The sequence below is a fragment of the Ipomoea triloba genome, chromosome 15 (genome assembly GCF_003576645.1).
Source record: "Ipomoea triloba cultivar NCNSP0323 chromosome 15, ASM357664v1".
Classification (NCBI taxonomy): domain Eukaryota; kingdom Viridiplantae; phylum Streptophyta; class Magnoliopsida; order Solanales; family Convolvulaceae; genus Ipomoea; species Ipomoea triloba.
Window position 1 is genome coordinate 4,039,024 of NC_044930.1, and position 132,617 is coordinate 4,171,640.

Below are 132,617 nucleotides of genomic sequence, written 5' to 3' on the forward strand. Positions count from 1 at the left end.
TTTTTTTTTTTTTTTTTTTTTTTTTTTTTTTCTCTTTTTATTAAATCTGGTATAAGCCAAGTAATTTCTGAATTATGTTAACTGACCATGTTCTTTACTTACCTGTTATATGCTGTATGCTCTATGTGAAATAATTGAAGAAATGATAAGTGTTGCATTACTTATCTGTATTTCTTTGCCCCGTCATGAGCAAATACTCACCTGCTAATAAACTTGTGCAGTAAAACCAGCTGCACAACCTTGCAATAGAAGATGGAAGCTTAAGTCAGATATCACCACAGATTTTGAACTCCTGGAGTTGTTAAGTAATGATTTAGCTGGGGAAGAAAGGATTGCTGCACATGAGTTCTTTTTGACATTGGCAGCATGCAATACTGTGATTCCCATCCTTACTCAGAGTCCATCGAGTGGCACTAAGAATGAGTTAAGTGGTAATACTGGTGCCGTTGAATATCAGGGTGAATCTCCTGATGAACAAGCACTAGTTGCTGCTGCTTCTGCTTATGGATATACACTTTTTGAGCGGACTTCTGGGCACATTTCAATAGATGTCAATGGTGAGAAACTAAGGTAGATTGCTATCTCACTTCAACTTCTATCATAATTTAATTTGCCTTCGCCAAAGAGCACCTGCAAATTATGTCATGGTCATGTCTCTACCACGTTATGATGCACCTTTTGTTTAATAACACTGTGACAGAACTATTAACCTAATATGCTGTGAAGTCTGGAGGTTACCATATAAATGAAGCATTTTTAGGTTTGACATTGAAAGTGTAGATGATTCTCTGCAACACTGTCCCCACTTCTTACCATTTTTAGATTGTGAATTAATATTTACACCATTCGTTTTGCTACTGCAGGTTGGATGTGTTGGGTCTTCATGAGTTTGACAGTGTCCGCAAAAGAATGTCCGTTGTTATCAGATTCCCAAACAATACTGTGAAAGTGTTGGTCAAAGGAGCTGATACTTCAATGCTTAGCATTTTAAAGAACGATAATGAAAGGGATGGTCGCATTGCACATGCCACACAGAATCATTTGAATGAATATTCCTCAGAAGGTCTGCGCACTCTTGTAGTTGCTGCCAAGGATCTTACAGGTCAAGAACTTGAGGAGTGGCAATGCTTGTATGAAGATGCCAGCACATCATTGACCGATAGGTCTGTAAAATTACGACAAACAGCAGCACTAATTGAATGCAACTTAACTCTACTAGGGGCAACTGCCATTGAGGACAAGCTACAAGAAGGTGTACCTGAAGCTATTGAATCTCTGCGGCAAGCAGGAATAAAAGTGTGGGTTCTTACTGGTGATAAGCAAGAAACTGCGATTTCTATTGGTCTTTCTTGCAAACTCTTGACATCTGACATGCATAGGATCATAATCAATGGCAGTTCTGAAGATGAATGCAGAAGACTATTGTCTGAAGCTAAGGCTAAACATGGTGTTAAGTCTGCATGTTGCAATAATTGGATCTCAAGATGGAAAAGAGACATTGAAATTGGTTACCATGAAGTTTCTCCTGATGCAAAGTTGTTTAACCTGCCTATGGAGCATACAGAAAATGAAGAAGGAACTCTTAGTCCACCATTAGCTCTCATTATTGATGGGAACAGTCTGGTGTATATTTTAGAGAAAGAGCTGGAGTCTGAGGTATGGAATTTTCTTTCTTGCGTGAAAATTTAAATCTCTCATGTATATTTAGGATTTACTGTTGTCCCCTTGATTTCTTGCTCAGGTATAAAATATAATTCGCCACAACAATATGACCATATTTTGTTATATGATCTCTTACGTTTTATAATTCTTGTTGTTCAACAGCTATACGACCTTGCAATATCATGTAGAGTAGTACTTTGCTGCCGTGTTGCACCTTTGCAAAAGGCTGGAATCGTGGACCTAATAAAGAGTCGCAGTGATGATATGACACTAGCCATTGGTGATGGTGCGTTGTTAATACTATTTGTACCCATTTTGTACTTTAACTTGAGTTTGAAACATTTTCTGCTTTCTGCACGAAAAGCTTAGGTTCCATACTGGATGTAATGATCAATGCAATTTCTCCTTGAAGATCTTAGGTTTCATTTCATGTTGCAGCTCCCCCATTATTCTTTGTCTGGGTTTGATTTGAAATTTTTTTGGCCAGGTGCTAATGATGTTTCAATGATCCAAATGGCGGATGTTGGGGTTGGAATATGTGGTCAAGAAGGGCGCCAAGCTGTAATGGCATCTGATTTTGCTATGGGACAGTTTCGCTTTCTTAAAAGACTGCTTCTGGTGCACGGGCATTGGAATTATCAGCGAATTGGTTACTTGGTTCTTTATAACTTTTATAGGAATGCTGTTTTTGTGTTTATGCTTTTCTGGTAAATTTTCTTCCTCTTTCATATTTGACATTTTGCATTTGCTTTTTATTTTATGCATCCACTTCCAATGCTGACAAATGGTGACTATCCATTTCTTTGGTGCCATTTTGTTCATCAGCTTGAAATTTTCTGTGTTCTTACATGGTCAAGACCCCTGAGCTTTTACAAACATGATGAATAGTGTTATTAGTTTACTAACTGCTGAATTTGATGATTAGTATCTTCCAATTTGATTTCTCATTCTCAGTGTCAGTCACTTCTTGATGGTGCTTAATATTTGTTTGTCATCTCTGTTGTGATGCAGCTGATCATGACTCCTTTTCTGAGTAATATCATTTTTGTTTGTTTCATATAGGTACATTTTGTTCACAGCCTTCTCAACAACCTCTGCACTGACTGATTGGAGCAGTGTTTTTTATTCCGTTCTTTATACTTCAGTACCTACTATTGTTGTTGGTATTTTGGACAAGGATTTAAGTCATAGGACTCTACTCGAGTATCCAAAACTCTATGCTTCCGGCCATAGACAGGAGAGTTACAATATGCACCTGTTCTGGATTACAATGATGGATACTCTATGGCAAAGTCTTGTTCTCTTCTATGTACCCCTGTACACCTATCAGGAGAGTACAATTGATATCTGGAGTATGGGTAGCTTGTGGACAATTGCAGTGGTGATACTTGTCAACATGCACTTGGCAATGGATGTTCAGCGCTGGTTAATATATACCCATATTGCAATATGGGGATCAATTGTTATTACATATGGCTGCCTGGTGGTAATTGACTCTATCGTGATCTTCCCAAATTATGGGTTAGCCCTTCCTATCTGTGTCCTAAAATTTCCATTACACATTATACGTTTAAAATATTGGTGTTTTGTGTCATGAAAGTAACTCTTATGCTGTGTGTTTTGCAGTACAATATACCAACTCGTATTGTTGCCAAGTTACTGGCTCACTATTTTGCTTATAATCGTTATGGCATTGCTTCCTCGCCTTATTGTGAAGGCTATACAGCAAAGTTTCTGGCCTTCTGATATACAGATAGCTAGAGAAGCAGAGATACTGAGAAAAAGAACTGGTCATTTTGGGTCTACGCCAGATCAAGACACGAGCTGATTTGTACTGCTGATGTTGATCAACCCTATGACGATACTGCTTGCACGAGTTTTACTGGTCTATGGCTTTCTCATGGCATTCCAATGTATAGGCTAATTGGTAAGTCACTTTTATTCTTATTATTTTCGTAATTATCCTAGTCCTTTCATGAAATATTCCTGATTGCACCTTGCCAAACTTTCATTTAATTGAAGACAACATAATTGATGCTCAATCCTTGTCATTTTATGTGTTCTGTTACACCAATATCCTTGTCTTTAACTTTGTCCTGGATTTCACATGTGATTACGTCGAAAAGTTTAATCCCTGAAATTTCAACTGGATGGTGTTTTTTGGGTTCTGTCTCCATATATGTTCTCCAAACACACGAAACAGAAACGTGAAGCTACATGCAAACCCCTGCATTCATAGGAAGCCGTTAAAGTTAACATAGGAAACTTTTCATGTTTGAACTCATTTTGCCATTTCCATCCTTAATAATTTAGGCTACTAATGCATTAGTGAATCCAATACAAAAGCATAGCATCCTCTAACTTGTTCATTCCCGAGCATCACTAATGAATTATTGTTTCTTAATTCTCAACGCTTCAGATGATTTATACCCAACCGATTGCCAGCAAGGGATACACAGCGACAGATTCTGGGCAGGTAAGCTGAACAATGCTCAAGAAACCGAGGGCTAACAGTCTAACACGAATCCAAGGTTAGTTGACTGTTCCAATGAGCTTCGAGGCAAGTTGAACGCGTCTGGTTGGAACATTGTCGATGCAGGCCGAGCAACAGTCTGTCCGCTTATTATATTGTAGAGTCTAACTACTGTCATAGTAAAATGGCCACGTATAGCGAACACGAAAGAAAATAGAAAAAATAGATCGGAGAAAAAATCCAAGTGTACATTAGGCTGATGGAGTCTTGTAAAAAGGGGCAGGTGTTGATGTTCATCTTGAGCATGCATATGTAAGAGTAAGAAATAAAAGAGTGTTCATCTTCTGGTATTATTCAATCTCAGTCTCTCAAGATGATTTGTGTATAGTGTTTAGCATATTTCTAGGTTGTTTGATGCAATTAGTTGATAAGGTAGTTATGGTAGATAACTTAGCCAATTATTACTCCCTAGAAGGTTAGAAGTTATAGTTATGGAAATGTTTTATAATAAATTTATTTATTTTTAAATGTAAACATAAAAGGACCTTTTTATTTCTTTAATCAATTAAAAATATTTACAAATACACACACACACACACATCGATACATTTTCTTCACGTTTCGTATTTTTTGTTTCTTTATTTCTTCTCTCGCTTCCGTGTTGCCTAAAGCCTAAAGGCATCCCCAAGAGTTTTTTTTTTTTTTTTTTTTTTTTTTTTGTGGATTTTTTTTTTCTTTTGCAAAAATAAATTTTTGTGAGGCTTATTAAATGGGAATAAATTGATAAGAGCAACTTGCAGTGTGCGTTGCGTGAATAAATGTTTTTATTTTATTTTCATTTTAAATTTTTGTTAGTTTTTTTTTTTTTTTTCTCCTCTTCCCTCTTTTCTTCCCCAATTGTCAGGGCAAAAATCACCAAAAATCTTACATTGTTGAGGTTACTCTAGATCACCAGGAATGTGGGGATATGGTTAAAGTTGTAAAAGATGAATATATATATATATATATATATACATGTCAATTTTGAATTATCAACGACTTGAAAAGATATAAAAAATATGGAGATATTTTAATAAATATTTCAAATTACAAAATGCATTTAATGATATATAAATGCGCAATGTTCATCGGATGCATAAAATTTATAATATTTATCAAAATGCCACCGCATGATTTCTCCTTTTTTTTCCTAATTGTTGATCATTCTAGATCAACTACTAGTATTAGTCTACATTTTTTACTAGGAGACTTGTCTCACTCAATTATATATTAGCTGAATCAAATATAAAATGGTCTTTCTTATAAAATGTGATGACTAATTTCAATTGTCCATCAGCCATCAGGGTTCATCGATGGTGATGGTTTTAGTAAATAAAATACGGGGATAATTTTATAATTATTATAAATTTTTAAGTTTGCAATATTTATAAAATCAACTTCGCATTTTTCGCCTTATTTTTTAGCAGCCTTTAATCGTTGATATACATAAACCGTTGATATACCTAGATGGATAGATCATATTAGTCTTCACTTTTTGGGGTATGTTCTCAATCGAATCATACACACGCACACACGTGTATGATTCGAGTGATAACTATGAATCATACACAAAGCATTGTTATAAGAGATAACTATGAATCACTCAAAGCAATTGATCTCGGAGGATCTAATGATTTTAAAAGCGAGGAGATAGAAAAATGTGATTATATTTTCATAAATATCTTAATTTTTTAAAAAATGCAATTAATAACACTATAAAGTACAACTAATTACATCATAGAGCGCACATGTCATATGTATAAAGTGAAGTGAAGAGATATAATTTTGCTTATTTGTACTTTATAGTGTTAATAATTGCACTTTATAGTTTTACACACTATAAAATTTGAGTAATTTACAAAAATACCATCACATTTTTTTCTCTAACTGCTTTAAATCCGTTAAAATCTTTCCAAATAAACGGCTCTAATTTGTTCATTGTTCACTCATGGAGAGTAATTCTCACGGGAATAAACTCCTATATATATACACACACACCCTTAAAAGAAATTAAAATGTAAGAATATTTTTATTATACCATGTAATTGAAAAAAAACAAAACAAAACAAAAGTTCCAGAAGTGTCCGCTTTCCTCATTTCCGTTTGGTCACGGCGGTATCAAAACATGAGATACCCAAGTATTTCTCTTTTTCATACATATGTGGTGTGTACAATGAGAAAGCTAAGGTAAATATTGGATGAGAATGGTAAAATTGTCAATTCAATGTCACCACCCTTTTAAACCATGTGAATTGAAAATATTAAAAAGGTAAATTTACGAAAAGAGCAAAAAAAAAATCTCCATTTAATTAATAATATATGATGGGAAAAGCAACTCTATCTAAAGTAAAGTGGAAATATTCCATGATTCCATGCTGACGATGAATAGGCAAGACAAGTTGTAAGTGGATATTGATTAACTAAAAGTATGTTAAATCATTTCTCTAAAAAAAATCAAAAATAAAAAAAAAGTATGTTAAATCATAGGAGTCGTCACTGCGTGACGCAACTTGGTGGCGTCACTTCGTTCGTCATCTAATGCCTGAAACATAGCTATACTCTCGGCCAAAGCGCGTGTGGTATCTGTAGCTCCCTTGTCATGCACGCCCAAAGTGGTCCTGATGCCGTGGAGTGTCATCCAGGTTCATGCACCACAGCACCTCATCCCTTTTCTTCTATCCATTTTTGGATAATTTAGTTTTAACCCCTCATCCTTGGATTACATAATATTAGAAAATTTAGTTTATATGTTATAGAGCCATAGATGTCTATATTTTAAGCATTTCTATGTTTTCAATGAAATGTCATTTCTATTATTCTGTTCGTAACTATGTGAAAATTTATCATTATTTTTTTCAAAATTTAGGTTGCTTAGAGTAACTAATACATAGTACGGAGTATAATTTTACGTTCCTTGTCTCCTTTTTCTTTCCGGATTGCATTCTAAATCTATGACTTAAGGGTGAAAATTACATAAGCTGACTTTTTATTTTTCATCGATGTGATGGAGAAAAGAGGTTTATATTTATATATTTTTAAGTATTTATTAGTCATTGTGTTAGAGTGCAATTTAGGAAACTTATGCAACAATAATGAGTAATCACGTTGTTCAATCAGGCATCTCTTGTATAAAAAAAATTAATTTATTTAAATTTGTAATCCATAAATGCCATAAAGGTCTTTGTGGGGAAGAACTTTGGGATAACCCAGGTTCGATTCCCACAAGTGACAATTCCTCTTGGAGCGAGTAGGAATTAGTCGGGTGGATCCAGACCGTTAAAAACGAACGGAGAAAGACCTGAAACACCTTGTGAGTTTACACCAAAAAAAAAAAAATCATAAATCATACTTAGATCGAATTCAAAATGGTGATGAGGTGATCTTGTCCCTGCAAGCTTAAGGTTAGAGATGAAAAAAGTGTTAATCAAGGATCTACAACAATAGTATAATTTGATAGGAGAATAAAAGGTGTTAGTGTTATTATGAAAAGCTTAGGGATCAAAATGAAATTATCATAACAAAGTAAGGAGACGACGCATGCAATTAGTGCGCGTGGGGGATTTCTTGTAATTTAATCTCACACGAATTTTCCAAGCAACATCCTCCAATTTTCCAAGCGTTTACCCATTTACTTATTTATTTATTTATTTATTTCATACACATATATAAATAAATGTAGCCTCTCACATTTCAAAGCTAAAATCACACACCACTGCCACATCACACATAATCTATGGCACACTCCTCGCCGGAAAACTCATCGGCCAACCGCAAGAGGGCCGTCGACGGCCTGATTCTTGGCCGGAACTTGACGTGCCAACTAAGAGAGGTGCTGAGAAACAGCTCCGGCGAACATGGACCGCCGTCTAAGGTGGTTGCGGAGGATTTGGTGGTGAAGATTCTGGAATCTTTTAATGAGGGTATTTCCGTAATTGGATCCATGGATTCCGACGAGGTTTCTCAGCCGCCTTGCGACGGCCGGAAATCGGAGGACTCTAGTGGTAGTTGCAAAACTACTTCTGCACTCAAAGATGGTAGAGGATGCTACAAGAGAAGGTAATAATAATTCTTAATTATTCTCTAAATTTTACGTGCCCTAATCTTTTATGCCCGAGATTTCGGTACATAATTAACTATACTTGATAGTACGGATGTTGATTGACAAATTATATTCGATTTTCGCTATATATGTGTGTAACGTGATACTTATGATGCATTAGATTTTTACTATATATATAAGTACTGCCGGTGATATTAAGCTTTGGCATTATAATTCTTTAGTGTAAACGGTAAAGTTTTACTTAATAAATTAAATTAAAAATTTTATTGTTTTTTTTAACACTATATATGTGTGGGTTGTCATGAAAATTTGATAAATTATTTGTTGCTTAATTTATTTATTTTGTTTGGAAAATTAGATGACAACTATTAATTGATAAATACATTTTGAGGGTATTTTTGTCTTTTTAAAGATCCATGATGGTGACAAGTTAAAGCAAGTGGGTGTGAATATGTGATGTTGTTTAGCATCTCCTCATTTTTCTAATCCGTTAATCAGATCATGATGTGCTTCTTTAATGCTTTACGACCATTTTGCCCCTAGTTAATCTACCTAATTTAAAACGTTTTGTATATAGAATCATGATGGTCTTTATAAAGTTGGTTATATATATAGTTTAATTTCATTATTTATATAACATGCATGTTGCATGAGGTTAAGATTTGAAAAATGAATAAAACTCTATATTTAATAATTCTCACTTTAATTTGATGATTAGAAACGTTACAAAAAAATGTGCAACCAAGATTCGAGGGGTTATATTATTGATTCGAGAGGTTATTTATGAGCAACTTAGATTGGTTCAGAGTATATAATAAATTTATATTTAATAATTTCAACTCTTGATTGCAAATTTTTTATTTTATCTTCAGGCTAAATTTGTTATACATGCAATTAGTTTGTTTATAACCTTGAAATCATTTTTGTTGCAGAAAAACATGTGAGACACTGATTAAAGATTCTCAAACTTTAGTAGATGATGGATATGCTTGGAGAAAATATGGACAAAAAGTTATCCTCAATACCCCATATCCAAGGTTTGCTTATTCCACCTCAAATTCATTATTGTGATATTATTATTTTTTTCACTATTTATTTTAAAAACTTTGTTATTTTAGTTTTATTGTGTGTGGGATTTAAGTGGTTCAATTTAATTTATATTTCTTTAAAAAGAAATTAATTATTTATAATTTTATCGTGTGTAGGAATTACTACAGGTGCACTCACAAATTCGATCAGAAATGCCAAGCAACCAAACAGGTGCAAATGATTCGCGAAAATCCTGCTCTGTACCGCACAACATATAATGGCAATCACACATGCTTGAACTTCCAAAAATACCCTCAAATTATCGTGGACTCCACAGCACCTGGGGACTCTTCTTTTCTACTTTGCTTTGGGCAAAATGGTCAAAGCAACAAGGAAGTTCAGAATCCAACTTTAATAAAGCAAGAACTCAATAAGCAAGAGTTTGCTGAGAATTTGTACCACAGCCACATTCAATCATCAAGCTCCGGTTGTTGTTTGGCGTCGTCCGATGACCGTCCGATGTCGTCGGCCCGGTGGGGGCCGGCGGTATCGTCGGGGTCGGAGTATGGGGACGTGAATTCTTCTGGATGCACTCATGATGACTTGGGTATGCAAATGATGGGTAATGTCGATGTTGATGATTTCACATTAGGGTTCTTGGCGGATTTCTGATTGAATTATGCTAGCTTAGCTAGCTTGTTCCTCCTGTTATCGATTTTGCCCTAATGTAAATTCCTTGTTAGTACTCTGTTCAACGAGCTCTCTCAAAACGAAATCACTATTTAATCGTATATTGAGAGCTCATTGTATGTTTTCACTATATATATAAAGTTCAAATATGCATGAGACTCTTTTTTTTAAAGAAGTCAATTGAACTTATTTTTCACTCAAATGATAGATGGCTAGCTAGCTAGTACAATGATGTAAATTATATTTAGAGAAATGATGCTTAACTAACTATAGTACAAGCAAAACATAGTTAATTAAGATTATATTCTATATATGGAATTAAAGCAAGTCTACTGTCTACTTAGTGGAGTTTGTACTACCTTAGCTTGCTAGATTTCATTTATTTGAAAAGTATCCCTTGGAAAATTATGTTGAAATAGTATTTAATATAGGAAGGCGACTTTCTATTATATTCCATTTAAAAATTGCAAATGAAAATTAAGATAAAGGTGCCAATAAAGCCATAAAGGTGAACGACAATGTTAAAATCCAAAATTCCATGGCCGATAGGTTGGTGGGAGTAGCTTCTTGTGAGGAGGTAAAGAAAGCTATCTTTGGAATGAAAAAATATGGTAGTCCTGGACCTGACGGTATCCCAGCGGCGTTCTATCAACACTACTGGGTGAGATTGGGCAGGCGATGACAAATATGGTCAATCAGGCTTTGAACAACGGGTCAGTCAACACGGACCTCCTTCAAGCCTTCATGACGCTAATCCCGAAGAAAGACACACCGGAAACGGCAGCAGACTTTAGGCCAATTACCCTCCTCAACGTGGGCTTCAAAGTCATCTCCAAAGTTTTAGTCAACAGATTAAGACCTCTCATGTGCAACCTCATCGGCCCGCACCAAAATAGTTTTCTACCGGGCCGATCAACAATGGACAACGTGATTCTCACACAAGAGGTGATACATACGATGAACACCAAGAAAGGCAAAAAAGGCTTAATGATACTTAAAGTTGATCTGCACAAAGCCTATGATAGTGTTTCCTGGACCTTCCTTGAAAACACACTAGCTGATTTTGGTTTCCCAAGACGCCTGATTAATCTCATCCTCTTTACACTTCGGGAGAGTGAGATATCTATCCTATGGAACGGTGGTCGGCTCCCACCCTTCAGATCGGGTCGGGGTTTGCGACAAGGGGATCCACTCGCACCCTATCTTTTCAACCTGGTCATGGAACGTCTAGCTTATGACATCCAAAATGAAGTCAACAACGGCCACTGGAAACCGATCCGCATCTCTAGAGGAGGCATAGGCATCTCTCATCTCTTCTTTGCTGATGACCTCATGCTGTTTGGAGAAGCAACCGAAAGACAAACAAAGATCATGATGGATTGTCTGAATAATTTCAGCAAAGCATCGGGTCTAAAGGTTAACCTTTCTAAATCTCTTGTTTATTGCTCACCCAATTTGGATGCAGGCACTAAAAGACTCATTGGCGAGAGCTTACAGATCCCCCTAGCGCCTAATCTGGGTACGTACTTGGGTATTCCCATGCTTCATAAACGGGTTTCGAAGCAAACGTTCTCCTCGGTGGTGGATAAAATGAGAAGAAAACTCACAGCCTGGAAAGCCAACTCACTCTCCATGGCCGGCCGGAGGGTTCTAGTTCAATCCTCTCTTGCCACGATCCCTACCTACACCATGCAATCTCTGGCGCTCCCAGTAAGTATTTGCAACGACATAGATAGAGTTTGCAGAAACTTCTTGTGGGGACACACTGAAGATTCAAGAAAGATCCATACGGTCAACTAGAATGTCATATGCAAACCCCGAACAGCGGGAGGTTTAGGCCTCAGAAAAGCTCGTGACTTTAATCTGGCGTTCCTCACCAAATTGGCTTGGCAAGTTTACTCCAATCAGAACAAGCTCTAGGTGAAAGCCCTAAGAGAAAAATATGTCAAACAGTCCGACTTTCTGAGGTTGCCTCCAAGCAGTAACGGGTCTTGGGGATGGAGAAGCATCTTGAAAGGCCGTAACATTCTTGCTCAAGGAGTTAGATGGAAGATTGGCAACGGCCACTCGGTTAATGTATGGCACGACCGGTGGATTGGCAACAACACACTCAGCTCCAGCCCGGAATGTACTATTCCACCCAACTACGAGGGGATCAAAGTAAAAGATCTGATCAATGAACAAAAGACTTGGGATGCCATGGCGCTGGACTTGTTTATTCCACAAAGTCTAGTCGATGTAGTCCGTGCGATCCCTATCCCCGACGAGGACTTGCAGGAAGATACGATCACATGGCTGCACACAAACTCATGTAATGTCTTTGTCTCTTCAGCTTTTTCCTTTCTAATTGAATCTGGTGATGCAGATGCTTCTCAAGAATGGATTTGGCGAGTTGCATGCGTGGAGAAAGTGAAGATCTTCATCTGGAAAATCCTAAACAATGGATTGCTCACCAACGAAGAACGCAAGCGGAGGGGTTTGGTAGAGTCCGCCAATTGTCCGCTCTGCAACTTAGGCAATGAAACCGTAGATCATCTCTTCAGACAATGCGATCGGGTGAAAGATATTTGGGAGCTGGCCGAACCTCCGGCTGATTTCAATTCGAGCAGTCACTTACCGATAAGTTCTTGGTTAAAAAAGGCATGTTCGAATGCAAAAACGACGGGAAAGGGCATCATCTGGTCGACAATGTTCCCTTATATGCTATGGCATATCTGGTTAGCAAGGAACAACGTCATCTTCAACAATGTTCACACTACAGCGGGAGAGGTGATCAGACGTGCTACAGATGATACTAAGGAGGCACAACACCTCCTTCTCAGACATAATGGTCCGGTGACAACCAAACAACAGTGGGTCGCATGGGTTCCTCCTCCTCACGGCATGGTGAAACTCAACACGGATGGAGCGATGAAGTCGAGCTCGAGACTGGCAAGTGCAGGAGGTCTCTTCAGGGACCATCACGGCGATTGGATGTTGGGTTTTACCTCCAATATTGGGTGTGTACCAACAGCTTCATGGCAGAACTATGGGGTGTTAGAGAGGGGCTCCGAATTGCAAAAAACCAAGGCTTTGAAAGGATCATGATAGAAGCTGACTCAGAGGCGATGATCCAAGCTCTGGAAAGCGATTCGGCACCAACTACTCATGAGAACACCTTAATCAAGGAGTGCAAGCATGTAATGAAGCAGTTCCACACAATCAAGCTAAGTCATGTGTACCGGGAGGGAAACCAGTGTGCAGACTTTCTTGCGAATCGAGGGCAACATGCGGTGTGGGGAACGACTATTCTGGATCAGCCGCCCGACGATATGAGAGATCTTCTTCTTCGCGACTCGCAGAGCATTGCAACTTGTAGAAGACGTTAGCCCAGGGGCCTTCCGGCCCTTCCATCCACCAAAAAAAAAAAAAAAGCCATAAAGGTGAAAGGACAGTGCATGAGGTTGAAATATTGAATTCAATGAAGAAGTTGATGTGCCGTGTTTATCAAGAAAATTTGAAGTAATAATGATCAAATATGTCATTAAATACACATCAAAATTTAATTAGATTTCAATTCATTTCTTAAATATATTGCAAATAAATTCTTGAATTTACTAAATTCTTACCATTGAAAGAAGTTATTATTAATAATTAATGTTACGTTTCTTTTATTTCTTTATTCATCAACACCAAGACTAAATTATTTTTTTCTTCACTTCAAAAGTATGTGTCATCAATACCAAGAATAAACCAATTTCTTCTTTAGACCATAACTTTAAGGATGATCACGGTTCAGTTCGAATTGGTCATCAAATTAGGTATTTTAACAATAGAACTGAAATTGAAACCGTAGGGATAATTCTGATTACGGTTCAAAATTGAAACTCAAAAGATTTTGGTTTCGATTTATTAAAATCATAAATTGGAACTGTCGGTTCTGGTTTGAAACCAGTCGGCTTCGATTCTGAATTGGAAAACAAATTCTAAAAAAGTTTAACTGTTGAATTCGAATTATTTAAAAAATAGAAAATAATTTTTTTTTATTAAAAAAAAATCGAATCGACGGTTTAAACTGAAACCACCGATTCTGATTTATTATTTCTCATAACTGTGAATCATTCAAAACTAAAATCAAACCGCAGTCATATTAAGTACACTTTCTTCAATTTATCAACATCAAGATTAAACCTATATAATCGAAGTTTGACAACCTAGAAATTATGGATTCTCTCCGGAGAACGTACAACTCATGAATGAGCTCTCTTCAACATATTGGGTTTTTGGGATAGAACTCAGAAGTTGATTCTCTAAACATTTGAAAAATTATTTAGAGCAACCTCATTAGTGAAGTTTTTTCCTCCAATTTTTTGTTGGCTCCAAGATCCACACACATCAGCAACAACTATCTCACTCAACCTCAAAAATGATATAGACACACTATTTTACTCTATTATATTTCAAAGGTGTCAATAAAGGTGAAAGGATAGTGCATGACAGCATGCGGTTGAAATGTTGAATTCAATTAAAAAAGTTGATGTGCCATGTTTATCAAGAAAAATTAAAGTAATAATTATCAAATATATATGTCATTTTTTTGGTAATAATATTATTATTAATCAATCTATAATGTTTGAAGTACAAGAAATAAGTATTTAATTTATAAAAATACAAATAGTCCAAATCATGATATGAATGGTAAATGATAATATTCTCAATAATACATAGGAGGAAGAAAGAATTGAAACCAATTTCTTCTTCATACCATAAATTTAGGAATGATGATTACGGGGTTCAATTCGAATTGGACACTGTACTGTAGCAATAAAACAGAAACTAAAATTGTAGGGATGATTCCGATTATGGTTCAAAACTAGAACTTAAAAGATTCGAGTTTTAATTTATTAAAATCATAAATCAGAACCGTCGGCTCTGGATCGGTTCCAAACCTGAATTGGAAAAAAAAATCTAAAATTTTTTAATTGTTAAATTTGGACTATTTTAAAAATAAAAATAGAATTTAAAAAAATAGTTCAAACTGACGGTATATATGAAGATTTAGTTGAGAGAATTTGGGAAAACTTTATGAAATGACTAATGTCTTTCAATAATTTGAGAATTTGAAGTGTAATGTTAATCTTTAGCTACACTCGAATGGCAAAAAAAATATGTTTGTCAAACTCAATAATTAATTAATTATTTAATACAAAATGATATAAATAAAAAATGACTAAGGTGTTCCTTAATAATTTAGAAATTTAAAATGCATTATTAATATTAACAAAATTTATTAATGGTGAACGAAAATTGCCACTTTAATTTACCGATAATTAAAGTGGAAAATTTGTGTATTGTAATATATAATTCGTAGACCAAGTCTACAATATATGTATAATTAATGGACTAAAACCGTTATTTAAAAAAAACTTATTTTCCATTATTATTATTATTATTATTATTATTATTATATAACAAATAATAATATGTTCATTTTTGGGGAAATGAACCAAACACATAAACACTAGAAAATTAAATTATTTTTTCAGAAAATGAGTCATTTTTCTTTTCAAAAATATTTTCTAGATTCCCAGACAACCTAAAATCAGGGCGGGTCCAAACATTTTAGAGGCCCTGGGCGAAATTAAAAAACTAGGCCCCTTATATGAAAAACTAAAATTTAAATGTAATAATACTAAAAAATAATAATATCAAATAACATGAAATACTATTAGATAATTTTCAACATTTTTTAAATACAAAAGTAATCATGACAAAAAAAATTCTACGCGCTATGCAAAATCATCGATAATTGCATCAAAATTAACATTCTCTAGCATATCCTTCTCAATACACAAAATCGTCATTAACATGGCCTTGGTCATTTAAATTTTATTTAGATTGTTTCAAATTTTCATTAAATGATTCTGATAATTTTATGAAAAATTTATTTATAGCTCCTCTTTGATGTGATTCTATTAGCTGCTCTACTTGTTTTTTTTTTCTTTTTTTCACCATCACATAAATGCTTTTTAGGTAACTTTACATAAAACAATTTTAAAACAACTCGAAAACTACGATTTTTTTGTTCATTTCTTCTTTCACTTTCTATCCATGTAAATATAATGGATGATATAGAACTTAATAACTCAGGTTAATTATAATTCAAAAATTATATATATATATATATATATATATATATATATATATATATATATATATATATATATATATATATATATATTCTAGAATTACAGAAATCACAAAATTCATTATCCAAATCCCTAATGCCTTATAGGTGTGCTGTGTTGCATGTGTGTAGTGTTGCATATTCCTGCAATCTCATCTATTCTTAATTTTTTGTTTTCTAATATAATTATAACACTAATTTTTATTTTCTAATATAATTATAACAGTAACTTTTTATTTTTAATATAATTATAACACTATAATAGATATATGTATACATATACATATATATGGATGGGCCCCTTCTATCATGCTCAAGACCGGCCCCGCCTAAAATGACAATGTATCAAGTTTAATTTACAAAATGAATGTACGATATAATTTGCACTAAATTATTTAGGAGAAATCCATATATTCACTCACCAATCTCACAACTCCTAGTAATTACCAAAATTCTATCATTATTATTACAATATATATTTTTTTAAATTAAAGATGATTATGATACACAATTAAGATCTTCATTGTTCAAGGCTGCAGACTGGTTTTTCCGGCGATCGCCGAAAAGTCGCCGACAAAATCAAGGCCGTGCAACGCCCAAACCAGCGCCACCGAGGAGACGAAGACGGCGACCGGACCAATCATCCACAACAACACCGGAAACGCCATGCAAAGCGCCCTGTTGCCCACCACGGCCAGCTTGAAGCCTCGTTCCAGCACCGTCTGCGTGTGCGACGGCGGCGGCGAGGCGGAGAAGTCGTCGGCCCCCACCGCGTTGACCAAGAAGTTGGCGTCGATCAAGTTGGCGATGGCCATGGAGCTGCACATGAAGCTGGCGAGCAGGAAGATGGCGGCGCAGCCGAGTTTGAGGACTATGAGGCGGCCGGAATGTAGGCCGAGGAGTGGGCCGTGGAAGAGGTGGGAGGCGGCGTTGAAGGCGTTGTTGGTGAGAGCCGCCAGGGAAACGATGATGATTACGGTGATTGTGGCTGTGAGGATGGACGCCATTAATGTGTTTCTCAGGCTTTGCACCGCTAACATGCCCTTCTTGTCATTTCCCTATATATATGGAATTCAATTCCCTACTGTTACAATAATATATACTTTCATCATTTATATACTCCATATTTTGTTTTTCATGACTTTCTCTTTTCGATAAGTATTACATTTTTATTTTGACTATACTCGTCTTGCAAATAAATATTATAAGACGGTTTCTTAGAAAATCGAGCCATTATTTTCATAAAAATAGTTTCATATATATTTTCAACTCTATTAGAATTGATATTTAATATTAGAATAATGGTCAAATAAGCCATCGAATTATAAATCAAACTGCAATTAGACCATCATACTCGAAAAAAAATTACAATTTGGTCCCTGAACAACACAAGTTCAAGCAATTAAACCTAAAGTGACATGTTAACCAGGTAATTAGATAACGTGATAGTTGCCAAATTTAGGTCCATATGATTGGATAATTAAAGTTGACTCGATTTACCATTATAATGATTCAATCTTTAATTTGGTAACTACCACATCATCTAATTATCCAGTCAACAGGTCACTTTAGCTTTAATTGCTTGAATTTATATTATTCAGAGACTAAATTATAATTTTTTTGAGTTGGATAACCTAATTACAGTTTAGTGTATAATTTGATGACATATTTTACCATTATTCTTTTAATATTCACAGGTTAAAATGACATGAAAAAAAAATATAATGAAAAATTAGAGTTCAACTAACCTTGATTCCCTTCTCCAAGGACTATTTTAACAACTATGACTACTTTTTTTTGACCATTAATGGGCAGAAAACCACGGAAATGCCCAACAACTACTTGACCAAATTTACAAACCACTTTCTAGCTAGGGTAGTTAGAATTTAGAAATACCGACCAAGAATTTTGCAAATTTTTCAAAGTGGTGTGATGGTTAGTTTCTAATTACGCCTTTAAATGGCTAAATTATCATATTATATCTATTTTTTTTATATATAAAATTAAATAAGACTTAACATAGGACAACCCAGCCAAGTGAGTCAAACTGTTGATTTGATAACATTAAGAATTATCTTTTTGAGTTGAGTCAGTTATAAACAACTTAGACGACGGATTTATTTTCATGTGACAAATATAAAAGAAGATTAAAGGGAGGTGGGGTTGGGGCTTGCTTGCCTGATTGTAATCCTGAAGCCAGGATCTCCGCTTGAGCATGTTGAGGCCGATGGTGGTGGCGGCGGGCTTGTGCTTGAGGCGGTGGCAGAGATAGGCATGGTACCCGATGGTAAGGGAGAGGCTCAAGGGAACCAATATGGTGTCCAAGAACACAATGAATGCCATTTTTCATGCCAACTAACTAACTAATAATTCATCAGGGAGCAGATCAGATCAGAGTGTATTATATCGTGTGTGTTGGTATGTGGTCAAAAGGTTAGAGAAAAGCAACCAAATATATTTTAATGTGTTGTTGGAGGATGATAAGATGTGTTGAATTGCTTTAATGTGGTGCGTGCATGCTTAGTGGATTTCAAACTCATCCCATCATCAAGTTAGTAGAAGTTGTGTCAAGACCACCACCATTATTGGAACATTATCCGCGTAATATTACATGTACTTTTGTCTGTTCATTTCATCAGATTATATCTTAGACCTCATGAACTCGTTCTCATGCCCATAAAAAAGTAATAAATCGAGTCAACATTAAGACTCAACATTTTTGCGTACAAAGAATCCAATCGAAACCTAACCCTTAATAATTTTCTCATCATCATGTCGTTCCAAACCAATTTTTATAAATAGAAACTCTCATTTACTAGAGTACTAGACTAATTTTTTGAGAGTAACGAGTCACAATTTTTATTATCTTCTTTCTCCTCTGTCAATCAAATAACAAAACTTAGCAAAAATTTTACTCCATATATACGAGTTTATGAATATATCATTTTCCAAATGGTTAACCTCTTTTGGGGGATAGGGACTTAATTGCGTCCAAGTGGAATGGTTTGTTTGCATGCCCACTTAATGCTCTCATCTTAATTATGTATTACTCCTACCAAACTTTGCAAAGAGCATCACCAATAATTCACTATACTATTATTGTTGGATATATGTGTCCTTCAACATAAGCTTTTTAAATTAGGTACATTTTAATTAATTAATCATTCATTTTTATCTATAATAAACCCTTTCTTTACCTCTTAAACATATCTCATTATTGGTTGATGTGTTGCAATATAATTATAGTATTTTGGTATCTATATATAATGTATCATAGTCCATTTTACTATTACATAAATTAAAGTCATTAACAGTGCAGCCTAACTCACAATATATGTATTGATAATTTACAACTCTATTTTAATTTACTTCCTATAAATACAAATCAACTTGATGTCTCAGAGACCGATACTCCATCGATATCATTGGTATCTCAAGACTTTTCGCCTTAAAGAAAAAGGTGAACGGTCGGTGACAACAAAGTGACATACACATGCACCTATATATAGTCGCTAGCCCTAGTGTTACTATATGAACAACACATACTAAAGCCTCACCATTTTAAAACAAATTCCATACATCAGTCCTGGTTCTGAGCATGGCGGTAGTCATGAAAGACTTAATAGATGTTAAGCGGTCGTTTACTTCATTTCTCTGTTTTTACATTTCCAGTTTTCCATTTCTCCATTTTTCCAGTTTTCCATCTCCATTCCTCCAGTTTTCCATTTCTCCATTCTTCCAGTTTTTCATTTCTCTAATTTTTTATTTTGTTAAATACAATAATAATAATAATAATAATAATAATAATAATAATAATAATAATAATAATTGATAGTTGAAGGATTATGGGTGATTAACTTTGGACTATGGATAATAACAATTTGGAAGTCGAAGGACCGTAGGTGGTCAATAATAATAATAATAATAATAATTATAATAATAATAATAATAATTGATAGTTCAAGGATCATGGGTGATTAACTTTAGACTAAGGATGGTAACAATTTGAAAGTCGAAGGACTGTGGGTGGTCAATAATAAGAATTTTAATAATATTAATAACAATAAAAATAATAGTAGTAATAATTATAATAATAGACATTTAATAATATTAATATTAATAACATTAATAATAGTAGTAATAATAAGAATAAAAAATCTGAAGCTTCACTGAAATAGAAATTTAATAATAATAATAATAATAGTAAAAGTAAAAATTATAAAAAAATCTAAAGCGAAACATTAATAATATAGTAAAAATTATAAGAAACTGAAGTGAAAGGGCTGAAGAAGGCAAAAAGGCGCGGAAGCAAAAGGGGCGCATAGTAGAAGTTGAACCTAGGACCTCAACTTAAGTAATACTGTTCACCCGTTTTTTTCCAATTCTTCCAAATGGAGAACTCAAATTTGGCTCTCTCCAAATTCCTTAAGAAAGATGGAGAAATGAGATGGAATTACACTTTGGAAGAATAGATTTAGTAAACAACATCTCTCATTTTTCTTTCTCCACTTCTTCAATTCTCCATTTTTTTGGGAAAATCCTCAATTTTTCCAAGTTACTAAACAACCCCTAAATTATGTTGTATTTTGACCTATAATGTTTTAATTGGTTTTTAAAAATGAATCATAATTTTAATAAATAAAATCAAGATGTGCCACTCAAGTGTTATTCTTTTGAGAAATACACATATTATTTTTCTAACAAAAATATCTTAAATTTTGTTAATGGTGGACAATAGGAAGCAACGTTCCAAAGGCCTTGTGGTCAAGCGGCATGAAGTGATTCTCCCAAGTGGGAGGTCATGGGTTTGAGCCTCAGTGTGGGCAATGTTGACTTTGTTGGGCTTCAGTAAATTGAGAAAGTATCATGGACAGATACTAGATGTAACAGGAATGAAATTATCAAATTCCTTTAGATGACATATTCTTTTATCAAACCATAAGATTCCTTCTCTCCATCTTCATTTGAAAATTTCATTATAACCCAAAAAGTTTTATTTATTTAAAATTTCATTTTTTAATTTGAAATAGTGTGAAAAGAAGATATGCTATTATTTTTTATTATTAAATAAATGATATTTAGTTGCTATTTTTCTTATTAGAAATACTATATATTAAAAATGTTTGCTTAAATATTAATATTTATTAAATGCACTTTTTATATAATTAGATACTATAATAAGTTTATAGTATCTAATTATATTGATTAGAAATTAGATACTAAAGATATTTATGGTTGATAATTATCAATCCTTATCCCCCCTCCCCCCACCCAAAAAAAAAAAAATTAAAAAGAAAAAAGAATAGAGCTTAGACAGATGAACACGACAGCGGAAAACAACCCTAAGATAATTTATTTTTTTGAGTTTTTTCCACTTTTGGTCTTATGACTTTAGTGTTTCCGTCAATTTAGGTACACGACTTTCATTCATGACATAAGTAGTGCTTGACTTTGATTTTTTTTCTACTTTTAGTCCTTGACTTTGATTTGTTTTTCACTTTTAGTCCTTTTAGCCATCCGAGCGACAACTTTTAATTGGAATCAACAAACTATTGTGTCATTAAGGGTAAAAGTGTCTTTTGATAAAGCTCTAAATATATTTATAAATAAAATTAGATAAAAAATAGGAAAAAGAAACGTTATTTGCTTGTTTTGCTTCGCTTTTTAAGCGACAACTTTTAATCAGAATCAACAAATTGTTGTGCCATTAAGAGTAAAATTGTCTATTGATGAATCCATAAATACATTAAACGTTATTTACCCTTAATGGCACAACAGTTTATTGATTTCGATTAAAAGTTGTCGCTCATATGGCTGAAAGGACTAAAAATGGAAAAAAAATCAAAGTCAAGGACTAAAAGTGGCAAAAAAATTAAAGTCAAGCACTACTTATGTCATGAATGAAAGTCGTGTTAACTAAAGTCATAGGACCAAAGGTGGAAAAAACTCTTTTTTTAAAGGTAGAAAACGACACCGTTTTGAAATGTTAAGTTTCAGTGCACCGTTGTTTTCGTCGACCAGTCTGGTGGAGACACTTTTTTCCAGAGAAGTCTGGTCTTAATCTCTTCCTCCTCCTCCTCCTCCATAACCACCACCGCCAACTGCCGGCAACGGCGTAGAGAACAAGCAAGCCACTAATGAAAGGAAAAATCTCCCGGTTTTGGGCCGGATTTATACTGCTCTTACTCTACGCCCATAGCTCACTCACAGATGTCTCTGCTTCAGTCCACGACTATCGAAATGAGCGCTTCATTCCAAAGTCCAACGCCTTCTTCTTCCATGGCGGCACCGAAGGCCTCTTCGCTTCCAAGCTCAACCACTCCCCTGCTAATTCCTCCATTGACAAACCTCTCAAAGGAAAATCCTTCATCAGGTCTCTCTCTCTCTCTCTCTCTCTCTCTATCTATCTATCTATCTATCTATCTAGGTTTTGAGGATCACTGGTCGAGTGATGCATTTAAGGATCCGGATGGATTTCACACTGGTAGTTGGATTTTGCAGGTTTGAGGATGTTACATTTGTGAGGACAAAAGAATCAATTGATAGTAAAAGTAAGATGCAGAGCAAAAACGGTTTGATTGAGGCCATTATTCTCGAGGTGAAAGACAGGGAGAGCATCGGGGACGCGTTTTCGAAGTCTAATGCTATATGTTGCACTAAACAGCTTTCTGAGGATAAGTTCTGTACTGTAGGAGAGGTTATAATAAAGATAAACTCTGATAACCCGGAGTGGCCGAAACGGATCCAGATATTTTTTGAAGGAGATAGCCAGGAAGCTAAAATGGATCCCCAATCAGTTGAAATCAACACTACGGGGATGTACTATCTCTATTTCATGTACTGTGATCCACAGCTCCAGGGTACAGTTATAAGAGGAAGAAGTGTGTGGAAAAACCCTGATGGTTATTTGCCTGGGAAAATGGTTCCTTTAATGACTTTCTATGGAATTGCATCTTTAGCTTATCTCGTGCTTGGTTTATTCTGGTTCCTAAGGTTTGTCCAGTACTGGAAGGATGTTATTCAGTTGCATTCGCACATTACAGTTGTTATTGCTCTTGGCATGGTTGAGATGGCCCTCTGGTACTTTGAGTATACGAATCTTAATTCTACAGGGAACAGACCAATGGCAATTACACTCTGGGCAGTGACAGTTAGTGCTGTAAAGAAGACGTTGTCCCGTGTGCTTCTTTTGGTGGTCTCTATGGGATATGGTGTTGTCAAGCCTACACTTGGTGGTGTAACCTCTAAAGTATACCTTTTAGCCCTGGTTTATTTTATTGCTTTGGAGGCACTTGAACTTGTTGAACACCTGGGGAATGTCAATGACTTCTCGAAAAAAACTAGGTTATATTTGGTTTTGCCTGTTGCATTCTTGGATGCCTGGTTTATTTTGTGGATTTTTTCATCATTATCAAAAACACTAGAAAAGCTCCAGGTAAGATTTTGGTTTCAAATCCTTGTGTTTCCCTTATGTTCAATCTTTAAAGTACTGATTATACTTTACCTTAGTTTCATCATTATCCAAAACACTACAAAAGCTCCATGTAAGTTTTATTTATTTCAAATCCATCTCTTTACCTTATGTGCAATCTTTTTAAAGGACTGATTGTACATGACAGTAGTAACATGTTTGCATGTATGCATTAAGGCTATAAATATTGGCATATGTCTAGGTTTTTTGTCATAAATAAGTTGGCTTGTAAACCTACTGCTCACAAGCTTAATTTTATTCTGGATAGATAAATCTCCTTGCATCCCATAAAGATTGAACTTTGTATAATTAAGTTTATTCTAATATTCCCATGCCTGCAATACACATCCCTTGACTCCCATCAATTAACTTCGTTCTTTGATCCTAGCCAATCTTCAGTTAAAATGCATAAATTTTGGAGAATATATTAAGCATTAACAATTACCTTGAGTTCTGCGCTTGAGGACATGTACAAGTGTCATATCACCATTTCATGGTCACATGCCTGAAGTTTTTTCTTTGCTGAAGCTGCTTGTTCAAATAGAAAGCAAACTTTCACTTGGCTTATGCACAAGTACCGAATAATGCATTGAGGATGTAGTGGGCCGGTTTTTCTTCTTTTGAAATGTTTCTCATGGTTCTTGCTTTCATCAGTTTCATGGTTCTATTGTCCTCTGTAACGCAGGTGCGAAAGAGCATTGCAAAGCTGGATCTCTACAGAAAGTTTACCAACTCCCTTGCAATCTTTGTGCTGCTCTCCATTGCTTGGGTTGGCTATGAGGTAATTTTTTCCACTGCTAATAATTCCCAACAATTTCATGGGATCAATGGGTTGCCTTTAGTGTCACACAGTGAGAAGAATCTTCTATTAAAATGATGGCGATGGCCATGTTAAATAACAGACAACTTGTTAATTCTCTCTTCATTTTTTTTTATTTTTTTTTCTAAATCTCCTGCTAATATTACATCTGCAAATCATGATGATCTCCAATGTCTGATATGTTGGCTCAGCTATACTTCAATGCAAGTGACCCATTAAGTGAGTTGTGGCGATTTTCATGGATAATTCCTGCTTTTTGGACAGTCCTAGCATATTGTTTGTTGGTGGTTATATGTGTTCTTTGGGCTCCTTCACGTAATCCTACCAGGTACACTTTCCTGATAGAGGCCTTCATCTCTCTTTTAGTCACATTACCAATTGCTTTGTTGACTGATAGACAGTACTAACATCTGTCCCAATTTTAGTGATGGCTATTGAATCTGATGATGGTATGCCGTGACCTTGATATATTTCTGAAGAAACATTCAGTCCATTCAGATGCACATGTTTATATAATAAAAAACTGCGCTTAAAATGTTCTGACGTTTTCTATTTTGATGTGAAAAATTGGTCATGTCAGGATATGAAACTAACTCAACGTCTTTATACATAATGGCACCTTGATATACTTCTAGGAGACACTTGGCCTATTTTTTCGTTGGTACAATGAATTGCTAGGGAAATTAGATCTCAAATTTTCATACCTAATCATTTTGGTGCGAGACAAATTGATGTGAAAATAGAAACAACTTAACAGGGAACAAAGTTCCTTTACTGCATATAGATGCGAGACAAAAGTCTATTTAGCAATGAACATCACACACACTGATACAAAACTTGACCCAAACGGGAGCAACTCACTCAACCAAGTTAGTCAGGCTGTTGATTTGGTAACTACAAGGTTACAAGTTCGACTCCCAACCGGAGCGGCCTAATGACCTTCTTGGTTTGAGCTAGTTAGCTATGAGCAACCTAAGCTGGTTTATTTCCTTGTGGTCCTTTGTTGGCTAGGGTCACAAGGCAGGGTTTACCCAATGCACACTCTCGGGTAGTGGGTGCGGGTTTTCCTCATCACCAAAAAAAAAAAACTTAACCCAAACTCGCCTTGCCTGTACAGTCTTGAAATGAAAACATAAGAAGGAAATTTCTATTTCCTAGGTAGATCTTTTTTGACAATTTCTTGTTATCAGTTTCACATTTGCATAGAATGTTAAACTGATTGTAGCGCAGTGATTCTTGAAATCCTTATATTGTTCTCATATGCTGCTGCTTTGGATTCCTCTACGCTCCATCTGATTATGGACAAACAGTATATTACTTCTGCAAGAAAATAAACGAAAACGGGAAACTAATATGTAGAGGTGTGATATTGTGTATCACTGATGATAATATCTCAGTTAAATTTAACTTTACTGTCTGAATACTAGATATGCACACTCTGGGGACAGCACAGATGACTTTGATGAAGAGGCTATTGCGCTGACAAGCGTGGTGAGGGTGGTTGGCGACACCGGAACCAAGCTCGAAAGGAAGGAAAAGAAGGGGTCCGCGTCAACTGACCACTTAACAGAGCGAGAAGATCTCGAAGAGGACAAGCGAGAATAGACGGATAGTAACTACTGCACTGACCCCGATGGATATCGAGCATCATTTTCTTGGTAGCAAGATGCAAGGTATCAGGAAACTTTGATGCAGTTAGTTTATGTACAGAGGTGGTGAAATTTGTATAGTGAAACCTCACAAGTGAAACTTCAATGACTGATCCCCTCTCTTGCATGATGCCAATGATTCAAATCTCACTTTTCTGTTGCATTTTATCCTTGGAAGTTGGTCACATTTTCATATTTACATCTACAAGAACAAGTATTGCACCAGAAACTATTGGCACGGGTAAAGGTACATTATTTTTTGAAAATTTAAAAGTATATTATTTGTATACTAAAATTTACATTATATAAAATAATGTACTTTTAGTACTCAAATAATATATTTTCTGTGAATAAAAAGTCAATTTTAATATACTAAAAGTACATTATTTGATAGTATGGAAAATAATGTATTTTCAATATTCGAATAATATACTTTGTATACATAAATAATGTACTTGTTATTTATAGTGGACCATAGTATACACAATAATGCTCCGGTGTTGATTGGTAGCATAGCAGGAATTATTGGTATTGGTGTTGATTATACCATATTAAAAACTATTGATGTTGGCATTGATCGGTACTATATTGGTTTTGGTATTGATTTGTACTATATTAGATATTACCAACACGAGTGTTAATTGGTGCCATACTAAAAATTATTGATACTGGTGTATATCATATTTGGAACTATTGATATGGATATTGATTAAATACAGACAAGTTATAGAATGAGATGATCATAGTTCCAAAAGATATAAGGAGCAGACCTATGCCACGAAGCAACTAAAAAATTTCCATGATTTCCACGTTGGAAAAAGTCATTTTCTAGTGCTGCATCACAGATTTATTAGATATACCAACCCACCCTATACTGTACTTTTATTTCTTTCCCTCTTTGATACATATCTTCTTTAAAATAATACACGTGCATACAATATAGACCATTGGATGCGCTCATATTGAGAAAAAAAAATGTAATGTCATTTTGGTAATTCCTGCACCATGTATATTTTGGTGGTGTACTAGGTGTTGTGCACGTTTGAGTGAACTGTGGTGTACCACATAGTTCTGGTCTATGGTGCACTAGTGGAAAAAATGTCATGATAATTTCTTACACTAAGTTTATTTCAATGGTACACTAAATGTTGGTATGTCGTACACCACAAAGTTCTAGTTAGTGGAAGTGCAGGTGCATGGTGCACATATCTAAGTGCATCATCAAGAAAGTATCTGAAGCCTCTGTTACACTTAGGAGTGGTCTATGGTGTACTTAGGAGTTGAAGCACCACCAAACATATGTAAATGCACCAAGTCGCATGACTACACATAAAAGGGTTGGTCACATATGAACTACGCCCTATATATATATATGATATGGATAATCCTCACCCGACCCAATAATCGTATTAGGTCAAGGCTGACCTATCGTACTTGGAGGCTGGCACTTAAACCCTGTAACCCTATAAGATAGCGGGATGACCAAATATGTCAGGAAACATAAGACACTCGAGCTAATCAATGGGCACCCTGACCTGAATCTGTGCATGTAACCCATGCGTCACACATGCCGGGGGGCCGACAAATGTCTCCTCCCTTCTCCTATAAATAGCGCATTAAATGTAGGGAGAAAGGACTTTTGGCTGCTTCTACAAGCTAAAGGCAAACTGATCCACTGTCACATATTCCGAACCCAACATCTTAAACCAACAAGCAGACTAGGCTAAGGAACCAGGCTCGCGCTAGCCTTTAGCCCCATATCTCGTAGTTTATATTGTCTGTATTTACTACATCAATACACACACACACACACACACACATATACATATAACTCAATTAGACACGTAGCCTACCAAATCGTGTATTAAGAAATTCGAATTTAGCTCGACTTGTTACTAAAATTACTTAAACTCATGTTCAACTCGACCAAAATAAATCATATTTGAACATTCATCCAATTCACACTTTTCTTACCAAGTTAAGTGTCTAACCAATTCAACTATGATGACAACAAAATGGCAAGGGTGAATGACCGAAATGACAATGCATGGCAAGGAATTGACAATATTAGGAACGCTAAGAAAGCTAGACAAAAATGAAAAAAACTCATTTGGGACATGCGTTTGATGTCAGAAACGCATGTCCCATTTATGTTTTTTTTTTTTTAATTTTTTATCGGAATATAGAATCCAAATGCAAATGAGACTTGCGTTTGCTTTATTAAAATAAAAATAATAATAATAATAATAAAAAAGGTCGCTGACGACGACCATGGTTGCCTTCTCCTTCCCCGTGGTCGCCGCCGGCCATCAATATTTTTTTTAACCATCGAAAAAAGAAAAAAAAAATACAAATGAGACGTGTTTCTGACATCAAAGGCATGTCCCAAATGAGATTTTTTTTTTTTTTTTGGTCCAACTTTCTTAACGTTCCTAATATTATTAATTCCTTGCCATACATTGTAATTTCAACCATTCACCCAAATGGCAAATGTGGACTTCAAGTAAAGAGCCATTGGATGAAACACGGAAAGCATGCATCAATTAACGTACGTGGCATTCATACGTGGACTTCAAGCAAAGTGCCATTGGATGAAACAACACATAGTGGGCCCACATTCAAATGTGGTCCCATTTTCTATTTTTCTTTTATATAAAAATCATGCAAAATACAAAATACAAAATAAATTAAATAATACATCAAAATACTCCAAAAAAAGAAATTGTACTCGTTTAAGATACCTAAATAATTGACGATTAAGACATTTATGTTTTTAGTAATTAACAAATTACACGACTTACACGTGATTAATGAAAGTTATCTAAATTACTAATTATATTGCTACAATATTAGGTGTAGGGTTGCATTAATTAAAACTTCAATTGCAATACTACAAAGCTTTATTAGCATTAAGTAATGTAAATATAGCTTTCACTCACTAGATTAATATTTAATAGTTTATCATAATTTTCTAGATTCTGTTCCGTTTGATTGCAACCCTTTCATCTAAGGAAATTTATTGATATTTTCAATGTATTGTGTTTTGAAAATTTTCTTTAATATGTGCCCATAAAAGTGTTGTTTAAAGAATAAGAATTGGTCTCGTGAGTGGTTGCAAGTTTGCAACCATCCTCAACTTTTAAATTTTATCTCTGTGTTGACACTTTTTTTATTGATATTTTTAGAAAAAAATTCAAATCATTACTGATGTTCTTGAGAATTGAGTTTAAAAAAAAAATCACTTTACAAATAATTGAGAAACAAAAAATGTTATTTTATCATAATTTATGACCATAAATGCCACTTTTTTATTATTAAATATCCTTATGATATCCGATCATTAGATGACTAAAGAAAAAAATCTTTTATAAACCAACAAATGCCTACAAAATTTTGTTATATTGGAACTCTATGTATTTGAATTTGACTACAAATCCTTATCACAGTCTTTTTAAGACTCTCTTGTATATATACCTGCACTCTTGTATATTTGTCATCAAGTTCTGTTAATACAATTAAATACAGTTCTCATCTAGTATCAGTGGTTGACTCTCTCCTTTCGACCATAAATTCCGGCCCGGATCTTTTGACTCCATTGAACGGCGACCGTAAATTCTAGAACGTAAGTGGTTCCTTTTCAATCTAACAAAATCCTTTTAATCAAAAGTTTTTCTTCAAAATATATTTTTATGGTATATTAATAAGAAATAGATATTTTCAAAAAAAAAAAAAGAATTAGATTGATAAAATATAGTGTATAAAAGGCATGTAATTTATGAAAACTGTATCCTAAATTCTTGTTTTTATCACCGAAGTTTTCTACTATCCTATTACGGAGTATACTTTCCTTCACGCATGACACGTATTTTCTCCTGTGTTTTTTTCCTCAGATAAATCAAGGAAAAGGGCCCAGAAACAGTCGATTGTTCCTTATTTCAGTTGTTCCTTTTCTTCTCATTGAAAATTCATAATCAGCTCCGTATTTCTTTCTTGACTAAAGCTTCGTTTCTTCTCAGAAGAAGCTAAGTTCAGAGGACCCAGATTAAGTTGTAAAAATCTCATCTTTATGCTTGATCATAACTGGGTAGGATCTGGTTCGTCATAATTCGCAATAAAGATTTGATTTTTGTTGTGAATTTGTGAGGCTCTGGTAGTTGGGAAGCCCGGGGCTGTTTTTGCGGTCTGGGTAGTTTTGTTTGATTGGGGAAGAGTGAGAGACTGAGAGAGAGTAAAGATGAGGGGAAAGTTAGGGCTTATAGTGTGTTTGTTGTGGTTTCTTCTGTGTGGGTCAAGTTTGGGGAGATTTGTAGTGGAGAAGAACAGCCTGAAAGTGACATCGCCGGAGTCTATCAAGGATTTGTACGAGTGTGCAATTGGGAATTTTGGGATTCCTCAGTATGGAGGGAGCATGGTGGGCACTGTGGTGTACCCAAAGGCCAATCAGAAGGCATGCAAGAGCTTCGATGATTTTGATGTCTCCTTCAAATCTAAGCCCGGGGGCATGCCTATCTTTGTTGTTGTGGATCGAGGAGGTATGGTGTTGACTGTTGAATTTCATCTAATTAGTTTTTGTTTTTATTATTATAAGTTTTTATTTGGTTTAATTCTAAAAGATGCTTCTTTTTTTGTTTGTGGTTATCTTTGAAAGAATGCTACTTCACTCTAAAGGCTTGGAATGCTCAGAGAGCTGGAGCTGCTGCAATTCTTGTTGCTGATGATAGGGTTGAGCCTTTGATCACAATGGATTCCCCTGAGGAAGAAGATGCCCAGGCAGATTATCTACAGAACATAACTATCCCATCTGCACTTATTAGCAAGTCTCTTGGGGATAAAATTAAGAAAGAAGAATCTAAAGGGGAAATGGTTGTCATAAGTCTTGATTGGAGGGAGGCTCTTCCCCATCCTGATGAGAGAGTTGAGTATGAGTTTTGGACAAACACTAATGATGAGTGTGGGCCTAAGTGTGAGAGCCAGATAGAGTTTGTTAAGAATTTTAAAGGAGCTGCCCAGATACTTGAGAAGAAAGGGTATACTCAGTTCACTCCACATTACATAACTTGGTACTGCCCAGAGGCTTTTACTTTGAGCAAACAATGCAAATCTCAGTGCATTAACCATGGAAGATACTGTGCTCCAGACCCCGAGCAAGACTTTAGTCGAGGATATGATGGGAAAGATGTTGTTTTGCAAAATTTACGCCAAGCGTGCTTCTTTAAGGTGGCAAATGATAGTGGGAAGCCGTGGCTTTGGTGGGATTATGTTACTGATTTTTCAATCCGCTGCCCAATGAAAGACAAGAAGTACACTGAAGAGTGTGCTAATGAAGTGATACGAGCACTTGGTAGGTTGGAGTTCATTTTGGATTGTGTTTCAATTAGTGTTCTATGTAGTCTCACATAGAACTTATTTTGGCATCTCATTATTAGTGATTTAGTGTGCTTGATATTTCTGATCTTATCTTCTTATATATGTATATGTTTGTATGTGCGTGTGTGTATGCAATTTTTGTAGCTGTGATTCTTTTGGTATGTGAATATTTTGTTAGTTTCTTCTTAAAAATCTGCTTAGGAGCTTTTTCAGTCACCATGGGACAATTAAGAGGATGTGGAGTTCAGAGAATGATTGGATCATTTTTGTGTTTCCCCATTTATGGCCCCATTTATTATTGGTTTCTTTCCTTGCTATGCTCTCAACTTAGTGTGCATAAAGCAATTTATGTTTCAGATCTAGTAGATTTGTCCAATTTATCGTTGTAGATTATTTTGCAGGTTATGGATGTTGCATCTGTTGGTTGTATATTTTCTTTGTTCTGAATTCTGATTGAACGCTTGTATTATCTGAATGTTATATTCTGATTGACTCTCCGTGTTCTCCTCTAGGCTTTCGAGATTGTTACTAATTGTGTACCTTGTTTATTGCAATGGAACATAGGCATTGATGTTAAACAGATAGACAAGTGTATTGGGGATCCCGGGGCAAATGTTGACAACCCTATTCTAAAGGCTGAACAGGAAGCACAGGTGTGCATCTTGAGATAAACGATGCATCTCTTCTCTACCATATCTTTTTTTGCACTTCTTGAATTGAGTTTGCGTTTATTTATGTTCATTTTTCAGATAGGCAAAGGTGCTCGTGGAGATGTAACTATATTGCCAACTCTTGTTATAAACAACCGACAGTACAGAGGTATAACTCTTTGAAAGCAAATTGGCTCTGTACTCTATACTTTTCGAACTTGTACGTCGGAAATCCTGATTTTGTGAATGGCTATACAAATTGTAGGGAAGCTGGACAAAGGAGCAGTTCTCAAAGCTATCTGCTCGGGATTTGAGGAGACAACGGAGCCTGCAATTTGCTTAACTGATGGTCATTTTCCTTACTCTCTGACTCTGATCTTGTAACTTGGCAATTTAGCCTCTGCTATCTGTGAAATGGACTTTTTGAGGACAAGTTGTACTTCACATTTTGCTAATTGAGAAATGCAAATAAAGGGGGCAACCCCAGCCAAGTCAGTCAGGCTATTGGCTTGTAACCACTAGGTTATAAGTTCGACTCCTTGTAGGAGCGCCCTATTGGTCTTCTTGGTTTGAGCCAGTCAGCTATGGGCAACCTAAGCTGGTTTACCTCTTTGTGGTCCTTTGCCGGCTAGGGTCACAAAGTGGGGTTTACGGTTTACCCAGTGCACATCCCCGGGTAGTGGCTGCCGGTTTCTCTTGTCACCCAAAAAGAAATGCAAATAAACAATTTTGTTAGGTTATTGTGTCTTACCCGTGAATAGGAAGATCATATATTTTAAAATCTTATGTACTTATCCTTTTGACCAGCAAATAGTGTCATGATCTGAGAGTCTGCCATGGAGATCTATTCTCAAGTTATTTTTTCAATTTTCTTCACAGATATACAAACAAATGAGTGCTTAGAGAACAATGGTGGGTGCTGGAAGGATACGTCTGCTAATATTACAGCATGCAGGGTAATCTACTTGTAGTATATTGAATTCGTTAATCTTCCAAGTTCGCTTTAGCACCAGCTGACACTGTTATGTTCTACTTTAGGACACTTTCCGTGGCCGGGTATGTGAATGCCCTACTGTGCAAGGTGTAAGATTTGTTGGTGATGGCTATACTCATTGTGAAGGTAAAGCCTCGTATTCATTTGTGCACTAGCAATTCATGAAGTGTTACTATTGAACGCATTTATAATGGATGGATGGGACCAGGCCTCACTTTCTGTCTTCTGATTTCGTAGCATCTGGAGCACTGCGATGCGCTGTTAATAACGGAGGCTGTTGGAAGCACACTAAGGATGGCATAACATATTCTGCTTGCGTTGTGAGTAATAACGGGCAGTTTGCTCAATAGTCATTTCTCAGATCTCAAGAAGGGAACGGTATTAAGTTGATTCTTTGGGAATTTCTAGTGAATGTTATGTGTCTTTTTCAGGATGACCACACAAAAGGTTGCTACTGCCCCCCTGGATTTAAGGGCGACGGGATTACTCATTGTGAAGGTACAGTTCAGTTAATGTCAGTGATTTGTGTTATAGAAACTTTACAAGCTCCTAGTATTGAAACACTTGAGCATGATCCATAGTTTTTTTTAACGTTCTAATCACAGTTCTGTTAGTGATGATAATTGGTTGTTTGACGAGAAACTTTCATCCTTCATCTTTGGTCATTCTACAGATATTGATGAATGCAAGGAGAGAATAGCATGCCAATGTCCTGAGTGCAAATGCAAGAACACATGGGGTAGTTACGAATGCAGTTGCCATGGCAATTTATTGTACATGCATGAGCACGACACATGTATAAGTAAGTACGAAAAAAAAGTCTACTGCTTGGTGGAAACGCTGGTTTCAACACATACTCCATTTATAACAACATCCACCATTCTCATTTTAAAGAGATTTATTAAAAAATTTACCCTTTTCCTTGCCCACATGGGCAACCTAGTTGGTTCTTGAATGGTAGATTGTGGGCAATGACACATGATCGAGCCCTCACAGTTGCAGTGTGGGAGTTGCACCCAATTTGGTGGGCTTCGTGTGGGAACCAGGCACTGGTCCTCCCACTTAATGGGCGACTGAGTCACCGTGTTACCCCTCCACTATCTTGTTGGGCCAGGGTGTGGGGGTCCCTAGGGGGGCGAGGGAATTTCGCCTTTTGTGGGCAAGAGACTTGTTAAAAGAATCTGGTTTGACCATGCATTTTCAAGGTTTATTTAAGTGGATTTATAGGGCCTCTTGGTAGTTCCATTTAATTACTTGCTTTGAATGCTGCAGTCATGAACTTCGATTTACTACTATTTAAAGCACTACAAGTGACTTAAATATATTGACATTTAGCTACTTGATTTCAAATGACGGTCTTAACTTCAATTAACTATACATCACCCACACTAATTCCTTAAGATATATTGATTTCTAGCTACTTAAATTCTTCAATGAGGTTTTATTTAGATGTATTCTCTATTTGGGAAATGCAGGTAAAGCTGGAAAAGGAGAGTTTAGCTGGGGCTTTGTTTGGGTTATCATCCTCGGATTGGCTGCTACCGGAGTTGCAGGATATGCTGTGTACAAGTACAGAATTCGGGTATGTCTTGGTCGCCATTTTCTTTACTCATTCACGGGAGCATTTCCTTTCTTGTATCCAAATCTTTGGTTGAGTTCCTTTGCCCTATATCGAATAAATGTTACTAACTTAAAATTCGAGGTGTTGAGCATATAATATACGGAGTATATGTGTAGTCGTACTATCAGCTTAAGTTTTTAGTTGAGATGGAACACATCTTTCAATTTGGTATTAGACCAGGCAAAAGTCAGAGTCGGTCCTTTCTTTGAGCTATCGGTTCCTATCTTCTATATGGATTGACTTTCGTTTTCTCTCTCTCTCTCTCTCTCTCTCTCTCTCTGCATATAACTCCGAAATTCTTGATTTGCAGAGGTACATGGATTCAGAGATCCGCGCAATCATGGCGCAGTACATGCCCTTGGACAACCAAGGGGAGATCCCTAATCACGTCTCTCATGGAAACGTCTGAGCATCGAGCTATCATAGACTGGCGGGCAGGCTGGCATTAGCGTAAAGAAACCTCCATTGCAGATGAAGAACCAAAACCCTTACAACTTAGCTTAATCTCGTTTTACCCAATGCCACCGCCTTCTCGAAGGCCTGTTTCTCTTGTTTAATCGAGAAAGATGCTAAGCAAATGTGTATATTCCTTAGGACATGCATAAAACTTTGCTGTAAGGTAGGAAATTTTCATGTGTGGTTTTTGCACTGTGCTTTTAACTTATAAGAAATACTTCATTTGCTCTTTTGGTTTTACACAAAAGGTCCCAATTTTGTGGATTTGTGTGGGTGTAGTGATGAATACAGGGAGGGATATGTACACCCTGCATGGTTGGCATTTGGCATAATGTGTATATACTGTGATGATTAAGTAATAATTTGCACTAACTCATTTTAAGCTAAAAATCTCAAAGTAATTAGAAGTTAATTATTGATGGTAATTTGCCATGATCAATTAAGTTATTTGAGCCATCCAAATTTCCAATACCTTCGTGAAGAGAGGAATGACACAAGACTCATAATAACATACAAGAAACAATTATGGGCAGTGTAATATATCCTAACACAAGAAAGAAAGGGTAAAGATTGATGCATTTACTAATTCACTGTCAAACAAAGCATAGATAATAATGTACAGCTTAGCAATACTCGTATTGTAACTCATTAAGCTCGGCAATACTCGTATTATAACTCATTAAGCTCGGCAATACTCGTATAATAATGCATTAAGCTCGCGGATAAATACAACAGGAAGAAGAAGAAGACGACGAAGATGGCATGTGGGGAGCAAGCAAGCTCACTGAATTCTATCCATTGATACTTGGAGATGGATGGTGGTAGATCGATCATATGGTCAAACTTTAGCTCTTCGATTGCAATTAACAAAGTTGAGCTGAGCTGCCCTGAATTCCAGGAAAAACGCGATGTTCTTATGTACAAAAATGATGAAAGCCCAAATAGCATGATGATCTTAATAACGTACAGGCATCAACTTAGTTTACCTTGCACGACCATTAATTTTCGGGCTGTGTTTCTAAATTTGAACCCTTGGTCTGCTCGCCATCTTTTATCACCCTATAGGCAAAGAAAGCTGCCATTGAGCCACTGCACGGAACAAAGTTGACTGTCAATTTTTGTCCAGCTATTAACGACTTACATATGATCTACATAGCTGATACAATCACTAACTGCAATTACACCAACTTCATCAATTAGGTTTACAAAATTTTAAGTATATAGTGCTCCGTATTTGAAAATCATAAAGGTAAAAAAGAACCAATTCAAAACCTGATCAAGGTTGTAATGATGTTGACAATAAATCCTCTCTGCAAAGGAAAGAATACAAGGTTAGAAATAGACGCCACGTGAGACGTGTGACCAAAGCATTATTAATTAAAACAAATCTCAAGTAGGAAAACGAATGCGACCGAGGAAAATAAAAGTTTTTACCTGAAACAGCAAGCGCAACTCTCTTAGAAATAAGATGGTAGCAATTGCTGCAAGATAGAAATAAATTAACAAATGCAGCAGTAATACTCATAAAAGTAAAAGAAATTTCTGAGTTTCAAAGTGTCAATGGACTATGACATAATGAAGACAATTAGATCCAATACAAAAAGGTGCCAGATTTTACAAGCCATTTCAACGTAGACATACAATGTGTATTCTGGTGATGATGTAATATAACATAGAATGTGCATTGTTGAAGATAACAACTTTTGAACACCGGAGTAGAGGAGAGGGAGAGGGTGTAAAGAATAATCAATCCATGACTGCCTTTGAGAAACAACTATTTTCTGAATTTAACTCACGCAGAATTAAATACAAACCTGTCTGTCCTCTTAAGGCCAGGGAATTCGACTCTCCTTTTTTCCAATATCTTAGACTTGAGATACTCAAGGCCAAAAGTGTACCGCCAAGTATAACACCAAACCTAATAGCAGGAATGCTTCCTGTCAGCATGAAGCACAAAAAGCCACTAACAGAAAGAAGAGCACCTGCAAAGCATGAAAAGTTCAATAAGAAAACCAGCATTCTCATCCACCCAAGAAGAAGAAAATGTTCCCAACGAATAAGAATACTGGAACTTGTGCAAGCAAGCAAAAACTCTATATGCCTACATACCATATGGTATCCCAACATAAAAGTCCCTCACTTTGGAGACATCATTCAATTCATCAGTGGAGGAAGCAAACGTTTCAACAATATCCTTCACAGATTCAGGGGAATTCTCAGCAGCCGTAGCTAAATACTCTTTGCTCTCCTCACTGATTTCCTTTGCAATGACACTCAAATCTTGCCTCGCTTTCTCAGCTTGTATCTTTAATTTCTCAGAAGTTTCTTTCAAAATGACAACGGCTTTCTTGGAATACACATCATATGCTTCTTGAGACAGACTCTGCATCTTTATGGCTTGTTCTCTGAAAGAATCTAGGGTCTTTTTCCAGGCTTCTTGTGATTCTTCAGCATCCATTTCTATATCACTCTTCTCCTTCTCAACATTGACATCTGAAGGCTCCTAAAAATTGACATGAAATTCTAATTCATGACAAGAATCATCTTTAAGGATAACGAGCGAAAAGCATACAACAAAAGATATAAACTACACATCAAACTCACACATTAGAGTACCCCCAATAAAGACCTCTGTAAAATAAATCCAACTAGTGGCTTGTGGCAACTCTTAAGGTTCCAGAAACATCACCACTGTCCACTTGCAACCCTTTATCAGTATTTAGCAACTTAGTAAAGAACATATCATCACTTTATACTTTTTACCTGCATTGAACTCATTTCAGTGCCTTAAAACATCAATCCACTTTACAAGATGAATTATACATAAGGTTTGTTATTAGCACTGTTGCAAAAATCGGTCTAGGCGGCGCCTAGGTGACCGGCTGCGTAGGCGCCTAATTCGGCAGACTCGGCCGCCTAGCACCTAATTCGGCTGAGTTAACACGTGAAAAAAAAGAGGGGGGGGGGGGGAATTTTTTTATTGATTTTTTACGAGAACCTCACCGATTCCTCACGAGAAGCTGCAAATGCGAAAACCGACCTCTTCCCAAGGCTCCGTCTGCAAACCGGGCCTCGGCGGAGCCCGAGCCCGAGGCCGATGCCTTTAGCGTGAATAGGCCGAGCCACAACCAAGGCTCTGCAGCCGCGGCGAGGTCCGACAGCGAGAACGGATTCGAAGCGGAGCTTGGTTGCAGAAGAAGGCGGCTTCAAGCTAGGGTTAGGGTTCCCTGGTGCGATTAGCTCGGCTGCAGGTGCAAAGCTCATTGTAGAAGATTGAGGAAAAAGGGTGCGGTGATCAAGGGAGTTGAGTAGCAATGGCGAGAGCTGAGACTCTGAGACTCAAGCTATGAGGCGGCGGTTGGGAGAGCGCGGACAAAGTGGTTGGTGTTCGTTGGGGACGCTATTTAGAGAATCAATCGCTTTGGTGACACGTAAGGTGTCAAATGTTTTTTGTTTTCTTTTTCTTCCAAAAAATACTCGGAGCAATACTAGGTACTAGGTAGTTTGATTTCTTTTCTTTAAAAAAAAAATAATTTACTTATGAAACATTTTTTTATTTATCCAAAAAACACAGAGAGAGAGCAAGACACAGTTTTTATTCATAATTTTTTTTTTTAAATGTTCAATCAATAAGGTCATACTATAATTTTGCATATCAAAAAAGTTTGGTTTAAACAAAAAGTGTTTAAAATTAGTGTCATCTCGCATGATGCAACTACTAATGCAGGTGTAATCGTGCAACAAAAAAACAAGTTTAGTTTTTGAACTAAAATTCACCAATTTTCTAAGAATTTAAGGACTAAATATAATTGAAGAATAAACCCTATACCTGTACCATGACTACAAACGTCACATATTTATTTTACTTGATTTGAAAGATTTTTGACATAGCGCGGCAAATGTTACTTCACAAATGTTCATGAGTTTTAATCAAATAATATGACAGGATTGCTAACAAAAACTAACAATTAATATGTGATTAATTAACCATATATAAATTATCGAATCTAACAATGTCTATCAAGTGGTAACATGAGATTATGTTCTATCAGAATTTTAAATTAAATATGGATTAATTCAACAAATCTATGATATTATTTTTGTCTCTATAATTATATACCTACAATAAAATTTGAATTAAATTTTAATGTGAATAATTTATCCTCAAATTATATTTTGAATCTTCAAATTAAATCATGTGATATGGGCGTAAGATTGGATGGTATATATTTGAGGGAGTAAGGAATGGCGTCTAATTAGAGGTATGTTTGGTTCCTAAGGTGGGTGGTTCTTTAGTTAACACTGCAAGCAAAGGATTAGATGCAGACTCAGAAGCCAAATTTTACTGTTTTTTTAAAAAGATAAAACCTTAATGCAAATTTTACTATGGTTTTATCATCTTGGAATACTAATACAGTACAAGATTATTTTTAGTGATCTTGTTTTTAAATTAACAGTTAGGTGGGTGGATGGTGTAGTGGATAATGAAATGTGTTAACAGTTTTGAATGGCGAATTATTTTAGAGATTTGTGAAAAGATATTTAATAAAATTATATGTTTATTATTAGTAGCTAACATGTAAAAAGGTATTTATATAAATACAGACATATATTTTATAAATTTAAATTAATTAATTACACAAAAGACCTTGTAATTGGTTGACACAAGTGTTTTATAAATGATTTTCAGATCAATGTGTTTAAGTTTAAATTATTACAACTTTAAGCTATAATTTTATATGAAAAATAAAAATCATATAGGTTTGAGCTAACCCAAATACCCAACCCAGATTATAGCCCTACATATGGGGCTGACCCAAGTACCATAACACATTGGGTTTGGTCGGGTCCATATAAATCTAATTCACATTATTATCTTTAATTAAAATTTTTAAAATAAATGCATATTTAAGGGCATTACTGATATAATAGGGATTACAAAGGTTAACTGTCATCAATCTCAATTCTCAAGTCAAATTAGATGTTTACCAAAGTCAAATATTTGTTGATCCTTTTTTTTTTCTTCCTTCCTTTTTTTGGTAAAGATAAATTTATAGTCTAATCCAAATGTCATACAAATACTTGGGATATACCCATTCTATTGATGGACAACTTAAAAGAGAAAAAAGGAGTCATATCTCTATCATCCAAACTTGACTAACCTAATGGTCACATTGGGCCTCATTGTCCCAAAAAGTAACATATCACCCATCTTTGGTCTCACATTCCAACATCTCATTACACACCTAAAATTGCCTTTTTGCACTTTTGCTATTGGAAAAACTATCTCACCCCCTCCCCCTTATTCAACATCTACCTACAGCCGAGAGGTTGGAGGTTCGATCCTCAAACCCCTGGGTTTGAGCCGGTCAACTATGAGTAACCTAGATTGGTTTACCTCATTATGATCTTTGTCAGCTATGGTCACAGGGCGAGGAGAAAACCTCGTTAAAAGAACATCTAAACTGCACAAGTTCCCAAATGCAAAGCAAACTTAGTACCCATCAAAACCGTTCATTTGGCAAGTTGAGCTAAAAAGCTAGCCAATTTAGCTGGGGATAAAACTCTGAGTCCGCTCCACCTTTTTTGGGACGGAACAGGTTAAACCCGTTTTAACGGCTCTATTAATAACGATACCTGGTTCAATCTTGAATATTCTTTAGCTTTCGGTTTCATTTGAAAAATACAATTATCATAAATAGAGGACAATACCACACATTTCAATGCATTATGTATGCCTCCTAATTAATGATGTATAAGGCATATAGCAAAGAATTTGAAATAATATTTACTTAAATAGATGTTTATGTTTGAAACAACCTTAGCAACATGGATACCTTTAGGATCAAAAGTCTCACTTGCCTGAAACAATATACATTCCGCTATCAAGAATAAAATCTTATGTAAAAAGTGTACAGATAGCATTATTGATCATCGGTGTCCCTCGCATTGTGTAAATATGTTAATTCCAATTTATGATTATGATATTTCTTGATTCAATCATTCTAATAGACTCCATATTATCAATTAATCCTAACAAAGAATTAAATAAAAGGAAAAAGAGCAGGGGGCAAGAGAATAGAACAAAGTTTTCAATGGTTGACTTATTCAAAGCTTTATTACCTGTTTGCAGAAAGAAATTTTGGTATGCATTCAGCTTCATGACCATTAGTTTATTTTTGAAGTTTGGATGAAAAGAAATTTATTTGTCTTGACAGGACAAAACATATATACATAAGATAAGATAAACAAAATGATTATTCAACAATATCATGACATATGATCTATTTAAGACAAAAATGCTCAGATTAAAAGGGTTAAAAAATTTAATCTAGTTTAATCTGAAAAGTTGAAAATTGGCCCTTTTACCAACCCTTTTGCACTGCCCATTGCCCAATTTTGTTTTTTACTTGCACTCTCTTCTACTATCACCTAATCCATCGATGCTGTCCATCTCAGTAGTCACTATATTGCCCTTTATCTCTATTTCTCTGTTAAAAAAATAATAAAAATAAAAATAATTGTCCAAAGACTCTAATAAAAATTCTTAAATTCTTAAGAAAACTTGCAATTAACAAATGTGTTAAAGTTAAATAATTGCTATGATATAGAAGATACATTAACCAAATAGGTTAATTTTGCACTCCCAGAATTTTTACAAATAAAAATTAAACAGATTTAATTTCCAATAAATTAATGTTCCTAAATGTGACATTTCTAAAGTAATTTAATATTTCTTAACCTAAACGCCTCTCTAAAAGTTGCATTTAATTCAATTGGTGTGTTCAAGAATCTCAAGGAAATATTATATGCTCTTTTTGATATATGAGGCTGTGAGATTCTTTCTATTTATCAACAATCTACTACTAATGAACTAATTGAGTTATTTGTGCCGACAGAATATGAAATTCCTTGAAATAAATTTTTTAATTATTTTCTATCGCATTCCCTATATTCTCATTTTCTTCTCAAAATTTTAAGTAATTGAAATTCTAGTAAAATTCTAGCTTGATAAATTGAACCAAATACATTCTTACAATAATATAATACATACACACTTCCATTGTAAAACGATGAACATTGAAATTATAATTCCTAAATCTCTTAACATACAATTTTACTTAGTGAACATTTATATTACATATATTTTGTAAACAGGGATATATTATCTTGAAATGATGGCACTCATGGTACAACCACGTATGATTGGTCGAACAGTTGACTTGGTAATCACAATGTTCTAAGTTTAATTTTTTGAGGGAGTTATCTATTGGCCTTCTCGATTTGAGTCGGTCAGTTATGATCAACTTAGGATGGTTTACCTTATTGTGGTTCTATGTCGACTGGGTTGCAAGGTAAGTTTCATCGAAAGTGCACATTCGAGTAGCGATTGTAGATTTTATCATAAATCAAAGATGACGGCACTCCACCATGAAATGGGTCATGAAGTGAGTGGAGAATGCTTTTTATATTTGAAGGTCACAAGTTTAATTTTTATCTAACATTTCTTGATCCACCACTCTATGTGATTTGCAATTTATTATAAATGTAAATATATTGTTTTTTAATGGGGATTATAATAATAAGTACTTGTCATTAATACCTATGAATAAGGATGACGGGTGACTCGAAATCCAAAGTACAACAATGCCTTTGTCTGGATGCTATTGTTAGTCAAATAAGCATGCGTAGCTTAACTGCAATGCAATGTTTTTAATTTATTATCTTTACCGAAGTTCACACATTACTGTATTAAAACTATTTTCAACCTAAAATATAATGTTTTTTTAATGACTAAATGAGAAATAAATCAAAGTCGAGCTTAAAAGTGAAAATGTCGTGGTTGAAAGTGGTGCGCCTAAAGTACAACATTTAAAGCACAAGGTAAAATTCACAAATGCGTTTTAAACATTTTTTGTTTGTTATTTATAATACTCCGTATTTGTTAAACTAAGATAGTGCTAATGCGGTGCTAATTCTCTTGAAATAAATAAGCAGCTTTTCCGGTACAAGTCAGATCTGAATCCTCAGAAATGAAGTCAACCGAGAATGCCAGGTAATACCTCAGCTTCGGATTCCGCTTTGACCCAGAAAAAGAATTGAGGAAAAAGATTAATTAATTAATTCTACAAGTTTAACGTTAATTCAAACGGTATCTCAGTTGTTTCATGTTTTTGAGATTTTTGGATCGATCTAATACTAAAAAATTTTCTGCTAAGAACAGTCCAAACGTAATAAAGACGCACAGCACAGACAAATGCTCCTTTTTCGCCGTCAAAATCTCATCTATGCTACAATGACTAACACTCCCATTTCTCCTTTAAATGGCTTTTCTCGAATTAAAGTAAAAAAAAATAAAAATTTCTTGAATAAAGCACTGCACACCTCTGCAACTCTGCAAGTGCAGTAATAATTATGGTTATAATTATGGTTATTGCCTACCCAGCTTTTTGATTCTCATTAACTTCACAATCAAGACTCCCATTTGACCCCCCACTGCACTTCTTGTCCCGGGGGGCTTCTAATACTGTCCTGTCCTCCTTCAAAAACGTCAAACACTTTAAACCTTTTGTTTTCTGGGGGGAGAAACTTCTTTTATCTGACGGTTTCTTGGACTTTCCGGCGACATTTCAAACAAAGTTTGTGTCTTTTTTGAAAACCAACACTCTAACAGACTTAACAGTACCCCCCCATGCTCCCTCCTTCTCTGTAGTCCCATTTATTTGTTGTTTTCTGCGTTCTTGAGAGGCTCTGAGGTTGTGTTCTTGGATTTGAAATGCTGGGGAGAATATTTACTGTTGTATTCATGGTTCCGGTTCTTGTGGGCTGTCTAGACCCGGGGGCTTTCAATGATGATGTTCTGGGTTTGATTGTGTTCAAAGCTGGGCTGATAGACCCACAAGCAAAGCTTGCATCTTGGAGTGAAGATGCTGAGAGTGCTTGTAATAACTGGGAGGGTGTGAAATGTGATCCTCTGTCCAATAGAGTGTCTGAGGTTGTTCTTGATGGTTTTTCTCTTTCTGGGCACATAGGGAGGAGTCTTCTGAGGCTGCAGTTTCTGAGAGTGTTGTCTTTGTCAAAGAATAATCTCACTGGGACTGTTAACCCTGCTCTTGCCCAGATTCAGAGCTTGAATGTGATTGATCTGAGTGAGAACAGTCTGTCAGGGCCAGTCCCTGATGAGTTTTTCAGACAATGTGGGTCTTTAAAGGTGGTTTCTTTTGCCAACAATAACCTCAGTGGCATAATCCCTGTTTCTTTGACCTCATGCTCAACCTTGGAGAGAGTTAATCTGTCTTCAAATAGGCTTTCTGGGCAGCTGCCCTCTGGGTTTTGGTCTCTGAGTTCTTTACAGTCATTAGATTTTTCTGACAATTTTCTTGAGGGTGAGATTCCAACAGGAGTTGAGAACTTGTATGGTTTAAGGTCAATTGATTTAAGCAAGAACAGTTTTGTTGGTCAGCTGCCTGAGAATATTGGAAATTGTGTGTTGTTGGAATCTATTGATCTCAGTGAAAATGCACTTTCTGGAGCCCTTCCTGAGTCTATGCAGAAACTGGGTTTATGCACTTCTCTTAATCTAAGAGGAAATATGTTTACAGGTGAGTTTCCAGATTGGGTAGGGGATATGAGAAGCTTGGAGGTTTTGGATTTTTCTGCCAATAACTTCTCAGGTAGAATTCCAGAATCCATAAGCTATCTTCAATTCTTGAAGGAAGTAAATTTGTCAAACAATCAGTTCATGGGAGGCTTGCCAGATTCTTTTGAGAATTGGGTTAGTCTTTTGGTCCTGGATGTGAGCAAGAACCTGTTGAATGGCAACCTTCCTGCCTGGATTTTCAGGTTGGGGTTGAAGACTGTGATTCTTTCTGGTAACAGGTTTAATGGAAGTATTGGGTATGATTGCATGGAGCCAAAAACACCTCCCTCATATCAAACCCTTCAAGTCTTGGATTTATCTATGAATTCGCTGTCGGGCGAAATCCCATCTTCCATTGGGAATTTTAGCAGCCTGCAGGTCCTGAATGTTTCTTGGAATTCTTTGTCTGGTGGGGTTCCATCATCTGTGGGCAAGATGAATGTGATTAGGGTTCTTGATTTGAGTCACAATGGGTTAAATGGAACCATCCCTGTCGAAATTGGGGGAGCTGTTTCGTTGCAGGAGTTGTGGCTGGAAAGCAATTTTCTTTCTGGATTGGTCCCTGCAGATATCACACATTGCTCATCTCTATCTTCTCTGTAAGTTCTCAAGCATTTCTTGAACTAAAATCTTATAAGAATTGCATTTTGTGCCTTCTGATTCAGAATTTATGAGTTTTGGTCTGTAAAGTTTGCATTTTTATTGCAGGGTTCTGTCACAGAACAATCTTTCTGGTGAAATTCCTGCAGAAATTGCAGGGCTTACAGGCCTTCAGATTCTGGATTTGTCACTCAACAATTTCTCTGGAAGCTTACCAAAAGAGCTCACCAATCTCACACATCTCATCACTTTTAATGTCTCACATAACCATCTTGAAGGTGAGCTGCCAGTGGGGGACTTTTTCAACACCATTCCTCTCTCAGCTGTAACCGGGAATCCATCCCTCTGTGGCTCGGTGTTCAACCACTCGTGCCCCGCTGTGCACCAGAAGCCGATAGTGCTCAACCCAAATTCAGATGATTCTGCTCATAGCTCCCTTTCCCCACTAGGCCACAAGAGAATTGTGCTCAGCATATCGTCTCTCGTTGCCATTGGGGCAGCGGTGTTTATCGCGCTTGGTGTGATAACCGTCACGATTCTCAACAACTTTCACGTGAGATCTTCCGTGTGGCGGTCTGCTGCACCCGTGGTGTTTTCTGGCGGGGATGAGTTCAGCCATTCGAATGGCACCGAAGCCAACTATGGGAAACTTGTCATGTTCTCCGGGGGTGATGCTGCAGGCTTTGCCTCGGGGACTCAGGCGCTCCTGAGCAAGGATTGCGAGCTAGGACAAGGTGGATTTGGTTCTGTTTACAAGACCGAGCTTGGAGACGGGCGTTCTGTGGCTATAAAGAAGCTCAACGTCTCGAGCTTGATCAAGTCTCAGCAAGATTTCGAGAGGGAAGTTAAGACACTCGGGGAGGTTAGGCACCAAAACCTCGTAGCCATCGAAGGCTATTACTGGACTCCATCGTTGCAGCTCCTAATCAACGAGTATGCAACCGGGGGGAGCCTGCATAAGCAACTCCACGACGAAGAAGGCTGCAGCCTCTCATGGCAGCAGCGTTTCAACGTAGTTCTCGGGACAGCCAAAGGGCTAGCTCATTTGCACCAGATGAACATAATCCACTACAACATGAAGTCCACAAATGTCCTCCTCGACAGCGCGGGGGATCCAAAAGTGGGAGACTACGGCCTAGCCAGGCTACTCCCCGCCCTGGACCGCTACATTCTAAGCAGCAAGATCCAGAGCGCGCTGGGGTACATGGCTCCCGAGTTCGCCTGCCAGACAGTGAAAATAACCGAGAAATGTGATGTTTATGGGTTCGGGATCTTGGTTCTCGAGGTTGTGACCGGGAAAAGACCCGTGCAGTACATGGAAGATGATGTGGTTGTGCTTTGTGATATGGTGAGGAGAGGTTTGGAAGATGGGAACATTGAGGAGTGTATTGATAAGAGGCTGCAGGGTAAGTTCCCAGTGGAAGAGGCAATTCCAGTGGTGAAACTTGGGCTGATTTGTGCCTCTCATGTCCCGTCTAATCGGCCCGACATGGAAGAGGTTATTAGGATCCTGGAACTCATCAGATCCCCCTCAGCAAGCCAGAAAGATTTGGAATAAACTTGAGAAACCTGCAGAGAGGCCTGTGAGTTTTGCTGTGAAGAGTGATCCCAGTTTGTTGTTTAATTGCATAATCTTTTGTTTTTTGTGTTTCTGAGGTTTTCAAGAATTTGGTGCATTTGTGTTGGATCAGATTGCTCTTCACAGGCTCAAACTTAGAGCCCTTGTCATCAAAACATCCTATACAGAATTTCCCAAGTCTTTTGTTCAGTTCTCTAGCAATTTTGTCTGTTTTTTCTTATGTTCTTTTCAATGCTTGCAAAGTTTGGTTCAACCAAAGAACATAAACATGTGATGAACTGATATAGGGCAACTCTGGTTAATGTTTTAGAATTTTGTTGGTCTTCTGTCCCAAGCATCGCTGGGAGGATGATTATGGTTTGGTTCGAATTAAACAACTCAAACTGAATTGTTCATTGTGCAACTGAACTTTCACGAGAACCACACAGACGGTTCCAATTAAGGTACTACTGACTCTGTTACAAATGTGGTATCAGTTCATAACTATTTTCTCAACACTGAGGCTCGAATACATAATCTCTCATATGAGAGAGTCACTACAAGCCACTGGAGTACTAGACCACAAGGTCATTGGCTAGTTTAGAATCACCACTATAGCTCATTGGAGATGATGGTGCAAAAGATAGAGTGAGGTAAATGTCAACAAGACATATTTCAAATTTATCTCTACAAGATCCTAGATAGGTCAACAAGAAATTCTGGGTATTGAAATTCGATCTTTAGAATTATGGTATTTTCTTTTTCCAATGTTTTTTAAAATGTAGAAATGGGGAATGATTAATGCTTAGATGTGAAGTCTATTTTATTGAAAGAGTTTAGAGCCCAAGGCAGATTTCAAGGCCAGAGGAGACCTACTCATTCTTGTAATGAATAAAGTTGTGTAACATCCATCTCCATACTGCACCTATCTCAAAAACTTCCCACTTAGTTTATACATTATGATTTGCTGTCATGCTCTTCTGCACTATATGATTAATATCATTCTTTTACAATAATCCAGATTTTTCTACTTTTTAGGAATATATCATAAATCTCATGAACCCGCTCTAAAATTCATGGAAAGATAAATTAAGTCAATCTAGCTTTTAGTTTTATTAACCTCGGACTCTTGTGGTGATGGAGCCCAGAAGCCCACTTTCATCGGTTCTTGTCAATCTCATGCTTAATAGCGAAGATACAGTTCTATGGGTGGTTCGTCAATTTGTTATCACCATTCGCCACTTGCTCTCCTCTTGGTCTGCTTCAATCGCTCACTCCTATCCAGAGGCTACCACGGTCATAGATGCTTTAGCTTCAATTAGTTGTACACTCCATTCCCCCTCTCTTTATTTCGATTTCAATTCTCTACCATCATTTGTTCGCGTGACTCTGTTGTACGACTGGAGGGGCTTCTTGACCCCAAAATTCATTTATCAATAAAACAGGAAATGAGTTCTGTTTTTAAATAAAAATAATAATAATAATAATAATGTGAAAGATTGGAGACAAGAAAATGAGGCCTACAAGAACAATGACTTAATAATGTAGTGGCAAGAAGTTTGAAGATGAAGCCAGCTAAATTAATCCTGCTACTCATAGAATGATTACTCCACCACCTGTGTTGCTACATACTATAAGAGCCCAGACCAGACATTATTCTGAAATATACTTAAACAGTAAAACAACATCATTAACAATATAATCATTCATGTTCCATTTGCAACATTCTTGAAGAAGTACAATGTAAGGAATATAGATAGATATGAAAGGTCATGTCATGTCATGTGTATGCATAATATAATGTACTATATATATCCATCCAACAGTGGTTGTATACTTGTATGTTCAGACAGTCAGCCATGTCTCTGGGTGCTGCAACTTTATGCCACTCAATCATGAAGGGAGTCACAGTCTCATGTGTGTCCGGCCAAGAGTTTCTTGTAAAGATCAAACTTTTATTTTTTTCTTTTCAGCTTTGAAGAATTGAAGCCCGTGTGAGCATAAATATAATATAAACATAAATATGGAGTCCAACTATCAGCTTAGCCTTTTAAGCTTTTAGTTGGATGGAGCACATGATTCAATTTGGTATCAGAGCCATGCAAAAGGTCATGGGGGCGTGTGGCGTGTGAGTATAAATATAATGCAAACATAAATGTGCAGTCCAATTATCAGCTTAGGCTTTTAGTTGGATGGAGCACATGATTCAATTGCCCGTACGGATAGTTCAATTGAGCTGGATTTATCTCTGTAATGTTCTCTTACTTTTAAAAGTGAATTTCATCTTAATAACACCCGGTTTACACTCCCACATGAATGAGAGTGGGTTCCAACTGTTGACTCTTTGTGCTTCATTAGGTTGAGAAAGTAACTATGGACAGATACTACATTGTAACAGAAACAGTAATACTCAAAAAAAAAATCATAATATTATCAAATTTGTAATTTATTCACTATTTTCTCTATATCCCTACAATTCTAATCTACTTTCAAAAGTGGCCCCATTTACATAAAATAGCTCCTTTTTACAAAGCAAAATAATAAAATAAAATAAAGAAGACAAAAGCTGCCATTTTTGGCCCCTTTTGTTAGTGTTGCAGGGAAAATGATACATGGACTTTCAATTTTTATTTTCTCTCACAAATTCTTGATGTAGACACATCGTGATAAAAACATCCTATCCTTGTTTGCCACATCAGCAACTAAAAATGAGTGAGTAGAATTTGAGAATACATGTAGTAGATCGAACTCGTGCTACAAGCTTGCAACGCATGATGGAAATTTAAAAAAAAATCAAAACTATAATTTTTTTTACACATCACCTTTCAATCGAGATAATTGCAGGGATATGGTGAGACTTAGTATTGGGTGGTACGAGTTTTGACAATTTGTAAGAGTTTCACTCAATGTGATTGGCTTCTTATGAGCACCTCATTCCATGATTTACTCATCCACAATCCTGTCAGGTCATACTGTAGAGCTCTAGGCCGAAGCAAGGGACTTCGTTGGGTGAGTTTTGAAGGCGTGGAGCCCGTACGACAGCTTAGGTGATAGATTGAGTATGAAGATTTAGAATCAAACTTTAATTAACCGCCGCAATTCAATATAGAAATTTCACTTAATATGATGGGTTCCTTGTGAGTACCTCTTCTAATGATTTATTCTTTTATAATTTTATCATATCAGAGTGTGGGGTCCTAGGAGCGATGGAATTTGGTGGGTGAGTTTTGAAGGCGTGAAGGACATGAGGAGGAAAGGGGAAAGGGATTGTTTGACTCTGGTCAAGTGTAGGAAATATTCTTGAGAATGAAGAAAGGAAAGGGTTTTCATATATGACTTTTGGTTCACTTTAGCAAGACAGAATGATGGTGTCCCTGTAAGAGTTTGAGTGGGGGAGTGAGAGTATAATGATGCATGTTGGGTTGGGTTTCTCAACACGTGAAGGGTGGTTTTAAAATTTTTGGAATATATACTCAAAATAAGTTGATTGTAGGATGTATAGTAAATATGCACTTAATATATGAATAATATTAAGTTACTAAATAATTATATATATTAAAAAAAAAAAAAAAAAAAAAAACAAAGCATTTTTTTGGATCAATTGGAAGGGATACCCAGGGGCCATTAGTCTACTGCTTCCCTAGCCGCCAAGCTGAAACTTGTGTTGTAATATTGAAAGTCTTGTGTTCGAATTCTCTGATAGTACTTCTTTTAAAATCAAAGCATATTATTTGTATTTATTATTGTAGTATGATTTCTTTTACCTCTTTAAATTAAAGGAGGTTTTTCACATAAAATATTATTTTTCGTGATGTTGGAGTGTTTGCTTTTATAACTCTACTTGTTGATTTCTTTACTAAGTATTATGGTTTAATTTACAACATATGAGCCATACTTTACTTAGCTTCAAGATGTTGACAAAAACTAGTGTCTTTAAAGTGCAATGTGGAGAATATAGTTGAAGATGTATCATATCTTTATTTGAGATTTGATTGGTTGTGGTGAATTTTCTAGTCGTTACTAGAAGGATTTTAAGAGTAACTAATGAGTGAGCACCTTTTTTTTCTTCTTTCATATCTTGAAGGTTATTAGATGTTTAGTGTAGCAAGGCTAAGTCTATTCAGTTAGACATATAAACCAATTTATGGAGAAGTTGACTTGTGCAAACCAAGGGTCCGTTTGGAAGTCCGACTCGGGGAAGTCATTTTATGAATTTTTTAGTGTTTGGACACTAAAAAAAATGAAGTCAAAAAGTATAAGGAAATTACTCATTATGGTCAATGAAAAAAAAAATCAATTTGGTTGAAAATGTCTTCATAGTGTTCGGTAAAAACTTGTGTAAGACCATCTCACTTTAGGTCGGAACAGATCGAGATGAAAATGTAATACTTATACGCACAAATAATGTAATACTAATTAAAAATAAATTATTTATTAATTATATGAAAAAATGTAATATAAGGAAAAATGTAACATGACAAGTTTAATAAAAGTTTATGTAAGTGACAAGATGAATAATTATATAATGATTATTATGATATGCATAGACAATTTTTGGGTAGGTGATTGACCATCTTGTAATACAAATACATAACCTGTAGTTAACATTAATGAGCAAGAATTCCATTCATTTCATATCCCTTTATATGGTATCAACAAACAAGTTGATCATACAACATGCACCATAATAGATGGTAATGGCAAGAAAATTAGGAATCATGTTTAACTTCTGCTAGGATTTTCACAGATTTCATATGTTCATGAATACAAATTAAAGATACAAGAAAAGCTTTTGCATACCCAGTGAAGTGATATTAGTAATAGAACAGAAGGCTGAAAGCCATGTCTATGTAGTTTTCACAATGCCTGCAAATGTATACATCTATCAACTCATTATGCAATACGTAGATTTACAAAAATGCATTTGTAATCGGGCTTTGATGGAAGCTTCAAAATTCCATAAGGGGAATTATAAGTAGGGTGATGAAAACTTTTCCCCAGCAGTGAGCAATCTATGCCCGACTCATGTATTGCCCGGTTCTAGTATCCACCATAACCTCCTCCCCTTTGTCTATGAACAATGGAACATTAATAACAGCACCGGTCTCAAGGGTTGCTGGTTTTGATCCACCTGCCATACAGCACAAAATTATAGCCAGACTCAAGAACAGGAAAATGAAACACAAACTGATGGCATGCATATCCTGTATTCTAGGTGAAAAAACCACTACAGTTTCATAATCAACAATTTTGATCTAATCTAGTCCCTTCTTGCAATTGTAACATGCTAGCTTTTAGCCTATACAAGATATAGCCACCAACAATACCTTGGGCTGTGTCTCCTCTAAGACCAGGATCAGCATCAACTACTGTTAACTTCACTGTAATTGGGAGTTCAAAGTCGATAACCTACAAAAGTAATAAAATTAGTACCACCATTGTCAATTGTACTTCATAGTGCTCTACTGTTAAAGCAAAATGTGAGATTCCATAAAGTTGTAAATTAATAATGAAACTGCATTCAAATGAGCTTTTATAAGGGAAATGGTAAATCAAATTCTCCAATATGTTATGAACAGGACTTTACTTTTCCCTTCCAGAAAAGCAAAATGCAGTCCATGCCCTCCTTCAGAAACTTTGTTTTATCCCCAACATCTGATGCATTGAGGCGAAACTCTTCATACGTATTCTGCAAAATACAGTCACCCAAAAACTTAAGCAAAACGAAATAGAAACCGAGATCATGTTTTTGCCACCACTGTCTGCAATATCTAATTATTTTTGTAGTTTTACAGACACATGGTAAATGAAGCTGCAATGTGTGCAGTTCTTTAGGTACACTTGTGAAACAAAAGGAAATATACCAGGTCCATGAACACAAACTGGGCGCCATCTTTGTAAGTGAACTGTTTTGTCTCCTTGGAAATATCTGCTGCTTCTATCTAGAAAAAAATATGGGAGTCCATAATTCATTGATCCACATTACATATGGAAAAAGAGAGAGAGATAGAGGAAGCAGGGGAGGGGGGATTGACTACAAGGGATATTGTCTCCAAAACTATTACCTTACTTCCAGCTCGGAAAGTTTTCTCAACCGAGTTTCCAGTGACATAGTTCCGCAATGTGGTTCTCACATATGCAGCTCCTTTGCCAGGTTTGACATGTAGAAATTCTGATGAATGCCCACAAAAAACAAGTAATGTGAAAAGTGAAGCAAACTAATATCAAAATATAGACAAAACCTTCTTCCTAATCCCCAATGCACTATCTTTTATGTAACCCACACATGTATTATGTATACTTGATAAACAGAAATAAAATTGTCCTGGGATTAAGTGTCTTTCTCTTGTCAGAAATCCGTGCCAGGCAATTCCTCCAAATAGACTGAACTTAAGGGGGTCAACAAACACCATATTACCATTATGTATTCTCATAATCTATGTGTCATTATTTCCCAGGAAGAAATTCAATAATTGGATGATGTAAAAAATTAAATTAAATTAAATTAAAAATTGTACACAAACGCACAGAAATCTTTAATTCCAGGTTGAAAAGATAGAAGCAGGGAAAGTTCACAAAATGGAGAATCAAAAAAATTACCAACAACCCTCCAAGGAGCTCCGTCCACTTCAATGTTGCTGCCTACTTTAATATCATTGCTAGAAAACGCATATATTCCTGAAAATTGCAAGGAAACAGAGACATTAAGCCAGGAAAACTTGTCGAGTATGAGGGGAGGGGAATTTACTTACTAGGGAATTTGGGGCGGAAGGAGATTTTAGGAGATAGCTTCGTAGATGGAAATGAGAGGGACGAGGACTTGAACGAAACCACGGAGATATTGGGGCAGAAGGCCAGCTTGAGGCCGGCGATTCCGGCCATGGCTGTCGTCGACGAAGGGAAGTGAAGATTGAGTAGTAGTAGTCTCTATGGCAGTATTTTGAGGGTTCACAATGGCCCAGAGAACTTTGTTAACCCGGCCTTGGATAAGGTAAATCAGAATAATAGTCACTTGAGAGCATATTTTGATTTGGAAAAAACAGCAACCACTATAGGAAGTTTCGTTTGTCGTTAAATTCACATTGTGACTTTAGTTTGACAAATAATCGTAACAAAGTAAAATATGCAATAACCAACATAGACTAGAACCCAGTGACAAGTGACATCTCTTTGAAGGGAAGAATTTCAGGAGAACTCAGTTTTTATTTCCATAAGTAACGATTCCCTAACTATATCATCATCTTAATTTCTATTAACAACTTAACCTTTCCAACCAGCTTGGTTGGCCTGAGTAGAATTTCGGGAGAACCCAGTTTTTATTTCCATAAGTAACGATTCCCTAACTATATCATCATCTTAAGTTTCTATTAACAACTTAACCTTTCCAACCAGCTTGGTTGGCCTGAGTAGTCATGCACTCTTATCCCAACTTAGCTTTTTCAATCAGCTTAGTTGGCGTGAGTAGTTTTTCAATCAACTTAGTTGACGTGAGTAGTTGTGCACTCTTGTCCCTTAAAAGAAGTCGGGAATTCGAATTCCCTTTCGTATGGAAAAATTAATCTGGCTAGTGAGCCAGCCCAGTACGAACAGAATCAGACTTAAAGAGGACACTTCGTGGTCTATCCAAAACAAAAACAACTCAACTTTTCCACCAATTTACCAAAATATAATCTCTATACATAGACATACACACAGTGAGTCTGTACCAATCAAGAAGCGAAACTATATCCCATCCTTAAAAGAGGAAAACTAAGGGGAAAACATATCTACATAATGTCATTCCCCATGATTTCTTACAAGGAGAATGGCATGGTGGAGAAACCACATCTTTTTATCTTCTATACTTCATTTAAAATCACTTTCCAAGAAGGGAAAGCACAACCTAAAAACAAAAATATGTTCTCTATGGATCACAATCTCTATGAACAATCAAAACCCTTCAACACTAGTTCTTCGGAGAGATGAAGACGACGATCTCCGGCTCTCCAGTCGTTCCAGGTCCTCCAACGAGATGGAGGAGCACGTTCGAGAAGGAAGGGACAAACGCGGTGCACCTGTTCTCGTTAGTCTGCTTGTTGGTGGCGAAGGCGAAAGACCTAGCTTCGGGGCTTGGACAATAATCCCGTTTAGACTAGGCGATTTCGACATGTGCTTCATACTTACTCTTCCCGGCTCCTGAAGTGGAAATCGAGACGGGCACTTCATGTCTTGTGCCGTCTTGAGCTGCTCGACTATAGTTCTCATCGTTGGCCTTCCGGAGGGGTCCTTTTGCAAACATCGTTGAGCAATATCAGCTATCGTCCTCGCTGCTTTGGCTGGGAACCGACCTTTCAGCTGAGGGTCCATGATAAGCGATAGCCTGCAATCGTCGGCCAGAAAAGGTTGGCTCCACTTGACTAAATTCCTTTCTTCCTTTGGATGACCACTGTCCAAATTCTTCCTGCCAGTGAGCAACTCAAGAAGTACAATCCCGAAACTCCAAACATTGCTCTTAGGAGTCAGAAAACCCCTCTCCATCGTCTCCGCAGATAGATTTGCAAGCGCCTGAATAAATGAAATCAGATGATTGAGAAAAAAAAGGTTCGTAAAGATCCTCCAACGAATTTGGAGCTCCAAGCAATATAGAAAATAGATAGATAGTGATTGATGCACTCACGGCTGAACTACTACAAATGTTAGTCTCTTGAATGTGAGTAATGCAACCATATCCCGAAAGTTTTGCACTGAAGTCCTTGTCAATCTGTATATTGGCAGTTGAAAATTCATGGAACATTGCCTGTAAATACAAAATTAAAATTCACAGCATTAGCCAAGAGAAATTGAAAATTTAAGAACTATTTCCACTTTTTATCGCTTGATAACCAGTGGAATTCCACATATGATCACTGTAACGGTCCCCAATTCCCCAAAATTTTAAAAATTGGGTGATAATAGCCCTTCCATTGGCCTGTTACAAGAACGGGTTTCTAGAGATTTAAGCAGTTGTGGCAACACAGCTGTCCACATTGACAGTCGGTTGAATTCCATCTATACTCGAGTGACTGAAAGTGGAATTTATTATTTTCAAACCACATTAATCATTGCCAGATAACCGTATTGATTACCTGAAAAGGTCCTTCCTCATGCAGGAATGTGAGACCTTGCGCAGCACACAAGGCGATTTTCATTCTAGCATTCCAATCTAAGGGGGGGCCATCTGATCGGCAAAATAAAAGCCTGTCTAAGCTTCCATGATAAAGCCTTTCATAAACCAACATCCTCTGCCCCGAGCCTTCGCGTGCATGGAAACCAATTAGTTTACAAAGTGAAGGGTGTTGCAATGAAGCTAGTGTGTTAACTTCATTCACGAACTCCTTCAATCCCTGGAAAACCAAAAGAGCCAGTGAGATTTAACCAAAATTTGCAATGAAAGTTGTTTATAGATACAAGTTGTGGTTTGATATTTCTATTTTGATTTAAACCAACCAGAAGATGCCAAGCACCTTGTGCTCATATGGCATGTAGTGACTCCCCTATATGGGAGGTCATGAGATCGAGCCTCAGTGGAGGCGATGTTGGCTCTTTGTGCTTCAACAGGTTGAGAAAGTATAGATGAACAGATACTACAATGTAATAGAGTCAGTAACAAGCCAGGTAAGCGAAGGGCAACTCAGTATTACCTGAGAAGACGGGTGGAGACAAGTGACGATAGCATCAAGCTTCTTTGTACCCAAGGCATCGTCCCCGAATGAAGCTCTGTAGATGATAGAAGAAAGTCTTTCTGACATGCATCGCTCGGGAGAGAAGTTGTGGCAGGCAGCTGCAATCTCTTCATACGAAAAGTTTCGGAGGGTTCCTGTAGGCAGTACGGGAGGGATTATAGGAGGAAGTGGAAGTGGGCCCGATGCATTGAGAGGGCCACTCGCATTTCCAATCTTAAAGCTTCCCATAGTCTTCAGGGAGGCAGCACTCTGAGGCGAGGGGAGAGGAAGAGGTTGAGCAATAGACGAGGGATGTTCCTTCATTGACCCAACACGGCACCTGGATTCCTCCTGTTCGTCACATTCATTTGCCACGAGAGTATCCTGTTCCGCTGCGTCAATGCTCGATGGGGCAGACCGTACTCTTATCTTACTGCTGGCTACTCCGCTATTTGACTGAACAGGTTTCACCCTAGTTCTAAAACTCGGTGGAGCAGACTGCAACGCCCGTGTATGTATTTGGGGCTCGGGCAGTGCAGTAGGTGAGGGATCCTGAGGGTTAACACGTTTAACATGGATCGTCTTCTCAGGCTTTTTCTTCTTACTCTTCAAAACGGTGAAACATCCCATCTTCAGCTTGATGTTTTACTCGCAATCAGGTCTGTCCTCCCTGCAGAAGTGAGAAACACACACGATTATTCACAAGGCATAACAGCCTAATTAGCCTCAAAACAGAGAAAGATAAATGAAATAATTGTTAAACAGTAGGAATTACTCCATACCAAAGAAAACATTTCCCTGACCTTGAACCCATCAATTAATGAAAACATAAATTCAACAACTTAATTCTCTTTTATTTCCCAAATTTCCCGATATGACGTGGGACCTGGGGAACTGAATAGCCAATCAAATGACAAGCAAAAGCACCCTACATAGTAATTGATTCAGATTTCATATCTAAAGGACACCCAAATCTTTCTTTGTCCTAGTGCAAATTAACCTAAACCTATTCTACATTTCTACAGCTGAGTCATATAGAAATATCATAAGCTACCTAAGGTGGCCATATCTAACCTCACAAATCCCAAATTATCTCCTTTTATAGCCACACAGAGCTTTACATAAATGATTAAAAACACATCAAATACAATAACTGAATCTAAATCCAATATTAATTTTGTTTCCACCACAACCAAACTTAACACCATACTGTAAAGCCATAAATCAACTAAACTTCAATAAGAAAATTTCCCAAAAAGAAGCAGAATCATTTCATTTAAAAACCAACAACAAAAGGGCAGATATGAAACAAGCTTTCTTGCCACTTACAATTCTCCATCAGAATTATTAACAACAGGCAGAAAATATTACAAAGTGACATCAAGAAAATAATATAAAGAAAATTACCTGAGCAAATTGAACTGATCCTGAGCTTATTTTGGGGTTAAAGATTGGATCTTTGGGGATTACAAAGGCACCCGCAGAGTGAAATTGATCATTGGGGGAGAGAGAAACCCTAAAGACAAGTCAAATGAAGGGAAATGGGGAGAGGCAAAGAAGAGCAGGTATTTTGAGAAAGGAGAAGGAAGATGGGGAAGAGAAGTGGGGGTCCGTAGGAATGGAGTACAAAGATGCAGTAGTCAAACCAAAAACCCCATGAGTAAATTTCTCATTAAAGAAATATATATACCATTATTCTGTATCTCCATCCAACCACTACCTATACACACACACATATATATATGCTTCACTCAAACCCTTCCTGACCTTTTTGTCCTTGGCCTACATCTTTCCCTTGATTTATGTTTGTATCATCATCTCGTACATCCATCAGATTTTATGCATTGATTGTCTGATTGACTTAACTATTTATAAATTTTTGTTTTTATTATTAAGTGATATGCAATTTCGTCGGACTAATCTAACTCACAATATCATGTCTTTAGAGTTACTGCAAAAGTAGATCACAAGTCACGCAACCAGCCTACAGTCAGATTTTAGTATTCATGTGTTAGATCAATCCACACCTTCCATCATCCTAGACAGCTAGACCATTTTCCCATTCATGTTTTTGGTTGGATTCGAACCCTCACACTGCGAACTTTAATTGTGACTTAAGTCAAACAACGAATTAAGCGATTGCTTATCAACTACACCGAATTAATCGTTAAACCAAACTCTCCATCCTCTCTAGTTGCAAAATATTAAAAGTATAAGGAGTAATGAGCATTGAGTATGCATACCCTCATTTAACTTCTTATTATTTAATAAGCATTTAAAAGTTATGATTTTTTAAAGTGATCTTCTTTTTTTTTTTTTTTCTTGTTAACATTTATTTGATTTTTCGTTATTCATTTAATATTACGACTTTTGATATTTCTAGGTATTGCTTAAAAAATTCTCATTTGACATACCATTCTGTTACTAATACTTGAAAGAACAACTTTCACTGTCTTGTTGCTTTTGTGAATCACTTGAACCTTGATACATTTCAATGACATGGAGCTAGGCTAGTGAGCTATTTCGCTTTCTTCAAATGACTACTTCTGAGTTTCAAGCTCGACCTCTTTATGATTGTCATCGTGCAATTACTTCATTTTTCACTAAGTGATTACTTATGAACTTGAATGTATAATCTATGTTTGTTACAATTCATAACTACTTCATCAGTCTATGAAACAAAGAGTCAGTACTTTAACTAATTGACTAATCTAAATAATAAGTTAATAGTTTTAGTTTTTAAGCACATGATTTGAATTTCTATCAGTATAAAGGGTATATAGTTCATTTTATTATGAATAGAGTCACCCCTAAAAATACAAAAATGCAATTGTCGATGGGCCCATGGCATTTTGGTGAATTCACGTGTGTGAATAGAAAAGTAGCTCGAAATTCAAGGAAGAGGGGCTTTGAGCAAAGTGAGAAAGCCAGTCAAAGTTGGAAACTCATTACTAGTATGTATTTCTGTTTTTCTTTAAAAAAAATTATTATTCTTATAATAATAATAATTATTATTATTATTTTTAGCATATGATTTTCCTGGGGGTGGTCGATTGTCAAAGAGACCCGTGGTGATAGATCTTTGACTCTTACATACCGCCGTCGGATTCCGCTGGCGACGTACAGATCTCGTCTGACGTGGCCATCTTAACTACCCACTTGGGCCCCACTAACATAAACCCTTTTTGTTTTTAATTAACCCAATGTCGTCACGCGCTCCCCGCTTTTTTCTTCCAATTTGGAATTTCCTAATTTGGCCCACAAATTTTCATAACTTCCTTTTTTTGACAAACTATGGTGGAAGACTATGAATTTTAATTTGGGTCTTTAAAAATAAAAATCAATATCCATAGTAACAACAGGTTTGATTGGTAGAAAATAATTATGAAAATTGGAATTCAATTATGTACAAATCAAAAGTACTCTATAATATTTATATCTATTACAAATAGTAAAGTAAAACTTATAAGTCAATTAAAAAATTGAGTTCCTAATTTTTTCTAAAGCTACGTTGAGACCTTGAATTGATTAAAAAAAAAGTTATAATAATAATTGAGTCATACTCTTTTTTTTTTTTAATCTATTTATCGTTAGAGATGGCGACTGGCGATGACTCCGTCGTTGCCGTAAGTTTTCGTCGGTCTCCATAAAAGTCGTTGTCGGTGGTCGGAATAGACAAATGATCCGTTAAAAATGTTAATTGTTATTTTTTTTTCAATTTAGTTGCTTAATTGTTTTATTTTTCTGAGTTCAATGACTTATTTGGAGCTTATTCGAGTTTGATAGCTTAATTGCTAATTCCCAAATTGTTCGATGGTTTATTTGCACCTTTTCACTTTACAATATAATAATGTACATCCAATACACAAATAATGTACATTTCTTAAATACAATTTACATTTTTAATATACTAAAAGTACATTATTTTTATACTGAATGTAAATTATTTGATAGTATGGTCCACACAATAATGATTGCGAAAAGTCATTAAGTTATGAGTTTTTAAAAGGTAAAACTAAGCCCATCAACATGTTATTTAAATGCATCAAAACCCACCAAACTAATTATGGACATGTTATAATCTCTGTCACTCGCTCCGACGAAATCCAGCAAACTCCGGCGACTCTTTTGTGATCGCTAGTCGCAGTTCTAACGACCAATTTTGGTGAGAAGGTGGTTTGTTGATCAAAAGAAGACGACCGTCAATAACAACTGACGGTGGTTAAGATGTAATTTTATCGGTAAGGTTTTAGTTATTGATACATTAGATTTATTTGATCAACTTTTAATAAATTAGAAGGTTTAATTACATATTTTATAAATTTATAGACTTAATTACTTTATGGTGTAAAATTTTATGGGTCTATTTAACCATTTAAAAAAAAAAATTTAATGTGCTCTTAGAATATGAACTTCTGTTCCCGATATGATTTGCATTATTGGCCACTAAAACCAACGGGCTTTGAAATTCGAAGCCCAAATAGAACTATCTTTTGGGCTTTTAGTTTGAGATTCAAAGTGCAAATTTCGCGTTTTGGCGCCCTTTTTCCCTTCAGCTTCTCCCGCAAGCTTTGGCAATGTACTTCATACTACTGACACTCTGTAGCTTGTAATAGTCAGTCGATGCCGAATTTCCCAGAAATCATTATTGTCTTCAACACCTACGGCGCGGCATCACCGGGAAATTCTGTTTTCCGGTTGTCAAACGCCGGAATCCGGTGACTCATTGGAGTTCTTCCCATTATTCCCACCGCAAACGCCAAAACCTAGAACAATCCTTCCACTCCAACACCTTGACGCTGTCCCGTCGCACCTTACCTAGGGTTTTTAGTTTGTTGGAGAAAAATGGGGAAATCGAGCAGAAGATCATCAATTCTTCAGAAAGATGGAGCTAACGCGGTAAGTTTGTCTATGATTTAGATTAAATTTTAAAACCTTTGTTTGAAAATTTTGTAGTTTTCTCATTTGGCATGAGCTTGAAGAGGATTATGCTGATGGAAAGAATGTTGTTGTGGTTTGCAGGTTGGGAATTTCAGCACTAGATTCTCGCTGCCTTCATTTGTGAAGCGAGTCAAAAAAATGACTGAAGCTCAGAGAGAGGCCGTGAGGAGGGCAGGGTTTGGCAATTTACTCCTCATTCCCAACCAAATGCTCTGCAAAAATCTCTTAGTTGAGTTGATGGAAAGATGGAACTGTGACAAGTCTGCCTTTGTACTTCCTCATGGGGAGATTACCATATCTCTGATGGACGTTGTGTTAATCTTGGGATTAAGAGTGACTGGAAATCCTGTAAGCATAGGAGACAATACACCGTTCCTTAATCTGGAAAGAGGGTATGGTGCTGTCCTCTGGAATCGAAAAATCACAGTTGCCTCAGTAGAAGAGAGGCTTGAGTCTCTTGGAGAGACTGATGATGATGACTTTTTGAGGTTGTTTTTGTTGTACATGTTCGGAACACTACTTTTCCCCACTACCAATGGAAAAATAGATTCCCGTTACGTTTATCTTCTCCGAGATGTGGATAATGTGGATCAGTTTGCTTGGGGTGCAGCTGTTCTTGAAGATTTGTTTTACTGGTTGAGCAAGAGAAAGAGGGACAATGTGCAATATGTTGGAGGGTGTCTTATTTTGCTTCAAGTAAGTTTATCAATCTAACTGAATTGTAATATTAATATTTTTGTTTCAGCATTGAATCATTTTTTAATAATGCCCCTTGGTTGATGAATGATGAAACTTTCTGCATTAATTGGTGATTCCATCTGTGCTTTAATAGTTGGGATAAATAACATTTATTCCTATGCTATTAGCTCATCTTTTATGGAATTTAACATTTCCAACAATGATTTGCGCAGATATGGTGTTATGAGCATATTGATATAGCTCGGCCTTGTCTGATTGACAATGCTGTTAAGTTTCCTCGTGTTTGCCATTGGGGAAGTACAAAATCTCATCATCGTCAGTGGTTCATTGACAAGTTCAAAACTCTTGGTAGTAATAAGGTATGCGAGGTTGAAATTGGTTGGTTGCTATACTTGCTGCTGTATTATATTTCCAAATTTATCCTATATTGTTTCTGGTCTTGCAAATCTAAGCATTCGAGGCTTCAAGCTCTGTTTTATTCATTTCTTGTGATTAGAAAAGCCAAACTTTTTCTGTAACTTTATAGTATCATAGGATCATTGTTTCTTTGAGGAACTACTGCTGGTGTCTGGACTACGAATAAACTTTGATTGTACCTAACAGTACAAGTTTGTTCAATAAGGAAAAGAAAACACTGTCTAAGGAAGTTTCTGTGGTTCTGTGGAAAGTTTTAGGCAATGAACTTTATCAAATTTCTCTATTTATTTATTTGTTTATTCTTTTCTTACAGATTATTTGGAGCCTCGAATTGACTTCTGAGGAGTCAGAATTGGGAACAATCAAAGAGTTACTAGAGGCACAAGGTGAAAATGCAGGGCAAATCATGGAGCAACAGTCTTCTGCACATGTTTGTAATGTAAGTTTCCCTACCACTTTGTTTCTTTTCATAAAGTGTTCTTCCTAAATAAGATACTAGTAGCAAAGCATGGTATGTCTCTTACTTTTGTTTAATCTAAATACTTTTCCAGATGGTGGAACAATTGGCGGTTGACATGGAGATGGACTCAGCGACTACAATCAGTAGAGAACTCTATCAGGAGCAAAATGATTGTTGGCCACTCAGAAATATAAGAAGAACATCTGCAAACAGCCGTGTTTTAATCTCTACACCTTGTTGTGTAGAAAGTGAAACAGAACCAGCAGAGAATCCTCCAAGTTCATGTGGAGATTCCATTGTGTTAATCAGCAGCGATGTCAGTATATCCTCTTTCCATTTCTCTTTTGTTTTTGTTTTTTTGTTTTTTGTTTTTGTTTTTGTTTTTTTTTTGTTTTTTTTTTTTTTCATTTCTTTTTGAGTTCTGGATTATTTTTCAAGACCTGATTTGTTTATTCAGGATAATTGTGAGGACCTGAATAGAAAAAACTGGATTCTGGAAGAGCAGGTAACTGAACTAAGGAAGGAAATTGATGACCTGAAAAGAGAGAATAAAATTTTGAACAATCAGCTCTCATCTTGCCTTGAGTTTGAAAAGAAAAATGGGGAACTAAGGAAAGAAGTTGAAAGTTTGAGACAAGAAAACCTATTGTTGAGTTCATCAGCACACACTCTTGTAGCTCAACTTGAGAGAATCGTTCTTGATGGGAATACAGACACAGTGGATGTCGTGGAAATTGATAAACTTCTGGGTACTGCAGGAACAGTTGACTAAAAACTAAAAAGCACTTTATATTTTTTCCCATCAAGATTTTCTTCTCTGGATGTCAACCATGTCTCAGGTATGTTCCTTACCTAAATTTATTTCTATATCTTAGAAATCTAATAGTGATATATATTAGCCTTTCCTGACTTGGCATGAATTTGAACCTAAGGTGTAGCAGAGAAACTAATAGGTTCTGTGATTTAAGAAATGTGTAGTGAGTCGTGACCAATGATGAAAAAAGGAATATAGTCCGTCCAGCACCACACTAAAAGATTGAATCCAATCTATTAGCTAGTCTAATCCATGATCTTATAAACGTATATGTTTCTCTCTTATTTTTGAATGTGGGGCTCTTATCATCATGAATTCACTTTCCAACATTAATTTACTTACTCCATGCATGCAGTTTCTAAACTCTGAAGTGGGCATACATGTGGTTGTGAGAGTGAGAGATACAGAACATTCAAACATTTTCCATTAACAAGAGGTTGTTTAAACAACCTATTAATACACGCAAGATTATGACAAATAGGTAGGCACCATCTAGGGTGACAAGAAAACGTAATTTAACTAGAATGGCTCCATGCATGTGGAGTTGACAGTTGACAGTCTTGACACCATCTTTATTATGTTTATTCAAGTTGAATCTGCTTCAGATAGCCCTGGGAATAAGCTTCAATGGATCCTGCAACACAATAACATTACTCAGCAAGCGTTACAATAAGCTAAAAGATGTAGGAACCAGAAGAAAGAGGAATGCAGAGAGATACATACGCTGCACAGTTCATGGATGGAGTAATCTTGAATGACAAGTTGACACCGCACTTGGGAGCAATGGTTGAAACAGCAGAAGGATTGGGGAAGGAGTTAAGAATTGGCTTCAGGCACCTACAAGCAGCTTGGCGATTAGGCGTGGTTCTTGTCTGAAGCTCGACAGATCTAGCTCCAGCACAGCAGGCTTGCGGAATTGGACCTATACCGCCTCCATTGAGGTACACAATGCAGGGCGCCACGCTGTTGAGGACTCCCGCGCAAGACACAGCTGCTTCAGCATGGGATGCAATCACTGCCAAGCAGGTGAGCACCACTGTGAACTTGATCATTCCTGAACTTGCCATTCCTCCCAATTATTATCTTTGCTTTTGCTTCTCTTGCTATGGGGTTTGCAGTTTGTTGTGAATGCAAAATGCAGCTAATCTAGTGCGTATTTATAGTGGCACACTGGCACTACTTAAACCAAAAAACTGATTGGTATTGGGTACATGTCATTTTGGTTTGTTGAAAGTTGGATTGATTAAATGTACTTCCCTTCTCCTTCGTGATCGTTAGCCACATTAACATTAACATACAGATCACAAAATAAGCAGTTTTTTTTTTAATTTAATTGTACCTTTTTTAAAAAAAAAAAGGGTTTAAGGGATTAGATGGAATTTTTTACTTATAGAACTCAGTTGCACAATTAGTTGGATTTAAGGGTTTTTTTTTTTTTTTTTTTTTTTTCTTTATTTTAGTATAGATTAAGGTATGGTTCATATTGAGATTTCAATTTTGAATAAGTTAATAGATTTATATGTTTTATATACAAAAAAATTAATTATATTTTTCTAAGTTGAGAATAACATTGAAAAATTGTTTCTGAATTGCACTTAAGAAATAAGAATAATGTTATTTTCTCTCCTGATTTTATGTTCTCATATTGTAATATATACATTTTTTAGTGTGTTGACTACTGTAAAATGAAATTTACTTATTAATCAAATATAAAAAGAATCAATCAAATATTGACATGTAAGGAGGTAAAATTAACACGGGTAATGTCTCGTTAAAGAATTAGTTATAATTTTACTTATATTTCCTATTATTTTTGATAATCTATTATCAATTTAAATAAATTTGACCATATTTATTAAAACATACAAAAATTTGAATATTTTTCATCGATATTTATGGGCAGTGTATTTATAATGGGCACAATTCAGCATAGACACACGAACTTGAAGGGTAGGCCTTAAGGCCGAACTCCCTTAAATAATTGCATGTGGACAGCCCCATAAACACGACGGGCCAACCCAGACACTTCACATGCTTAGGTACTATTCAAGTCCTTGGCAAGTAAAAGATTAATACTTATATTGTGGACCTGATTCATGCAGTAAGATAGACCTTTAATACAAATTTATTTTTAACATATTGTATTTCTAATTTTAATGTATTACATGTTTATTTTGATTTATAGTACACTAAAAGTAAAGTTGTATCAAACTATAATGAATTTCTTAAAAATGAATGTGTAATACACAATGGATTTACATTATACTAAAAATGAAGTTGTATCATGATCCATCTTATAAGGTGGATCCCAAGGTACATGATAGAATTTATCGTAAAAGAGAGGTCAAGCGTGTTTATTTTAAATCATCACATTTCAACTTTTGTGTTTTGTTCGTTACTCATTCTCATTTTGAACAAATTTTGTTGCTTATTTGATTGTTGGTTGTGTTTAGATGAACAAGAAAGTTGATGTTTTGATTTAAGTGTTGATGTTACCATGACAGGAAGATATGACTAGAAGGAAGAGGACCAACCTGTAGTGACCATGGCTGTGGTTGGCAGCAGCTATGAACATCAGAGAGTGAACTGATGTGTCTGCTAGCCACAACTAATCCTATAGTAGGCAGAGCTTTGTGCCACTTCCAGGCTTAGAGGGTGACTATGTGGCTGTGATGTAAGTTATTTCACTTTTCACATGTCTTGTTTCTTTTGTTATGTGATTGACCAAGGCTGTGGTTAGGTCCCTGTAGCAGCCACTGAGGCTTTTATTGCATTTTGAAAGGGAGATTTTGCTACCTTTAATTAGGGCTTTTATTTTTGTTGTGTATGGATTTGGTATGTATATAATGTAGTGGTTAAGAGATAGGATTGGGTATTTTGGTGGTACATGTCATTATGTGTCTCAATCAATTAATGATAACTTAATACCCTGTACTTGCCTGATTTACTACAAAAGTATTAGCTAGCTAGTCCATGTTATTTTTCTCTCAAATATTATCTACTCAGCTCGTGAGTTAAGCTTGTGCGGGGTAGTAACATTACTTAGCTTGTTGTACAAGTGGAAGCAATAAACACTACTTAGTAAAGGAGATTGGGTAGTGACATGTTGCAGTGACAAGTGTGTGAGATTAGCTGAGGCATGACAATTACTCATTTTTTGGGAAAGACACTACTGGTGTTGAATTCCGTTTTGCTAAGCGATTTGTTAATTGTGTTGCCTACACTGTTGCTCGGGAAGTCGTTTATGAGTCAAGTTGCGGGGAATGGTTTGATTCCCTTCTTTCGTTTCTTGTTGATTGTTTTTATTCTGATTTAATGCATTAATTTCTTCTTCTCAAATTAATAATCGAAATAATAATTTTTTTTAATATTGCTGTAATTGATTTAAAAATTAAAATAATTGACATTTCTTTAAACTTCATAATGGATAATTGATGGATAAGTGATGGATTTTAAATGACATTCATAGAATCTTACTAGATTTTTTTTAGAATATTTTAAATTTTCATAAACTTTGTACAAGTTTATAAATGTCGGTAGGATTAACATTTATAAACTTTAAAAAACTTTTTCATATTCAAAAGTTTATAAAAGTCATTAAAACTCTAAAAAAAAATTGAATACACGCTTATAAACATTTAATAACTCCTATTAATATATTATTTATAATTTTATTACAAATTTGTTTTATTATATATATTATATTATTTAAAGTAAAACAGAAGCAACTGAGGTTTTGGAAGTCAATTACCCTTTTATTAGTAAGAAGGGATTTGTTGTAATAAATGCCTTTGACGGCAGATGACGAAACAATGAGGAATAAGAAGAAAATTACTCGTAATCAAATTGTCGAAACATTGATGTAGAGATTGATATAATTATAACAAAAAAATTAGGGCAATAAAATTAACGAGATAATTGGAATACTGAAAAATAATTGATTGAATTTAGGTATAAGGTTTATAAAGTTTAAATAGGAGAAAAAATAAAATTTAAATAGAGAGAAAAAATCGTCAAAGTTGGTTGTAAGAAAATTTTGAAATCTTGGGACTGAGGGTTGGATTTCAACTATTTATATTTGAAAAGGAAAAGTCTACAAAAGTCATAAAATTTAAAAGTCCATACAAATTCATAACTTTTTGAATACCACATGACTTTTAAAACTCTTTAAAAGTTTTAATTGAATACCATCCGACTTTTAAATACTCTTTAAAAGTCTTGATTGAATACCGCATGACTCTTAAAAACTCCCTAAAAGTTTTAATTGAATAGCTCCAAACTTTTAAAGTTTATAAAAGTTTTCAAAAATCTATTAAAGTCATGATTGAATACACCACCCTTAATTACTATTAGCTGTTTGAGTGTTTGATTAATTAAATTTATTACTCCAAAATATTAAAATTTAAAAAAGACTAAAAATAATTTTTTCATATGTAATCAATTATACTTAATTTACCAAACACTTTTTTACAACCCAATAACCCAATCAAGTAACAATTTCTAGTATTTACCAAAACACTCCAACTATCTTTCATTTTCCTTTCCTAATTTTTGCCCTAGCAAGCTCAGTAGCCTGTAGCCAGTAATCACTGGTCAGTACCGCGCTACCGCCGAACAAGACTCGCGTCGGTCTCTCCGACTCTGTGGTCTGCCGACGGGACACGTGGACAACTAACGACGCGTCGGCGCAGCCTGGCGACGGCCGGCCGGCGACTAGCTCCGGACAGACTACAGTGCTCCCTCTCCTGCTGCTGCAGCGCATCTGCAATGAACTCACGGAATTAGGTAATTCGACACTCCGAGCCTCCTACAGTGTGTTGTGAACTTGTGATTTGTGATTCTGTGAAAGAAGTTGATTTAATTTCTGATAATTTGTTTTTAATTATTGAAGTATTGTGTATTTCAGTATTTGTGTCATTGACTCTTTGTGTGCTAACTGTTCAATTCACCTATAGATACTATTAAAGCACAATGCAATGATTTTCAGGATTTAATATGTATGAATTCAAACATCTACTTGTGTGCATAGATTCAAGGTTTTATATACATGTATGTACACCTGTGTGTGTGCACTATATATATACAGAAACACAGGCATATATATGATTAGTCTTGGAAGAAACTAAACTCTTTATTTGGTGACTGAGCTTTGCTACTTTACAGGAGTTTTATTTCTTTTATAAGGAATGTGTACTTCCCATGGTCCCTCTTTTCATCATCAAGAACCTCAAATCACCCCGGCAATTCTATACTCTGGAACCTCAACTTCTAGGAACTTCTTTTCGTACTTCTTCATCATTCATCAGTGGCTACTGTCTGTTAACTCACCACAAAGCTAAATATAACTGGAATACAACCCACTCCTTTGTCCTCTCCAACCCACTCCTCTCTCTTCTTGAGAATCAATGCAAATGCATGGCACACCTCAAGCAAATTCAAGCCCAAATGGTCACCACTGGCCTCTTTTCAGATGGGTTCGCTTCGAGTCGCTTGATTGCTTTTTGTGCTATCTCAGAGATGGGAAGTCTTGATTACTGCAAAGCGTTACTGTATCATATGCAAAGCTCAAATTCATTTTCTTGGAATGTTGCCATTAGAGGTTATACGGAAAGCCAAAATCCGATTGAAGCTCTATTCTTGTATAAAGAACTGTTAGTGTACATTGACAAACACAATGATGATGATACTTTAAGGCCTGATAATTATACTTTTCCATTGTTGTTCAAGGTTTGTTCCAGATTGTCATTGTTTTATATGGGTTTTGAGATTCTTGTGCATGTTATGAAAATGGGTCATTATCAGGATAGGTTTGTGCATAATGCGTTGGTTCACTTCTTGGTGTGTAGTGGAGAGTTGGAAGTTGCAAAGAAGGTGTTTGGTGAAAATTGTGTAAGAGATGTGGTTTCATGGAATTCATTGATTAATGGGTATGTAAAAAGTGGGAGACCTTGCGAAGCATTAAGGGCTTTTAGAGAAATGAGAATTGAGGGTGTTGAGCCTGATGAGATCACTATGATTGGAATGGCCTTAGCTTGCAGCCAGCTTGGAAGTTTGGTACTTGGAATGGAATTTCATAGATATGTTGTGGAAAAGGAAATGAATTTGTCTTTACCTCTTTGTAATTCACTTATGGACATGTATGTGAAATGTGGGGATCTCGAGAAAGCAAAGACTCTGTTTGATAGGATAGAAGAAAGGACTGCTGTTACTTGGACTACTATGATTGTTGGGTATGCAAGGTTTGGATTTCTAGATGATGCTAGAAAGTTGTTTGATGAGTTTCAACTAAAGAGCAATGTTGTCACATGGAATGCCATGATTGGAGCATATGCTCAAGCTCAGTGTGGGAAAGAGGCTTTGAAACTGTTTCAACAAATGCAAGCCATGAATGTTAGGCCTGATGAGGTCACCATGGTTTCTTGCTTATCTGCTTGCTCACAACTAGGAGCTCTTGATGTTGGATGTTGGATTCATCATTATGTCGAAATCCACAATCTTTCTCTTACTGTTTCTCTTGGAACTGCTCTAGTTGATATGTATGCCAAGTGTGGCAATGTCGAGAAGGCGCTTAAGGTCTTCCACGAGATGCCTGTGAGAAACTCATTGACTTGGACAGCCGTTATTGGCGCTTTAGCCCTTCATGGAGATGCACGCAACGCGTTATCCCATTTCGCAATGATGGTGGATGCTGGTGTTGCACCAGATGATGTCACATTTCTTGAGGTCCTGTTGGCCTGTTGCCATGGAGGTTTAGTAGAAGAAGGTCACAAGATTTTTACTGAAATGAGCTCCCGATTTAACGTTCCCCCAAAATCTAAACACTATGCTTGCATGGTCGACCTTCTCGGCAGGGCTGGCTTGCTGAAAGAGGCTGAAGCACTGATTTTGAGCATGCCAACTAATGCAGATGCTGCAGTTTGGGGGGCCCTCTTTTTCGCCTGTCGCGTTCATAGAAACGTTGAATTGGGCGAAAAGGCGGCTCTGAAACTTCTCCAGATGGATCCCGATGATAGCGGAACTTATGTCTTGCTTGCCAACATGTATGTTGGAGCAAATATGTTGCATAAAGCTAGGGAAGTGAGGAAGATGATGAGTAAGAGAGGAGTAGAGAAGACTCCAGGCTGCAGCTCCATTGAAGTGAATGGTAATGTTTTTGAATTCACAGTTAGAGATAGGTTGCATGCTCAGTCAGATAAAATTTATGAATGTGTAATTCAGTTGACTAGACAAATGGGGCAGGATGAATATGTAGCAAATACTCCATTGTATAGCTTTGAAATTGGCTGCTAAATATGGCAGTTACCTTGTCCAGTTGGGTAATATCATATCCAACTGTCGAAATCTAATTGGTAATGATAGTTCAAGTTAAAGTGCTCTGATCTATAGCATTCTTTAATCAAAATTACAAGAAGATTTGACTTTACCACGAACACATTTGACTTGAACATGAGGCAAACTTTTGGTGGTGAATCCCTGTGAGACCGTCTCACAGATCTTTATCTGTGAGGCGGGTCAGGTTAATATGAAAATGTAATAATTATATTAGAAAAATATAATACTAATCAGGAATAATTTGATTGTTACTTATAATGAAAAATATAATACTTTTAAATTAAACATACTTCGTAATATTTAAGGTCAATTGGAGGTTGAATAGTTACTTATTGTGAGAAAAAAAATGTAATACTAATTTAAAATAAATTAATTGTTACTTGTGAGAGAAAGAGTAATATTTATGATAAAAAATGTAATATTTTTTTATATAAAAATGTAATATTAAGAGTTAAATAATTTAGGGTTAATTTCATTTTTGGGCCTAGATTTATAGTTGATAGTCCACTTTTAGTCTTTTTTTTCTTTATTTTTTTATTAGAACATCTTCATTTGGTCTTGATATTATTGTTGCATGACCATTTTTTAGTCCTCTGTCAAGAAAATCATCGAAATACCGTTAAATAGAATGACATTTTTAAAAAAATACAAAGTAGGTTGAACAACTATTATTATTATTATTATTATTTTATGTTTATGTTTTTGAAAAAAATCAAAATTAAAGATTGAAATGTTCTTGTATTTGACAAAATTTAAACTGTTTTGTTGATAGATCGGAGGACCAATAATGGTTATGCCACAATAATACTAAGATCAATAGTGGATGTTTTGAAAAAAAAAAGGACTAAAAGTGGATTGCTACCTATAAATCTAGGACAAAAATGGAATTAACTCAAGAATTTATGAGAGAAATTATAATATTTATACTAGAAAATGTAATATTTTTGACAGATATATTAATGTTATTGGGTGTCAAAGCCAAGAAATTTTTTGAATGTTTCATTAGTCATTACCAATAAACTTTGCATGCATGCCATAAATACTTTCCCTAATTTCAATATTATTACCAACTAACCCTAATATGCAATATTGAAGCACCAACCAGCTTAGATCCTTAGATATATGATTGGTCGATGATAGTGGCTTTGTTTTGTTTGGTAACACGAGGATAGTGACTACTTTAGTGTTGGTCAGACCTAACTAATTAAATTGGTTTACAATCAATTAGAGATTTTGATATTTGGAGAGAGTTGTCAATTTTAATGAAGGAACACAATAGTAATATTTGTATTGTGTGCAGTCTTTCTAAATCAAGAAGGAAGGGCGAATTGGGAAATAAAAGTTCAATCAGTAGAAGAGTTACACACAAGACATAAGGATCGGAGCAGAATTCGATTGCACACAAGACACTCAGACTTCAAGGTAGATCCTTTGGATTAGGGTTTGAACGAAATCCGTCTTATATAAAACAGTCTCACATAGAATTTTGTAATTAATGCATGACTTCTTAAGTATCATTAGCTCACCTAGTTAATCAATTTTAAAAATAATTAATACATGACTTCTTAAGTATCATTAGCTCACCTAGTTAATCAATTTTAAAAAGTTAAAAGTTTCATATCACAAATAGCCATAAAATGTATAGTAATTAGATTCCACACAAAGCACTCAGAGTAGAGCCTACATGTTAGAAAGAAAACTAAGAGCAACATCATGACTTTTTAATTATTATTATTATTTTTTATTTTTAAACTCAGGTGGAAGAGATCAGAGAGGTGAAATTTTATTCTTGTAAATATAAATTTTTGTGGGTCTAATTGTCATAAATAAAAGAGAATTTTTACTATAGGTGCACGTTGTGGGCACCTACCATGCCCATTGTGCACGTAATAGGCAATTTTTTCCTACCCTTTTATCCTACACGGCACTTTAGAATTTGTGAAAGAAAAAAATTACATAGATGAAGATGGTAAGTAATTTCTTTCTGCGGTGGACGATGACAAGTCAAGTTAACCCTTTACGTGCATACATTAATTTTGTTGAATTCAATTCAATTAATTTTAATTAGGTAACAAAGATTGATCAAAACGCATTCAATTTCTTTTAATCACTCCCAACTGCCATCTCTCCAACAAAGTTAGGTGTATTATATTCTTACCCACCATGAACAGTTCAATTGGTCGCAAGAATAAAATTGAAGAAGAAATATCAGAATCGAGTCTCACCCAGTAATAATGTAGTGTGGTTAAGTGTTAAGGGACTCATCCATCCCTAAACAAACTACCAAAGGTCAAGGGTTCGATTATTGACGTTAGGTATACAGCAGTCTTAAATCTATAAGTCACTGTCCCATCCAAAGAGGTGCGTACAATTCAGCTTCTATATAAACAGCTTCTCCCAACACCATTCTTCACACAAATAAAGCGTTCTACTTCCTTTCCAACTCTAAAGCTTATTTGTTTTCTCAGATCCGAGCTAATGGCAAAAGCGGCGAGCATGGTGGTGATGATGTCCATGGTGGTGGCGGCGGCGATGATGGGTGGACTGCATGCACAGTCCATGACGTGCAGCACCGTGGCAACTGATTTGTACCCGTGCCTGAACTACGTGAAGAACGGCGGTGCGGTTCCGATGAGCTGCTGCGACGGGATCAAATCACTCTACAGAGGCGCCGTCACCACCGCCGACCGCCAGACCGTTTGCAAATGCTTGAAGAACGTCACCGGCTCCATCACCGGCTTGAAACTCGACCTGGCCGCCGGCCTCCCCCAAAAATGTGGCGTTTCCATTCCCTACAACATCTCCCCCTCCATTAACTGCGCAACGTACGTGCTACTAACTACACTCTACCTGCCAAAGACCTTGTGGTCAAGCGGGGCCCCTTCAACCTTGACTGGCCGATCTCTGATGGGGTGTTGGCTCTTTGTGTACGGGCCTAGAGTCATGACTCTTTGTGTTATGGGCCTAGAGTTCATGCAGCACCCCGGGCCCTTGCAGCGTCCGGGTCCCCTGCTATGTCAGGGAACAAAGATAGCCCCCGACTAGTGTGACACAGGGTAAGACTGGTCAATGCAATAAGAGGGACCTCAGGACAAGCGCGGTGTTGGTTATGCTGACTCTAGTCCCGTGACATATAGTTTATTGTTCAAATTAAAAAAAGTCAATAAGCTACTCTGAAAGTCAAACTTGCAATCTATTGTGAGCCTAATTAGTAAATCCGTGTAGGTTGTTTATTTAATAATCTGACCAATTTGAGTGGAGGTTTATGAGTACTTATCCACACTTGATTTTCTTTATACTAACATTATTTTTTTGCTTTTCTTTGTAATGTAATGCAGGGTGCACTAAGCATGAGAAGACGATAAATGCTGCATCATGGAGTTAAAATAAGAAGAAAAACGAAGATTATTATTCAGCTATGGCGTACAGACTCTTGAGTGCAGCTCTTGTTATATATATATATTGTCGTCCGCGCCGTCGTATTTAGGATTTCCGGCCGGTGGCGTCTAGGTTTCTGTTTGTGTTTCTTTTTCTGTCGTACTGTCTGCTAGTGTACTCAATACATGGTTTCTAGAAATATGATCGAGCTCAGAGGCGGAGCCAGAAAACTCGATTTGGGGGGCTAATGTAGTAGAAAAAATTTACCGTGTTAGTCGACATTATAATTAACCGTACTATATTATTATATATACCATACATTATTCTAATTATTATTGATAATGATTTCTAATTATACTTTGTGTAATAAAGTATGAAATACATAAATATATGAGTATGATTGATCAACACTAGTGTCGATCATTACTTTAAAATTTTTTCACATAACACAAAATATCATAATAACAACAACAACAACAACAACGGCAATAAGAACAACAACATTTATTGAAGTATAAATTGTCAATTTTTATCAAATAAAAAATTTTGTCAATTATTTTATCACCAAATTTTTTTATTAATTAATTGATATTCATTTTACTAATTAATAATATTTCAAAATTTGAGAGATAAAGACAATCAATATCACCAATTGAACAATCAATATTAATTTTTGACAATTTCAAAACTAATTGTTTAAACAAGCAAATGTACATCTTAAAAGTGTAAATAAATAATTAAAACACAGAATAAATCATTAATTAATTAATCAACATAACTAATAATAAAACTAAAGCATATATCTCAAATTTGAAGATGTTTTAAAATAAAATGGATATTTGATAAAAGAAATAAGATAAAAAAGAAAATGGTGACTCTAATTATTTGGTTTAATTCTTTCTATTTAATGAATTTAAATTTCAATAAATATATTTTGAGTTCACTTAATATAAACATAATAGATTGTTTAGAAAAAATTAGAGGGAGGACCAAAAGTGTATTTTATCCCTATTATATCAATATATATACATACATATTTACTACAATATTTTAAGGTAGGGGTAGGGAATGGGGTGGGGGTTGGGGGGCCAGGGCCCCCCTAACCCATAAGGTGGCTCCGCCACTGATCGTGCTAGTTTTACACTTGCTTTTTTCCGACAAACTTTCCGTTCGTTTTCGTCAATCTCGTCCTCGTCGCATAATGCTCGGAACCTATGGCAATATTGCCGGAAATCCACTTTTTCTAATCAGCAATAAGTGGTTGAAACATGCACTTATTAGTTAATCAGTAAAAGTAGTAAAAGGAAATTAAAAATCAAATTTTTAGCTGTGCAAGTTAATTCCAAAAGGAGTAAGGGAATGAATGAGAAGATCAAAATTTCCCCAACAGAAAGTTACTTACTACCACGGGATTTTCCTAGTACAGTTTATTTCTTTACCTGATTTGTAAAACGAATTTACCTAATGCAAATTGACCACGAGTTTTCCTTATCACACAAAAATAAATTTATAATATATAACTACTATTCTAATAATAGAGTTGACTAATTCATTAAAAAATTATCAATTAAAACTCCAATATTTACACCCAAAAACGTTTATAATAACTGCTATGCTAATAATCTTCTTCTCCAAACGGTTGAATCCCAACTCCAAGGGCCCCGCGTTCCAAACCGACAAAGCATCTGGGAGGATGTAAATCTGGTAATTCAACTGAACACAGAGACTAGATCTTTGCTCACTGTGCACAAGAAGTCTCCTCACTTTGAGAGGTTGCTCCCACGTGCACTTCCGCTGGTGAGACAATAATAATCTAAAAATGTAAGGAGTAGTTCATAAAGAATTAACAACTACAACTACAACCACAACCCTACAAGATTGGAGGTTCAGTTAGAGCTTTTTAAACAAATATTTTATCTATAACATGCAAATAATGAGATGATGTAGGTAAAAAATAATAAATCTTATTTAAAAAAAAAAAAAAGACTTAGTTGTCACGGGTTTTAGCTAGTAATTCGTCACCTGATTTAATGTCATGATTGAATGCTGGATTCGCTGTACACACATAAAAATTATTAAAGTTTGACCAATGAGCTAATTGTGTGACTCACAATAAACCTCTACATTAATTGGATCTATGAGCTTAAAATTAGTTCAGTGAGTAGGATAACTTAAAGTATTTTAAAAGAAAAAACTAGTCATTTTCACATAAATAACGGAAATTAAAGTTGGTGACGCTAGGTTTAATATGAATATATACAGTACGTGAAGTGCATCTCGCTGATGTATTGGACAATGTAATTGTGAACACAAATTAATATGTATGTTTAATTAAGTATAAAATATGTAGGGTTATTCTTTCTATTTAGTTTGTGAACTATTATATAGAAAAGTAAAATTTATTTAATACATAATACAAGCTTTCAGGTAGTGGCTATTATCCTACTCCGCACCTTAAAATTTGTGAAAGAAAAAAAATTACATAAATGAAGATGGTACGTACATCAAACAGGAAAGCACGACTGCAAGTACTTTCTTTCTGCAATGAACCGTCACAAATTAACCCTTTACGTGCATACATTAATTTTCTTGAATTCAATTCAATTAATTTTAATTAGGTGACAAGATTGACCAAAATGCATTCAATTCCTTTTAATCACTCCCAACTACCATCTCGATCTCCAACAAAGTTACTTGTATTCTGGACAACTCAATTAATCACAGAGGTAAAATTTGAACATAAAGATCAGTTATCAAGTCTCGCCAGCTATAATGACTATCAGTACTATAGGTGCACCATACATTAGGCCTTCTCCAATAGTTAGAAATTTGGTGTAGATTTTGAGAAAATTTTGTAAGTGTGATTAGTAAAGAGAAAATGAGATGGAAGAAAAAAAAAGGAAAAAACAAAACAAAATAACAAAAACTAAAAAATAATAATAATAAAATAAAATTTGCGCGCCCACCTGAGTGCAGTACTTTTTTATCCAATGGGGCCCACACTACTGTTCCAAAACCCTTTCCAAGGTATTCTGACAATCTCTCTCCCTTCCACATCAACCTACTTTTCTTAAAAAATTGTTAATGAATCCCTTATTGGGAGGGCCTAATAGCTCAGCTCCCTCTTCTATATAAACAGCTTCTCCTTACACCATTGTTCACACAAGCAAATAAAGCATTCTACTTCCTTTCCTTTCCAATTGTAAACCTAATTAATTAGTCTGTTTTTCAACAAAATTTCCGGCGACCTAATGGCAAAAGCGGCGAGCATGGTGGTGATGTCCATGGTGGTGGCGGCGGCGATGGTGGCTGGGCTGCATGCACAGTCGATCTCGTGCAGCACAGTGGGAACCGACTTGTACCCGTGCCTGGACTACGTGGAGAACGGCGGCGCGGTTCCGATGGACTGCTGCGAAGGGATCAGGTCCCTCTACAAATCCGCCGCCACCACCGCCGACCGCCAGATGGTTTGCAACTGCATGAAGAACGCCGCCAGCTCTGTCCCCGGCTTGAATCTCGACCTGGCCGCCGGCCTCCCCCAAAAATGTGGCGTTTCCATTCCCTACCAGATCTCCCCATCCGTTAACTGCGCAACGTACGTACTACTAAATACACTAGGCAAGCAAAAAACTTTATAAACTAGCCTAGATGGCCTATATGTCACGGGCCTAGAGTCCCTTGCCTGATCAGGGAACGAAGATTGCTCCCGACCATTTGTGCCCATGGTAGGGCAAAATCAGTTTGACACAGGGTAAGACTGGTCAACGCAATAAAAGGGATCTCGGGACATCACACTGTGTTGGTTACACTCACTCTAGCCCATTGACATATAGCTTATTGGTTCAAACTAAAATAATCAACAAGTTATCCTGAAAGTCAAACTTGTCATTTATTGTGAGCCTAACATGTAAATCAGTATAGGTTGTTTATCTCAACAATTTGACCAACTTTGACTGGAATGTAATGCAGGGTGCAGTAAGCATGAGAAGACGATAAATGCTGCATCATGGAGTTAAAATAAGAGGAAAAACGAAGATTATATATCCAGCTATGGCGTACAGACTCCTTGAGTGCAGCAGCTCTTGTTATATATATATTGTCGTTCGCCGCCGTCGTGTTTAGGATTTCCGGCCGGTGGCGTTTAGGTTTCTGTTTGTGTTTTTTTTTTTTCTGTCGTACTGTCTGCTAGTGTACTCAATACGTGGTTTCTAGAAATATGAATGGAGGGAGTCGTGTTTGTTTTACTACACTTGCTTTTTTCCGACAAACTTTCCATTCGTTTTCGTCAATCTCGTCCCCGTCGCATAATGCTCGGAACCTATGGCAATATTGCCGGAAATCCACTTTTTCTGATCAGCAAAAAGTGGTTGAAACATGCACTTATTAGGTAATCAGTAAAAGTAGTAAAACAAAAAAAAAAAAAAAAGCAATTTTTTAGCAGTGCAAGTTAATTCCAAAAGGAGTAATGCAATGAGTAGATCAAAATTTCCCTAACAGAAAGTTACTTGCTAGCAGGGATTTTCCTAGTACAGTTTGTCTCTTTTACTTAGGTTGTAAAGCGAATTTACCTAATGCATATTAACCACGGACACAAAAATAAATTTATAATAACTACTATTCTAATAATATAGTTGACTAATTCATTAAAAAAAATTATCAACTACAACTCCAGGATTTACACCCAAAAACGTTTATAATAACTGCTATTCTAATAATCTAAAAATGTAAGAAGTAGTTCATAAAGAATTATCAACTACAACTACAACCCTACAAGATTGGAGGTTCAATTAGAGCTTTTAAAATAAATATTTTATCTATAACATGCAAATAATGAGATGCTGTAGGTAAAAAATAATACTTACTAAAAAAATCTTAATTGTCACGGGCCTTAGTGTAGTGATCCGTCACCTGACACGATGCCAATACCGCATTGTGGAAGTTGAATTGGATCCCATGTACACAAATAAAGATTAAAATTTGACCAGTGAGTTGATTACGTGACTCACAATTGACCTTTGCATTGACTCAAATGAGGGTCCAGTGGACTTAAAATTAGTTGGGCGAAATTAGAATCATTAAAAAAGAAAAAAAAACCTTGTCATTTTCACACAAATAGCGGAAATTAAAGTTGGTAACCTTGTCATTTTCACACAAATAGCGGAAATTAAAGTTGGTAACACTAGGTTTAATATGAATACTACATGTCATCTAAGCACAATGTATTTGACATTTGATATGTAAATTTAGTTCTTCAATTATTATCAAAATGGTGAATTTAATATTTTTAAGGACTAAATTTGCTGTAACTTAACTACTAAAGTAGCTGACACTTTAATAATAATTGAATGGCTAAATGTCCTTTGCAAATAATCAAAGCATTAAAAAAAATCTATACTTTGATAGTAATTTGGGGACTAAAAGTCTCATTTGTATTTATATATGGAGTAAGTATCCTTATCAAACACTCATAACTATTGGAAAGTTTCTATATATGGGTGTGTATCTATGTTTTGAAAAATTCATTGCATTTGCATCCCTACAATTATAACTTTCTATTAGGCTATTAGCCATCTCAAACTAAAATAGAAAAATAAAAAATAAAAAAATTCTTATTATCATAAATTACTGATAAATTGACAACCTCCACTTTGAACTAATAAGAAATTTACTTATTGAATATAAAAAAAAATGATACATCAAAAAATGATAATTGTAAGGGTCTCTATCATGATTTATATTTTTTCTTATATTGATATCATTGTCAACCATATGTAACCAAAAAAATATTATATTTAATTATACTTAATAGTATTAGACATTGAACCAATAATACTAATACAACAAAATCAAAATAATTTTAATTATTAATACTGATATTAATAGACATCGTTGTCTTTCTTTCATTTTTTTTGAGTAACGAGAAAAATTAGTAATCACTACTCAAAAGTATGTACTAGCTAGGTTAATCATGTGTCTTGTGACGTTAATTGACAAAGGATCACAAAAAAATATATCATTTTACGTTGTTCATAATTGACCGTTTCAAACCAAGAAAGTCAATAGATTGTTCGCACTGCAAATCAGACCTAACTTGTAATCTTGTAGTTGCCAAATTAACACCGAAATCAACTTAATTGAGATCCCCTGAAGACATCGTTGTCTTTCATTGATGCTGTGCACATGCATATTGTCAAAGGTTAATGGATATACTCTATCTCCGTACTATGTGTTCATAAATGGAATTAAAGAGAAACTCAACCACACATAATAATTCACTATTTTTTATTTTTTTTTTGAAAACATAATAATTCACTATGTGTTTGGGAAGAATAAATGGAATTAAAGACTGCAACAAAAACTCAACCACACATCATAATTTACATTAACTTACAGAGAAACATTTGTCAGCAGATGAATCTGTCTCCCCCACAAGCCAGAAGCTTGTGGAAACTGTGCATTTATTCTCAGCAACTACTTTTTATACAGGTGGCACTCGGCTTTAAAAGAGAACAATAATTCTGGTATTATTTAATATTCATGCGATTCGATTTTTTGTTTTTTTTTTGTTTTTTTTTTGTATTATTAAGGGTGTGTTTGGTTGGTGGGTTTAGGCATAAGGAATGTGTATGAAAGTGATTGTTTGTGTTTGGTTGATAGGTTTTGTAAATGCTACTATGGGTTTGGAATACCCCATTAATGACAAAACTCATACCCTTATTAAATAAGGGTTTCATCTCCCTTCCCCCTTTCTTCCTCAACTATTAATAATCATTCCCATTCCACCCAATTACCAAACATGTTAAATACTTTCACCAAAACCCATTACCATTACCAAGTATTTGATACCCATTCCGATTCCGATTCCCATGTGCGAACCAAACGCACCCTAACTCTTTTCAATATAATATCTGTTCATATATAGTTTCTCAGTTTATTGAAGCACAAAATTTATATACTATAAATTAATATTTATCATGTTATGTATCTGTAATGACATGTTTTGTGTTTTCAATTTATTTACATACACATAAATTATTAATTACATATATATAATATGTCAACTGCAGACGCATAATTTTTAAATTAGGCGATCCATGGTATAACTAACAATTGTTAGATTAGGGTTTCAGCTTAGGATTGAGCTTATATGAGTGTGCTTTATTTTTGGCTCAAGCCTGAACCTAACAACCAAGGATTTAGCCTGATATGAGGCATGTTTAAAGACCTAAAATAATAAAATTAATTTAATTCAAAAAATGTAATTATACAATTATAGAAATTCATTACAGCACATTAACACAAGTACTAAATTCAAAAATCACAAATCACAACGTCCAATATTACATACGAACCTACAATCATTCAAACATACTAACTAGTACATTATATTTACAAGTTCATAAAATGGCATCACTAGTTTAAAACAAGTTCAATCCAAACACAATAACTAGTCCAAAATCATAAAATAATAAAAAAATAATAATAATAAAAAGAACCCAACGTCATAACTTCATAACAATTCATACACAATGAATAACCATAAAGTCACACAAACATTCATCAAGGCTAGCTTCAATACTATACATTGGGCTAATACATTTTATATATATATATATATATATATATATATATATATATATATATATAATGGGCTATTTAAAATTGGATTTCTAAGACGGGTTATACATGTGCTAATACATCTCTGACAAACATATGAATGAACTTAAATGAGAACAATCTCTTCTTTCTTAGAAAAAGTGAGGACTAATCTCAATCGCTCAGTAGGTCAGGGTTACATTTATTAATAGTTAAAAATTTTAGTAAAAAAATACTCGTTCAATTTTATAATTATTGAAAACTTTTAAGTTTCAATATTTATAAAATGAATTGAATCTCACCCTCTTTTTTTTTTCTTATTTTCTAGAAACCCTAAACCTTTGATCTATTCAGATGGACAGATCATATCAGTCCTCACCTTTTACATGGAAGCATGTTCTCACATGGCTTATTTACTTAAATAGGCCTTAACATAGACTCAAACTTGGCTTTTTTTATTGGAAAGGTCATGTTGAGCCGAGTCAAACTAGGTTGAGTCGTAGGCCCCTATTTGGGGCACGAGTCTATACTCCTCCCCTAGTTAGGCAGGGATTGACCAGGTTTTCTATTGGGGTTGGGTTGAATTGTCATTCCTATGAATAGACATATATTTTATCCAAGATCTCTTTATTTGATTGATTAAATTTAAAATAAAAATTTTAAAACTTGAGTAATGAAAAACTCACAATCATTATATTACTTGAAAATGTATACTAGGCAAATCTTAGTCTTGTGTAATAACTTACAAATCACATAGTAGAGGTAAACCGCACTAAGAAAGACTTGTGTGAAAATCCTACTCATATGTAATAGTTTGCAAACCACATAGAAGTAAATCACACTATGAAGATCTTGTAAGAAGGATTTCATCCAAGCAAGAAAATTATAAGCATGTATATATAGAGAATAAATTAAATCAAATAAAAATTCGTGTTCAAGTATGAACATGTGAATTTGTGCACTTATAATGATTCTAAAATTTATTTTAAAAGTTTTTGAATTATATTTTTGATTACTGATTATACTGTCCACATTTAAAGTTTTTATGTTTCTAAAATTTATTTTTGAATCACACTCTTGCGTATCATATGATGTACTTTGTATATATATAGTTACAAGTTTTCTAATTTCTTGATCCTGTATGTCTCTACAAATATTGGTTACAATATTATTACAAATTAAAGAGAACGTAATATATGCTAGGGACTAGAGAGCAATGGAGTATCTAAAGTCCAAACTAGTATAAGATATAATGACTTTAAAATAGTACAATTACAAATTAAATGTCAATATATACCACCCAATTGGCCATTAATGTCATATTCGGTAAAAAAAAAATTCAAGTCTCTTAAACTTAATTAACAACAATATATGGGTTTCAAAAAAAAAAAAAACAACAATATATAACAACAAATTTTAATCTTTAAGCATGCTGTATTAACTAAACCTAGATTGTATTTGAATTCTTTGAAGTATGAACCATTCCTAAATTGGAACGAACCAATATGATATATAAATAATAGATATATAGTCCATCTATTAACTTAAAATATTAGTTAGACGAAACGTATCTTACACAATAAAAAGACAGTTTGTCAACATGTCAAATTCATAAATTCACACATACAAAAAATTGTATTAAACATAATACTAGTAGTGAAAACAGAATATAATGTTCAATAGTCCGCACAAGTAGCTCAATTAATTCTTGAGTGATAGATTGTGGGAAAGAAATTTCCATGTGGACACCATACGCTGGTCCTCTCACCTAATGAACTACCGAATCATGTGACTGATTTATTTACAATCATATTGGTCCCTTGATGCGAGAGATTTCGGTTTTAGTGGGCTAAGCATTTATTATTGAATTCAATTGTGGGCCCTACGCCATTGTTCTTTAGATCTAGCTAGCTAACCCCTCAACGTTGAGTCTCTTGTGTAATTATCCGATCCTTTCGTCATATTTGGGAGTTTCAAACTCAACTAACCGATTGAAAGCATTGAATGGGCATTGAGAATGAGATGTGAAATAATAAAGGCGCATGGAAGGAATTGTAATATTATTTATTTATTGTGCTGATGAAATTTGGAGATACGTGCACGGCATATATGGCTCATATATACTTCTTCTGCATTAGATACTGATTGGCTAAGGCTGTAATGCCCAGTGAGGTGGTAAGTCATAAGTGCACGTACGTAAGGAATCTCTTTTACTCTTGTCGGTTGAGATGTTTGAACCCAAACTTCATGTCCTCCACATGTCATGTTTAGATAAGTGAAAATGGTCTAGTGGCATCCGGTTGCACCTTCACACAAGAAGGGGTGGGTTAGAGCCTAAGAGCCGGTAGCACTAGAAAAGTCTACATATTTCTGAATTTTCTTGTCGGCTGTAATACTATGCCAATTAATGAGGTGTTGATAAGGGATGGTTTAATAGTTTGACAAATTAATTATAAGAATAAAGGTTAAATAAGCTTTTAAGTGTATTAGTTTTTAAACAAAAAAGTTTCAATTAGACATTTAACTTTTCATTTTTATGCAATTAAGTTAATTAACATATTACCTCTAGATATATAACTGGTAATTTTTTTTAATTAAATTTAAAAAATTAATTAAAATTAAAAAATATATTTTAAATTTAGATAAAGTAATTAAAAAAAACCTCCAGTGGCTTCCCCGTTCAACCGGACGAAGAGGCCTATTTGGCTTCTCCGTCTAGCTGGACAGAGAGGCCGGCAATCTTTCTTTCTTTCTTTCATTTTTTCTTTTTTTTTTTTAATTTAACATTTATTTTTGGATTATTTTTTTAAATAAATTCAATTTTACATGTTATTACCTTAAATTTATTTGCAAAATAAGCACAATTTTAAGAAGTTATTGGTTAAATTGTATAAAAATAAAGAGATGTCGTGTTTAATTGGTTATTGGTTAAATTGTATAAATAAGTACAATGATGCTTTCGAACGGGTGTGTACATATATACATATCGGTGATGCATAATAAAACTCTGTACGTATAAAATAGGAAATATCAAGGAGAATATTCAATCTAGCTATGTGCTATTCATTACATGGTATATAATGTTGACTAGTCTTATAAACATTATATAATTCTTTATATTTATTAATTACGAGTATGTTATTTCATTTTAAAAATCTATGTTACATTATAGAGGATAACCAAGCAAAATCATATTAAGTAATTAAAATTTCTTTAATTTATGAAAAAAAAAAGTTTGCAGTAAAATTGGATGCAAGATTTAATTAAAAATAAAATCAAATAGGAGTAACATATAAGAAAAAAGTAGCGGATAAATCTGATAGATATATAGATTATAAATAGAAGTGAAGTACAGACGGATCACCATATTTGCGACACAGTACAGACCAGACATAGCAACTACTAACCTTACGTAAAACGTTAAAAACTTCAAACAAAAGACCATTAAAAAAAAAACATAGTTGAAATTAAAGCTGGTTTCCCACAGTACAAATCGGATCCCTAGCTGCAGGGATCACAAAAAGACATGATCCCCATCTTATTCTCATGATGATGATAATGATAATGTTACTATTCCGGTCGTCGTAGTTCGCTGTAATGGCGTGTCCGAGAAAACATGCACTCTCCCATCCGTTTTAGTGAACCCTACAACACAAATCATAGTATCAAACAAAAACATATATGAAACGACAATCCCAGTCAAATTAAAAAGACTGTTTTTTTCCTTCTTAGTTTTAGTTGGTCAGCTATGAACAATCTATTCCCCTTTTTAGTTTTAGCATCTGCAGTCCAACTATAAGTTTAGGCTTTTAGTTGAGATGGAATACATGCTTTAATTAGCTAGTCAACTATGAACAACATAGATTAAGTTATGCTTACTTGGAGCAGTCGGTGGAGGTGCTGATGGGGTAGCCGACGTTGACGTGGCATTTTCCAGGGATGCCGGCGGCGAGGTTAGGGTTAAGTCCGGGGAGTTTGCTGGCGAGATTTTTGAGGCATCCGCAAGCGGTCTGGCGGTCGGCGGTGGTTTTAGCTGCGGCGGCGAGTTTCTTAACGCCATCGCAGCAGGCTGGGGTCAATTGTCCCTTGCCCGTGATGTAATTGAAACAACCGCCTAAGCTACCCGCCACGGTGCCGCAACTAATGGCGGCCTCAGCGTGGGGCGCAACCACCACCATGCACAACACCGCAATAACCAAACTAAGATTTGCCATTGCTCTGATATGCTTTGATCTAATAGATCTAGGAATTGAAAGACAGGATATATAGATAGTTTTGCAGATGCTCTAAGTAGTGGTGATGGAGTGGAGAATGGGTAGGGGGGATTTATAGCAGAAATTTTGATGGTGTGAACGGGAGTGAGTGTTACTGTACACTGTGAGACCATTAATGGAGCTGTTGGCAGTTGGGACCAATAAATGCAATCAATCAAACGTTCCCCGTCTGAAAGGAAAGTGATAACTAGATTTGTATGTAGTAAAATTTTTGTCATGTTTCGATTTTCAAAGAAAGGGAGAGGAAATTAATAAACATTGTGCCTTTTTTTTTTCCTGGAATTAATCAAAACATGCATGCCACATCAAAAATTATGAGTAAGTTCAGCCAAGTTGATCATCAGACCTATTTATTTGTTTATAATTATAAGATTGCGAACTACTGACTTTCTTAATTTGTTTGAGCTAGTTCGTTGTGGGCGGGCAGCTAGCTAGTACGTTTTATCTGATAAGTTATTGGCCATTTAGTTTAGTTTATCTCATTGTGGCTCTTTGCTAGCTAGGGTATAAGACGGAGTTTACCCTACACATGCTCTTTGGTAATGATTGATTGACTGAGAGTTTCACGCGTCACAAAAAAAGTGTAAAAAAAGATAGGTAACTAGATAAAACATCATTTTCATAAAAGTTATAAGTTCATTCTATTGGATTCTTCTAGTGTAATTTATCTTACACATGAGTATAGTTTACCAACACAAATGGTGTATAACAACTTAAATTGAATGCATGCATCCAGATCCGGTGTTAGAGCAAGGCAATATTCATGATTTTTTGTAGGTTTTTTAGGCCACATGGGAAAGAGAAAATGGAAGAAAAAAAAAAAAAAAGGACATTTACATGTCATGGCCCTATGGGCACGCCGGGTGGGCCACACGTTCAAAAATGAAACTATTATTTTTCTTTTTCTCTTTCCGTGCAAGCCCCCACAAACTACTTCATGTACTGTAAAAAACTTTGCGCGTCATAAAAAATACTTGTCATGGCCATATGGGCACGCCTGGTGGGCCACACGTGCGAAAATGACATTATTTTTTTTCTTTTTCTCTTTCCGTGCAGTCCCCCACAAAAAAAAAAAAAAAAAAAAAAAAAAAAAAAAAAAAAAAAAAAAAAAAAAAAAAAAAAAAAAAAAAGAAGAAGCATTTTACTGTAAATTTAATGAAAACTACATGTTCTCCAAAAAATTTACTCCCAAATTGTACTTCTACTTGTGTTCAAATTTGATTGGAAGAAGAAAAAAAAAATAGATAAACATCATGACCTCCTATTAAATTGAGCAATCAAAACATACCAAATCATAGGGAGTAAAAAATAGTAGTAAGAATTGGAAGTACATATAAAATTACTCCAAATTTTTTTTTCTTTCTTCCAAATCATCATCTCTCATCTCCAACAAAGTAAAAAATTAGTGATGGGGAATGCTTATATTTCTTGCCTGGCAGGAAGGGCAGGAATGTGATGGGACCAGTATGAAATTTATGGATACATGCAACACTTGTTTAAGGATGAGTAGTATATATCACAAATCCACAAAGATTTCCATTTTATTTTGGAATTCAAAATATTATGAAGCAACATTTAGGAGTGAGTTGGGTGCAAGTGTGCAACACATGCTTAGCAATGAGTTGTATTACCGGCCTTTCATTTATTCTTGAAATTAAAATACCATAACCAACATTTACTTCTATCTAATAACATAAGATATAATTAATGGGTAATTCCAGTCAAAATAGTAAGGGATCAACGCTTGTAAGAGCAAATTGCCATTTTGGTCCACTGACTATAGGGGTCCTATTAATTCTAGTCCACGACTTTTAAAAGTGTTAATTGCATACCATGACTTTTCAATTTGTATCAATTTTGAACACTCCGGTGAAATTTCCGGCCAAATGTCGCCGGATTCTCTTAATCCCACCGATTTGGCTTTATACAATGGGCAAAATTATAATTTCCACCTTAGTTCATTACTATGCTTCTCTTCGAAATGTAATTTCCACCTTAGTTCATTACTATGCTTCTCTTCGAAATGCTACGCTGAGATTAGTTCATTACTATGCTTCTCTTCGAAATGCTACGCTGAGATTAGAGGGAACCCAACCATCTCTTCGAAATGCTACGCTGAGATTAGAGGGAACCCAACCACCTCCGCCAAACTCCACCGTCAGACCACCCATTACCATCCTCAAGACTTTTTTTTTTCTCAAAAAGTAGAGTGAACTAGCACCCAAATCAAAGAACTTTGCTAGCTAGCTAGCTTGCTGTCCCTCACTTATCTCTCTAGTTTCTCCTCTCTCTCTCTAGATTTTGAAAGACTTCGCCGGAAAATCAAGAACTAGTCCGGGGTTCCGGCGACTGAGAAGTTCTATAGAAGTTTTAGGGATAACTGGACTTTGGGTGTCTTGGAATTTTAGCTGAATCTCACTTTTGCTAGAAACCCATTTGGGTAAAGACGTCGGAGAAAGAGGGCCAAGCCGCAGCTGTTGCCGGAAAGGGGAGGACGCCGAAAGCCACCCTTGCTGCACGACGCACACAACGAACGGGTAAGGACGCTCCGCCCAAGCTGCCTGCGACCTCCACCGCTGCTGTCTGTCGGTCGATGCCGAAAATAGGGGAATGCCTCTGCTGGTTTGTCCGCATGCTGCCGTCGCTGAACAGAGAGGAGGGAGATGTAAGCTCGCCGTCGCCGCCGGTTCATCGCTGCTTCATGACGCCACCCTTGTTCGTCCTCCGGGTTAGGTTGCATTGGGTTATTTTGGATCGTGGAAATTACATTTTTGCCCATTGTATTAAGCCAAATCGGTGGGATTAAGAGAATCCGGCGACATTTGGCCGGAAATTTCACCGGAGTGGTCAAAATTGATACAAATTGAAAAGTCATGGTATGCAATTAACACTTTTAAAAGTCGTGGACTAGAATTAATAGGACCCCTATAGTCAGTGGACCAAAATGGCAATTTGCTCACGCTTGTAATTACAATATCACATGTTTCAATTACCTTGGCTGATTTAACACAAGGTAATTTGATTACTTTATTTCTTCGCTCAAGATATTATATTGTCACATAACATTAATAATTTGAGGTTTCAAAAAAAAAAAAAACGACATTAATAATTTGACGTGATTTTCAACTTTCCTTTCAAATACACGTACACATGTGTGTGCATGCTCTTTTTCAGCCAAATAGGTTAATATTGCATGCCATAATTTTAAACAAACAAAAAATGAGCACATCACGGGTAATGTGTACAATGCAAGACTTTAGGTGTAATATAATGTAATAAGACTAATAACTTAGTTAAGGTAATTCAATATTTTGTGAACCAAATGTCCTTTAATTCTAAAAGAAAAGTTCAAAAGATTGACTAAATGAGTGGAACACAATTTTCATACTTGAAAATCACTAGATTTTTTGATCAAGCTTGTTGCACTAATTTGCATATGTACTGCTTGGCCAGGCGGGACTGTAATGCCGAGTGAGATTTGAACTTATGACCATATCACGGGTAATGGATACAATGTAAGATTGTTTTGTCTTATAAACGTTGTATAATTCTCTATATTTATTAATTATATATTGTTTCTTTTTAAAAACCAATGTTACATTATTGAGGATAATATATAATCTAGCAAAAACTATATTAAGTAAAATTTATTTGATTTACAAAAAAGGAGTTGTAGTCCATTAAAAGTAAGCCCGTGAAATTCGTATTATGACCATAGAGGGGAGATAAACTAATCTTGATTATACATTACTAATTAGATCAAATCAAAACAAGGAGAAAGATAAACTAATCTTGATTATACATTACTAATTAGATCAAATCAAAACAAGGAGAAAGATAGCTTCACAGGCATCTTGGAAGTTGAATTATTGGAACATTATATTGTGGTTAATTAAGTAAAACTGCATTGGAGATTTAATTAAAAATCAAAACAAATAACATATATATAAGAAAACAGTGGTGGATAAATCTGATATATATTAATAGCAGTGAAGTACAGATGGATCACCATATTTGCGACACATGCAGTACAGACCAGACAGAGAAACCTCACGTAAAACGTTAAAACAAAAGACCCAAAAAAAAAAAAAAAAAAACATAGTTGAAAGCTGGTTTCCAACAAATCGGATCCCTAGCTGCAGGGATCACAGAAACATATGATCCCCCTCTTATTCCTCTTCATATATTATTATTCTTATGATGATAATGATGATGTTACTATCGGTCGTCGTAGTTCGTTGTAATGTCGTGTCTGAGAAAACATGCACTCTCCCATCTTTTCTAGTGAACCCTGCAACACCAATCATAGTTCCAAACAAAAAACAAGTCAGAACAAAGTTGGTCAGTCTGGCTACTCCCAAGAAAAGCTGTCTATAGATTTTCTTGATTTGAGAGGCTCAGCTATGAATAATAATTCAGACTGTTTTACTTTTTTTGTGGTTCTTTGTCAATTAACTAGAGGTATAATATCTGGATATTTACTCAATGCACACTATCAATCAGGTAGTGATTGGGGTTTTCTGGTTGTTAAAAAAAAGAAGAAGAAAGGAATGAGGCTTACTTGGAGCAGTCGGTGGAGGTGCTGATGGGATAGCCGACCTTGACGCCGCATTTTCCAGGGAGGGAAGAGGCGAGGTTAGGTTTAAGGCCGGAGATTGAGGTGGCCATGGATTTGAGGCAACCACAAGCGGTCTGGCGGTCAGCGGTGGTTTTAGCTGCGGCGACTAGGCCCTTAACGCCATTGCAGCAGCCTCCGATCAAAGGTCCAGTGCCCTTGAGGTAAGTGAGACAAGAGCCTAAGGAACTGGCCACCTTGCCACAAGTCATGGCGGCCTCTGCATGGGGCGCAACCACAACCATGCTGCACAACACCGCAACGCAAACAACCAAACTAAGCTTTGCCGCCATTGTACGTTTTCTGATCTATTGGAAAAGGGAAGGTTTTGGGGTAGACAAGATGGCTGAGTTTTACAGGTTCTGAGTAGTGAGTGCGGTGATGAAGTGGGGGGCATGCGAGGGGGGAAATTTATAGCAGAAATTTTGATGCATGCATGGTGTGAACGGGAAATCAGATCAGAGTCTTACTGTGTACTGCCACACACCATTAATGAAGGCGTTGGTAGTTGGGGCCTGGGGACAATAAATGCAATCAATCCAACGCTCCCGAGTGAAACTAGATTTGACAGGGCGTTTCGTTGGGAGGGGGAATAGGAAAAGAATTATAATTCGGTGGAATTGCAATTCAATGAATAGAGTAAGAATTGAAATTACAGTGTTTGGTATGCAGAAATAGGAGTACAGGGAATTGAAGGGTAAGAAGCGACAAAATGACTAAAATGCTCTTATGTTGTGGTAGATGTTGTAGTAATAGTAATAATAATCATAATCATAATAATAATTCTTTCAAAATAATAATAATAATAATAATTTTTTCATAATAATCATAATTCTTTCAAATTTTTTTTTTTAAAAAAAAAAGACAAAAGGTATGGGAGGAGGGGCAAAATTGTCTTTACACCAACAAATTGCCCCTCATCTCCACCGAATTGCAAGTCATGAGGGGTACCCCATGAATTGCAATTCATCATTTGGAGGGAATTGCAACTCTGCGGAATTGCAATTCCCTCCAACCAAACACTGTAGTTTGAGAATTCACTTAATTGCAATTCCTCCCAAACTACATCCAATCAAACAGGCCATGAAGTAAAAATTTTGTCATGTTTCAAGAAAGGGGAGAATTAGAGGGAGTTTGGATTGAAGCACAATTTCAAGCTAAATCTCATGAACTAAAAGAATCATTACATGCCTTCTAAGCAAGTGTTTGGCTACAGAAATAGAGCTTATTTAATAGAGTTTACTTAATGCATGTAGCGCGGATGAAATAAATGGAAATTAGAAATTTAGAATGCATTGTATATTTCTTGGCTGGCAGGAAGGGTAGGGATGGGTTGGGACCTAAATATGAAATTTTGGGATATGTGCAACACATGTTTAAGGATGGGTCGTATGTATCACAAGTCGGCAAAGATTTCCATTTTATTCTGGAATTATTCAAAATATTATGAAGCAACATTTTGGAATACTGAGTTGTGCAAAACATGCTTAGGATGTTATCTTTTATTTCTATAATACATTAATACTTTTTCATTTATAAAACCTAATCTTACTTTTAAATTATCAAAATTGTAATTCTAACTATTTTAATTTCTTTACATCTTTGCAATTCTCACTAACTTTAAAATTAAAAAAAATACCTGATTTCACATTATATTTAATAATAATAATAATAATAATTATAATAACATATTAATAGTAAAATAAAAATAATAACCTAAGCTTGCAAGAGGGTGAATTACATGGTCTTCCAAGAATGCACTACTATTTCGTAAAGATGTATGATTATGTGAGAAATTGATAATGATTACATGGAAAAGGTATATGAAACAGTAATAATAGATCGATAAAGATATATGAGAAATTATTTTATATTTTATGTTACCAAGTAAATACTTGAAAACCAAGTTCTCTATAATTAAATTTTTTAATAATAATTGACTTATCGTGTGTATATATATATATATATATATATATATATAAAGAATTAATTATGTTTAAAATAGATTTCGAATTTGGATAGACCCTACAGCGTGCGAACAAGTAATGATTTATTAGTTTTTAGTTATTATATACACTTAGATAAGTTTGAGTGTTGAGACATGTAGATTAATCACGTAAATACTACTAATTGTTTCAAAATTTTATTTGTAAAAAAAAAAAAAACATTTTTAGTTTTATTTGTGCTCATTAAGAGTTTAAAAGGTGAACTAAAATGCAAAAATAATTTCCATATCCCCAATCGACCATAAATTTTGTCTTTATTAGGGTTTCCAATTTCCAATGTGAATGGTTGTGTGAAATTAAAAATATGATTCATTGAACTTTGAGTGCTGGAACGCCACACTGAAAATGAGTTTTTTTTTCTTTTTTAAAGAAATTATATCAAAGTTTATTTTAAGTAATTAATTTATGATTAAATTTATTAATTATAAACTTTTTTTTTTGAAAACAATTTATAAACTTTTATACTTATTGGAAATTATACGGAGTGTTTTTTCTTTTTAACAACAGAAATAATTCCGAAAAAAAAAAAAAAAAGACATGGAGAGAAAAAGAAAAGTAAAATAGTTCACACTTGTAAGTAAAATCAGTAATAAATGCAGTGCTGACGGGACATAAAAACAAAATTATGGCTGCCATGCGTGTGTCAACAAATAATTGATTTTTGTGATTTTGTCAAAACGTACTCCATATATTATTGGACCGTGATAAGTAGAAATTTGTGCCCAAACTTTTCAACATTGTACTACATATCAATATATAATTACTTATGGTAAAAATATCATATTTTTAGAAATAAAAATGATATATATTGGATGAGATATTTTACATCTTCTCCCGGCCCTTCATGCTTCGGCTCCAACAAAGTATCTAGAAGGATGTCAACTAGCACAAAATATTAAGGGCTCTCCCGGCCCTTCATGCTTCGGCTCTAACAAAGTATTTAGAAGGATGTCAACTAACACAAAATATTAAGGGCTCTCACGCTTCAGGATTTCAACCATGTCAACTAACACAGAGATTGCGCACAAGAACCCCACACTGTAGCTAATGAGACTCGATCTCTGGCCTCTTCTCCCAAACTTCACCCATGTGACCAGTTGAGCTGCCCTTGCGAGTAAAATGATACGTAAGTTGAAACCAAATCTCTATATTATAAGTTTAATTTTTTATGTTGTGGAATTATGATCATCTTGACTTGACGAGCTATCAATTGATACTCTTGTTGAGAGATCAGTTCACGACCAGAAAAAGGCTAATTAGCTCCAGAGTGAAGGGGACTAACTACCTAATGCCAAAAAGAGTTGAAGCGTGAGCTGTCAATGACTCGACTTTTTAAGAGGTAAGCAATAATATTATTTACATTGATTTCAAAGATATTATAAAATAGTATTTAAAATAGGTTCAAACCCCTACTTTTGAACTAACTTTTGTATACCATTAAAATTTTGGCTTAAGTACCCCCATCATGGATCATTAATATGATGCTCTCAACACGATTATTACATTCAATCTTTTAACTTACATGTGAAATGAATCGATTATTACATTCAATCTTTTAACTTACATGTGAAATGAATAAATATATTACTCATTGTTGTTAACTTACATGTGAAATGAATAAATATATTACTCATTGTTGCCACTATTTAATTAAAAAATAGTCCTTTCAATTGTTCTAAGATTCAAACTAAGCCGATTATTACATTCAATCTTTTAACTTACATGTGAAATGAATCGATTATTACATTCAATCTTTTAACTTACATGTGAAATGAATAAATATATTACTCATTGTTGTTAACTTACATGTGAAATGAATAAATATATTACTCATTGTTGCCACTATTTAATTAAAAAATAGTCCTTTCAATTGTTCTAAGATTCAAACTAAGCCCTTTCAATTGCTTTTTCAATTCCACTTCCATAACCAACTGTTAATTTAAATTGTGTCTACCTTATGTGCAGTTCCTTTGTGAATTTATTTTTTGCTTCAATCATGAAGAAACCATTGGACTAGGTACCTGATGGTGATGGTATGATGTAAAAATGGGGCAAGAGGTCATATTTTTGTGTTTGCACCATGTGAAATGAGTGGTTGACGTGCATCGATCAATCGTGTCTGATCTATCCATAAAACGAGTGGTTGTCATTCATCGATCAACCTCATTCACCCACTTGTCATCACCATAAGTCCATAAGTTGCCACCCTACATCCTTCTCTTCAGATAGTTTGACCGCCTCTAGTTGCACAAGAAATATGGCAGACTAGTTTGAGTAAGGTGGAGTTGTGCATTTGTAGATGAGATAGTTTTAGTCCACCACTAACAAATTATGTTAATATTAATAATGTATTTTAAATATTCAAATTATTGAGGGACACCTTAGTCATTTTTTTATTTATATCATTTTGTATTAAATAAATAATTAATCATTGAGGTTGACAAACACATTTTTTTGCCATTGGAATGTAGCTAAAACTTCAAAATTGTTTTGGATGGTTTTCAAATTTACTAAATATTACTTGTTGAAATAAATATTACGAATTTATTAACTACTTTCTTGTTTTCATGTCGATAAGTTGGAGCGTGTTTTCAATCTATAAGCACTTTCAAGTCTTATGTCATTTTCATTTTCTAAAAAAAAAAAAAAAAAAAAAAANAAAAAAAAAAAAAGAATAGTGGCTCTACCACAATTGCATTTTCAATTTTCCATTTGCAACATGGCATCACACAAAACAAATATATTATATTATTGAAAGATATTACCAAATTGTTATGAAATAGTTTGCTCACATAACAAAAATGTTAATATGAAAAATTGATATGAATATACATATTATAATTCACAAATCAATGTCTATTATTTGAGCATTCGTTTGGCGTAAATGCTTTTCAATAATCTATGTAAGAAATCAAAACATGATAAATAAGATATGTTGGTCATATACATACTACGCTACTATAGAAATATGAAATCAAACATATAAATATCACATAGTTAAATGACAAAATATGTATATGGTAATAATTAATGAACTAAGTCTACAATATAAATATAATTAATGGACTAAAACTGTCGTTCTCCTTACATAATTTATTTCCTATATAGAAGTTTTTAAACTGCCTTTTTCATTAAAAAAAAAGGAAATATAATTTGTTTACCAAATGTTTTTTACCACTTTTCCTAAGTTGATAGGACCAAAATGCCCATACTGAGATTAATTTATATCTCATCTGAGATTAAAATGTCTTTAAATTTTGTTAGTTTGGATGAATTTAAATTCAATAAATTAAACATAAACTGTTAGTTATGCTTCCGTTTCGCATGTGCATCAAACATGGAAATGGAAATAGGTGAAGGTGCGATAGATGATAATGGCAGTGTACCAGGAGAGGTGGTAGTAGGTCCCAAACAAATAAATAATCTAATAGGAATAAGAAAATAGTGTCAAATAAGCTAATAAACTTTGCTTTTTATTACAATTTAAGTTAAAAACATTTCAATCTTTACTCCCACCATTTAAATTTTTTGACTACTCCGTATTAATTTCTCATTCAAATATAACTAAATTTTAACAAAAAGGATCAAAGCTATTACTTTGAGAACAAGTAAGATGTCCCACGGTCCAAAATTAGACCGCCCAAAACGACGCCTTTTTGGGCTGTTATATATATATATATATATATATATATATATATATATATATAATTTTTTAAAAATTTGATTTGGTCATCCCTATCGCCTCACGCTTCCTCTGCCTCGCCACCGCCCAGTCGCCCACCAGTCACCAGATCGACGTCCAGCGATCCTGCGGGAGTGCCGGTCCAGACACCAGTCGGCTCTATCGCGTTTCAAGCTTCCTCGCCGGCAGCCGGCAACGTCTAACCGTCTTCACCCTCAGGCCTCAGGTTTGTAGTCTCCTTCTCAACTTCTCACCCCTTGGACTATATATAAATCTTAATTTCAATAATTTGTTTGAAATCTTTATTATGGTTTTTCCCTAATTCTGTTTTTGTCATAATTTCCCAAATTTTATGTTTGCCCTAATTTCCCTATGATAGATGAGAGCTGATTGCTGAGGATAGATAGACTGGTTTAATTTTTAAGAACAATAAATTTCCAGAATTCCAGTTTATTTGATGTTAGTTGCTTATGTGATGGGCGATGTTAGTTGCTTATGTTAATTAGTTAATGCTTTGCTTGTGCTTCTTGTGCATCTATATATACTCGCAGGAGTTGCAGCGCTATACCGGTCTGCGAAATATGGGGGCGCTGGTTGAAGAAGATGGATTGAAGAAACTAGAGTATCTCTCACTTGTTTCGAAGGTGTGCTCGGAGCTGGAGACGCATATAGGCGTCGGGGACAAGGTTCTGGCGGAGTTCATCACGGAAATGGGCCGGAAATGCGAGACCGTGGAGGAGTTTGATGAAAAACTGAAGGAGAGCGGTGCTGAGATGCCGGATTACTTTGTTCGGACGCTGCTCACAATAATCCACGCAATTCTTCCTCCGAAGCCCAAGTCTGAGTCCGAGAAGGATTCGAAGAGGACGGGTGAAAAATTTTCTGCTTTGAAAATCAAGGATGATAAGGAAAGGATTAAGGAGTTGGAGAGGGAGATTGAGGTCGAAGCGAAGAAGAACCGGGGAAAAGATGAGGAAGAAGATAGGCGGGACAGAGATGATAGACGAGATAGGAGAAGAGAGAGGGATAGAGATGATAGAAGAGATAGGGGTAGAGACAGTAGAAGAGATAGGGATAGAGATGATAGACGAGAAAGGGATAGGGGTGATAGAAGAGAAAGGGGCAATGATGCTGAATATCGAAGTCAGGACAGGGACAGGGATAATAGATATGATAGGAGGAAAAGAAGAGATTATGATGAAGATAGGGATGATGATAGAAAGAATGGGATGCATAGATCGGAGGAACCTGAATTGTATAGTGTGTATAAGGGGAGAGTCTCCCGGGTAATGGACACAGGTTGTTTTGTTCAGCTGGATGAGTGCAGAGGGAAGGAAGGATTAGTTCATGTTTCACAGATGGCAACTCGGAAGGTTGCAAATGCAAAAGATTTGGTGAAGAGGGATCAGGAGGTATACGTGAAGGTAATTTCAGTGAGTGGGCAGAAATTGAGTTTGTCCATGAGGGATGTTGATCAGAATACTGGAAAGGATTTGCTACCACTGAAGAAGAGCTTAGATGATGATGGTTTGAGGGAAAATCCATATAGGGGAAATATGGAGGGGACTGGGACGAGAATTGGGCTTTCAGGGATTCGGATCACAGAGGATGATGTTGTTATCCCATCAAGAAGACCATTGAAGAGAATGAGTTCACCTGAGAGGTGGGAAGCAAAACAACTCAGGGCTTCAGGTGTCTTAAGTGTCAAGGAGTGTCCTATGTTTGATGAAGAAGGGGATGGAATGATGTATCAGGAAGAAGGTGCTGAACAGGAGCTTGAGATTGAGTTGAATGAAGATGAACCACCTTTCTTGCAAGGCCAGAGTCGGTACTCAGTTGATATGTCACCTGTGAAGATTTTTAAAAATCCTGAGGGTTCCTTGAGTCGAGCAGCTGCACTCCAATCTGCTTTGATAAAGGAGAGGAGAGAAGTAAGGGAGCAGCAACAAAGAACAATGCTTGATTCCATCCCTAAAGATCTAAATAGACCATGGGAGGATCCAATGCCTGAGACAGGTGAGAGGCATCTGGCCCAAGAGCTGAGGGGTGTTGGTTTGTCAGCCTATGATTTGCCAGAGTGGAAGAAAGATGCTTATGGTAAAGCACTTACTTTTGGACAGNCAACACAGGTGACACAGTATCTAGCTGAGGCAGGATATACTACAAGAGGTAAAATTGGATGTACTCAACCACGTAGAGTGGCTGCAATGTCAGTGGCAAAGAGGGTTTCCGAGGAGTTTGGTTGCCGGTTAGGGGAAGAAGTTGGTTACGCCATTCGTTTCGAGGATTGTACTGGGCCAGAGACTGTGATAAAGTATATGACAGATGGTATGCTGTTGAGGGAGATACTGGTGGACGAGAGTTTGTCTCAGTATTCTGTTATAATGCTTGATGAAGCTCATGAGAGAACCATTTATACTGATGTTCTCTTTGGTCTCTTGAAGCAATTAGTTAAGAGAAGACCAGACCTTCGCTTGATCGTCACATCTGCAACTTTAGATGCAGAGAAGTTTTCTGGATACTTTTTCAACTGTAACATCTTTACTATCCCAGGGAGAACCTTTCCCGTGGAGATACTTTACACGAAGCAGCCAGAGAGCGACTATCTTGATGCAGCTTTGATAACAGTCTTACAGATTCACTTAACAGAACCTGAAGGTGATATCCTTCTTTTCTTGACTGGTCAGGAAGAGATTGATTGTGCTTGCCAGTCTCTTTATGAGAGGATGAAAGGTCTGGGTAAGAATGTTCCTGAATTGATAATCTTACCTGTTTATAGTGCCCTGCCTAGTGAAATGCAGTCTAGAATCTTTGAGCCTGCCCCTCCAGGGAAGAGAAAAGTAGTTGTTGCCACAAATATTGCCGAAGCTTCTTTAACAATAGATGGCATTTTTTATGTTATAGATCCAGGTTTTGCTAAGCAAAATGTATATAATCCAAAACAGGGGCTTGATTCATTGGTCATAACGCCTATATCACAAGCCTCAGCGAAGCAAAGAGCTGGACGTGCTGGACGAACGGGACCAGGAAAGTGTTATCGTCTTTATACAGAGAGTGCATTTCACAATGAAATGTCTCCTACATCCATCCCTGAAATTCAGCGTATTAACCTTGGGATGACAGTGCTTAACATGAAAGCTATGGGTATTAATGATCTTTTGTCCTTTGATTTCATGGATCCTCCCTCTCCTCAAGCACTAATATCCGCCATGGAGCAGCTGTTCACTCTAGGAGCTCTTGACGAAGAGGGGCTGTTGACAAAGTTGGGTAGGAAAATGGCTGAATTTCCTATGGAACCTCCACTGTCCAAAATGCTCCTCGCCAGTGTAGACCTTGGATGCAGTGATGAGATTTTGACCATCATTGCAATGATTCAGACGGGCAATATTTTTTACCGACCTCGGGAGAAACAAGCACAAGCTGATCAGAAAAGGGCAAAGTTCTTTCAGCCAGAGGGTGATCATCTCACCCTTCTCGCGGTTTATGAAGCATGGAAAGCCAAAAATTTCTCTGGACCCTGGTGCTTCGAAAACTTTGTACAATCACGGTCTTTAAGGCGTGCTCAGGATGTCAGAAAACAGCTCCTTTCCATCATGGACAAGTACTAATCTTCCTTCCTTCCTTCATATTATATATGGTTTTTAATAAGATTCACATTGCTTAATATGATATTAATTCCTTTTGCTTATCGAACTGTGTTGATTTTAGGTACAAACTGGATGTTGTGAGTGCTGGGAAAAATTTTACAAAGATAAGGAAGGCCATAAGTGCAGGTTTCTTTTTCCATGGTGCTAGGAAGGATCCACAAGAAGGGTATAGAACCCTGGTTGAGAACCAGGCAGTATATATACATCCTAGTAGTGCTGTATTCCAAAGGCAGCCAGATTGGGTTATTTATCATGAGCTTGTGATGACAACAAAGGAATATATGCGCGAGGTCACGGTGATTGATCCCAAGTGGCTTGTAGAGCTAGCACCGCGGTTTTTCAAAGTGGCTGACCCGACTAAATTAAGCAAACGCAAGAGACAGGAGCGCATTGAACCTCTTTACGACAGATATCACGAGCCTAATTCTTGGCGGTTGAGTAAAAGGCGCGCTTGATATGTACATACTTCAACAATGCACTTACTATTTTCCAGGATTTGTTCATAATATCATATGTTCACACTTTGCTCAATGTATAGGGGCTCCTGCATGGGAACAATTCAAAAGGATGTATTATTCCTATATGCAAATGAGAGCCATTAATGTTATTGAAATATTTCACATGATGCAGTCGTTTTAGTGTAATTAAAGCTAGTACGCATCTTTGTAAAAAAAAAAAAAAAAAAAAAAAAAAAAANTTAAAAAAAAAAAAAAAAAAAAAAAAAAAAAAGCTAGTACGCATCTGAGTAAATGAGATCAATTTATATCTCACCTTGAGAAAAGAGATTAATTAAAATGTCTTTAAATTTTGTTAGTTTGGATGAATTAAATTCAATAAATTAAACATAAACTGTTATTTATACTTCCTTTTCGCATGTGCATCAAACATGGAAATGGAAATAGCTGAAGGTGGATGCCATAGATAATAATGGCAGTGTACCAGGAGAGGTGCGAGTAGGGTCCAAACAAATCAACAATCTAATAAAAACAAGAAAAAATGTTAAATAAGCCAACAAACTTTTTTTTTTCATTTGTTGGTGTAATTGAGTTAAAACATTTTATGTTCATGTTTATTTTTTAACCCATAATTATTCTCGGAGTAGCTATTTTATTTGGTCCTAAGAATTTGATTTCCTCTCCTTCTCATTATAGGAGACAAACGTTTCCATGCATTTCTAATGAGTTTATTTGACAAATTTAAAGCTCTAGCTTGGTACGGTGGAGTGGTCTCGTACTCTTGTTCATTGATAGGTTAGAGCTCGAAATTTGTCAAATTAATAAAGTCACTGAAACATTATGGATGTTTGTCTCATACAATGAGCGAGATCGAAGAAGAAGAAGAAGAAATCAGTGTTTCATGTTTACTCCAACCATTTAATTTTTTTTTTTATTACTCCGTACTGATTTGCCGTTCAAATGTAACTAAATTTTAACAGAAAGTATCAAAGCTATCACTTTGAAAATAACTAAGATGTGAAAAATAAATACGATATACTTAGGGTATAACTAAGATGTCAAAAAAAGTGACATATAAGTCAATAAACTTATAACTCGGTAACTAACTTTGCATTTTGCAAACAAGATAATATCCTTATAATTATACACAATAGCTAACTCTGCATATGTTTAAGTTGGTTTGTTGCATATATGAACTGACCTGACCCTATGGCTTCGAACAAGTTCGTTAGGTACTCTGTCAATTAACCTACCAGATATATTATGAAAGGTTTTAATAAAAAGTTCTATCATGCCTACATGAATAGCTTAACTGGTCACATGGGTGAAATTTCGGGAAAAAAAAAGAAAAAAAAAAGCTTATCATAATTGTTTAAGCTATGCTATTTTTGGTGTGGTGACACTTGAACCAGTATATAGCAACTATTTTAAATTTCTAGTCATTTAAATCGATATACTATCTATCTAATTTTGAAGGAGTTATTATCAATCCACAAATGGCCTATGGCTCAATTAAATTCAGTCCTTTGTTAGGTGCTGGGTCGTTTCAAACTTGATAACTCTCAGTTCGATCCAACAGTTCACTTGTTTGAAATTAAAAATGACAAAAAAAAAAGTGTACACACGCCCACAAAACAATCACTCCTTTGGCCTATAAATACGTTAGCAATTAGGTTTAATTTACAACATAAGTTCAAACAAGCTAGCATATTGTCACAATGTCACCCACTCTTTGCTAGCTTGTTTATTCTCCACTTCCCGACACAATAATGGAGCATTTCCATTATTTTCCATTTTTCATCCTTGCGTTTGTTCTTTGTTTCCACAACTCTTGTGGCTTCTTCCATGGTGGAGATCCTTCCGACTCCGGCGGGGATTGGAAGAATGGCCATGCCACCTTCTACGGCGGTGCTGATGCTACCGGAACAATGGGTGAGTACGTTACATACATGCTCAATCGTACGGGTAACTTAGGTGGTAGATTATAAGTAATGATATATAATTGAGACTTGTTAGTCACGTCGCACTGTGACCGGGAGTTATACCTAATATGATGAGTTCCTTGTAGGCACCAAGAACGGATCATCCCACCTATGATATCATTAAGTTACTGTAATTTACCTTTTCACCATTCTGTTGGACCAGGGTGTTGGGTTCTTGAACCAAGAATTTTACCTTCTGTGGGCGAGTATATTGCATACATTTGTATACTATAGATTTTAAAAATATTCAACATACTTTTAAACTATATTTATTTGATTAACACATACTATACATGTATCTGGCAATCTTGCCCACAAAAGACAATTTCTTAGTCCACCTTAAAGTCCCACACATCGTCCCGACAAAATACTATTTCTGTCAATCTTATATTACTACTTGTCATTGCATGTATTGATTTGGATTCCAAAGTGGATCAAAAACCCAAGATAGCTTTCTTTTTTAATTTGGGTATATGCAGGAGGAGCATGTGGATATGGAAACTTGTATAGCCAAGGCTATGGTACAAACACAGCAGCCTTAAGTACAGCATTGTTCAACACCGGGTCGAGCTGCGGGGCATGCTACGAATTGAAGTGCAATGAAGAAGATCCAAGGTGGTGCCGCCCCGGCACAATCACCGTCACCGCCACCAACTTCTGCCCACCTAACTATGCCTTGGCTAACGACCACGGCGGGTGGTGTAATCCTCCCCTCCAACACTTCGACTTAGCTGAGCCCGCTTTCCTTCAAATCGCTCAATACCGGGCCGGAATTGTCCCCATTGCCTACAGAAGGTAAACGTAAACCTTTCACTATTACCTTATAACTCAAAGACTAAAAGTACACGGCTGGAAATCATCAGATTTTCGACCACCTAAAAGTGGTCAGAAATGACCTTAATTAGGTCGAAAATGCCTGTTCCGACCAATTTGGATATTGGATTAATTTATTTTATTTTATTTTGTTGACTAGAGTTCGTTGTGAGAAGAAAGGGGGAATGAGGTTTACAATCAACGGACATTCATACTTTAATCTTTTGTTGATAACAAACGTTGGCGGACCAGGAGACGTCCGATCAGTGTTCATCAAGGGGTCAAAGACAGGGTGGATGCCCATGTCAAGAAATTGGGGGCAAAATTGGGAAACACACTCTTATCTCAACGGTCAAAGCCTCTCTTTCCGAGTCACCGCCAGCGACGGCCGCACCGTCGTCGGTTTCGACGTAGCTCCGCCGGACTGGCAATTTGGTCAAACTTTTGAAGGTGGTCAGTTTTAAGAATAATGCATGGACACCTCTTATGTCTTCATGCATCTTTTCAAATGGAAAAGACAGGAAAAATACTCTATTGTTATTTTTCCTCTTTTCTTAATTGGTATTATTGTTTATTTTCTCTATTTTGAAATGGTATTGTATGTATAGATGTGTATGGCTATGATGATCAAGGGATCAATGTGGTCTGCTATTGGGTATATTTATAATTTGGATAAAATTAAAGCATGCAATCATGCATTCGATTTTTATGTATTTTTGTTGTTCAGATGAAATTTCAATATTATATAGTATGTAAAAATTTCTTAAAATTTTCTTTTGGTCGAGCTCGACGCATCACTGTTGCAAAAATCTCGCCTAGGAGCTGATACCTTAAATGGTGGTCTAAGCACCTGGCCGACTAGGTGACCGACTAGGCCGGCTAAGCACCGCCTAGGCCGCTTAGGCCTCCTAAGCGTTGACTAGACCTCCTAGGCACCGACTAGGCCGCCTAGTCGGCCGAATAGCTATTGTTCTTTTTTTTTAATGGCTTATTTCACTCAAAACAACATCGTTTTGAGAAAAATAACCCTAAATTGTACAAACTCTAGATATTTTTCAGGTTAATATTTAATATTTTAGTATTAACTATTAAAGTATTATATAGTTTATAATTATTAGTCTTTAAAAAATTAAAAATACTTAAACGAATTTTTAAAAAATAAAAAAATAAAATAAAAAATACACGGGTGCCTAGGCACCGATTAATCCCCAGCTAGGTGTCCTAGGCGCTAGGCGTTCCCCGACCGCCCGAGGAGCGCCTAGCAATTTTTTCAACCATGTGTCGCATAGAGTCTTTCTAATACATTTTAATTCACATGTATCGTTTGCAAGGTATTACACAAAAGTACGATTTATCACTAATTCCGAATTTCTCTGGTTTAAAAAAATTAAATTAGGAAACGTTAATCTTTTAAAGAGCAAGTTGTGAGAAGCAAATGCAAGCATTTAGGGGTTGAGCAACTTTGGTGTGTTGACAGTTGCCAGCTTAATTAGGATGCCTTAAATTGTTATAACTCCACTACCGTATGTAGTGAAGTCTTTATTTTTGTGCCATAAATTAACTTAATGATATTGAAGTTGACTTATAAAAAAATTTAAATGTAGAAGTCTTTTGTTTTTTTTTTTTTAGTACTACTGACTCTGTTACAATGTAATATCTGTTCATAGCTACTTTCTCAACTTACCGAAGCATAAAGAGTCAACAGTTGTCTCCAACTGAAGTCTTTTGTTTAATTCAGAATTGAAACAAATTATTATTATTTATAAGGAGTTTCATTTGTAAATGACTTAGAAGTGGAGTCTTTTGTTTAATTCAGAATTGAAACAAATTATTATTATTTATAAGGAGTTTCATTTGTAAATGACTTAGATTCGAAGGTGGGCATTCTATCCACTTAAAAGATAAAACATATTTAGTTCATGAGTTACTGTAGTGTATACTTTTAATTTACAAATTTCTCCTAATTTCAGTCATTTTTGTTAAACAATTAATAAAAAAGACTTTGTTTTCTCTGAGTATGGGAACAGATTGTTCTAGTGTTTCTAAGTTTTAATAATTTTATTTGACAATTTTCGAGTTGTAACCTAACAGTAGCCAATAACAAAGGTAAAAGAGCATCAAATATGCCTCTCTTTTTTTTTTTAAAGTACTAATTACTCTATCACAACGTAGTATCTGTTCATATCTACTTTATCAACCTACTAAAACATAAAGAATCAATATCGCCCATACTAAAGCTCGAACTCATGATCTCCCATTTGGGCGAGCCACTTCGTGCCAAATATGCCATTTTTTTCACCAAAAAAAAAAAAACGCACACACACGCACTTAAGTAGTGTAAAAAATTAGAAGTGGTAGGAGAGATTTTGGCAAAAACCATATTGCAGCATACTAGAATTAAATTTATACATTAAAACCCAACTACCAGGTATAAAACCAAAACTCATCAAACAGATACAATTCACATTTATGAAGGTAAAAAAGGGAGGCCAATATACACCAAAACACTGCCCAACTACCTTAATCATGGAGGGGGGATATGCTGCTGCATCATTTGAGTTACCTAATAATTTAGCAAAGAATACTTCAGTCTCAAAACAATTTTCCCCTTCTCCACGCTCAGTTTTCCGCCCGTCACCAACCAATGCCCCGGGGGATCTTGCGCTCCCTTGCACATCTCCGTCATATCAACAAATTTCGCCAGCTTATTGCTGGCTGTGTTCTCCCCCGAATCTAAGCTCGTATCACCGGGGGGGCTGGGACTAGCAGCAGTTTGTTTTTTCGACTTATCAGTCGGGGCGTGGTCCCACAATGATCTCCGGATGGTGCACCCCGGTACCCGCGAGTACAGGAGCTTCATGTATAAGACGTTTCTTGACCCGAAATCCCACACCCCGAGCTGTGCCCCGGTGACTATGTACACGCCGGAGAGGTCGCCTATGAATGTCTCGGGGCTGTCGATGGGTGCGGTGCTCACGTGCGAGAAGTTCTTCCATTTCACGGGCTCGAACCATCTGCTATCTTGTTCCTCTGGTCCTTGCCACTTTGGTGCACCGATAGCCACGTGGGAGTCCCAGTACGGCTGAAGGATCCTCGGAAGAGATTGCAGATGTTGAAGATGGATGTTCAATCGGTTCTTCTTGGCCCCTTCCAGAGTTAGCCGCATGCCCGTGACAGGCTTACGCCCAACTGAAATCTGAGAGTTAAACCAAGAAAAATATTTTAGATCAATAATGGCTCCATTATAAGTAGGATTGCTGCCATGATTTCGGTTTTGTTGGGTTCAGTTTTGAGATTGTAAGTTGTGAAAACACCTGCTCTTGGCTGACGTAAAGCTTTTGCCCCATCATGCTAAACTGCAATGACGGGCAAACAGGTTCCTTTCTTTGTTGGCCGGGATGTCGGTCCTGAAGAGGTGCCCAAATTCGAGGGACCTGAAACTCCAGGAAATATCTCAGCTCTTCAAGTTGAGGCTTGTCTGCAAACAACGTTATCAGAATAAATAGCCGCCAATGTAACAGTTGCTAAGTGTTTCGATGGAATAAAAAAGGGGGAGAACGGGGACTTCTGTGGTACAATATCCTTACATTCAAGATAGAGACTTATAGCACGAGACAAATGCTCCTTTCCTTTAACTCCCTCGAGGAGCATTGTAATCGGATAGAATGACATCTCGATGACGTCGGGTGAAGACTTGACTGTTTTTGCCCAATGAACGTGGCTTTGCTCCAGATCATCTCCTCCCCTTCTTCTGAAAATGACTGTAACGTCCTGCATTAGATCCATCCAAAAATTTCAGGCCTAACAGCAGGAAAGAAACTTTTAGCTTCCATTTACATCACTGCACTTAGTTAATAACATAATTATATACCAAGTCACATGCATTTCATTAATATGGAGAAACATCATATATTCATATGAATGGTTTTATCTTCTTTTTCTTTTTTAAATACATTAAGTATCCCAGCTTACACCAAACTAATCTTAAGCCCCCAGAGCCCCTGCCCAACATTACGTAAATCACGAGTCGCCCCGTTAGTCCTCAGGTTCCCACCCCTAGCAATACACCCTGTGCACAGGGAGTCTTCATCATCTCTGATCGGTCAAGGTCTCCCAATGACCCCCCAGGTTCCCAGTGAGATTCGAAGCCCCACACTACCGCTAGAGCAAGACTTTAGGATGAAGGATGTTCTTCATTAAAAAAATTCTTTACATAGCTTACATCCAAAGCTTGCTACAGTATCACATAAATAAACAGCAAGAAGGAAACTTCCCCATCGTCTAAGGGAACATCAAGGACATAATCGTATGAGAAACGAAAAAACAGATCTGAATACCTCTTTGCCATTCCCAGCAAGAAACGGAGCGCTAGTAGGCTGAGGGTATATCCCTTGACTATTGAACAAGGATGGATCACTACCCTGAAAAATTGAACTAGCAAGAAAGCGTAAGCAGATAAATCATAAATACGCTAAAGAGTGATAAGAGAAGGAAAAAAAATTGCCGAAGGGAAAAAAAGGTACAAGTGAACTAGCCTTATCCTTGTACTTCAATAATCCCGAGCTTGTAAGGCTCTCTATGCTGGAAAACCTCTGGTTTCCAATATCTTGAACATAATTCTTAATCTCTACCGTAGATAGAGGGGACGAGAGATGCTGCTTAACGTAAATCACATCTTTACCACCAATAGTTATGGATGTAATAACATGTGTCCCAAAATTTTCTATGAAACTGAAAAAAGTATAAAATTGTTAGTAAAATACACGGTGCAACACAGTAATTTACAAGAATATTTGGCACGTCCTAACCTTGCCAACGCTGGTGGGTCCCATGATGTCGGCACCGCTCTTCTAACATTTTCTTGCAACACCAGAGGCATTTTGTTCAGCTGAACTTTAGCAAGTGGAATGAAAAAGCCATCCATACAAAGGGTCTTTGTGGCGGCAGCATCTGTTTGCTTTGAACCGGTAAAACTGAATGCAGCATTGAAGCTGCCAAGAGGAGCATGGCCCGGTAGATTGGCCTTTTTATTGAAAAACTCCACCATCTACATTTAATTTATATGCCAAGTAAGTTATAGTTAATATGCACCTAAATAATAATAAGAATTAGCCAATGCAAAGTTCAACGCATTCTGGTGAGTGTTTATGCAGCACCAGACACATGAATGAATACACTCCGTAATAAATTAGAGGTCTAATGCTTCAAAAGACAAAACGATATCTCTCCAGCCCTGATGCAAAATGGTACACCAAATGATTATTTCTGAATATACCATTCTAACTTCGCATTACAGTATTATACCACCCCAAGGTAGCCTCTCCGTTATCCCTCTTTATTGCACAAGCATACATTCTCTCTTGCTTTTATGCTCCAAACCAGAGTCGCCCCCAAACAGCCTAAACACACACACACACACAATACTTCTCTTCCTTAACCATCTTAGGACTATCAACCTTGCTCCCGACTCTTCACAGCCATGGCCAAAGTATCATCTCCAATTGCAAAGTTAAATACACACTCAATCCACCGTGTTAAAAAATATCCTTCCACTCTCCTAACTGAGCAACTGTTAACCACATAATCCTATCCTTGAACACCATGTTCCAATTTCTGCAAAGTCATATCACGGTTTGTATTTTACTCCACTTCTTATTTTCAATTTCCCTTTGACTGATTTAAGGCCATATATTTGCATAGAACTGTTTCTCATATAAGGGGCGGAGCACATAACTTTTGACTACCTCCAACAGCTCCACATTCAAATCAATGCACAATGCAAGAGCCACTAGTTTCCAATTTAAAACTAGAATACAGAACACAATGATAACAATACACAAATGAAGCTGAAATTAGAGGACAAGAATTTTAGGCAAACATACCTCATTATAGCTGCAGACACCAGAGCCATCGCGCCCACCGCTCTCTGGGGAAGTCACTACATCCCTTGAGACATTTGGCACCACTATATCACCATACAAGCAAAGATCCTTTGTGTGCTCTTCATCAATCTCAACAACCCTAGACCCAGCCACTCCCTTACAGTAAAGCAATCTTGTATCATAATTCACATCAAAACCCCTCCCCAATGCCTGCACTGCATTTATGGCAGTATGCAAAGCCGCTTCCTTTTCCTCCATATCATCACCTCCCCCACCCAGCCCCAAACCCCAGTGCCCAAAAACTTAAATAAAATTTTAAAAATAAAAATTCCTCCTTATTCTTTAATTACAAATGCCAAACAGAAATCCAATTCCAAGCAAAGAGCAAATATATTCAGATAAACCAAATCAAACGCTAACCCTATCTTGCTCTACCACAATACTTTTACCAAATCATGAGTAAAGATTCAATCTTTTTCAGATCAGATAACCCCCAAAGCTACAAATTCCATTACCCTAATCCCAAAACTCTCTAAAGGTTGACCACAAGAAATTACCCAGAAAGATTTGAACCGATACTTCAGCTAAGAACAGATCTTGAATCTTCCAACTCAGACTTCAGATTTCCTCTATCTCCTTCCCCCCTCTTTCTATATATCTATCTACAATCTATACATGTGTATATCTGATTTCTCACCTCTCCCTTCTCCCTGTGTTCCTTTACTGTGCACTTTGTTGCAGTATCTAAACACTGCTATTCAAAGTGCCATTGACTCCTGACTTGTATTTACTGTTTCTCCCCTGCGGAAAAAAAACACACGTGGTTTACCCGATCGTGCACTCGCTTCCGATCTCGACCGTTGGTCTGTTCCGGGTGAAGGGTTGATGAAATCGTACGGCTGGAAGAGGAAGTGAGAGGGTACACGTCAATAGATTTGACTTTGCCATTTTCTGATGGGATTTGAGATCAGCAAAGGAAAAGGTGCTTTTCTGTCAGATTACCCATTTTTAATTATATAGATTTTGTGCTATTTATTTTTAGAAAATCCTTTCTAATTTTAAAAATTAAAAGATTTTTTTTAAAAAAACACAAATCTTTCCTTTTCAATGATTGCATGATACAAATAATTCAGTGAATTTAAAAATAAAATTAATTTTTTTTTGAATACTACTAACTCTATTACAATGCAGTATATGTTCATAACTACTTTTTCAACCTATTGAAGCACAAGAGTCAGTATTGCCTCCACCTCCCGTATAAAGGGAAGGGTTTGATGCCACTGGACCACAAGATCCTTAGCAAAATAAAATTAATTTGATACATGAATAATATATAAATAAAATGGGACAAGAGGAGTAATTATTTTTTCTTTTACTCATAAAAATTAATACCTTTTTAAATTTATGATTATTTGTGATATTTATTTTTTAAACAAAAGCATTATTTGAATAAATTTGTTGTGATGAAGAAAATATTATTTGTGTTATATATTTGGTGGGGTTGCATCTCTTTATGTACAAAAAATATAATAATGAAAAAATAAAACTTAAAAAGGAATTTTGTATTTTTAGTTGATTATATTATGAGTTGTTTTAGCCCCTGAAGTAATGCGTCATTAACTAATATTAGTACATACATGTTTTAGCTCGCATTAGCAGCTCAATTGGTCGCAAATGTCGCAAATGTAAAATTTGTTACAAGAGACCAAGGATCATATAATATATATATAAAAATTATTGAAAAGAACATCTTATTAAAATTGTCACAATAAACTTCATTATATTCATATTTAAAAATGATTTCATGTCACTATACATTCTATATTTTTTTCTAAAATGTTTAGATGCATATATAGAAGTCTTCGCTAGTCATTGATGCAACCGTTGACCTGACTAAATCCATTGAGACTTGATCAAAAGGGAATGGACGATAGAGTGGATAGACTCCTTGTATCTTCCTCCCTCATTTGTTAATTAGCTTGATTTTTTTTGCTGGAGAGTTGATCTTTGATTATTTTAACCCAATGAATAGTGTGTTTGGTTCATTGGTTCACAATCAAAAATCATAGTTATTGCTTAGTTAATAACTTTTTAAAAATGCAATTATAGGATCTGATTACCGATTCAATTATAAATTATATTTCCTAATTAAAAACAAGTATCATTCCATTTTATTCCTTATCATTTGTTACATCCCGATCGCCTCCTCACTACATCTCTCATATTTTTATTTTGATTTTTTGTTCTTATTGGTGCATTGAATGCTACTCTGTATTATATTAGGTTCATTTACCTTTATTTTTTGTTTTTGTATTATTAAAACCCTTATTTCCATTATAGGATTATACATAGCAAAACATCAATATTAATAATCATTCTAATTTTCCCTACTACCAAACATGCAAAATACTTTCACAAAAATTCATTACTATTACCAAATATTTGATTTCAATTCCAATTCCGATGTGTGAACCACACACCCTAAATTTAGTTTTATCATTATGTTTGTTTTTTTTTTGGTGAGGAGAATAACCTGCAATCATTATATATAATGTGCATCGACTAAACTCTGCCTTATGACCTTAGCTGGCAAAAGACACACAAGTATGCAAATTAATCTTAGTTGTCAATAGTTTACTAATTCAAACCAAGAATGTCAATTTGTCATTGAGAGTTGAACTTTGAATCTTATTGTACCAAACCAACAGACCAACTAACTAAGAATACCCATATTTTATCATTATGTGAATACCCATATTTTATCATTATGTTACACTAAAATTTCTTATAAGTAACATCATGTTAAGATTCCACATACTAACACTAATCATGTTCATAATATATAGAATCTCAATAAGCGGCAGAACACTTTGACAAGAGGGAAAGGTTGACTAGCCCACCGTATGTAAACGGCCGGCGTTTACCGGAGCTTCACCAGTCAACCTTTAGAAACAGAAGCCGGTGTTATGGATAAGAAACTCCATTAAAAAAAAGACAAAAGTTTGGATATGAACATAGTATCATTTGGAACACATTCCTTTACAATTTAGGTGGTCACCTAAACAAAACATCTTAAGGTACCCTTTCCTTTAGATCATTTTTATTTGTCAATATCATGATTTTCCAGAACATAGCCTTCCCGCGCTATGTTGTTTCATCATCTCCTGCCTGCACCATTGTAACTTAGTAGTAGCTAGCACGCAGGTGGCTGCCAAGCTTCGGGTCTGCCCGTGCCTGAAAGGCGGGATAGAGGGGCGCCCTTCGCGGTTGGGTTTCCGGAGCACTACTGCGAGTTTTTGGCCTTCTTTGCAGCGAAAAGTTGGCGAAGGAAGGAGAATTTTCCTTTTGCTCTTGCGGAGAACTCCACTATGGAGTCGTTGCTAGCCATTGCCTCCTCGCCGGTGTCTGGGGCGGGCGACGGGGTTGGCGGGGATGGAAGCGTGAGCAGATACTCGTTGAGCATCCGAATAATTTGACTGAAGCTTGGCCGCATATTGGGGTCCTCAACCCACGATGACTGCATGATGAACGCCAAATCGGGTGAAATCTCTTCCGGGAGTATAACAGGTCTCTCTTGCTGCATTTCCACATCAAAACGCCAATGCTAGTTAGATTTTAACACATACTCTCGAGAAAGAAATGTTAAAGAACAGATATCGATAACAGGCCAAAGGAATGATTGAAGTTTTCAAACTCTTAAAGGATCACTTTCAATCATTAGTATATGAATCGATATTGCCATGAGATGGTGATATGCCACCTACTGGTAAGACTTTAGCTTTGAAGGACTACATTACTACGACAAGAACACGAGAAAGAATAGTTCAAGAGAGAGACTTAATATTCGGTATAACTCGGATGTATATTAGATGCATAAATATTAGAATATGATTAGTAATTTAAAAAGAAAAACAAAATGTTATTTTATGGAATGATGCTATATTGCTATTGTCTATGAGGGTGCAATGCATGATATGATCAAAAAGTTGCAAAGAGCACAAAAGTGCCTTGTTAAAAATGAATGTGCTAACTATGTAAAAGACGCTAAATTTAGCACATTAATATAGCCTCTAGAAGGTTTTTGGTTTCTCATATTTCGATCTTTGGGTATTTCATAGCGCCTCTAAATAAGAGGTTTCTCTTGGTTATCCACTTATCCTATTTTGTTCATTACTTTGATATTGTTAAATTTGAATGATTGAAAGGCCTGGTAGGTGGAGAATAACACCACCCGCCAATTAGGCGGAAGCAAAAATGAAGAATCAAAGAATGAGAAAATGTATTTTAATACTGAAAGGTTACAATATATTTTTATAATTCTATGTTTCTAATGAAGAAACATTGTATATATATACAGACACAGTACTCTTAATTAAGCACCTATTCATAAACAGCCACAACCCTTTGTTTTTCAAAGGATATGCATTATGAGTTTCGCAACATGACAGTCAAAACTCTAGCAATCTCATTCCAGGTAATATAATCTAAAATAACGCAACTTTTTTTAAAAAAATAACATCATTAGCATAATTCCTGAAATCTGGATATAAAATTCTTACTTCTTAGTGATTGTTAACGCATAGAATGGAAACCTCTGAACACAATTTCATGCATTACAAACCGAGGATGGTTAGTTTCTGGAAAATTTTTCCATTTTCCCAAAAGAAGAAAAAAAAAAACTGTTTTCCATTTTTCCAATCTAACAAAGGATTTGGAAAACAGTTCTTTCTTGTTTTCCAAATTTTTCCAAATACGAAAACACATTTACTTTATCACTTTATCTATAATCGCTATTCATTATCTACATATCCACTACTATGACAACATAATAATATTATCTTTTGTTTATTACTCTACCAATGTTATTATAGGGATGAGTGGATGACAATAGGTAGGTACTCGTCTGTCTAGTCATTTTCAAATGTGAATCTAAATGCATTTAGAACTACCTGAACTGAATACGAATGAATATTACATGTGCCCACTCCAAACCCGTTTGACAATACTAATATAGTACTTGAAATCATCTCCAAACCTATTACACAAACATACACACAGTAGGATATAGAGATTTCACTACTACCTAAACCGGTTTCAGACCTAACTATCAACTATCCAAACCCGTCCTATTAGCGTTCTACAGGTTAGGCACCTAGTATTATTTTATCCATTGTCACCCATGGGTTGTATTCCTATCATCCAAATGGAGACATGACAAAAAATAATAATAATAATAATAATAATAATAAAAAGGAGGAGGAGAAAGCAAAAATGTAGCCCAAAATTTCATGTGTACCTTAAAGGCAGCAGCATAAGCAGCCTGCAAATTCGACATTCCCTCAAATGGCATGCGGTTTGTTAGCAATTCCCACAGGACGATCCCAAAGCTATATACATCAACCTTATTATTGTAATGCTTTTTCTCCCCTTGACGCAGAGTCACAGTGCTGTACAGCTGCAGAATTCCATTCAGATTAACAGCAAACAAATTACTGTAAAAAATAAACACTTGCAAATTAAGGCAATTTCAGATGCAAGCTAAATCAATTTTGAGTTCAAGTGTTACTGACATACACATCAATACATCATCAAACTGTCAAAAATATGTGTGCAATAAGTTAATGGACGTTAAACACAAACAACAACCTTTATGCAAATGTATTCTTAGACAAGTATTTTGTTGGAAATCATGAAAATTGTATATGGTTAGCATGAAAAGTGAACACAAAAACTTCAGTATCCCGGCTTTCTGCAAAGTAAGGGTCCAAACCTCGGGTGCCATCCATCTGTATGTCCCAGTTTCTGCCGTCATCATTTCAGTGAGAGTCTCTTCCCTTGCAAGCCCAAAATCTGCAAGCTTTACAGACTTCTGATTGGCTGTGAGCAACAAATTGTCTGCAAAATAAATTTTAACATAAGCCCCTTACAGAGAGAAAAACACTCGAAAGCAAAAACATAGAAAGACGAAAGATCAAATCCTAGTACAATGTAAACAATGAAAACAAGGACTTAAGGTTCCTTGCATCGGCATAAGGAAGAAACAAGAAAAGAATTGCACCAAGTTAGCAGCTTTTTTTGGGGGGAAAACATTTAAAAATAAATAAATAAAAAAGACCTCCAAGTTGGTACTTGCATGTGCTGGACTAATCATTAAAAGCAAGAAAACCTTGGAGAAAAACAGTTTTCAAATATAATTTCTTGACAAATAACAATAAAATGGTCTACAATGATCATTTCTCAAACATTTAAATGAATGACAATTACAAGAATCAATAAAATTCTTGTACAGCTCATCTAACTGTTTGGTACCGGGTTTTAGGTCTCTATGTATAATCCCATTAGCATGTAAACACTCCATGGCTCTAGCAATGTCAACAGCAAAGCTTAATGCGACATGAAGGTCCAGCTTTTCTGGCCGAAGACTGTTTAAATACTTTCGAAGTGACATTCCTGGTAGGAGCTCTGTCACAATAACCATCAAAGGATCCTTACAAGCTCCAATAAACTGCCAAAAACCAAAAAATAAAAATTAAAAAATGACCATTTTATGGATGATGGCAGGCAAGAGAATCTAGAAAGTCATATAAAATAAGCAACTCAAGAGCATCAAAAGCCACATATATATATGAATATTCATTTCAAACCCAACACCAAATTAATTGCTGAAATTAGCAAACTAATAGATTGGCTATAAGTCAATAACTAAGGTAAAATTTGCATTTTGACTACATGATAGAAAACCATAAGCACATCAAGATAGACCTTAGACAAAGAGTGACACTCACCTTCACAAGGTTCTCATGCTTTACCTTTGACATCATTGCTACTTCCCTCACAAACCGACCTTCTAGTGCAGCCCTTTCTTCAGTAGTATCCCCACATTTAAGAACTTTAATCGCAACAATTTGATCCCCATACCTGAGAACAAAATCATAGTTGTAGGTTAGGTAACTAGGACATCATACAAACACTGGGAAACCTAAAGAACATACTTCAATATCCACCAACAGCCAGGGAAAATAGCCTGTGCAGTAATATATTTCCAAGGAAAATCTGAAAAATAACTTATCTTCTCAAGAAAACCAATGAAATAGTACTCTACACATTAGTATTATCCACTCCAACAATCACTAGTTGCCCAACAATCATCCATTGATAAAATATACTGTACTATGCAATATTTTGGTGAGAGATTAAGGATGATAAGCACCACTGATAGACTCAATACAATTGAAGCACTCACAATGGGAATGATTGAAGATTAGACACACCTTCCTTGGTAGACTTTCCCATGAGCTCCTTCGCCAATCTTTGATCCAATAAAGATGAGTCTTGGGTCAACCAGCACTCTCTCATCAATACACAGTTGCTGGGAAGCTATGATCGATCCATTCAAAGATAACCCATCAACAGATACCCGTGCACCAAAAGTCCTGTCATATTCTCCTTCCTCTTCTCCTCCTCCTCTGCTCTTCTCACTGCCGCAACTCATTCTCCCAAAGCCTAATTAGATTATCCCAGACTCCCTCATAATCATACTCAACCACATACCAAAAAAACAAAACCCCGCCCAACTCTCCCAAACCCCCAAATTATTGCCCAAAATCCATCCTTTCCATACCCAATAAGTCGGTACTACTATCTTCTCAGCTTACCAAATAGATTCCTAATACAATAAAAAACTCGAATACCCATATCCAGAATCACCAGACGAGAAAAGGGGGGAAATTTTTTTCAGCGATTGATTAATCAAGAAAGAAAAATTATGTACCCAAACAATGTTTTCAGTAATAATTAGATAGAAACGGAACTCCGGAAAACCCCTAAAAATATCTTTCCAAAGTTTGAGCCTTTCCTTGACTTTGAGTTTGAAACTTCAACGGGAACTCCAGCCTGGGAAACCGTGCGCGGATAGAAAACAAACAAACAAAGAAACAAACAAAAAAAAAAAGCAGGAGCCTCGAGAGAAGCGAGATGGCAAGAGATATTTAAGATAAGAGAGACGAAAGTAAAGAGATTAGGGGGTTGCAAGTACTAAATAGACTGTACATACACAATTCTCATGCATATGAATACAGGAAAGGCTAAAACCTAACCCGGTAACCCATCAAGACCACAACTTTGCACTTTACTTTCTTTTCTGTGTCTGGGAGTGGGGGGCATACCAGGTGAGTAGGTGGTTGGGTGTGTGTATCAATTGTCTCTCTCTCTCTCTCTATCTCTCTCTCCCTTTTTCTCTCTCTTCGCATACAAAGATATATACATAGGGGTGTGGGTATATATGTAGAGGGAATTTTATACGGGGAAATGGCGGTGAGAAGAGGATATTCGCCGTAGAGCGGTGGTGTGGGCGGGTGGCGATGGGGTTTAAAGTGGGGGAGAGGAAAAGGGGGAAATAAAGAACACGTTTTAAAGTGAAGGAAAAGGGACACGAATGAAAGGAGGACACGTGGAGAGAAGGAAAGTCTTATGTGGGTCATCGGCGATTTGGAAGTCCTCGGTCCACGATGCTTTGGCGATCGCGTTCCTGTACGGATGGAATCCTCATATTTGTCTTTATTTTTTATCTTCTTTATCTCTTACGGCATTATTACTCATTTAATTTATGATCTTGTGGTCTAATAATGTAAAATGACTCTTTAAATAAAAAGTCATATTACATATTGATAGAGTTAGTATTACTCAAATATATATTACTCTTGATATGCTACTAACAATGGTGCACACTTTTCACACACATCAACCCTAAGTATGCTAACTAATGTCCCACCTTATTAATCTAACGGATAAAAAAAATTATATTTACTTTTAACAACATGATAGGATTTGATTCTTGTCATTAACATTGATGGTTTAAATTTGAATTGAACTTTTTATATGCGTGACTCAATTTATCTCTGTAAAGGTATAAAAAATACATAAATTTTTCTAAATAACGCCGTTAAGAAACTCTTCGATGATGAGTGTGAACACATGGATGAAGACAATGCTTAAGAATCTATGGATGATGACACTACCTGAAAATTAGAGAGATATGGAGACTTTTTATATGGGATGACGTCAAAGAAATAATTCATAAATGGGAACATTTTTTTATAAGAGATATGTAGATTTTTCTAAGGGACAATGTTTATGACAAATGTCAAAGACTACTTTGATGACAAATATCAAAGACCTCTTATGAGATAGGTGTCAAACAACTCCTTCAAGGAAAAGTGTCACTTCCCTTCGAAGATTATAGTACGTGTCAAAACATTTCTCCAATGATAAGTTTCAAAAATCTTTAAAAAAATTAAAAGTACCAGAAAAACCTTTTAAAGACAAGTATCAAGGATATGAATAAGATAGCTATTAGAGACAGCTCCAAGAACAATTGTCAAAAACCCTTTGAAAATAGGTGTCAAAGAATCTCTCCATGACAGGTGTTACATAACCCCTCTAAGAACAAGTGTCCAAGACCCCTCAAAAAACAAGTGTTGAAGAATCCTCCGAGAGCAAGCGTCAAAAATGTTGAAAAAATAGTACAAATAGCATGGTAAGTAATTATTTTGTGTTACAAGTATACGTGGAGTCCATTTCTAATTTTGACTCAAATCAAAAATGGAATTGTAGGTTGCTCATAGTTTATTGACTAAAATGAGAAAATTAATAAGCATTATCACTATGAGTGGAACTTGAAACTTTGTGGTTATTCCAAACTACTATAAATATAAAAATTCGATAGGACAATGTTTTTCCTTTTTTTTTTTCTTAATACATCTTTTTTTTTTTGAAAATATTTGTTAATACATCTAAACTGATTGGATAACAAAATTTAAATTCAAATTTATTACTCCGTATTTTAAAAAGATATAACCTATTATTTAAACTACACTTAAATGTCAACAATATATAAATGGCCAACGTGCTACCTGCCTACATCTACTTCTCTGCATATGGTTTGAATATGAATATGTTGCGATATGAACACTGATATTTTGATAGTTTAATTTTGAAGTAAGGATTTTGTGAATTAAAGTATAACGTTTGTTTTCATACTAACAACCTATGGTTGAAATAGAATGAATTTGTTTCCTATTAAAGCAAAATAATATTTTAAGTCCGAACTTTAACTCTGTAAGTGAATTTATGAGGATTGTCTCATAATGGGTATATTGAAACTTAAATAATACATACATACATACATATATATATATATATATATATATATATATATATATATATATATATATATATATATAATGTTTCATGACTTTTAAAAAAATCATAATGTCACTTTTTTTGGGTGACAAAAAATATATAATCATTACCAGAGTATATACATTGAATAATTCATTCTTATTGAATAACTCATTCTTAACTTCTTGCGTAATAATTTGTAAAGCACAAAATATTATGTATTACGGAGTATTTATTATATAATATAAAAACACCCTAATTTTGTATTTAAAACAAAAAAGTTATAATTATGAAGTATTGAATTTTAGAGTGATAACCATGCATGTGATTATGTGAATTAGTTGGCCGGTCTAATTAATATTATTTTAATATAGTTTGACTCATTTAATGCAGCCAAAAACTAATTCTAAGGTAGATTAATACGGAGTAATATGTTATATAAAAGCTATTTAATATCGTATTACTTAAAAAAAGAATCAGAATGTTACTTTTTTTGGGTGGCAAAAAATATGTAATTATTATCAGAGTATATACATTGAATAATTATATTCATTCTTAATTTCTTGTGTAATAATTTATAAATCACAAAGTATTATATATTTCGATGTATTTATTATATAATATAACAACACCCTAATTTTGTATTTAGAACAAAAAAGTTATAAATATGAAGTATTGAATTTTGGAGTGATCACAATGTGAATTAGTTGGCCGGTCTAATTACTATTATTTTAATATAGTTTGACTCATTTAATGCAGCCAAAAACTAATTCTAAACAACCTTAGAATTTGCCTTCTTCTTTTTTTTTTTCTTTTTTTTTTTAGCAATGCTACAACCCCTTCATTATTTTTCTTACATTTTTTCACTCTTTAAGGGGTCATCATATGATTAGTAGTTAAATTTATTTATTAGTTAATGGTAGATTAACCAATTTATTAATACCCAAAGAACGAAAGTCATATCATGGACGAAGTTTGCAGGTAAAAAATCAGAAGGGGAAAGGATCGTTTTTCTTCTTCTTCTCCGATATGTAGGTACTAAATATGAACAAAAATTACATCTCTTTCGGTATTGTTTGCAAGCCTTTATACAAAAATTAAAAGCATGTCTAGCTTAGTTGGTAGAGCGCAAGGCTCTTAACTTTGTGATTGTGGGTTTAAGCTCCACGATGGGCATTTATTATTGTCTTTTTAAACATTTGAATAACATAACATGACTTTTTTAAAATTTGCTCTTGGACACGGTTTTGATAGTTTAGAATTATATTGGTTTAACATAAACTGAAAACATTAATGTAATATATATATATATATATATATATATATATATATATATATATATTCGTTGTGTGTCATGCATCTAGCGCAAGAAGCGCGCTCAGGTGTGAGCACATAAATTGTACTCACCCGGTAGGTGCGTCACCTTCCACAAATGTTGTTCTAAATACATATGCAATCCAAATGCGCAATACAACACCAATAATTAAGTTGATGGGTCTAAGCAATAAAATCTAAAGAAAAATACTATGTGAACTCTTATTATATACTTCAAACTCAAAATTTTGATGGTGACATTTTTATTAAGGTCAACATGAAAAAAGTAATAATTTATTAGTGTTTATCGCATCATAAAATAGATTTGAAAGAATAAAAATGGAGAGTAAATTTACTACAACTCAAAGCAAAATATGCACTCCTATATTCTATAGCAAATCATTGCGGTCAAAGTTAAGCTCAATAGGTAGGGAGTTCAGAAATCAGAATGCACAAATACACATACAATGAGAAGTACGTAAAAGATGAGAAGAAAATATCTAGGCTGGAGAGAATTGATGAAGGTTGGTCCACAAATTATTGGAGGGTGTTACTTTGTCTTGGTCGAAACAACATTGTAATAATGGCACGTTTTGTGTGACATTTCAAAGTAAGGAAATCCAATGTTGCCTCTCTTCTATTAAACCGATAGGATAAGGAGCACTTCACATTGTCTTAACCTATGTTGGCCTTATTCATGTCCATGAATTGCCCGCAGTACATCGTACTCCCTCAAACACAATTTCTAACTTCAAAAAAAAAAAAAAAAAATTATTTGTCTATCAAACTTTGCACGTACACCACGTTTTATTTTAATTATTACCAATAATATAAAGACAATTTATTATCACGGATGATATAAAATTTTAAAATATTTCTGATAATATAATTGTTTAAAATTTGTCAACAATTTTTGTTGGTGGTTAGTGTTATTAACCACTTTAGAATGTTGATAAGGAATAACAACAAGCGTTTCTCAAGTTTTCAAAGCAGTTAGAAATATAATTTTCAATCATATTCAGATTTTGCGAACACATTTCCCTTGTTTATGATACATGAAAACTATCAAGGGGGAGTATTTTTGCATTTTAGAAACACTGATCCAATTGTGGGAACTCCATAAAAAGTTTTTGGATCATTTTTCTAATTTTAAAATTAAAAAAAAATGCATTTCTTCTCACGAAACAAGTAAATTAATATTTATGCATATTTACATAAAAATATTTGTAAATACACACAACTTCCCTTTCATAATAAAATACAATCGAAAATAAAATAAATAATTTTCGCACTTTTCAACCACAACTTCCCTCTTTTAGGCTCCACAAAAATTAAAACCCATTTTCTCTTCTTCCAACTTCCACACAAAATCATATCTTGTGGTACGAGGAGCCAACAAGATAGATTCATAGATTGCAATGAGAGTTTAATTTGGTCAAAGAGAAGAACAGTAAAAACCTCCGTGGTTGCTTCCACAACCACTGGCAGTCTGCCCTTTTTAAAGTCGTCCTTTCATTTCTTGTTTTTTTTTTTTTCTTTAAAAAAATAAAAATAAAAAATAAATTAAAATGTGAAGCTTTGAAAAGATGTTGGCAGGCACGTCTGACATAAGACCTACCACTGATGTGACCTTCTTCCAAATGCCACAATCCCTCTTTTCTACTTTGCTATAATATTTATTTATTTATACTATTTTTGATGATAATTGAGAATATATATTTCAACCAATTTTATTTTGGAAATCGGATAGCCTTTCACGTGTTGTTGGACTCATCTCAATCTTGAGGACCATAGTGCACTATGCCCCACACCATGCTTTTATTTTGGATTTATTAGTTTATTTTTGTGAGAGAAAGAAATTGTTTTGGATTTAGTTTACTTTTGTGAGAGAAAGAAATGAGTGTTCAATTGCCCAAAATAGCTTGGTTTCCCCTTCAAAAGCTTTGCAAGATTTGTTATAAGTGGAATATATAATTTCAAATTCATAATTTTTCTTTATTAAACGTAGTACTCTGCAAACGTTCAAGAATTTCTTGACATTTATAATTATGCCTTTAAGGGCACCTCTTTCCATGGATTAAGGTTATGATGGGATTTGTTAAGTGATACTTGATTTGTAACTATACCAAATTAATTAGGTAAGTGTACATATTGTTCATGAGTGTATATATATATATATATATATATATATATATATATATATATATATATATATATATATATATATATATAAAAGGTCAAGTAACAAGTATTACATTTTTACATCGTACAAAGATTACGATTATCATTACTAGTTATTAAGATGTATTTTATTATCTAGTTGTAAATATATGACGATCAATCAATTAAGTAATTAAAATAAAATGTCAATCAACAACCAAGACAAGCAAAGATATGATAATCTAAAACAAAATTAAAGCTATAATTTCCGATGACTTGATGTAGTATGATATCGAGTGTATGTGTCTACAATGTCATCAGGAGATTGGAAGATATGCCATGCAATATGCAATAACTAGCAACTAGTCAACAGCCTTAAGAAATTAACAATAAGCTAATCACTAACATTCAATACATAACAAACACATATTAAAGAGAAATATACACAAAATAAATGAAATATGACTCAAATTAGGAGCACCATCTACTAGATATAAACAAACAGTGGTGAGTCCAGAAATAATGTTGTCTTACATGGGGTTAAAAACGCAATAAAAAATATTAATCATAATATATAAAATTGTTGAAATAAAATGCATATCATCTCTATTAATATAGTATTCATATGATATTGAAGAAATTCTTCTCTAGTATAAATTCTTAATTAATACAAGTTTCAAGTATATATATTTAGGAACTTAAATTTAAACCTAATATAACCTAAAAACATGAAGGGGGATGAAAAAAAAAAAGTAGGGTTTGTCTAGAGTCAAAACTCAAAATCAATAGATATTATTGAGACTATTAATAACATATTTGGTTCAAGTAGAGTTATTATATAATATAACAAATCAAGTACTTTGCATACAATTTCAATATGCTAAATTCACTTATCATAATTAATGAAATAGTAAATAATTCATTACAATTTAAATAGATTGAAAATCTTGACATTCCATTTAATTATTTGGTTAATGGGTCGTTGTTGGCAAAATTACCCATATAAGTAAAAAGTGTACAAGACTAAAATATTGGTACAAATCTCTACTATACAAATCCAAAATTGAGAAGAAAATTTACACAATATTTTCCTGCCACATGCTAGGGTGAGAAAAATTTTCTTTAAAAAACAAAGAATAATTCCGCTACTACTATTGAATTCATATCCTTGAAACACTACTTCACTAGTAAAAAATAGTAACGAGTACAAGCATGTTACTAAGATTCTTCCCATGTTAGAAACATCAAATTAAACTCTGCAAATTTCTTTAACAAAGAATTGAAAATTGCCACTCAAAATCAGTTAAATTAATGAATTACCAATTCAATTAATGTGGAGAAGAACATCATGTTACGAGGTTGGTTCCGGCGTCCTCCTTGTCGGCGGCGGCGGCGGTTGTTTGAGTCAGCTCCTCAGCTCTCTTGGCCTGAAGTTTCCAGTCGGTTTGAAACAAAGTGAAAATCATTAGAACCAAACACGCCGCCTGCGCCGCCACGAGTCCCAACCAAAGCCCGCGAAAACCAATGTTGAGTTTGAACGCAAACACGGCGGCGCAAGGCAGCCCAACCAAGTAAAACGACGCCATATTTATCCTCACGCCGAGGTTGGGCCGCGCCGAGCCGGTGAGCGCGCCGCACGCCGCGGTCTGCGGCGAGTTCCCGACCTCGGCTAATCCCAAAAGCGGGAGCGCGATTTGGATTAAACCCAAAACTTGCGGGTCAGTCGTATACAGTCTCCCCAAAACAGACCGCAAAGCCACGCTCAGCCCGAACGCCAAAAGCCCGACCCCTAACGCGATGCAAAACCCCGCGGTCGCCGCCGACCGGGCCTGCTCGGGCTGCCCCGCGCCCAACCCGTGCCCGACCCGCTGCGAAATACTCAAACTTAACGAAAACGGGAAAACGTAAATGGTCCCCGTGGTTTGTATCAAAATCCCCATGGCCGCTACACACGAATCCGGGTTATCCAGTAACCCGCTCAAGAACAGGATAATCTCGTACCACCACCACTCCAAACAAACGGAGAACAAACTCGGAACCGCTAAACTCATCAACGGCTTCCACCCTTGTGCCACGGAGGCCAAACTGGCCCCCACCCAAGGCTTAATCACCACTTTACTCACCACAAGATAAATCAACAGCCCAGTATTCACATTCAACGCGTACAAAACCGATGACAAAGCAATCCCTTTCACCCTCAAATTCAAATACGTGACCAAAAAATACGTGATCGGAAGGTGCAAAACGGTGGCGCAAGTCGCCACCAACGTCGCCGGAGAATTCAACCCCTGAGTCCTCAAAAACGCCCGGAGAGGATTCAGGTGAGCGTTAGCCAACAACTCCGGGATACAAAACACCAAATACCCTTTCGCTACCTTCGAAATCACACGGTCTTGTCCTAACCTTATAAACAGCGGTTCAACGTTAAGCCATAGGAGAATTATGGGAACGGAAACGGATAATAGGAGAAGGAACATTTTAATGTATGTTTGGCTGAGGAGAGGGAATCTCTTGGCTCCGTAAGCTTGGCAACAAATGGGCTCCATTCCCATACATAGGCCTTTCATGACGGAGTAGCCTGTCACGTTGGCAAACCCAATTGCCAGGGAACCACCTGCGAGCTCGGTTTTTCCCATGTGGCCCAAGAACAGCATGGAGATTATGTTCTTTGAGAACAACAATAATGTTGTCAGGGCCACCGGGCATGCAATCTTTGCTAGAGGGATTGCCTCTCCACATATCTGCATTTGCAATATTTAACAAATTAATAATATAAATGGTTTTGAAATAAGTCAATTGTTACACTATGGACCTTGCAATTCAAAAATTATGTGATGTAGTTAATATTTTTTTTTATCTGTCTTAAATAAATTGAAAGTACATCACATGTTAATTAAAAACACATAACATGGTAACTACAGACGCACATTATATATTCTGTGTTTGTAGTTATTATGTTACATGTTGGTAGTTAACATGTTATATGTCTTTAATTCATTTAACTTACAAGCATATAAATGATAAAATACAGGTACCAAATATGTCAACTACTGCAAACACATTAAAAATTATTTTGAATTAGAATCCACAATACAAGGTAGACTAATATGTTATAATTTGTCGGACACAAATTAAAAGAAGTGTGTGTTCGTGCGTGTATGTAACACATATTGACACACGTGCGGACATGCATATATTATTGGTGCCAAACTAGCTAGGGACCAGTTTTAATTACACCCAAATATGTGGTGGGTACCACCCCTTCTTGTTCAATTTATTTATTTTTATTAATTAGTACATAATAGAGCAATGCAGTTGAATTTAAAACTTCTTACCTAAAGTTATTGGCTTTTCTCTCTCTCGCACGCACACATATAATTAATGATAAACCATATATATATATATAGAGGCAACATTATAGATTCATTTACAAATGGAATAAATTCTCAATTTTTCTATAAAAAAATTTAAAAATTCAAGGAAAAAATATAGAAGTAACTTAGGGTTTTTTGACTTCAATTCGGAAGCAATGCCTAGTCTCATCATGAATTGTAGGCACCTCTAAAAGTAAGACAACTGGCCTAAAGATTTAAGACTGCTCTATATCCAAAGCCAATGATCAAAAAGAAAATTTATTTACTTCTACATGGAAATGGATAATGAAAAACTAGAAAAATGTTAAGCACGTAATATATAAACATAAATGTATAGTCTAATTATCAATTTAAACTCTTAGTCCCACATTACTCATAATTGACTAAATTATAATGAGGTAAACAAGCCTAGATTACTCATAATTCACTTGCTCAAATGAAGATGGCTACTACTTAAAGTTTCACATTTAAAACTTAAAGAGAAGGAAAGAAATGAGTTTATATTATCATTGATTAAACTAGGTAATTGGTTAAATTGATTCAGTCTTTAGTGCTGGTTTGACCTTTATGAATTATGCCTCAACATGTAACATAAACATACCCAAAGAATTCTCAAACCTTTCATTTGATGTGTAACATAAACGCAGCCATTTCTTGGCCAACTCAGAAGAAACCTAATTGGGAAGAAAGAATATACCTTCGGAAGGAATGAGGATAAAGGGCAAAGGAATTTGTGTAAGTAACTAAGTATAAGAGAACCAAAAAGCAGGAAAAAAAACCCCACCAGAGTTGTGTGCGTGATCATTACAATGTATGGGCATCTAAATTGTTTAATCAAGCAGGTGTACTACAGTAACTAGTTTTTTTCTGTTGTAAAGAAGCTAGGCTTGTTTCTGGCTGGTGAGTGGTGACACCCCATTTATATTATTAGCACGCTTAAAATAAAGTAAAATAAAATAAAAAAAGTTGGTCTTTTCCTTTATTGATTGTTGTACTTCTTAATATTTTAGTTTTTTTTTTTGTTTGAAAAAATACTTTAGATTTTTGTTCTCGAGTAAAAGTTTAAAAAAATACATAAATTAATATTTTATGTAGAGATCGTGTATGGTCTTAAATGTTACTGGTGATTATTGGCGAATGACATACTTACACTTTATTAAAAAAGTCAAGTAAAAAATTATAGATAAAGTGTAAAAGTATATTTTAGCAAGATATCAACTATTAATAGTTGTGATGTTAGTTGTATATTATGGTATACTAAGAATATGTTAGAAGGACCGAATTTGAATCTAATAAAGTCACCAAGACTTGGTGAGAAGTTATTAGTCTAGATAGGGGACATGAGCTCCCCAATTTCATCCCATTGCCTCATGATGGGGAAGTGATTGAATTTGATGTGAAAGACATTTAATTTTTGGTAATCCTTTGATGTTTCTCGAAATGAGTATAATTGAAGCACGTGCTTCATTTCAATTAAAATCCCAACACGTTCCCTCACGTGCATAGTGTTGGCTATGATACCAAATTAAAGCATGCGCTCCATCTCCATTAAAAGTTCAAGTTGATAGTTGGATTACACATTTATGTTTATATATTATATTATTATCAATAAAATATATAAAACTGTTAGAACATAAGTCATTGGTGATTTATAATGGTCTCTTTCACTAAATCTCCCATCATGAGTAACATTTTGTACACAAAGCTGCAAACAAGTGTAGAGGGAGAATTGGACAAGTCTCCCTCATGCATATTGACAATTCCCTACTATAATAAATACTCCCTAGACGATAAGATAATTTTGAAAGGTTAGTTCACATAATTAGACTTTAGGAATAGATCCTTTTACTAGAAATTTCAGCATATTTATATCATTCTGAATTAATATGCCCCTATTTCAAGAAAATGCATTAAAAAATAACTTTTTATGCCCCTATTTCTTGTAAAAAAAAAACCCTAAGAAACTTTAAACACATTATTTAAAAAAAAATTATAATGTTGTATACTTTATATATAAAGTTTATCATGTCACACATGCTGCACATACATTATTATGTGTATGTGTGTGTATTATAAATTTTATAATATGATATCCATGAATTATATGGTGGCAATATAATACCCAAATAGTTTTCATGCAAACGGACGTGTGAAATAAGGGAGAGAGAGAGAGAGAGTAGGATCGGAGTGAAACCTCATTGACCGGAAGTCGCCGGAGAATCGAAATAAGACAGGCTGACGATGAGGACGACGGCGAGGCGGCGTCATCTTCTCTTGCTTTGGCCCTATGTTCGTCGAAGACGGCGGCGGCTTCAATATCGGACGTTGTTGTTAGCGTACCAACATTGCCGCCGCCGCCACCTGCGGAGTCGTCGTTAATTGAGCACATAGATGTTTGTTCTAAAATTGTAGACACAAACAAACAAACAAACAATATAATGAACAGTTTCTTCAATTCTGGGACAGAAACTATATATAAGAAGATTAAGAAGAAGAAGAAGAAGAAGAAGAAGAAGAAGAAGAAGAAGAAGAAGAAGAAGAAGAAGAAGAAGAAGAAGAAGGGTTAGTTGGAGTACACATCCCAAGTAAGGGCTTGTGAGTTTCGTCCCAAATATATAAGCACAGAGGTTGGAGGGAATTGATTATTTATTTGAGATGTTGAAGTTTTTTCCGTACAGTGCATGCTTTAAATAAAAATGGAGGGCACATATTATACGCCCACTTGTGCCCCCTCCGCTAGCTCAGAATATAATTGGCCTCTTCTCATCATCGCTAGAGATTTTCCACCTCGTGCATCTTTTACTTCACAAGTACTTAATTGCATACATGCTGTCACGTGGTTACGTCTATTTTATTTACACTCCCTAAATTAGAACACATCTTTCAATTCAATTAAATTCAGCATTAGATCAAACTAGCTAGATCATATGAAAAACTGATATGATCGCCCAATGGCCAAACCTCCACTTTTGATATAGTTTTTGGGGTGGAGTAGTTAGGGTGTCAGTTTGAGTGTCCGACCATTGTTGCCTCTCGAGGCTGTTGCATGAGTGCATGATAGGAAAAGGCTACCTGGATGAAGGTTACCCCTGCTTGATAAGGTTTAAAGGGAACTAAGAAGAGTTTAGAGAGAAAGCTATTCAAAGTGAGAGTCATATGCTTGTCTAGTGCCTGGCTACCGGAAGGTGTGACCTCCAAAAAGTGCTTTCTGTGCTTGATAAGGTCCAGATGGAAGATATGCAAAGTAAAAGAGGGACTACATAGTGTCGAAAAGAGTCCAATATATATGATTGCCATACAAACATTGGCTTCTCATTGGTTTCCCACGGACTAAAGATGTACTATTGAAATAGCTTTTGTGATGAAATCAATGCCTTTGTTTGAATGTCGTATCACTAACTGGACTAACACATATTTGAGCACATAATATATAAAATATAGATATTGTTAGATGTAAGCTTGGAGGGTCAAGTCCAATATCTTACAATTGAAACTGATTATTATATACAAATATAAAGAATTAAAATTGCGCATTCACTACTAGTTATAACTTTTGGCATAATGGTAAATGCTTGATCCGACAAATGTGTTGTTTAAGTATCTAGTTATATTTTTAACACATCCTTCAATTAACTCAAGTTTAATGCATGTAACTCATGTATGTGTGAGAGTTCTAAACTTCTAATACCGCCATTCATCGTGCCTTTTGCATGAAAAGAGTGGGGTATTTTGTGATTATGTCAACCTAGTTAGTTAGGATATATAAGAAGAAACAAAAGTTTACATGTATTTTGAATTGCCTAAGGTATGATACATGCAATTGATGTAAAAAACTAAAAATGCATGTCTCTCGTTGCGCGCCACGAGGGCGTGGAATATGGTTGGCAAAGGTGGGGTTGGTGTAAAAGAATTTGAATATTATATTATAATAATTTTATGTTTGGACCAACAACGTAACTAAGTGGAAATAATTTAATTTTTTTAAAAATAGAATCTTGCACGTCTTTGAATTAATCTTATGGATGGAAAGAATCAACACTGGGAAAATTCTTCAAATCAGATTCTAGAACAAGTTTACTATGGGTTAGACAATCGAACACTAGAGAGTCAGTCATCTCAATTTCATCTCAACAATTTTACTTATTAAATTTATGATGATTAATGTATTTAAAGATCAATTATGTATAAATGATTTTATTTTATTTTTATCAACAAGATGAAATATACAATAAATAATTAAGGTAGTATTCAAACATTCATGCCAACAATATACACAACATAAAGCTTGTGGCAAAAAAAAAAAAAAAAAAAAAAAACCTCTAATAAGCTAATTAAGGTATAAAACTATAGTTAAAAGGAATAAACTAATTTAAGAGAACAAATAGGTGCCATCTAGGCAATGCACTAGCCTAATAAATTGACAAGAAACCAACGAAAACATCACACTGTTGAAAAATTAGCTAAAAATGTCATCTTAAGTAATTAAGGTTCACTCAAAATTGGTAATGAATGAATAAAAAAATTAATATACGCATTAATTTAGAAAAAAATAAAACTCTGAAAAGCTTTTAAGTAGCACCGTCCATATTAGAAAAGTAAATGAGTTTGCACTTGTATAAATATGAGTTTGCACTTGTATAAATATAATTCAAACTTTTTATTGAAGCATATCAAATTTCTCATTACTTTCTCTGGTACTCATTGTTCCCAAATGTTCTACATATAACCGGGGGTTTGAACATGTGATCTCTCATTTGAGAGAACCACAAAGGTGCCATTAAGTTACAAGTTACTTCAGCTACAGCTTGTGGCATACACACCTAGCCTGTGTTAGATAGAAAGTTCTTATACTTTTTTTTTTTTGACAATTTCTCTCGTTTGCTCTTTATGAACCAAAAAAAAAAAACTCTACATATTCTACATACAAACATTTCGAAAAAATTTTCTAAGTGTTTTCTTTGTTCAAGTGATATATTTGTTTGAGTTCTCAAATATACTATTATAAAAATTGTATATATTTTGAAAAACTAACGATGCTTCAATGCTCATTTCACCATCGGGAGGAAAGAAATCTTTTTTTTTTTTTTTTGCCACAAGCTTTATGTTGTGTATATTGTTGGCATGAATGTTTGAATACTACCTTAATTATTTATTGTATATTTCATCTTGTTGATAAAAATAAAATAAAATCATTTATACATAATTGATCTTTAAATACATTAATCATCATAAATTTAATAAGTAAAATTGTTGAGATGAAATTGAGATGACTGACTCTCTAGTGTTCGATTGTCTAACCCATAGTAAACTTGTTCTAGAATCTGATTTGAAGAATTTTCCCAGTGTTGATTCTTTCCATCCATAAGATTAATTCAAAGACGTGCAAGATTCTATTTTTAAAAAAATTAAATTATTTCCACTTAGTTACGTTGTTGGTCCAACATAAAATTATTATAATATAATATTCAAATTCTTTTACACCAACCCCACCTTTGCCAACCATATTCCACGCCCTCGTGCGCGCAACGAGAGACATGCATTTTAGTTTTTTACATCAATTGCATGTATCATACCTTAGGCAATTCAAAATACATGTAAACTTTTGTTTCTTCTTATATATCCTAACTAACTAGGTTGACATAATCACAAAATACCCCACTCTTTTCATGCAAAAGGCACGATGAATGGCGGTATTAGAAGTTTAGAACTCTCACACATACATGAGTTACATGCATTAAACTTGAGTTAATTGAAGGATGTGTTAAAAATATAACTAGATACTTAAACAACACATTTGTCGGATCAAGCATTTACCATTATGCAAAAGTTATAACTAGTAGTGAATGCGCAATTTTAATTCTTTATATTTGTATATAATAATCAGTTTCAATTGTAAGATATTGGACTTGACCCTCCAAGCTTACATCTAACAATATCTATATTTTTATAATTATGTGCTCAAATATGTGTTA

The 132,617-nt window shown here is 35.4% G+C and overlaps 21 protein-coding genes across 34 annotated transcripts in view; 11 read left to right on the forward strand and 10 right to left on the reverse strand.

Annotated features, from left to right (window-relative positions):
* Positions 1-4,520, forward strand: part of LOC116006100 (phospholipid-transporting ATPase 1-like) — a 10,492-nt gene extending 5,972 nt beyond the window's left edge. For all 7 annotated transcript variants that reach the window (XM_031246375.1, XM_031246372.1, XM_031246374.1 and 4 more), the window contains 7 exons: positions 222-570; positions 864-1,656; positions 1,825-1,948; positions 2,150-2,369; positions 2,725-3,183; positions 3,289-3,589; positions 4,082-4,520. In XM_031246375.1, the coding sequence (XP_031102235.1) occupies positions 222-570; positions 864-1,656; positions 1,825-1,948; positions 2,150-2,369; positions 2,725-3,183; positions 3,289-3,490 (2,147 nt within the window). In that variant the 3' untranslated portion in view covers positions 3,491-3,589; positions 4,082-4,520. The remainder of the gene's footprint in view (positions 1-221; positions 571-863; positions 1,657-1,824; positions 1,949-2,149; positions 2,370-2,724; positions 3,184-3,288; positions 3,590-4,081) is intronic.
* Positions 4,521-7,869: 3,349 nt separating this feature from the next.
* LOC116006047 (WRKY DNA-binding transcription factor 70) lies at positions 7,870-10,142 on the forward strand. The gene is made up of 3 exons (XM_031246301.1): positions 7,870-8,230; positions 9,167-9,271; positions 9,440-10,142. The coding sequence occupies exons 1-3, from the start codon at positions 7,908-7,910 to the stop codon at positions 9,933-9,935; spliced, it is 924 nt and encodes a 307-aa protein (XP_031102161.1). The 5' UTR covers positions 7,870-7,907; the 3' UTR covers positions 9,936-10,142.
* A 6,309-nt stretch (positions 10,143-16,451) lies between these two features.
* LOC116006377 lies at positions 16,452-18,567 on the reverse strand. The gene is made up of 2 exons (XM_031246724.1): positions 18,298-18,567; positions 16,452-17,177 (listed from the first exon to the last, which is right to left on the reverse strand). The coding sequence occupies exons 1-2, from the start codon at positions 18,460-18,462 to the stop codon at positions 16,647-16,649; spliced, it is 696 nt and encodes a 231-aa protein (XP_031102584.1). The 5' UTR covers positions 18,463-18,567; the 3' UTR covers positions 16,452-16,646.
* A 3,569-nt stretch (positions 18,568-22,136) lies between these two features.
* LOC116006992 (transmembrane protein 87A-like) lies at positions 22,137-26,227 on the forward strand. Its single transcript, XM_031247544.1, has 5 exons — positions 22,137-22,492; positions 22,621-23,554; positions 24,276-24,371; positions 24,602-24,738; positions 25,838-26,227. Exons 1-5 carry the CDS (start codon positions 22,257-22,259, stop codon positions 26,013-26,015), a joined length of 1,581 nt encoding a protein of 526 aa, XP_031103404.1. The 5' UTR covers positions 22,137-22,256; the 3' UTR covers positions 26,016-26,227.
* Positions 26,228-29,978: 3,751 nt separating this feature from the next.
* LOC116006555 (vacuolar-sorting receptor 1-like) lies at positions 29,979-35,389 on the forward strand. Its single transcript, XM_031246982.1, has 12 exons — positions 29,979-30,591; positions 30,708-31,400; positions 31,991-32,079; positions 32,176-32,245; positions 32,342-32,425; positions 32,956-33,032; positions 33,115-33,196; positions 33,308-33,390; positions 33,502-33,568; positions 33,744-33,872; positions 34,546-34,652; positions 35,002-35,389. The coding sequence occupies exons 1-12, from the start codon at positions 30,294-30,296 to the stop codon at positions 35,098-35,100; spliced, it is 1,878 nt and encodes a 625-aa protein (XP_031102842.1). The 5' UTR covers positions 29,979-30,293; the 3' UTR covers positions 35,101-35,389.
* Positions 35,390-35,704: 315 nt separating this feature from the next.
* Positions 35,705-38,553, reverse strand: LOC116006196 (protein FATTY ACID EXPORT 3, chloroplastic-like). Of its 5 annotated transcripts, none has more exons than XM_031246492.1 (7): positions 38,151-38,553; positions 37,257-37,650; positions 36,962-37,129; positions 36,582-36,628; positions 36,420-36,457; positions 36,134-36,236; positions 35,705-36,024 (listed from the first exon to the last, which is right to left on the reverse strand). In XM_031246492.1, the coding sequence occupies exons 1-6, from the start codon at positions 38,409-38,411 to the stop codon at positions 36,146-36,148; spliced, it is 999 nt and encodes a 332-aa protein (XP_031102352.1). In that variant the 5' UTR covers positions 38,412-38,553; the 3' UTR covers positions 35,705-36,024; positions 36,134-36,145. The 5 variants fall into 5 exon arrangements, with proteins under 5 accessions (XP_031102352.1, XP_031102351.1, XP_031102350.1 ...); XM_031246491.1 differs by having other exon boundaries at positions 35,705-36,029; XM_031246490.1 differs by having other exon boundaries at positions 35,705-36,034.
* A 5,103-nt stretch (positions 38,554-43,656) lies between these two features.
* Positions 43,657-47,155, forward strand: LOC116006368 (probable LRR receptor-like serine/threonine-protein kinase IRK). The gene is made up of 2 exons (XM_031246707.1): positions 43,657-45,386; positions 45,496-47,155. Exons 1-2 carry the CDS (start codon positions 43,924-43,926, stop codon positions 46,943-46,945), a joined length of 2,913 nt encoding a protein of 970 aa, XP_031102567.1. The 5' UTR covers positions 43,657-43,923; the 3' UTR covers positions 46,946-47,155.
* Positions 47,156-51,643: 4,488 nt separating this feature from the next.
* On the reverse strand, positions 51,644-53,948 carry LOC116006260 (elongation factor P). Its single transcript, XM_031246563.1, has 7 exons — positions 53,698-53,948; positions 53,546-53,623; positions 53,011-53,117; positions 52,810-52,887; positions 52,533-52,634; positions 52,273-52,354; positions 51,644-52,076 (listed from the first exon to the last, which is right to left on the reverse strand). The coding sequence occupies exons 1-7, from the start codon at positions 53,825-53,827 to the stop codon at positions 51,958-51,960; spliced, it is 696 nt and encodes a 231-aa protein (XP_031102423.1). The 5' UTR covers positions 53,828-53,948; the 3' UTR covers positions 51,644-51,957.
* Positions 53,949-54,565: 617 nt separating this feature from the next.
* On the reverse strand, positions 54,566-58,330 carry LOC116007202 (probable serine/threonine-protein kinase PBL18). The gene is made up of 5 exons (XM_031247814.1): positions 58,033-58,330; positions 56,605-57,295; positions 56,050-56,307; positions 55,602-55,721; positions 54,566-55,489 (listed from the first exon to the last, which is right to left on the reverse strand). The coding sequence occupies exons 2-5, from the start codon at positions 57,253-57,255 to the stop codon at positions 54,875-54,877; spliced, it is 1,644 nt and encodes a 547-aa protein (XP_031103674.1). The 5' UTR covers positions 57,256-57,295; positions 58,033-58,330; the 3' UTR covers positions 54,566-54,874.
* Positions 58,331-61,249: 2,919 nt separating this feature from the next.
* LOC116006405 lies at positions 61,250-64,243 on the forward strand. Its single transcript, XM_031246758.1, has 6 exons — positions 61,250-61,524; positions 61,648-62,262; positions 62,478-62,624; positions 62,996-63,121; positions 63,234-63,458; positions 63,600-64,243. The coding sequence occupies exons 1-6, from the start codon at positions 61,471-61,473 to the stop codon at positions 63,912-63,914; spliced, it is 1,482 nt and encodes a 493-aa protein (XP_031102618.1). The 5' UTR covers positions 61,250-61,470; the 3' UTR covers positions 63,915-64,243.
* Positions 64,244-64,358: 115 nt separating this feature from the next.
* Positions 64,359-65,098, reverse strand: LOC116006406 (non-specific lipid-transfer protein 1-like). Its single transcript, XM_031246759.1, has 2 exons — positions 64,680-65,098; positions 64,359-64,590 (listed from the first exon to the last, which is right to left on the reverse strand). Exons 1-2 carry the CDS (start codon positions 65,021-65,023, stop codon positions 64,581-64,583), a joined length of 354 nt encoding a protein of 117 aa, XP_031102619.1. The 5' UTR covers positions 65,024-65,098; the 3' UTR covers positions 64,359-64,580.
* A 1,367-nt stretch (positions 65,099-66,465) lies between these two features.
* On the forward strand, positions 66,466-71,335 carry LOC116005624 (pentatricopeptide repeat-containing protein At2g22410, mitochondrial). 2 transcript variants are annotated; one of them, XM_031245871.1, is made up of 3 exons: positions 66,466-66,630; positions 68,517-68,741; positions 69,120-71,335. In XM_031245871.1, the coding sequence occupies exon 3, from the start codon at positions 69,156-69,158 to the stop codon at positions 71,244-71,246; it is 2,091 nt and encodes a 696-aa protein (XP_031101731.1). In that variant the 5' UTR covers positions 66,466-66,630; positions 68,517-68,741; positions 69,120-69,155; the 3' UTR covers positions 71,247-71,335. The 2 variants fall into 2 exon arrangements, with proteins under 2 accessions (XP_031101731.1, XP_031101730.1); XM_031245870.1 differs by lacking the exon at positions 66,466-66,630 and having other exon boundaries at positions 68,510-68,741.
* Positions 71,336-73,717: 2,382 nt separating this feature from the next.
* Positions 73,718-75,021, forward strand: LOC116006094 (non-specific lipid-transfer protein 1-like). The gene is made up of 2 exons (XM_031246364.1): positions 73,718-74,113; positions 74,627-75,021. Exons 1-2 carry the CDS (start codon positions 73,767-73,769, stop codon positions 74,634-74,636), a joined length of 357 nt encoding a protein of 118 aa, XP_031102224.1. The 5' UTR covers positions 73,718-73,766; the 3' UTR covers positions 74,637-75,021.
* A 2,803-nt stretch (positions 75,022-77,824) lies between these two features.
* LOC116006095 (non-specific lipid-transfer protein 1-like) lies at positions 77,825-78,913 on the forward strand. Its single transcript, XM_031246366.1, has 2 exons — positions 77,825-78,261; positions 78,636-78,913. Exons 1-2 carry the CDS (start codon positions 77,918-77,920, stop codon positions 78,643-78,645), a joined length of 354 nt encoding a protein of 117 aa, XP_031102226.1. The 5' UTR covers positions 77,825-77,917; the 3' UTR covers positions 78,646-78,913.
* A 6,653-nt stretch (positions 78,914-85,566) lies between these two features.
* On the reverse strand, positions 85,567-86,569 carry LOC116006905 (non-specific lipid-transfer protein 3-like). The gene is made up of 2 exons (XM_031247416.1): positions 86,142-86,569; positions 85,567-85,907 (listed from the first exon to the last, which is right to left on the reverse strand). The coding sequence occupies exons 1-2, from the start codon at positions 86,474-86,476 to the stop codon at positions 85,898-85,900; spliced, it is 345 nt and encodes a 114-aa protein (XP_031103276.1). The 5' UTR covers positions 86,477-86,569; the 3' UTR covers positions 85,567-85,897.
* A 4,189-nt stretch (positions 86,570-90,758) lies between these two features.
* Positions 90,759-91,519, reverse strand: LOC116006903 (non-specific lipid-transfer protein 1-like). Its single transcript, XM_031247415.1, has 2 exons — positions 91,098-91,519; positions 90,759-90,827 (listed from the first exon to the last, which is right to left on the reverse strand). The coding sequence occupies exons 1-2, from the start codon at positions 91,442-91,444 to the stop codon at positions 90,818-90,820; spliced, it is 357 nt and encodes a 118-aa protein (XP_031103275.1). The 5' UTR covers positions 91,445-91,519; the 3' UTR covers positions 90,759-90,817.
* A 5,369-nt stretch (positions 91,520-96,888) lies between these two features.
* Positions 96,889-101,130, forward strand: LOC116007516 (probable pre-mRNA-splicing factor ATP-dependent RNA helicase DEAH5). The gene is made up of 3 exons (XM_031248223.1): positions 96,889-97,065; positions 97,391-100,440; positions 100,548-101,130. The coding sequence occupies exons 2-3, from the start codon at positions 97,421-97,423 to the stop codon at positions 100,939-100,941; spliced, it is 3,414 nt and encodes a 1,137-aa protein (XP_031104083.1). The 5' UTR covers positions 96,889-97,065; positions 97,391-97,420; the 3' UTR covers positions 100,942-101,130.
* Positions 101,131-102,643: 1,513 nt separating this feature from the next.
* LOC116007517 (expansin-A4-like) lies at positions 102,644-104,449 on the forward strand. Its single transcript, XM_031248224.1, has 3 exons — positions 102,644-102,873; positions 103,403-103,718; positions 103,897-104,449. Exons 1-3 carry the CDS (start codon positions 102,711-102,713, stop codon positions 104,198-104,200), a joined length of 783 nt encoding a protein of 260 aa, XP_031104084.1. The 5' UTR covers positions 102,644-102,710; the 3' UTR covers positions 104,201-104,449.
* A 1,649-nt stretch (positions 104,450-106,098) lies between these two features.
* LOC116006940 (MACPF domain-containing protein CAD1-like) lies at positions 106,099-110,498 on the reverse strand. The gene is made up of 7 exons (XM_031247470.1): positions 109,619-110,498; positions 108,545-108,783; positions 108,272-108,467; positions 108,074-108,157; positions 107,324-107,507; positions 107,051-107,214; positions 106,099-106,932 (listed from the first exon to the last, which is right to left on the reverse strand). Exons 1-7 carry the CDS (start codon positions 109,874-109,876, stop codon positions 106,300-106,302), a joined length of 1,758 nt encoding a protein of 585 aa, XP_031103330.1. The 5' UTR covers positions 109,877-110,498; the 3' UTR covers positions 106,099-106,299.
* A 1,952-nt stretch (positions 110,499-112,450) lies between these two features.
* Positions 112,451-117,989, reverse strand: LOC116006684 (serine/threonine-protein kinase STY13). Of its 3 annotated transcripts, none has more exons than XM_031247154.1 (6): positions 116,890-117,989; positions 116,428-116,536; positions 115,928-116,123; positions 115,389-115,513; positions 114,915-115,073; positions 112,451-113,195 (listed from the first exon to the last, which is right to left on the reverse strand). In XM_031247154.1, the coding sequence occupies exons 1-6, from the start codon at positions 117,108-117,110 to the stop codon at positions 112,902-112,904; spliced, it is 1,104 nt and encodes a 367-aa protein (XP_031103014.1). In that variant the 5' UTR covers positions 117,111-117,989; the 3' UTR covers positions 112,451-112,901. The 3 variants fall into 3 exon arrangements, with proteins under 3 accessions (XP_031103014.1, XP_031103013.1, XP_031103015.1); XM_031247153.1 differs by having other exon boundaries at positions 116,404-116,536; positions 116,890-117,988; XM_031247155.1 differs by having other exon boundaries at positions 116,404-116,536; positions 116,862-117,124.
* A 6,216-nt stretch (positions 117,990-124,205) lies between these two features.
* Positions 124,206-126,021, reverse strand: LOC116007314 (protein DETOXIFICATION 53). The gene has a single exon (XM_031247960.1). The coding sequence runs from the start codon at positions 126,016-126,018 to the stop codon at positions 124,618-124,620; it is 1,401 nt and encodes a 466-aa protein (XP_031103820.1). The 5' UTR covers positions 126,019-126,021; the 3' UTR covers positions 124,206-124,617.
* Positions 126,022-132,617: the final 6,596 nt, after the last annotated feature.

Coding starts and splice junctions, on each gene's coding strand:
- LOC116006047 (XM_031246301.1), top strand. CDS start 7,908: ATGGCACACTCCTCGCCGGAAAACTCATCGGCCAACCGCAAGAGGGCC. Junction 8,231..9,166: donor AGAGGATGCTACAAGAGAAG/GTAATAATAATT, acceptor TTTTTGTTGCAG/AAAAACATGTGAGACACTGA. Junction 9,272..9,439: donor CTCAATACCCCATATCCAAG/GTTTGCTTATTC, acceptor TATCGTGTGTAG/GAATTACTACAGGTGCACTC.
- LOC116006377 (XM_031246724.1), bottom strand. CDS start 18,462: ATGGCATTCATTGTGTTCTTGGACACCATATTGGTTCCCTTGAGCCTC. Junction 17,178..18,297: donor GGCTTCAGGATTACAATCAG/GCAAGCAAGCCC, acceptor CCATATATATAG/GGAAATGACAAGAAGGGCAT.
- LOC116006992 (XM_031247544.1), top strand. CDS start 22,257: ATGAAAGGAAAAATCTCCCGGTTTTGGGCCGGATTTATACTGCTCTTA. Junction 23,555..24,275: donor AAACACTAGAAAAGCTCCAG/GTAAGATTTTGG, acceptor TCTGTAACGCAG/GTGCGAAAGAGCATTGCAAA. Junction 24,372..24,601: donor TTGCTTGGGTTGGCTATGAG/GTAATTTTTTCC, acceptor ATGTTGGCTCAG/CTATACTTCAATGCAAGTGA.
- LOC116006555 (XM_031246982.1), top strand. CDS start 30,294: ATGAGGGGAAAGTTAGGGCTTATAGTGTGTTTGTTGTGGTTTCTTCTG. Junction 33,033..33,114: donor CTAATATTACAGCATGCAGG/GTAATCTACTTG, acceptor GTTCTACTTTAG/GACACTTTCCGTGGCCGGGT. Junction 34,653..35,001: donor TGTACAAGTACAGAATTCGG/GTATGTCTTGGT, acceptor CTTGATTTGCAG/AGGTACATGGATTCAGAGAT.
- LOC116006196 (XM_031246492.1), bottom strand. CDS start 38,411: ATGAGCTTTGCACCTGCAGCCGAGCTAATCGCACCAGGGAACCCTAAC. Junction 37,651..38,150: donor CAGCTTCTCGTGAGGAATCG/GTGAGGTTCTCG, acceptor GTCAATTTTTAG/GAGCCTTCAGATGTCAATGT. Junction 36,458..36,581: donor AGTTGCGCTTGCTGTTTCAG/GTAAAAACTTTT, acceptor TTTCCTTTGCAG/AGAGGATTTATTGTCAACAT.
- LOC116006368 (XM_031246707.1), top strand. CDS start 43,924: ATGCTGGGGAGAATATTTACTGTTGTATTCATGGTTCCGGTTCTTGTG. Junction 45,387..45,495: donor TGCTCATCTCTATCTTCTCT/GTAAGTTCTCAA, acceptor TTTTTATTGCAG/GGTTCTGTCACAGAACAATC.
- LOC116006260 (XM_031246563.1), bottom strand. CDS start 53,827: ATGGCCGGAATCGCCGGCCTCAAGCTGGCCTTCTGCCCCAATATCTCC. Junction 52,888..53,010: donor CTTTCCGAGCTGGAAGTAAG/GTAATAGTTTTG, acceptor ATTTTTTTCTAG/ATAGAAGCAGCAGATATTTC. Junction 52,355..52,532: donor TGCTTTTCTGGAAGGGAAAA/GTAAAGTCCTGT, acceptor TTACTTTTGTAG/GTTATCGACTTTGAACTCCC.
- LOC116007202 (XM_031247814.1), bottom strand. CDS start 57,255: ATGGGATGTTTCACCGTTTTGAAGAGTAAGAAGAAAAAGCCTGAGAAG. Junction 56,308..56,604: donor GTCTCCACCCGTCTTCTCAG/GTAATACTGAGT, acceptor TTGGTTTTCCAG/GGATTGAAGGAGTTCGTGAA. Junction 55,490..55,601: donor ACATTTGTAGTAGTTCAGCC/GTGAGTGCATCA, acceptor TCATTTATTCAG/GCGCTTGCAAATCTATCTGC.
- LOC116006405 (XM_031246758.1), top strand. CDS start 61,471: ATGGGGAAATCGAGCAGAAGATCATCAATTCTTCAGAAAGATGGAGCT. Junction 63,122..63,233: donor CTTCTGCACATGTTTGTAAT/GTAAGTTTCCCT, acceptor ATACTTTTCCAG/ATGGTGGAACAATTGGCGGT. Junction 63,459..63,599: donor TTGTGTTAATCAGCAGCGAT/GTCAGTATATCC, acceptor TTGTTTATTCAG/GATAATTGTGAGGACCTGAA.
- LOC116006406 (XM_031246759.1), bottom strand. CDS start 65,023: ATGGCAAGTTCAGGAATGATCAAGTTCACAGTGGTGCTCACCTGCTTG.
- LOC116005624 (XM_031245871.1), top strand. CDS start 69,156: ATGGTCCCTCTTTTCATCATCAAGAACCTCAAATCACCCCGGCAATTC.
- LOC116006094 (XM_031246364.1), top strand. CDS start 73,767: ATGGCAAAAGCGGCGAGCATGGTGGTGATGATGTCCATGGTGGTGGCG.
- LOC116006095 (XM_031246366.1), top strand. CDS start 77,918: ATGGCAAAAGCGGCGAGCATGGTGGTGATGTCCATGGTGGTGGCGGCG.
- LOC116006905 (XM_031247416.1), bottom strand. CDS start 86,476: ATGGCAAATCTTAGTTTGGTTATTGCGGTGTTGTGCATGGTGGTGGTT.
- LOC116006903 (XM_031247415.1), bottom strand. CDS start 91,444: ATGGCGGCAAAGCTTAGTTTGGTTGTTTGCGTTGCGGTGTTGTGCAGC.
- LOC116007517 (XM_031248224.1), top strand. CDS start 102,711: ATGGAGCATTTCCATTATTTTCCATTTTTCATCCTTGCGTTTGTTCTT. Junction 102,874..103,402: donor TGATGCTACCGGAACAATGG/GTGAGTACGTTA, acceptor GGGTATATGCAG/GAGGAGCATGTGGATATGGA. Junction 103,719..103,896: donor GTCCCCATTGCCTACAGAAG/GTAAACGTAAAC, acceptor TTTGTTGACTAG/AGTTCGTTGTGAGAAGAAAG.
- LOC116006940 (XM_031247470.1), bottom strand. CDS start 109,876: ATGGAGGAAAAGGAAGCGGCTTTGCATACTGCCATAAATGCAGTGCAG. Junction 107,215..107,323: donor TATAAGTCTCTATCTTGAAT/GTAAGGATATTG, acceptor CGTTGTTTGCAG/ACAAGCCTCAACTTGAAGAG. Junction 106,933..107,050: donor TTTACGTCAGCCAAGAGCAG/GTGTTTTCACAA, acceptor TTTAACTCTCAG/ATTTCAGTTGGGCGTAAGCC.
- LOC116006684 (XM_031247153.1), bottom strand. CDS start 117,110: ATGAGTTGCGGCAGTGAGAAGAGCAGAGGAGGAGGAGAAGAGGAAGGA. Junction 116,537..116,889: donor GGGAAAGTCTACCAAGGAAG/GTGTGTCTAATC, acceptor TTTTGTTCTCAG/GTATGGGGATCAAATTGTTG. Junction 116,124..116,403: donor AGCATGAGAACCTTGTGAAG/GTGAGTGTCACT, acceptor GGTTTTTGGCAG/TTTATTGGAGCTTGTAAGGA.
- LOC116007314 (XM_031247960.1), bottom strand. CDS start 126,018: ATGCAGATATGTGGAGAGGCAATCCCTCTAGCAAAGATTGCATGCCCG.